At 44.5% G+C, this 139,967-nt stretch overlaps 3 protein-coding genes across 26 annotated transcripts; all 3 read left to right on the top strand.

The window, feature by feature from the left end:
* The first annotated feature begins 47,153 nt into the window (after nt 1-47,153).
* Nucleotides 47,154-119,461, top strand: LOC102950578 (interleukin-36 gamma-like). 17 transcript variants are annotated; one of them, XM_042981979.1, is made up of 8 exons: nt 47,155-47,751; nt 49,583-49,692; nt 51,138-51,200; nt 70,522-70,584; nt 80,794-80,861; nt 81,316-81,420; nt 82,025-82,164; nt 85,091-86,232. In XM_042981979.1, exons 5-8 carry the CDS (start codon nt 80,813-80,815, stop codon nt 85,298-85,300), a joined length of 504 nt encoding a protein of 167 aa, XP_042837913.1. In that variant the 5' UTR covers nt 47,155-47,751; nt 49,583-49,692; nt 51,138-51,200; nt 70,522-70,584; nt 80,794-80,812; the 3' UTR covers nt 85,301-86,232. The 17 variants fall into 17 exon arrangements, 13 of the variants coding, with proteins under 13 accessions (XP_042837910.1, XP_042837913.1, XP_042837914.1 ...); XM_042981980.1 differs by lacking the exon at nt 70,522-70,584; XR_006215879.1 differs by lacking the exons at nt 47,155-47,751; nt 49,583-49,692; nt 51,138-51,200; ... (2 more) ...; nt 81,316-81,420; nt 85,091-86,232 and adding exons at nt 95,760-95,847; nt 96,401-96,508; nt 99,125-99,264; ... (1 more) ...; nt 118,122-119,084; nt 119,252-119,461 and having other exon boundaries at nt 82,076-82,164.
* Nucleotides 119,462-119,602: 141 nt separating this feature from the next.
* On the top strand, nt 119,603-125,137 carry LOC102950277 (interleukin-36 receptor antagonist protein). 3 transcript variants are annotated; one of them, XM_042981970.1, is made up of 5 exons: nt 119,603-119,642; nt 121,035-121,158; nt 121,533-121,588; nt 122,934-123,019; nt 124,055-125,137. In XM_042981970.1, the coding sequence occupies exons 3-5, from the start codon at nt 121,560-121,562 to the stop codon at nt 124,606-124,608; spliced, it is 669 nt and encodes a 222-aa protein (XP_042837904.1). In that variant the 5' UTR covers nt 119,603-119,642; nt 121,035-121,158; nt 121,533-121,559; the 3' UTR covers nt 124,609-125,137. The 3 variants fall into 3 exon arrangements, with proteins under 3 accessions (XP_042837904.1, XP_007082396.1, XP_042837903.1); XM_007082334.3 differs by lacking the exon at nt 119,603-119,642 and having other exon boundaries at nt 120,767-121,158; nt 124,055-124,182; nt 124,384-125,137; XM_042981969.1 differs by lacking the exon at nt 119,603-119,642 and having other exon boundaries at nt 120,767-121,158.
* Nucleotides 124,094-139,720, top strand: IL1F10 (interleukin 1 family member 10). 6 transcript variants are annotated; one of them, XM_042981966.1, is made up of 6 exons: nt 124,135-124,182; nt 128,611-128,682; nt 134,352-134,411; nt 136,199-136,284; nt 136,565-136,692; nt 136,972-139,720. In XM_042981966.1, exons 3-6 carry the CDS (start codon nt 134,380-134,382, stop codon nt 137,182-137,184), a joined length of 459 nt encoding a protein of 152 aa, XP_042837900.1. In that variant the 5' UTR covers nt 124,135-124,182; nt 128,611-128,682; nt 134,352-134,379; the 3' UTR covers nt 137,185-139,720. The 6 variants fall into 6 exon arrangements, with proteins under 6 accessions (XP_007082395.1, XP_042837900.1, XP_042837901.1 ...); XM_042981965.1 differs by lacking the exon at nt 124,135-124,182 and adding an exon at nt 125,211-125,295; XM_007082333.3 differs by lacking the exon at nt 128,611-128,682 and having other exon boundaries at nt 124,094-124,182.
* The last annotated feature ends 247 nt before the right edge of the window (nt 139,721-139,967 follow it).

Genomic DNA, 139,967 nt, shown 5'->3' with positions numbered 1-139,967 from the left:
ATGAATGAATGAATGAATGAATGAATGAATGAGTGAATGTCACCAACAGCAGTGTGAGTGTGGCAAACTGAGGTGGAGGTCGGAGGGAGATTCTGAGACAGTGTCCTTGGGACTCTTAGAAGGTGATCACTGGGGATGCATTTCTGTCATAATTAGGCATAAGGCATATTTGACCCTTATGAAACCTGGGCGTGTTGTAAGTGGTTAATGAATTGAAATAGAATGTGTTATTCAAAATGTACTACTTTGGCATGTGGATTATTTTGAGCTGAAGGCAATCAGACTCAAAACCCAGCTTATTACCTCTCCCTAAAATACCTAAACTACCTAAAATAATTTAGATAAGGGGCCTGTACCAGAAAGAGGGCTATTACCAGAGATAAGTTTTATCTGTAAGACTTTTCTGCTTCAGAGGGCAAACATCTGATAACCACACATCTTATCTGCGTGCGAATTGTCCTCCTTCCCTCTGAAGCCCCAGGCCCCTAGTCTTTTCCCTAGCTCAGAATGGCTCCATTGCTTGACTGCTTTGGGTCTCATATTTTTATGGGGCCTCTATGCAAATGAAATTAAATTTGCTTTTCTCCCGTTAATCTGTCTTATAGCAATTTAATTATTAGACCAGCTAACAAACCTAGAAGAGAAGAAGGGAAATTTTGTCTGCCCGTACAGAATCCTCACCACTGGCCTTCCCCCATCCAGGAGCCCAACTTCACCTTCCCTCTCCCTGGATGTCTGCTTCAGCAGGGCATCTGGCAGGTTTGTACTGTGCAAAGGGAGGCCTAAGGAAATGGTTACTGGGGTCTCTACATCCAGACATGATCTGAAGAGGAGTGGTTCTGTGAGGGCATTGGGGGATAATGGGAGGGCTTTGAGTGCCTGGGTGGTTCACTCTTGGCTAGTCCACGTGGCCGGTATTGTTTGCCTCCTGCTGGGGCCTGTCCACGTCTCTGGTTGCAGGATGCTTGTGGACTAGGGAGCATGGGGTTCATAGCTATGTTTGTGATGGACCCTAGGTGCCCCTCTTTAGGGGATAGGCTACCCCCATGTCTCCGAGTTTGGGGCAGAAGTCCATGACCTCAGCATGCCCCATTGCGCCGTCATTAGTTAGTTTAGGTGGGGTCTCCTTCTCTGAGGCCCTTCCGAGGCTCACACAGCCAGCCCTGATGGCACTTTCTTTAATCTCTCAGCCCTCTTTCTCTTGCTTACCACACCTGGCACACAGGCTTTCTGTCTGTTTCTTGACTTGTCAGTCTTGCCCCTAACTGAGGGCAAGTTGGTTTATGTTTTTCTCATCAAGATCTCCTTTGACCCCCAAGTCTCATCCTCTGTCTCCAGTTCCAGCCATCTTTTTTTTTTTTTTTTTTTTTTTTTTATTATTAATTACAATGGTATGTATAGGCAGCATACAATGTTATTAGTTTCAGGGGTACGACACAGTGATCTGACAATTCTATACATTATGTAATGCTCACCGTGGTAAGTGTAGTTACCACGTATCACCATACAATGTTTTTTAATATTACCATGAACCCTATGCTGTACTTTCCATCCTTGTGACTTTATCTATCTATCTATCTATCTATCTATCTATCTATCTATCTAATATTTTTAGAATATAATTTATTGTCAAATTGGCTAACGTACAGTGTGTAGAGTGTGCTCTTGGTTTTGGGAGTAGATTCCTGTGGTTAATCGCTCACGTATAACACCCAGTGCTCATTCCAACAAGTGCCTCCTCAATGCCCATCACCCATTTTCCCCTCTCCCCGGCTCCCCCGCATCAACCCTCAGTTTGTTTTCTGTATTTAAGAGTCTCTTATGGTTTGCTTCTCTCCCTCTCTGTTTGTAACTATTTTTTTCCCCTTCCCTTCCCCCATGGGTGACTTAACTTATTTTATACCTGGAAGTTTGTACCTCTTAATCCCCTTCATCTATCTCACCCAGCCCCACAACCCCTGTCCTTCTGGCAGCCAGTTAGTTCTCTGTATTTACAAGTCTGCTTCCATTTTTTGTTTGTTTTATTTTTTAGATTCCACATATGAACATAAATGACATCATATGGTATTCGTCTTTCTCTTTCTGACTTATTTCACTTAGCATAGTATCCTCTATGTCCATCCTTGCTGTTGCAAATGGCAAGATCTCATTCTTTTTTATGGCTGAGTAATATTTCATCATGTATATTACGTATAATAAACATATACATTTATGATATTTTAAATATATATAATAGATACCACATTTTTCATAAAACTGGGCAGCTACATGCAAAAGAATGAAGCCGGACCATTTTATTACACCATACACAAAAATGAACTCAACATGGATTAAAGACCTAAATGTGGGACCCAAAGCCATAAAGCTCCTCAAAGAAAACAGGTAGTGGTCTCTTAGCTATGGGCTTCGGCAGTATATTTATGGATATGTCTCCTCAGTTAAGGGAAACAAAACCAAAAATAAACGAACGGGACTCTACACCAAAAAAAAAGTTCTAGCTACTCATTAGCACGTTACTCCTGTGTATTTGCTTCTTGCTGTCTGAAATGATTTCTCATCTGTTGTTTGCTGGCAGACTGCTCCACTAGCCTGTGGCCACAATTGGAGCATACCCCTGCTGCCTTGTTCCTCTTGTGTCCCAGGCCAGGGTGGAGGATTAAGAACTTTTGAGTGGAGATTGGTCAAATGAACCAGCTGGCTCCTGTCTTAGGTTTCACCCCAGATTTTCCAAAGGATGCAGGCCCTGAAATATTAGAGTCATTCAGTTCAGTGTCTTTGGGTGGGCGGTTTGTGTCCCTGGCTCCTGCCTGGTGGATTTGCCTGCTCTGGCTGAGTGGGTAGGTTCCCTGCCCTTTCTCACTTCTTACTTCCCCTTGGGAGTTCCATCTGAAATTGCTTGTTCAGTTAGAGAATGACCTTGCCCAACAGGGTTCTACTCCACGTGGTCTTAAGGCACCCAAGAACTCTTGCTCGGATCTCTCCTATTGAGCTACCGAAGTCAGTTTGTAGATGAGGAATGAGTCTAGCCGAGGGTCAAGCCACAGACTGGGGAAGTTGCAGACTCCCATGTAGGTGCCCAATTTCCGCCTGGAGTTTTCCCCACAGGGGTGTTCAGTAAGAGAGAGGGCAGGATGTTACACTGTGCTCCTGGGGAAGCCCAGGACTGAAATCTCAGCCAAGGGCCACATTCTTCAGGAACTTGCTCAACTAGTCCTGACAGTGGGAGTTGGCCCCTGCCTGATTACCTTACTACAAATGGCTCCGTGGACCAGGGGACTAGGTCCGTATGAGTGGAGATGAAGGGAAAGGGGAATAAGACCACAATGTTTTCTCTGAACCCACAGCAGTCTTGCTGGCTTTAACGCAGATTGTTCGACTGTCAGACCACTTAGCTCTTACATTATCTTGTGGACAACCAGATCTCAGGAATCAGCCAGATTTTGTGAACTTTGGTAAGTTCCTGGACTCCCTCTTTCCTGAGATTGATTTCTTAGGAGACACTATTTTATTTATTTATTTAAATTAAAAAAAAATTTTATTTATTTTTGAGATAGAGAAAGAGCATGAACGGGGGAGGGTCAGAGAGAAGGAGACACAGAATCCGAAGCAGGCTCCAGGCTCTGAGCTGTCAGCACAGAACCCGACACGGGGCTCAAACTCACGGACTGTGAGATCATGACCTGAGCCGAAATCAGATCCTTAACCGACTGAGCCACCCAGGCTCCCCAGGAGACACTATTTTCAAGTATCAAGGATACAGTAGGATTCACCTCAGTCTCTCTTTGTTTGCTGGACAGGGAAATTTGCCCTTCTTCTTCTTCTTCTTCTTCTTCTTCTTCTTCTAATGTGCACTTATTTTAGAGAGAGAGAACATGTAGGGGAGAGTCAGAGAGAGGGAGACAGAGGATCCAAAGTGGGCTCTGCACTGACAGCAGGGAACCCAATGTGGGGCTTGAACCCACGAACCATGAGGTCATGACCTGAGCCAAAGTCGGGCTCTTAGTCATTTGAGCCACCCAGGCTCCCCTGCTCTTACTTCTTCTCAGTGCTAGTCAAAAGAAAGCAATCCTGAAAATAAGCAAACAAACTCACCATGTCAATACCCAGAACAGGACTCTTCACTTTAGTCTCCCCCAATTAATATTAGGGAGCTGCTTTGAGTGTGACTGTTTGGGAACACATGTGACCTTCCCCTCTGGTCTTTAAGCTCCTAGAGAGCCATGACAAAATCAACTCCCTCTCCTCCTATGACACCTTGCTTGTGATGAGCACTCAACTAATGGGTGGAATTATCACTGAATGTTGGGTTCTAGGAGATAGTCAGTGGGTGAGTCAAAAAGACCGAAGAGAATTAGCCTCTGCCCTCATAGCCTTATCCCTGAAAGTCACTCATCTTCCTGGCCTGATGTCCTTATGTTTAAAATGAAGACCTATCTCTCAGGGTTGTTATAAAGATAAACACGGTCCCATATGTGAAAGCATCTAACAGAGAGGGACCATTGTCAACACACAGGAAATACTAGTTTGCCTCCCTTCCTCCTTCTTTCTTCTCTTCCTAATGAGAGTGGCCTCCTTTTCACTGTTGACATCAAATCTCTGATAGTAGTGATAATCCAACAGGGATCACTGGCTATGTGTGTGTACGTGTGCATTAAGACTGGAAAGTGTTAACTGGCAACATTCATTCATAAAGAGCTCACTTGGTCTGGGGTTGTAGTAGGGAGGGGGAATCTTGTTCCCCAGTCAGCATCACTGTCTCTTTGTTTCATTAGTTCCTTGAGGCTGCTGTCCAAATGGAGCCCCCTGCAGTGAGCTCACCATGAATTTTCCAGCATCCTCTGTTCCCAAAAAGTGTAATTGCCTTCCATATAGTATTTTCAGTATTACTAGGAATACAAAGATGAATTAAATTTAGGTACCTCTCTTCAGGGAACTTATCTTGAGTACAAGAAATTAATAGGAGGTGTTGAGAAGAGGCACCCCTTTTTGCCACCCCCAAGGCTTTGCACCTCTTAGAAAGACTCCATGTAGGCAATCATACACACAGACATCCTTCTTTCTGACCACAGCCTTCCTGTTTCTCACTCCCATACTCTCAAAGTGCCAATTATTCACCCTTATCAGGACCACTAGACCACAGATATCCTCCCTCTCTATCTGTCTTTCTGCTTTTGCTTCCTTATTCGGCCAGTTTAGTTTCTGTGCTCCATCTGTTCAACCATTTTCTTGCTGGTCTTCTCAGCAGCCTTTCCCTTTTTCTTCCCTAATACTTCCTAGGCAAAACCCCAGGCCTGGTTGTATTGATGGTCTGTTTCTTCTGCATCTCTACTGGGGCTGCTGGAGGCTGTCGAAGACAACCACCTAGCCTCACGGATGACTGCCACCTGGATGCATGGGCTCTCACATTGTCTGTCAGTCCTACAAAGCTCTCACAGCAATGATTTCAAATTCTCACCATTGACCTCAAATCCTGATCCCACCTCTCCCCCTCATACTTAGTCCTTGAAAATAGACACCCCCAGGAGAGCTCCTCCAGCATTTCCTATCATGCTTCCAGCCTGCATCCCACCCAACCCAGCAATCTGTTCTCTTATTACTGGAGTGGGAGAGGTTTTTTATCCTTCCACCCAGGCCTGGAACCTCCTGACCCACTGTTGTATGATAAAGAGTTTATCTTGTTTTTTCCCTAGATACCTGTTAAGGAATTTTTGAAACCCTTGAAGTTTCTGACTCTTGGCAGAGCCCCTAGATAACGTCAGGATGGAAGCTAGTGTCCAGAAATATTAATCACGTGATTAGAAGATTGGGGCTTTGAGCCACACGATGATATCAGTCAACTCTTCCTCCCAGCCTCCTGGGAGGGCAGGAGAGGGGGACTGAAGATTGACTTCAGTCATGTGGCCAATGATTTAATCAAACATGCTTCCATAATGAAATCCCAGAAAAACTCTAGATGCTGAGCTTGGAGAAGCCTCCTTGTTGTTGAACACAACCATGTGCTGGGAGTCTGATGCATCCTGACTCCACATGGAGAGGGCAGGGAAGCTCTCTGTTCCCTCCCAGACCTTTCCCTCTGTGTCTTGGCATTTGGCTGGTCCCCCTGATTTGTATCCTATGTAATAAAATAGTAATGATAACAGCACTTTCCTGAATTCTGTAACTCTTTCTAACGAATTATAAAACCCAAGGGGGTCTTGGGATCTTCTGAATTTATAGCCAGTCAGTCGGAAGTATGTGTGCCCTGGGGGCCCTTGAAGTGCCACTGGCACCTGAGGTCAGGACAGTCTTACTGGGGACCATGTCCTTTAACTTGTGGAGTCTGCACTAACTCTGGGTGGTTACTGCTAGAACTGAATTGAAGTACACCCAATTAGGGTTGAAATGGAATACCCATCTTCTCAAGGATCTTGCTGTTTTGGGATCTCTCTCTCCCTCATGTTCAACCTTTTACTCTCTACTGGCTCCTTCTCACCAGAGCCTCTCATGCCTTGCTTATTGAAATCAAATCAAAACAAAACAAAACAAAACTGCTTTGTTTCTCTTCAAAAAGTGCCTTCACTTGTTTTTCCTCCTACTCCTCAGCCCTCAACACATTTGTTTCCTCCCTCTACTGGATCAAAACTTCTCTGATGAAGGTCATCCTTGTCCCCACAGTCATTGATCACTTTGAGTCTTTTTTTCCCTAAAAACAACAACAACAACAAAACAAAACAAAACAAAACAAAACAAAACAAAACAAAACAAAACCCTTGACTGGCAGCATCATTTCACACTACTGATCATTTTCTTCTTAAGCCACAATCCCCTCTTGCCCCAGTTTCTGCAATACCACTATGGTTTCCTTTGGCCACTCCTTTCCCAGTCTCCCATCTAGTCTTCTTCTGTTAACCCCTTAACTATGCCAAACTGCAACTATTGTCCACTTCCTACCCTCCTGTTTGGTTCCTAGCCTGTGAAAGTCTCACCATCCCCCCAGATACCTAGAGTGTCACCTTGAGCCCTTTATTTTCTTCACCACTCCAACCTCATGTCTAACAACCACCATGCTTGGTTCCTTTTACTTCCCAAGTACTCATGTCTCCATGCATTTACATCCTCTGCTTCTGTTGCTCCCCAGTCCAGATGACAACCTCCAGCTCACTTCCTCAGTAGTCTCCCTGCTTCTAGTTTTGTGACCCTCCAACCTGTTCTCCTACAGCCAGAGTGATATTTCTAGAACAGATGCAGTCATGTGGAGCCAGAGCCTATGTGGGACCTGCCCTTTGGCAAGTACCAGTGACTTTTTGTTGAATGAAGGAATGAATGTTATGCCCTTCTTTGAGACCCTTCACGAATTTCCCATGGCTCTTAGAGTCCAAGCTCCTGGACACAGTTTCTAGCCCTCTTGACTTGGCTCTTGCCCATCCCTCTTTTTGGCCGTGAATGTATTATGCTCACCCTTCTTCTATTTGGAACACCCTTCCCTTCCTTTGGCTGGGTGACTGTTATTCATCCCTTACATCCCAGCCTTCACAGGTTTTTTCCTGCCCCACCTGCCATATGTCCTAGTCACTTCCTGCTCCACCTAATATATACTTATTACATTGTATTGCAGTTGTTTGCATTATGATTTATATACCCACTAGCAGTATCTCAACATCCCCATCACTCCACGTTTTTGGCAACACTTGTTATAGCCAAACTTTAAGAATTTTGACAGTCTATTTGGTGTAAAATGGTATCTTACTATGCTTTAATTTCCATTTCTCTATTAAATTTTTTTGTTTGTTTTAGAGAGAGGGAGAGAGAGAGAGAGAAAGAGAGAACGTGAGCCTGAGCAGGGGAGTGTCAGAGGGACAGAGAGAGAGAATCTTTTTTTTTTTTAACATTTATTTATTTTTGAGACAGAGAGAGAGCATGAACAGGGGAGGGTCAGAGAAAGAGGGAGACACAGAATCTGAAACAGGCTCCAGGCTCTGAGCTGTCAGCACAGAGCCCGACGCGGGGCTCGAACCCACGGACTGTGAGATCATGACCTGAGCTGAAGTCGGACGCTTAACCGACTGAGCCACCCAGGCTCCGAGAGAGAGAGAGAGAGAGAGAGAGAGAGAGAGAGAGAATCTTAAGCAGGCTCCCCACAGAGCTTGATTCCATGACCCTGGGATCATGACTTGAGCTGAAATCAAGAGTCAGACACTCAACCGACTGACCCACCGAGGCGCACCCCCCCATTTCTCTAATTTTTTAATGAGATGGATCATCTTTTCCAATGTTTCTAGTCATTTACATTTACTTTTCTATGAAATGCATCTGCTTTTTCTTGCTGGATTTTTAAAAAAGTATTTGTAGGAGTTCTTTATATTTTGAATACTAATCTTTGGTGAAATGTATATGTTGCAAATTTTATACCCCGGTTTGTGGCTTGCCTTTCCACTTTTTAATGGTATCTCTTAATGAAAAAGTTTAACATTCAAAATGAGGTCGAAGGTTGAGGGAGGGAAGATGGCGGCATAGGAGGATGCTGGGCTCACCGCGCATCCTGCTGATCACTTAGATTCCACCTACACCTGCCTAAATAACCCAGAAAACCGCCAGAGGATTAGCAGAACGGAGTCTCCGGAGCCAAGCGCAGACGAGAGGCCCACGGAAGAGGGTAGGAAGGGCGACGAGGCGGTGCGCGCTCCACGGACTGGCGGGAGGGAGCCGGGGCGGAGGGGCGGCTCGCGGGCCAAGCAGAGCCCTGAGTCTGGCAGGCAAAAGCGGAGGGGCCTGACGGACTGTGTTCCGACAGCAAGCACGACTTAGCGTCTGGGAGGTCATAATTAGAGAAGAAATTTAAAAATATATGGAAACAAACGAAAATGAAAATACAACAATCCAAACGCTTTGGGATGCAGCGAAGGCAGTCCTGAGGGGAAAATACATTGCAATCCAGGCCTATCTCAAGAAACAAGAAAAATCCCAAATACAAAATCTAACAGCACACCTAAAGGAAATAGAAGCAGAACAGCAAAGGCAGCCTAAACCCAGCAGAAGAAGAGAAATAATAAAGATCAGAGCAGAAATAAACAATATAGAATCTAAAAAAACTGTAGAGCAGATCAACGAAACCAAGAGTTGGTTTTTTGAAAAAATAAACAAAATTGACAAACCTCTAGCCAGGCTTCTCAAAAAGAAAAGGGAGATGACCCAAATAGATAAAATCATGAATGAAAATGGAATGATTACAACCAATCCCTCAGAGATACAAACAATTATCAGGGAATACTATGAAAAATTATATGCCAACAAATTGGACAACCTGGAAGAAATGGAAAAATTCCTAAACACCCACACTCTTCCAAAACTCAATCAGGAGGAAATAGAAAGCTTAAACAGACCCATAACCAGTGAAGAAATTGAATCGGTTATCAAAAATCTCCCAACAAATAAGAGTCCAGGACCAGATGGCTTCCCAGGGGAGTTCTACCAGACGTTTAAGGCAGAGATAATACCTATCCTTCTCAAGCTATTCCAAGAAATAGAAAGGGAAGGAAAACTTCCAGACTCATTCTATGAAGCCAGTATTACTTTGATTCCTAAACCAGACAGAGACCCAGTAAAAAAGAGAACTACAGGCCAATATCCCTGATGAATATTGATGCAAAAATCCTCAATAAGATACTAGCAAATCGAATTCAACAGCATATAAAAAGAATTATTCACCATGATCAAGTGGGATTCATTCCTGGGATGCAGGGCTGGTTCCACATTTGCAAATCAATCAACGTGATACATCACATTAATAAAAGAAAAGATAAGAACCATATGATCCTGTCAATAGATGCAGAAAAGGCCTTTGACAAAATCCAGCACCCTTTCTTAATAAAAACCCTTGAGAAAGTCGGGATAGAAGGAACATACTTAAACATCATAAAAGCCATTTATGAAACGCCCACAGCTAACATCATCCTCAACGGGGAAAAACTGAGAGCTTCCCTGAGATCAGGAACACGACAGGGATGCCCACTCTCACCACTGTTGTTTAACATAGTGCTGGAAGTTCTAGCATCAGCAATCAGACAACAAAAGGAAATCAAAGGCATCAAAATTGGCAAAGATGAAGTCAAGCTTTCGCATTTTGCAGATGACATGATATTATACATGGAAAATCCGATAGACTCCACCAAAAGTCTGCTAGAACTGATACATGAATTCAGCAAAGTTGCAGGATACAAAATCAATGTACAGAAATCAGTTGCATTCTTATACACTAACAATGAAACAACAGAACGACAAATAAAGAAACGGATCCCATTCAAAATTGCACCAAGAAGCATAAAATACCTAGGAATAAATCTAATCAAAGATGTAAAAGATCTGTATGCTGAAAACTATACAAAGCTTATGAAGGTAATTGAAGAAGATATAAAGAAATGGAAAGACATTCCCTGCTCATGGATTGGAAGAATAAATATTGTCAAAATGTCAATACTACCCAAAGCTATCTACACATTCAATGAAATCCCAATCAAAATTGCACCAGCATTCTTCTCGAAACTAGAACAAGCAATCCTAAAATTCATATGGAACCACAAAAGACCCCGAATAGCCAAAGTAATTTTGAAGAAGAAGACCAAAGCAGGAGACATCACAATCCCAGACTTTAGCCTCTACTACAAAGCTGTCATCATCAAGACAGCATGGTATTGGCACAAAAACAGACACATAGACCAATGGAATAGAATAGAAACCCCAGAACTAGACCCACAAACGTATGGCCAACTCATCTTTGACAAAGCAGGAAAGAACATCCAATGGAAAAAAGACAGTCTCTTTCACAAATGGTGCTGGGAGAACTGGACAGCAACATGCAGAAGGTTGAAACTAGACCACTTTCTCACACCATTCACAAAAATAAACTCAAAATGGATAAAGGACCTGAATGTGAGACAGGAAACCATCAAAACCTTAGAGGAGAAAGAGGAAAAGACCTCTCTGACCTCAGCCGTAGCAATCTCTTACTCGACGCGTCCCCAGAGGCAAGGGAATTAAAAGCAAAAGTGAATTACTGGGACCTTATGAAGATAAAAAGCTTCTGCACAGCAAAGGAAACAACCAACAAAACTAAAAGGCAACCAACGGAATGGGAAAAGATATTTGCAAATGACATATTGGACAAAGGGCTAGTATCCAAAATCTATAAAGAGCTCACCAAACTCCACACCCGAAAAACAACCCAGTGCAGAAATGGACAGAAAACATGAATAGACACTTCTCTAAAGAAGACATCCGGATGGCCAACAGGCACATGAAAAGATGTTCAACGTCGCTCCTCATCAGGGAAATACAAATCAAAACCACACTCAGATATCACCTCACGCCAGTCAGAGTGGCCAAAATGAACAAATCAGGAGACTATAGATGCTGGAGAGGATGTGGAGAAACGGGAACCCTCTTGCACTGTTGGTGGGAATGCAAATTGGTGCAGCCGCTCTGGAAAGCAGTGTGGAGGTTCCTCAGAAAATTAAAAATAGACCTACCCTCTGACCCAGCAATAGCACTGCTAGGAATTTACCCAAGGGATACAGGAGTACTGATGCATAGGGGCACTTGTACCCCAATGTTTATAGCAGCACTCTCAACAATAGCCAAATTATGGAAAGAGCCGAAATGTCCATCAACTGATGAATGGATAAAGAAATTGTGGTTTATATACACAATGGAATACTACGTGGCAATGAGAAAGAATGAAATATGGCCTTTTGTAGCAACGTGGATGGAACTGGAGAGTGTGATGCTAAGTGAAATAAGCCATACAGAGAAAGACAAATACCATATGGTTTCACTCTTATGTGGATCCTGAGAAACTTAACAGAAACCCATGGGGGAGGGGAAGGAAAAAAAAAAAAAAAAGAGGTTAGAGTGGGAGAGAGCCAAAGCATAAGAGACTGTTAAAAACTGAGAACAAACTGAGGGTTGATGGGGGGTGGGAGGGAGGGGAGGGTGGGTGATGGCTATTGAGGAGGGCACCTTTTGGGATGAGCACTGGGTGTTGTATGGAAACCAATTTGACAGTAAATTTCATATATTAAAAAAATAAATAAATAAATAAACATTAAAAAAATGTAAAAATAAAAAAAAAAACCCAAAATGAGGTCGAAGTGTTCAGTTTCCCATTTATGGTTTATGCCTTTAGTGTCTGGTTTAAGAAATCGATTACTCCCTGCCCCCAAATCACAAAGATTTTAAAGTTTTGCTTTTCACATTTTGCCGTTATTACATTTAACGGAGTGCCTCCTCTGCTGGAGAGCAGCTGCACAAGGACAGGAGGTATGGTCTTGTTTCATGCTGATTCCCAGAGCTCTGTACCCAGTAAGGGATCAGTGATTGAATGAATGATTGAATAATTGAAGGTAGAAACAGAGTGGTGTGGGAATTCAGAGGGGGCAAAAGGTACCTTTGAGAAGGTGAAGGAGATAAAGTAAGATGGTGGTTCTCAATCCTGGGTTTACACTAGAGTTTCCTGGGGGAGCATTAAAATGTAGACAGTTTTACCCCAGAGATTCTTTGTGATGGGTCTGAGGCATGATCCGGGCATCAAGTGATCCTAATATGGGATCAGGGCTGAAAGCACTGGATTTTGAGGTAAAATAGTGCTGTGGTCAAGGGAACAGAAGCTGGGTTTAGTAGACTTGGGCTTGAATTTCAGCCTTGTCACTGATAGCTGTGTGCTCTTACACTTTTGAACCTGCTTTCTTTGCCTACAAAATGGGTGTAATAACATCTGCCTGCCATGGTGGTTATGAGAGTTAGAGGAGGTAAATGTGTTCCCAGAATGAAGTGTGTTCTTAATAATTTGTAGTATGTATGTATGTATAATTTATATTTTTCACAGAGGAGATGACATTTGAGCCAGACCTTGATGCCTGCATGAAACGTAAGCATATGGTGATTGAGAGAGAAGGGCCATTCAGGTGGAAGGAATGTAATGATTCAAGGGCGTGAGGAGAAGACATCCTGGGGGAGAGTGAGCGGGCCAGTTAGCACTGGCAGACAGTGCAAGAAAGAGGGAAGTGGGGAATCTGCCAGAGGAGATGGGTGATGACCAGGTGCCAAGGGTATGGCTTCTCAGAGATTCCTATGGGCGCTATTGTCTTCAACAAATCTCCAGCCTAGTCCTAAGTGAGCAAGAATTCTAGATTCTCTCTCTCTGTCTCTGTCTCTCCCTTCATTCCCAGACCAGAACAGTGACTGATTTTTAGGAGGAGAGTCAAAGCAGGGTGGCTGTGGGGATCAAGGGGGCAGAATACAAGAATGTTCCACATATTCTCTTACTGAATTCCTGCCTTAGTACCCCATCTACTCCAAGGTAATGCCACTGGGGGTTCTTCTTTCTCCCTCTCCCATATGCCTAGATTATCTTTTTTTCCCATCTCTATCGTATTATTTATCACATCTGTTCTGTGCCACAGTTTTTCCACTTTGCATCTGCCTTTCCTCTTTTCTAGAACCTGAGTGTTCCTAGAGGTTTAGATCATTTCCTTCTTATTTACTTGTTCCCCAGAGTACAGAGAGTGCTTAATACATAAATTTTATTTAAATGGTTAATGATTTAAATAAAATTTTATTTAAATGGATATGTTGCACATCTAATTGCCTCCTGGATCAGTGCCTTCTTTTCTAGCGTAACCAGGGATGGGGAACCATATCAAAGGCAGGCCAGGTAGAAGTGCATAGAACCTTCTCCCTCACTGCTAAAAAACAGGATGGGAAGGTGCCAAAAAACAAAACCTTCCACTTTTAGAAATGTAAAACATGTGACACTTGTCACACTTAGGTGTTATCTTGCTGAGAAGTTGCTGCTGATGTTTTATGACCGCATTGTTTACCCAGATGTGGATTTGTCCCATGTGAGGAACTGAGGACAGGAATATTGTTGATGCACACTCCTGTAGGGAAGCCAATACTCAGAGAATTGTCATGAAGTTTTTGAAGAATTGTTTTGCATTTTTTAAACATTTACTTGAATGGGTGGTTTAACTTAGTTGTGAAACCTGATAAAATGTTTGGGATATTCTCATAATGATGGCTTTGGTTTTTAGAAAAGTTATTATTCCTGGCAATACTTAAACAGCATGGTCATGTGTTTCTTAAGGCCTATCTTCTATTGTGATAGTAAAACTATATCATCGCTGTGCCGAAAAATGCTTATCCTTTTGTCCTCTGTAGGCATGTATAAACTTAGCTTGTCCCCAAAACTAAATCAGGTGAGTAAACTGCAGTGTACTAAGAAAATGGGAGGGACCAAACAATCTCTGTTTTATTTACTCTGTTGGAAATCACATATCCATCAGGAGGCTGTTTGACTGACCACAAACAACTCTCGTGAACGGACAAAAATAAGAGTTAACAGCATCAATTTGCATTAAAAAAAAACCAAACTTCAGCATGTTTTAGATGGATTATTGGTTGGGTAAGCTGATAGATCTATAATTTGGAGGGGAATTGGTTGTTGCCCTTAGTGGTTTGACTTATTTCAAAGTTATACCTACTTTTGTTGTGAAATAGTCTGGATCCTCTTAAAAAAAAAAAGTTGGCTTGGGGCGCCTCGGTGAGTCAGTCAGTTGAGTGGCTGACTTCGGCTCAGGCCATGATCTCACAGCTCATGAGTTCCAGCCCTGCGATGGGCTCAGTGCTGACAGCTCAGAGCCCGGAGCCTGCTTTGGATTCTGTCTCTCTGGCTTTCTCTGCCCCTCCCCCGCTCGTGCTCTGTCTCAGTCTCTCTCTCTCAAAAGTAAATAAACATAAAAAAATTAAAAACAGCAACAACAACAACAACAACAAAAAGTTGGCTTGTATAATGCTGAGAAATACTGAACTACTCATCTGAAAGAGTAGGCCTGAGAAATAATTTGAACAAGTTTAGAGATGGACACAACTGACATCTACCTCTGTCCTAACTGGCTGCTCAGATATAGACAGGAAGGATAAGAGGAGTAACAATTAAAAGTAGGGTACCAGGGTCATCCCCACATAGTCATAGCCCCTCAGTTCCTGGAACAATATAAGGAAGCCAGAGTCTTAAGAGATTGTATTAAAAATCATGTTGCTCGGCAAGGTATCATTATCTTACCCCAAGCCTGGTTTGAGGAAGAGAATGCTCATAGATAGTTGCTACCCATGATTATGGCAGCTTCTTCAATCTCCTGACCCACGCTCTTCTATATTTGTCTTTCCGGGGCTTCGTCTCTTCTGATAGCCTTTCAGGTTCACAGTGTCCCACTGAGTGATTCCAGTCCTGGAAGTTTCTAACATTTCTAAATGACAGAGGGGCCTGATGTATGGGAGTGCAAGTGAGGTCCCGGTGACAGCATGCTTTGGGAACATTTAAAACTCTCCCAGCCTGGAGAGAAATTCTGTGAAAAGATTGGCATTTCCACAATTCCAGATTTATATAAAAAGATGACATTAGCAGTGAGTTGGAGGTGGCTAACACTGGGCCTGGGTTTCCAACTGTGGCTTCTCACTTAGATCCTTTTAAAAGGGCTCTAGCTTGTTGGGTCACGTTCTGAGGACCAGCTTGGGGACTACGGGATAAAGTAATGGAAGATGCCCCTGGTACCTGCTTGATGCCTGCTCTGGGCATGTGAGGCTGGAGTGTGACTTTTAAAAAGCTTCTTGGAGTTTTACTTTCCTCGAAATAGCTCTACTTGAAGAATTTAAAGAGCTAGACAAAGTAACTGCTCAGGTCCAAGGATCTCCCAGGTGGAGGTGGGAGTGGAAGTAGTATATGTAAATTTTTCTCTGAGATAAGCTGGGAGATATTCTCAGAGAGGATACCCAATCCTTGAGACTTGAGCCATCCAGGAAACCTTGGACTAGTAGGGTAGTCATACCTGCGGAAGCCTAGGAATTCCTAGATCACCCGTCTTTAATTCCCACGGCAATCCTGCATTAAGGAACTCTGGCTAGTAAACCTCCAAGGTTACTAGCGGTAAATGGGGTGGTGGTGGTGTGTTTGGCCTAGGGGTGCAGTGGGGCTTTGAGGTGAAAAGGCAGGTGGTTCTAAACCTCAGAATTTAATTTATTGTTTCTGAGTGTTCTGAGTGCAATTAAATTCAAGTACACAAGATAGGTGCTGTTGATGGACAGGGCTGCTCTAAGTGTATCCAGGGTGTCTTCAATCAGGGTCCTTTCATGCTGGTAATAAATTGGGCCATCTGGGGGGGGGGTGGTCTCCACTTTCCTTTCTCCATTTTTTTCTTCTTAGCCCTGGAATCAGGGCATGACCACTTTGTCTGGACTGGCCTTCGGAAAGCAAAACATCCTCCTCATCTCCATCATGGACAGGAACTGGCGAGGTCCTGGACGGATAGCAGATGGATCCAAGTGGGATGATAAGGGATGTGGAAAGACATGAGGAATGAGGGATGCTGCACTTGATGTTGGAGCTGTGGGGATGGATAGGTATAGAGTTGGTGGTTAGGGGGAAAAGGAGAGACCCAAGGGGGAGTGGATAGAAAAGGCAGGGCCCATGTAAGAGACTGAGGTGGAATGGCCTGATGCTGGGTGGGCAGTGGTGGCATTTGTATATGTTTTGCATCCCTAGGTACTCAGTGAGCTCTTGAGGGACAGAACCTGGGCCCTAATGCTGCTTCAGTATCCCTGCAGCACAGAGCTGAGTGTGTGGTGGGCGAGTGAGAAAATGCCCTCAGATTCATATTGGCTATTGCATCATGTCTGTATTATATATGTATATGCATTTCAGGATATATAAATCGGATACTGTAGTTTTGAAATTCCTAGAATTTTTTTAAATTAAAAAAATTTTAAAGTATATGAGCTTAGAGGAAGCAATCAAGCAGTGCAGAAGAGTTCACTGTGGAAAGTAGAATGCTCTGTCTCTGCTCAGAAACAGATACTGCAGCCCAGATGTTGCTTCCATCCATCGTGATTTTTTTTTTCCTATTTTGATAGTTTTACGGAGTACATAGCTCAGGAGGCTTGACACGAGGGTGGGTCTCAGAAAATCATTGGCGGTCTCACAAAGGTAGACATACAGCGGGGAGATTTCCCCTGGGGCTCATCAGCCACTTGTCCCCTTTTCCTTCTCTGCCCAAGTTTGGCTCAGAATAGCCTGCAGTGGTGGTCAGCTGTGGGGAGCACGCTGGCATGGAGTTATCAGGAGCCCACTTAATGTCATCCTAGGCTACCTGGAAGGGTCTGCCAAGGAAACCAGGCCACCTGAGGCTCTTAGGAAGGAAGGATGCTTGTCCATTTAGGGTTTTCTAGATCCAGAGTTTAGGGGAGGAATGGTTTAGTTTTGGGCCAAGCACCCATTTGCCAAACTGGATGGGATGTACCCATGAGCTGTTGGGCTGAGTGCTGGAAAAGAGAGCAAGGCAGAGGCCAGAGACCAGGAAGTTGATGGGGTATAGGAATGCTCATGGGTACCCATCAGGGCGGCTGGGCAGCAAAGGTGGGAGTGGTCATCCCGGTGGCAATGGTGGGGGCTGAGGGTGGGGATCAATACAGGACTACGAGCTCACGAACTCGTGGGCTGCCAGTGACCTGACCACGTTTCTCTGCTTTCGTGATGCATTTCGGTCTCTCCAGCTGCAGATGACCAGGCAGCTTGGGCCTCGGTCATTCTCCATGTTGTGAGAACTTTGCAGTTGCTATACTGGGCAACACAAGGCTAGTCTGAGTCCTGTCGGGAGGAAACCTGGTAGCAGCAGCAACAGCAGCAGCAGCAGGCGGACAGATTGGCTGACAGGAGACATGTAGGTGGCTACTCCATTAGGTTTGTTTTTTTCGAGGACTCCCAGCCAGAGAGCCCTCGATGATTGATTAAATGAGAGAGGAATGGAAGCCATCTGTGAGTCAGACCCACATAGAGACTAAGGGTCATAGGCAGTGTGTCATCCAGGGCCTGGATTATCTCTGTAGCTGGATCTGAGCCCGGTTAGTAAAGGGTGAGCTGGTTGGAGAGACGTGTTGCAAAGCTACGACACGCTCTCGGAGGAATGCGAGTGTGCAAGCACACACAGGCAGGCATGCTGTCACTTCCCCTTTCACTACCGGGGCTGTGTCTAGGCTGGGATGATGCCGTCCAGTGGAAAAACAGGTTGTGCTTAGTACATAAAGACAAAGGACTTTTGGGGAGCCCGGCTATCCTGAGACCCCGGGCCCAGCCCACAGATATTGACAGATTCTGCTCTTCCAAGGCTGGGTCTCAGGGCAGATTTGTGGTCATTTGCCCACCTGTGACACCCTCCAGCTGATGAAAGGCTGCCTCTCTCTTGTAGCAAGTGGAGGCCCCAGGCCCTGGCCAGGAGCAGTGGCTGTTTGAGCAACTAATGGAAAAGGCGAATCAAAAAAAAAAAAAAAAAAGTTATCCAAATGATATTTCCCTTGAGATGGGGAGGGGCCTTCATGTCATCTGACCCCATCCCCATCATCAGACCTTGTTCCCAAAGACATACCATGGAGGAGGGAGGTTCTGAGAGGACATCCAAGAAGGAGCCGTGCAACGAGGCCCCATCACCGGGCCTGACCAGAGAAAAACCCAGCTTGACTCACAGCTTACGTTTTAGATCCTTGTGTTGACTCAGCTCTGTTTCATCTCATCAAAACCCCTTTCTGTGACGGAAGGAGATTGGGCTAGTTACTTTCAGTTTATGCAAATCAAACGGGAGGAAGTGAGGAGTTTGTGCTGATGGCCCAGGAAGAGTGACCGGAGCCGCCACCAGAGTTGGGACTGGATCCCGCAGCCCAGCCTAGGGGAGAAGCTCCACCCCTAGGGCTGGGGTTTATTTCTATAGCTGAGGGCAGAGCCCTTAGTCTCCTGGCGGGGAGCATTTCCCAGGAGCAGTTTCTCTTCTTGTTATCACCGCCTCCACATTGAAGCAGCCCATGTGCAGGTGTATCAGGTGCACCAGGTATGCTAGGTGCAGCGTGGCCTGGAAGGCATGGAGAGAGGGGAGTGGAAGCACGCCGTTCGACTCCAGCGAACTTGTGTCCTGTTGAAGGAGAGAGGTCACACACGCACCCACCTGCACCCCAAGAATTGCCTAATGCAGGCCACTTTTAACAAAGACCAGTGACGTTTCCGAGTCAGAATGCAAGAATAATGGAAGTAGGGCCCCAAGCAGTAACCAGGTAGGGGCCATGGATGTTGGGGTGCCATGAAGGGGCAGCACTGACCAGAGGACGACTTAAGAGAAACCGCTGAACGTGTCCAGAACAAAGCCACCACCCAAACCTCCTGTTTTGTTGCTGGAGAAAAGGTCAGGGCTGGGCCCTCCTGCTGCCTGAGTCTGAGGTGGTGGGGCCTGCGGCCATTGCCTCCAATGGTTTCTTGGGGTCGGAGGCTTTTTCGGTCTGGTTTCCACATCGGAGCTGCAGTGGGAAGATGCCAGGCATCCAGGAAATCATGGATGGGAAGGTGGACTGCAGTGCAAGGGCGGCCCCCCTGAGCAGCTGCAGCTGGCAAATTGAAAAGCGTATCCACTGTGATTTGCACGGCCACATAGGAAGGCTTGCTTATCCGCAGAAAAACAGAGGCGTGTGGTTTGCTATTTTTATATATTTTTAAGATAGGAGTTTCAACAGTCGAAACATACAAATATTTTTATCGATTTGATTTAGTTAGGTATTTGGGGGACTAGTTTTGTAGCTCGTCTTGAACATCAGGAAAGAAGAATTATTTGATTGTTTTAATCACAAAACGTGTAGGTATTTCTGAAGTGGCAGAAATAAAGGACTTCAGTATTGGAAGGGGCCTCAGGTAGCCAATCCCTGAGGATGAGGAAGGGCATCTGAGAGATGGACTGATCTACCGGGAACTACTCAGCCAGTGACCGAAGGAAGCTGGGGTCCAGATTTGTCACCACCACTAGCCACAATGCCCGCTCTGTTCAGTGCCTTCCTGCTTACAGTCTTACACATGCATTATCTCTTTTGATGTAAGCATTTTGTAGCTGTCGATAACTTGCCATTAAAGCCTCCTTAAAATGTTACAAACATTCTACTCGATTCCAATGAGTCTTTTCACTTAGCCTTTACCTAACACACAACTCCCTCCAATATTGATTGCTATGCCAGGCACAGTAAGGGTCTCCCTGAATTGTTGCTTCTTTTTAAAAAAATTTCTTTAATGTTTTATTATTTATTTTTTGAGAGAGAGAGCATGAGCAGGGGAGGGGCAGAGAGAGAGGGAGACCCAGAATCCGAAGCAGGCTCCTCTGAGCTGTTGGCACAGAGCCCGACGCGGGGCTCGAACCCACAAACCACGAGATCATAACCTGAGCCAATGTCGGACACCTAACCTACTGAGCCACCTAGGCGCCCCTGAATTGTTGCTTCTAAAGTGAACCAGACAATAATGGCAACCACAGATTGAACATCTTCTGTGTGACAAGTGGGGGGGGGGGTGTCAGCAGGGTGTACGCTGGAAACCCAAGGGCTGAAGGCTGTTCTTGCAGAAACTGAAAAGGAAGGAAAAGAACAGGAGAAACCCAAGTTAAAGTGACCACCACATCATGGACCCAGTCCCCATCAGAGCCCAGTGATGTCCATCTGCTGGTTCTATGGTGGATCAAGCAGGATAGCCCTACCTCCTCTGTGTCTCCACCTGGCCTCACCCCTAAGGCCTCCAAATGTTACTGCCACATAACTTTCTCCTTCTTTCACACTTGGGGAGATCGAGGCACCCGAAACAAATTATTATGCTTTCCTAAATCAGGTAGAATTTCCCTTCTCTATCCACAATTTTGTACTTTTTGACAGTTTCATTACATTTCACATTTCTCCACATACACCGACTGCCTTTGCAAAGTGAATTTTAAGTACAGTGCAAGGAGTGAACTCGAAATGAGATGACGGCAGTGAGGGAGTCCGACAGGGCTTTATGTAAGACAAAAAGTGGCTACCAGCCACCTTATATTTATTATTTCATTTTATCCTTACAACATCAGTAAGCATCAGCTATTATTATCCTTTCCTCTTTGCAGGGGTAAAAACCAGGTTTAATAATTTGCCCCATGCCCATAAGTAGGAAGTGGTAGGGGCAGGATTTGAACCAGGGTCTGTGTCTTTAAAAGTTTTGCACCACGTTGCCTTCTCAAGATTTGACTTTTGGTATTCCTCACAGTCACAGGAACACATCAACATGAAAGCATAAGGAAAAAAAAATACCACAAGCAAACATAAACTTAAACAGAACCTTGGTATTAGGAAACTTCTATTGTTTCAGTTGAGTCACTGACCTTGGAATATAATCAATGAGGGACCACATACAAATAGATGTCAAGTTAATTTTGTGGAGCAGCACTGTCTGGTAGAATTGTCAGCGGCTAAGCTGTACGTATAATTTAAAATGTTGTAATATCCCTATTAAAAAAGTAAGAAGAAATAGGTAAAATTAAAAATTTTTAAGTTTATTTATTCTGAGAGAGGGAGAGCATGAGTTTGGGGTGGCAGGGAGAGGAAGAGAGAGAGAGAATCTCAAGCAGGCTCCATGCTGTGAGTGTGGAACCAGATGCAGGGCTTGAACTCACGAATCATGAGATCATGACCCGAGCCGAAATCAAGAGTCAGACGCTTAACCGACTGAGCCACCCAGGTGCCCCAGTAAAGTTAATTTTAATATATTTTAATACAATATATTCCAAATATTATCATTTGAACACATAATCAATGTAAAAGTTATCAATGAGGTATCATTCTTTTTTTTTAATGTTTATTTTTGAGAGAGAGAGAGAAAGAGAGAGGGTAGGAGCAGAGGAGGGGCAGAGAGAGAGGGAGACAGAGGATCCAAAGCGGGCTCTGTGCTGACAGCAGCAAGCCTGACGTGGGGCTCAAACTCACAAACCATGAGATCATGACCTGAGCTGAAGTTGGACACTTAACTGACTGAGGCACCCAGGCGCCCCTGAGATATTATTCTTTATTTTGTGCCCCATCTTTGAAATTTGGTGTGTGTTTTATACTTTACATTTCAGGTGCTCAATAGCCTTATGTGGCATGTGGCCGCTCTGATGGACAGTGCAGGTAGGTGTCCAAACACAAAAAAGGAAAACTATGTCTGGAAGGATGGTTGTTGAATGTCAATGCCATGGCTAACTCTTAAGGAGTTGGGTATTGAAAATATCGGCAAGAAGTAAGGTGAGACAGTCATTGTTGTGCTTAAATTATTACTATTATTATTTTTTGATTTAAGAAAATAACACACTCCACATACTGCAGTAGGAGTGAGATGCAATGAGAAGAGAGCAGGTTTGAGGGGTAGTGCTGATGGGTTTATGTTTGGACTCTTCCCCACCAGCCAAGCAACTTGGGAGAGGTCATTCAACCGCTCTGAGCCTCAGCTTCCTCATTTGCAAAATGGGGATCATACCATCTGCCTCCCAGAGATGTCAGCGTAGAAAATGTTGTCTCATTGACCTTGTTTCTGGGGCTCACTTCCTTCTCTGCAAACTTCACAGCCCATTTGCTGAAACAGTGATTTCCCTTCCTTTTGTTCAAGGTCCAGAAACAGAAGTCAGCCTGTGTCTCTCTGGCCAGAACTCAGATTTTGGCCATTTTCCAGACAGTGAACACATTTCACAGGCCACACATTCAGGGGAGCACAAGTGGCACTTCCCTCATTTTTCTTTTTTTTTTTTAATGTTTGTTTGTTTATTTATTTATTTATTTATTTATTTATTTATTTATTTATTTATAATATATGAAATTTACTGTCAAATTGGTTTCCATACAACACCCAGTGCTCATCCCAAAAGGTGCCCTCCTCAATACCCATCACCCACCCACCCACCCTCCCACCCTCCATAAACCCTCAGTTTGTTCTCAGTTTTTAACAGTCTCTTATGCTTTGGTTCTCTCCCACTCTAACCTCTTTTTTTTTTTTTTCCTTCCCCTCCCCCATGGGTTTCTGTTACGTTTCTCAGGATCCACATAAGAGTGAAACCATATGGTATCTGTCTTTCTCTGTATGGCTTATTTCACTTAGCATCACACTCTCCAGTTCCATCCACGTTGCTACAAAAGGCCATATTTCATTTTTTCTCATTGCCACGTAGTATTCCATTGTGTATATAAACCACAATTTCTTTATCCATTCATCAGTTGATGGACATTTAGGCTCTTTCCATAATTTGGCTATTGTTGAGAGTGCTGCTATAAACATTGGGGTACAAGTGCCCCTATGCATCAGTACTCCTGTATCCCTTGGGTAAATTCCTAGCAGTGCTATTGCTGGGTCAGAGGGTAGGTCTATTTTTAATTTTCTGAGGAACCTCCACACTGCTTTCCAGAGCGGCTGCACCAATTTGCATTCCCACCAACAGTGCAAGAGGGTTCCCGTTTCTCCACATCCTCTCCAGCATCTATAGTCTCCTGATTTGTTCATTTTGGCCACTCTGACTGGCGTGAGGTGATATCTGAGTGTGGTTTTGATTTGTATTTCCCTGATGAGGAGCGACGTTGAACATCTTTTCATGTGCCTGTTGGCCATCCGGATGTCTTCTTTAGAGAAGTGTCTATTCATGTTTTCTGCCCATTTCTTCACTGGGTTATTTGTTTTTTGGGTGTGGAGTTTGGTGAGCTCTTTATAGATTTTGGATACTAGCCCTTTGTCCGATATGTCATTTGCAAATATCTTTTCCCATTCCGTTGGTTGCCTTTTAGTTTTGTTGGTTGTTTCCTTTGCTGTGCAGAAGCTTTTTATCTTCATAAGTTCCCAGTAGTTTATTTTTGCTTTTAATTCCCTTGCCTTTGGGGATGTGTCGAGTAAGAGATTGCTACGGCTGAGGTCAGAGAGGTCTTTTCCTGCTTTCTCCTCTAGGGTTTTGATGGTTTCCTGTCTCACATTCAGGTCCTTTATCCATTTTGAGTTTATTTTTGTGAATGGTGTGAGAAAGTGGTCTAGTTTCAACCTTCTGCATGTTGCTGTCCAGTTCTCCCAGCACCATTTGTGAAAGAGACTGTCTTTTTTCCATTGGATGTTCTTTCCTGCTTTGTCAAAGATGAGTTGGCCATACGTTTGTGGGTCTAGTTCTGGGGTTTCTATTCTATTCCATTGGTCTATGTGTCTGTTTTTGTGCCATTTTTCTATAATTTTCTAAAATTCCCCTTCATGTCTGATTGAAGCCTTTAGCATTCGTTTCTCTCAGATAAACTCAGGCACTTAAGTAATTTCTCAGTTTTTTTAGGTTTAAACTCTGCCAGGTCAGGGTTCTCCCCTCCCTCCTCTCTCCCGTGGGGGTGTTCAAGATGTGGTGGGGGTCTCCACAGCACAGGGTTGTTGGCGGGGAGGGGCCAGCGGGTCTGTGGTGGTTCTTGGGAACTGCTGAGCTTAGTCTGGCTCTGACTGGCCTCTGGCCATTGGCCTTGCTCCCCAGCATTCCCATTGCAGGGTACTCTGTGTCCTCCTTGTTCTCAACTACCGGCTTTCGGGCCCACAGGCTTCTCTCACTGCCGAGATACGAAATAAGGGCAGCTTTTGGAAGTTTTTTTTGAACTTTCCTGAGGCCACAGGAAATTGCATGTTTCTGTGCTTCTGTCCAGACCTTTCTTGCTACTGTTTTTGTTATTTCTAGTTTCTGTTAGGCTTGCAGCTTCCTTGTGTTCCCTTAGATACCGTCTTCCTCCCACATCCTCCCCTCTCCACATCAGGGAAGCCTATTTTAGTCTAGTGGGCAGGGTTGTCTGGCTGTTGCACCTAGGGTTGCAGCTTTGAAGGGTATAGTTTGGGGGTAAGGCAGCCCTCGCATGGAATCAGAGTTGCTCTTGGAAATCCCTGAGATAGTTATCACACGGAGACTGTCACCTGGCTGTCCTTAAGTCCACAAACCAGTTTTTCTTGGGGCAGTTTTGGGAGGAGGGTGTTGTAGAGAGTGGTTGAGGAAGGGCAAAAGAAGATAAGCAGATGTATGTAGAGACAATCCTTAGTTAACTTCTCAAGTTTTACCTTGCCACCAAGGCTTTCTGGCTCCCCATTCCCAGATTTGGACTAATTGCCATTTTATCAACTCCTCCTCCCTTTAGAGAGGTAAACCAAAGGAAGCAGTGACAGAGACAAATCCGTCGTATTAATACAGTGGTTAAAGGGTGGGCTAGATGTTGTCTTGTCCCTAGTCTGCTTTAAAAAGCAGCACAAGGTCCCCAGGGCTGATAAATGACTACTCTGCTGGGAAGTGTCTGCGTTCAGGACCTTAAGTTGGAAACATCTTTGAAAATGAACTGGCCTTAAAGATTTTCTTCTGTGGACACCTGGGTGGCACAGTCACTTAAGCATCCGACTTCGGCTCAGGTCATGATCTCGCAGTCCGTGGGTTCAGGCCCTGCGTCCGGCTCTGTGCTGCAAGCTCAGAGCCTGGAGCCTGCTTCAGATTCTGTGTCTCCCTGTCTCTCTGCCCTTTCCCTGCTCTCGCTCTGTCTCTCTCTCTCAAAAATAAGCAAACATTAAAAAAACAATTTTTTTAAAGATTTTCTTCTGAAGTGTGGCCTTTTCATCATTAAATAGGCATGTCCTGGAGGATTTAGCCAGCAGATTCTAGGTTTGTTGAAAGGCCTGAATCACCTCACTAGTGAGCAAAGCGGAGTTCACTCTCCCCGCAGGAGACTCTCTTCCGCCACCTAGTGGCCATGTGCCCACATTCCATGTGCCACTCAGGGCATACCTCAGTGAGTTCATCCGCCCAGGGTGTTAGGGACCTTAGTAAAGAAAAGCTTAACTCAGTAAAGAAATGGGAAACACACACACACACACACACACACACACACACACACCACCTCAAAAGTATTTTAAGAGAAAATTGGCATTTGTTTGTGTTTCTTTATGTGTCAAGCTTTATGTCAAATTATTGCTTACATAAATAGTGCTTATTATATGTGCCAAGCACTATTCTAAAACAGAAAATAGATTTTTAGTTGTGCCCAGTCTGTGGGCATGAAAAGACAGTTGATATGAAATTTGCTAGGATGCATATTTTTGGGGGTAAGATGAGGGATTTTTTGAGGGCTAGGTTGTAGCATTCTAGAATGCTCGGAGAACCATTCCTGATGGGGTGAAGAAGGGCTGAGCAGCCGCCTCAGCCCAGTGGATTCCAGGGAGAACATTAAGACAGATGAGTCCATGAGCGCTGTCCATGCCAAAGCGACAGCTGTGGGCGAGGAAGCTGAAAGATAGCTCTTCCTATTCCTGAGAAGAAGTTAATGATAAAAATGGCATAAATACATATCTAACAGTTGCAATCAGAAACCACAGCATTAATGTGTTCCCACTGAAGTTTGGCAGTGCTTTTCATGTTTGGGAGTTTTCTAAGTGGCATTTGGACATGGTTTTTCATGTTGTTAGAGTGAGCAACAGGTGATGGAGAACATCTTCCTTTTAAGCCCCCTCCTGGGACTTGGGTTGTTCCCACACATGCAATTAGAAAGCTTCAACTTCGGAGCGCCTGGGTGGCTTGGTCGGTTGAGTGTCTGACTTCGGCTCAGGTCATGATCTCACAGTCCGTGAGTTCAAGCCCCTTGTCGGGCTTTGTGCTGACAGCTCAGAGCCTGGAACCTGTTTCAGATTCTGTGTCTCCCTCTGTCTCTGCCCCTCCCCTGTTCATGCTCTGTCTCTCTCTGTCTCAATAAATAAACGCTAAAAAAATTTTTTTTAATAAAAAAAAAAATAGAAAGCTTCAACTTCAATCCCATCTGCCTCTGGTGTTCCCTGAGCAAATCACTTAAGTTCCGTCTTCTCCTCCGCCTCCTTCCTCTCCTCCGCCTCCTTCCTCTAAGTGTTTTTGGTTTTTGTTTTTTTTTCACAAAATTCAAATGAAACACAGAATTTGCAGAAGAGAATCTCCAAGTCCCTTTTACACATCCTCACTCCCAAATGAACGCCCTGATGCCAGGATAACTATGTCAGCTGGTTGGGATCCTTCTAGGTTAAGCCCTTTCTTTTGCATGTATCCATCATAAATATATACTATTTATTTATGTATTTGCCTAGATGAGGTCATACTTAACCATATTATTTTCCCTGAAAAATAAACTTTTTCGAGGTATAATTTATATACAATTTTATTTATTTTTTAATTTCTTTTTAATTTAATTTTTGAAGGGGGAGGGAGAGAGCAGAGCAAGAGAGAGAGAGAGAGAGAGAGAGAGACAAAGAGAACCTTAAGAAGGCTCCACACCCAACACGGGACTGGATCCCACAACCCTGGGATCATGACCTGAGCTGAACTCAACAGTCGGACGCTCAACCGACTAAGTCAGATGCCCTGACAACACCCATTTTTAAATGTACAGCTTGGTGATTTTTGACAAATGAAAAACTTGTGAAACTAATACCTTAGCCAAGTCATAGAATATTTCCATCACCCCCTAAAGTTCCCTAATGCCCCTTCCCGGCCAGCCTCCCACCCCATCCCCAGGCAGCCATTTGTCCACTTGGCCACTGCAGGTTTCAGTTGGTCTCTTCTACAGTTTCACAAAAACGAAACCATATATCGTGTGGTCTTTTGTGTCTGGCTTCTTTTGCTCTGGTTGTTTCTGAGATGTGGCTGTGTTTTTGTTTGTTTGTTTGTCAATAGTTAATTTCTTTCTGGGACACCTGGGTGGCTTAGTCGGTTGAGCATCCAGTGTCGGCTCAGGTCATGATCTCATGGTTCACAAGTTCGAGCCCTGGGTCTGGCTCTGTGCTGACAGCTTAGAGCCTGGAGCCGGCTTCAGATTCTGTGTCTCCCTCTCTCTGCCCTCCCCCCCCCGACTCGCACTCTGTCTCTCTCTCTCTCTCTCTCTCTCTCTCTCTCTCTCAAAAATAAATAAACATTAAAAAAATAAAATAGTTCATTTCTTTCTATTGATGAGTAGTTTTTCATTTTACAGATGTACCATAATTTGCATGTTCACTCAACTATTGATGGGCATTTGGTTTGTTTCCACCTTTTAACAATTATGAATAGAGCTGTAATGAAAATTCATGTACAAGTCTTTGTGTGGATTGATGTGTTCATTTCTCTTGGTTAAATAGCTAGGACCAGAATTCCTGGGTCATATAGTAAGTATATGTTTAACTTGGTGAAAAACTGCCCAAGAGTTCTTTGTACCTGCTATACAATGTTGTATTCCCTCCAGTGATGTGTGAGAGTTCCGGTTGCTCCATATCTTTGCCAATACTTTTTTATTTTATTTAATGCTGGATATCGAATTCAGCATATAGAGACATCTCATTGTGGTTCTAATTTTCTTCTCTCTGATGACTAACAATGTAGTGCATCTTTTCATGTGCTTATTGGACATTCACATATCTTTTTTGAAGTTTCTTTTCAGATCTTTTACCTATTCAAAAAATTTGGTGGTTTGTCTTATTGTGTTGGAAAATGTGAGGTGATAAAAAATATTTATATTGGTCTCTGCCCCCCGATTCCTGGTACAGAGCTCCTAAAGCCCTTATAAATTCCTTTTAAATAAGAGCACTAGGAGCATCTTTTGTTCTATTGAGGCTACTCTGGATGGATTCCTAAATGAGGACTGGTCACTAGAAAGGCTTGTCATGAGAGAGGGAAGAGGGACTGGAAACAGAGTTCATAACTGATATGCCTACGTGAGGAAGCCTTCATAAAAGCGCAGTTGCTCAAGGTTCAGAGAGCTTCCAGATGGGTGAATACATCCACACTGGGAGGGCGATATACCCCAACTCCTTGGGGACAGAAGCTTCTGCACTTGGGACCTTCCCAGACCCTGTCCTATGTATCTCTTTATCTGGATGTTCATCTGTATCCTTTATTACATCCTTTAGTAAACTGGTAAACATGAGTAAGTGTTTTCCTGAGTTCTGTGAGCCATTCTTTCAAATTAATCAAACCGAAGGAGGGGTCATGGGAACCCCTGACTTGTAGCCAAGTCAGATAGAAGTTGTGGGTAACCTGGGCACCTACTATTTGTGACAGGCATCTGAGGGGAGCAGTCTTGTGGATCTGAGCCCTTAACCTGTGGAATCCGACATTATCTCCTGGGGGATGTGTTAGAATTGAATTGAACTGTAGGACACTCAGCTTGTGTTGCAGAGAATTGCTTGGTGGATATTGCTTGGTGGAGAATTACACTGGGTCTTAGAACCATCACAAAAGAGTTCTGTATTTATTTTTTATTCTTTATCTATTTTGTATACAAGTCTTTTGTCAAATATAGTAATATCACATGTCTCGCCACTTCATAGGACTGGTCAGATAAGATAATGAGCAGGAAAATGGTCTGCAAATGGGGGAACATAATTCATATATTATTCATTAGGGCCATAAGATCCTTCCTGTTGTGGTCACAGAAGCTGCTTCTTGCTTTTTATAGACCAGCACCGTGGAGCCACCCAGGCTGCCTGTGTTGGCTGCTATTAGGTTTTTTGTTTTCTTTATGATTTTTATTTTCTTTTATTTAAAAAAATTTTTTAATTAAATATAATTTATTGTCAAATTGGTTTCCATCCAACACCCAGAGCTCATCCCAACAGGTGTCCTCCTCAATGCCCATCACGCACTTTCCCCTCTCCCCCACCCCCCATCAACCCTCAGTTTGTTCTCAGTATTTAAGAGTCTCTTATGGTTCATCTCCCTCCCTCTCTGTACCTTTTTTTCCCCCGTTCCCCTCCCCCATGGTCTTCTGTTAAGTTTCTGAGGATCCACATATGAGTGAAAACATATGGTATCTGTTGTTCTCTACCTGACTTATTTCACTTAGTATAATACTCTCCAGTTCCATCTATGTTGCTGCAAATGGCCAGATTTCATTCTTTCTCATTGCCAAGTAGTATTCCATTGTATATATAAACCACATCTTCTTTATCCACTCATCAGTTGATGGACATTTAGGCTCTTTCCATAATTTGGTTATGGTTGAAAGTGCTGCTATAAATATTGGGGTCCATGTTCCCCTATGCATCAGCACTCCTGTATCCCTTGGGTAAATTCCTAGGAGTGCTATTGCTGGGTCATAGGGTAGATCTATTTTTAATTTTTTGAGGAACCTCCACACTGTTTTCCACAGCAGCTGCACCAGTTTGCATTCCCACCAAGAGTTGGCTGCTATTAGTTAATCAGAGGGTTTTTGTTTGTCTTTTCTTGCCATGTCATTCTAATTTGTGACACACAATCAACCACGATGTGTGTTTTTGGTTATGACACTGGCCTTGGAAGCCAAGGAGTGATGTGAAGTGGGTTTCCCTGATTTTGCAACAACTGTGTGTTTTGCTGGTCTTATGACACCATCTTCTTTTAACATGAATTCATGGAAGTGAAACATCTAGCAAGATACCTTGAAGACCTTCTCCCCTTCTTCATGAATCTGATTTCTCATAAATGTAATGTTTGTTTCTTTATTCTCAAGAGCAATAAGGCTCACTGAGAAAATTTGGAAACAGCATAAAGGGAAAAACTGTCCATCCCCCTTCTTACTTCTTACTTAAATATAATTTCTGGTCTTTTAAAAGTTTCTTTTCTGGGGCACCTGAGTGGCCAGTCAGTTAAGTGTCCAACTTTGGCTCAGGTCATGGTCTCATGGTTTGTGAGTTTGAGCCCCGCATTGGGCTCTGTGCTGACAGCTCAGAGCCTGGAGCCTGCTCCTGATTCTGTGTCTCCCTAGCTCTCCACCCCTCCCCCACTCACGCTCTGTCTTTCTCTCTCAAAAAAAGAAACGTTAAAAACAATTTTTTTTAATGCTCTAAAAGTTTCTTTTCTGCCCTGATTTCCATGTTTGTGAGTGTTGGTCTTTTTAAGTATTTGGATTTGATCCTGGCTATCAAAGTAATATAACATCTTTGCAGAGAATTGGAAAATATGGAAAAATGGAAGAAAATCATCATAACCCCATATTTCAAAAGCAACCACTGTTAATATACTTCTAGACTGTTGTATTACTTCTTCCTTCTAGCCATTTTAACAGGAATCTTCAGACCACGGTCATGTCTTTGAGTTTTAACCTTTCTTAGATGAAAATAATCTTTACTGAGGTGCTCTTGCTAAAGAGGATTGTGAAATAAGAACTTAAAGATTGAAAATTTACAAAAAAATCATTTTTATTGCCACTGGATTCGGGCCTTGTGGCAGGTTACTGAGAAGAGGGGCTGTAACTCATAAGGGATGAAGGAAAATGAGGAAGCCGATGTTTGGAAAAAGGCCAGAGATGGGGTCATGTTTCCCAAGTGAACCCAAAAGGCGAGTTAGCAGACAAGCAAACTTTGGGTGTGCTCAAACTAGCCATACACCTGGACTACTGGGGGGAGATGAAAGTAAATCTCCTGTACACTGATTGTAGCTGGGGTTCTCACACACAGGTGGGGGGAGGACAGAAAGCTCTTCATAACAGCATGTGGAGGAGGCAGGGTCAGCCTGCAGGAGAGTGTAATGAAACAGCAACCTCTAGAAATGTGTACATTTTAGGGGGTGACTTTCTTTATCACTAGGGTGCTGGGTGGGACTTTCTCAGCCATGCAGCCCAATTCTGGTCTCCCCACCCAAGCCTGGAATCTTCCTACCTCTAGGATCTTAGGTTATGTTGTCCTCTCTACTTGAACTCAACCAATCAGTGGATATGTGTTGAGTAACTACCATGTACTACACACTTTATTTAGTGAAGTTTTTGGGGGTAGGGTTTGGTGGCTGAACCCTACTGCATGTCTCCCCTTTCCTCTTGTGTTCCCTGTAAAGGAATCTATATGTGCAAATTATAATGGTTCAACAGAGGACAAGGGACTAATTCTGTAAATGATGGGACAAGCATCCTATGGAACTCGATATAGGGTTCTTGTATCTGTGTTGGAGGGGCCTATGGATTGGCTCAAGGCTGGAGAAGAGCCTCACTCAAGTTTCCTCCCCTCTGAATCTAGGTGGTTCAGTGGGTGAAATAATACAAACCAGCCACCCGGATGAGAGTTGTTATGGAGAAAGTGTGATGGACAGCTGGGCTTCCTTCTAGAAGTCTCTGACCAAGTATATTTACTAACTGGGAGAGGAAGCAGAAAGAAGAAAGGAGGATGGCTGGACCTTCTCTCTTGGGGGAGAGTATGGCCAGAATCTGTCATAGGAACCATGGCCTTCCTCACAAAGGCAAGGTGGCCTACTCTGTCTGTTCAGGGAATGAGTGGACATGAGCACAGCCATGGACTATTAGCTCACTCCCTGGTTGAAGGCACCCCAGTGGATGTCAGCGCACCCAATTAGCAACTTCTCCTCTCTGGGGTGGGGGATGCGGGGATGTCGTGGGTGCTGAGCACGTTCTTTCTTCAGGGAGGGACCCTGTAGGGGCATAATGAGGAGAGTCTTCTTTGAAAACCAACATGTGAGCTGGGACCTGAATGACAAGCTGCAGAGGGCCGGGAGATCTTCAGGGCCCCCCAGACCATGGCAGGGTGGTACTGAGGACTCATTTTAGGCCATCTGGTTGGAAACTGGGTCTCAGCCATTGGCTGGAGGTTTAGGGGCCAGGATTCAGCTTCCAAGAGTAAGAAACTAGGGGTGCGCTTGGGGACTAGGTTTCAGTCCAATAAATCAAGGCAGGGCTGCAGTCATAGTGGGAGAACTGTCATCTGTTAGAAAACCAGGACAAACATATTTACATGGCCAGGGAAGTACGGGGGGCCTCTAGTAAGTCATTCATTTAACAAATATTACTGAACATCTGCTGTGTAACAGGTTATGTTATGGCCACTGGAGTGACGAGGTAGACAAGGTGGCCTGTTCACATAAAGCTTATGTTCCCATGGTGGAGACAGGCAAGGGACCAATTATGAATCATAAATGAAGAAAATGTCCAGATAGTGAAATACTCTGCAAAGAAAACGAAACAAGTGATGAGGGCAGCAGGTATGTAAGCCGAGAGAGTTGGTCAAGGAAGGTCTCTGAGTGGTGCCCATGAGAAAGAGTCAGGCATGAGAAGATCTGGGGAGGAGCCCCTACTTGGGGCAGAGGCAACAGTCAGTGCAAAAGCTGTGCCATTATCGGAAGAACTGAAGGAGGCCCATGCAGCACAGGAGTGAGGGAGGGGAGGGTGAAGCGGTCAGAAAGGTAGATGGACCTTATTAAATCAGGGCGAGGAATTAGGATTTGATTTTAAGTGAGCAGGAAACTACTGGAGCGTTTAAGCTGGGGAGTCACATTATCTAATTTACGATGATAAGGATCATCTTATTAGGGCTGGGGTAAAGCAGGGGCTCAGGTCCAGAGGAGAAAAGAAAACCTCACCGTTGGGGGGTAGGGCAGTAGCAGTGGGGTGAGAGGGAAGCGGACACAGCTGGAATATATCTTGGAAGGTGGAGTTACCAGGAGTCGGTAATAGAACCATAGAGAAACGGCAGACCGGGGTGCCAATTCCTAAGGGGGAAGATTGGGAAGAAGAAGCTTTGGGTGGCAGGGAGGCAAGAGTTTGGTTTTGGCCAAACCACTTGAGATGCCAAATATCAATGTCACATTGGCAATTAAATAAACAAGCCTGGAGTCTATGGGAGAGGTGAGGGCTATGATGTAAACATGGGCACCATTGGCTAAGAGATTTGAAGCCATGGGACTGGATGAGATGCTTTAAGCTTGCTGGTGCCCGGACACCAGCTTAGGCAGTAAGACCATGACCAAATCCTGCCACCTGGTAGGGGCTGAAGAGGACAAGGTGGGGTCTGGCTTGCAGGCGGAGTCTTTCATACCCACAAGGTAGGTGTGGCTGAGTCAGGTGGGCATTGGCACTGCTCCCTCTTCTTTCTCATTTCTCCCTCTGTAGCTCCACTCAAATCTTTTCTAGACGCCCCCATTGTCTTCATACCCTGCCAGCTGGCCACACCAGTCTCGCTGCAGGGCCCAGGGCATACATCTGATGGTCCCCGTTTACACGTCTCATTGGTTGTCATGCCCTGGGTTTTGCCCTCGGGCTCATACAGTTGACTGTGTAAAAAACCCACATTGATATTGCAATGCAGCCTCTTCAGTCCATCTGAGGCCTTTCATCTCAAGAACCGCAGGAATTTTGAACAGTCATTCAGTTTTCATTTCGAAGATGGGAAATTGAGGTCCAGGGAGGAGAAGTGGCTTGGCCGGGGTTACAAAACAAATCAGCAGAAACTGTGAGCTCCAGGAGGCTGGGGACCACTAGTGCTGTATCTTGATCATTATAGAAAAATTGGGAGTTCCAATAGTAAAAGGGGCCTTCTAAAATTAAATGATGTAGTCTTTTAAGAAAATGTTTCATTTAGAAACAATTACAGATTGGCAGGAAGGTGTAAAGGAGTATACAGGGAGGTTCTGAGCACATTTCAGCCAGCTTCTCCCACTATTAACATCTTGCACTTTTTTTTTAATGTTTATTTATTTTTGAGAGAGAGACAGAGACAGAGACAGAGACAGAGACAGAGAGTGCGTGCAAGTGGGGGAGGAGCAGAGAAAGAGGGAGACACAGAATCAGAAGTAGGCTCCAGGCTCTGAGCTGTCAGCCTCAAACTCACAAACTGTGAGATCATGACATGAGCCAAAGTTGGACACTTAACCAACTGAGCCACCCAGGCGCCCCATCACATCTTGCACTCTTACAGTATAATGGCAAAACCGGGAAACTGCCCTTGGTACAATCCACAGAGTTTGTTCAGATTTCACTAGTAACACACACACACTCATTTGTGTGTGTCTGCAGCTGTATGCAGTGCTACATGTGTAGCTCCATGTAAGCACCACAATCAAGATAAGGACTATACCACCTCACATCTCCCTCTTTATAGACACACTCACCTTGTTCCCCTCATCCCTAAGCCCTGGCTTCTACCAATCAATCTGTTCTCCATCTCTGTAATTTTGTTATTTAATGGATGTTACATAAATGGAACCATGAAGTAAGTATCCTGTTGAAATTGGCTTTTCTTTACTCAGCATAATTTCCTTGAGGTTCATTCAAGTTGTTGGGTATATCAAGCGTTCTTACCCTTTCACTGCTGAGAATCTTCCAAGGCATGGGTGTGCCCCAGTTTGTTCAACCAGTCACCTCTTGAAGGACATTTGGATAGTTTCCAGTTTGGGGCCATTATGAATAAAGCAACCATAAATCATCAGTGCATAGGTTTTTGTGTGAACTTAAATCTTTATTTCTCTGGGGTGTATGCCCAAGAGTACAATTGCTGGGTCATATGGTAGGTGTTCATTTTTAGTTTTAAAAGGAGCTGCTGAACAATTTTCCAGAGTGGCTGTGCCGTTTTGTATTTCTATCACAATATATATGTGGTCTAGTTTCTCTACGTCTTTGCTGGCATTTGGTGTTCTCATTGTGTTTTCATTCTAGCCGGTGTGACAAGTATGGAGTGATGTCTCAGAGGGGTTTCAATTCATATTTTTCTAATGGCTAATGATGTCGAATATATATTCGTGTGTTAACTTGTCATCTGCATGCTATTTTTGGTGAAATGTCTGTTCATGTCTTTTGCCCATTTTTTTCTTTCTTTCAAGTTTATATATTTATTTTAAGAGAGAGAGAGAGCATGCATGTGCATGCATGTGAATGGGGGAAGGGCAGAGAGAGAGATTCCCAAGCAGGCTCCGTGCTATCAGCATGGAGCCCAAAGCAGGGCTTGAACCCACAAACTGCAAGATCATGATCTGAGCTGAAATCAAGAGTTGGAAGCTTAACCAACTGAGCCACCAGGCACCCCTATTGCCCAATTTCTAATTGTATGGTTTATGTTTTAAATGGTGATCTTTGAGAGTTTTTTGGTATATTCCAGATACTAGTTCTTTGTCAGATATGTGATTTGCAAATATTTTTCCCAGGCTGTAATTTGTTTTTTCACCCTTTTAACAGGATCATTTGCAGAGAAAATATTTTAATTTTGATGAGTTCCAAATTATCAGTTTTTCCCTTTATGGATCATGTTCTTGGTGTCAAGTCTAAGAATTCTTTGTGTAGTCCTAGGTACCAAAGATGTTCTCCATTTTTTTTCTAGAAGTTTTATAGTTTTGTATTTTCTCTTTGAGTCCATGATCCATTTTGAGTTAATTAAAAAAAAAATTTAATGTTTATTTATTTTGGGGACAGAGAGAGGCAGAGCATGAGCCGGGGAGGGGCAGAGAGAGAGAGGGAGACACAGAATCTGAAGCAGTCTCCAGGCTCTGAGCTGTCAGTGTAGAGCCCAATGTGGGGCTTGAACTTGCGAAACTCAAGATCATTACCTGAGCCAAAGTTGGACACTTCGGCAACGGAGTCACCCAGGTGCCATGTTAATTTTTATATATGGTTGAGGTTTAGGTTGAGGTTGAGGTTAATTTTTTGCCTATGGATGTCTAATTGTCCAGCATTGTTTTTTGAAAAGGGTATATTTTCTCCACTGAATTACTTTTGCTACTTTGTCAAAAATTAATTGCACATACTTGTGTGGGTCCATTTCTGAGTTCTCTATTCTGTTCCATTTATCTATGTGTCTGTTCCTCTACCAATACCACATTGTCTTAATCACTGTGGCATTATAACGGCTTTAACATTGGGAAGAATATTTCCTCCTATTTCTACCATTAATCATGATTAAAAAAAAAAAAATTCCTCGGACTGTGTGTTTTGTTTTTGGTCGGGGGAGGTTTGGGGGATGCCATTCTTATGTTCACAGACTATTTTTTTTTCTCCAAATTATTTTCATCCCTGAACTAAAAAATATGATTGGAACAAAGCTTATAGAACTGTGTGTGTGAAATAGAAGAAAATTGGCCAAGAGTGACACCTTTACCTGGAGGAAGTTGCATGGACTTTATGTCCACTCTCTTGGCTTCTTGGAGGCCTCCTTCATGCCTATCAAATCTCAGAGGATCTTCTGGATAGTCGAAGTTATAGTAATCCTGATCTGTGTGTAAATGGAGTGAGTTTAACCTTACTACAATAGCTTAAACAAAAAGAGAGGCCTTCAGGATCCATGAGCTTTCTAAACAAAGGCTGTTGTATTTGTTTCAAGAATGTATAACCCCAAATATAGTACCTGGTGGGCATGACAGGTGATATAATTGAAAGACGTGGGTTGGGATAAGAAAGAAACCCAAGCACCATCTGAAGGGGGAAATTACCACTCTGCTCCAGCCCTCTGTGGAAACACAGCCTTAGTATTACCAGATTTTTAAAAAATAGCCAAAAATCTAGATTTTTAAAAATGCGAGCTCTCTTTGTTTTTAATGTGGGAACTAATCAGTATTTTGAAATAACACTGGGTGGGCCAGATGAACTTGTCTGTGACTCTAATCTTTCCCAAGGGTGGCCAATTTGCAACCTTTGCTACTTATCTGGGTCAGCCGACAATGTTTTGTTTGTATTGCCAGCCATGAAGTTAATGTGTGATTGTTCAAGCAATTATGTGCTCAGTGTCTAGTCTGTTTCCAGAGTCCGAGGGTGCATAAAAACAGTTTATTTGCCCATGCAGATCTTGCAATCTTGTTTACACTGTTCATTTACTTTGCAAATCTTTCATGTTTTTTTTTTTTAAGCAGCCAGAGCTGAGGAAAGCTTTAGCACATTCTCTTTCTAATGATCAGTCTATCAGACTCTGTGGAATTTGATGGTCTTCTATTGACTGAGAGCCAACGGGTGTGATTCCTTTTCTAGGTGTGGTGGAGAGCCAGGAATGGAGGCTGACAGGGTGTGTGTGTGTGCGCACGTGCACGCGTGCATGCGTGTGCACATGCAATGTTGGGGAAAGGGGGCTGCAGAGGGCAATACTTAGGTGTAAAAAGCTTAGTCTGAGGCAGCATCAGGAGGCCCATGAGGTCAAAACTATTCTTATAACAATTTAAGGCATTATTACCCTTTCTCCCTCTCATTTTTAAATGTGTGTCCAGGGGAGTGTTCCAGAGGCTCTATCTATGACATATGATGATGTCATTGCTCTGATGGCTAATGAAAGACGTATATGTATGTTTTTGTGTTTTGAATTCTGTTTTAAAACAAACTTCTTTGTGATTTTAATAACATGTGAGAGTAAAACGAGGTCTTGAGATCAAAGAGTTTAAGGACTGCTGGTCTAGGGCAGTGGTTGTCAACACTGGCTCTGTATTAGAGTCATCTGGGGAGCTTTAAATTAGTACTTTAAACTGGTAAGACCAGATAGTACACTTGATCTTAGTCAAAGGGCCGAGAAGTGATTAAATTCGAGCTTTAAACTAGCTTTAAATTAGTACTTTAATTAGGTTGCCTGAACCTCATCCTAAACCAATTGGTCCAGAATCTCTGTAGATGGGAAGTCATCATTATTTCCATGCCCACCCCCACCCCATCCGCATCCCCATCATCATCATCATTACTATTACGATTACCATCCCCATCATCATCATCATCATCATCACTATTTCCACCGCCACCATCATCATCATTAGTATTTCCATCACCATCGTCATCATCATTGTCATCGTTATCATCTTCAGCATCATCATTGTCATCATCATCAGTATCACCGTCACGCCACCTGTGACCTGCCCACCTCTGCTCAGGCCCTGTGTTATGTGCTGTACCTCTCATCATTACAGTTGCCCAGAGAGGCCAACATGATCTTACTTCACAACAGGAGAAGTTTGGGTTGGAAAAGCTGAGGTGAGTAAGGTCACAGAGCTGGCGCAGAAGCCAGGATTCGAAGCCAGTTCTCTCTGCTTTGTCAGTGTTCCCTGTCTTTGCACTACTGAAACTTGTTGAATTATGCTTTTCTTCCTCCAACTCTACAGTATATTTTGATAGATTTTTATGAACAAAACTGACTATGAAGCAATAATTAGCTTATGTTTTAAACCATGTGTTAAAACCATGCAATGGTCAGTCATGACTTCTGCTTAGTACAAGATCATCAGACCACACCGCACAGAGCTGACAGAATTCCACCTAAAAGGAGAGAGACCTGGCCTCTGGGTTAACTTGGAAGGCCTTCGTGTGGTTAAATATGTATTTTTTCCTGACATTTTGAAATACTCTTCTCAGTATCATGACACCCCCACCTCACAGCTCTTACCTCGATGGACCTCAAGCTGAGCACAATTCATGAGCAGATGAAGGAAGGAATAGGACACCTTATACTTTTTGCTGAATTCTGAGCAGTAGAATGCCCTGGGTGTGCCCAAAGCCTTATCTTGCAAGTAGATCTTCATGAACAATTTATTTTAGTTTTTGTCAGGGAACTGGCTTTATGGATGCCAGAGGACGGAGCGGGGGGAGGAAGAAAAGTAGGTGCCATGAGCTCTTTGTTTCTGGGGCAGCGATCCTTTTCCTCTATGTGGAAGGAGAGCATGGTGATTAAAGGCACACAGAAGAGGTATCTGTAAGACATGCTAACCTGCCAGATACAGAGATGTAGCGATTCTCACAGAGTCCTCATTGCTCCGTCTTTGCGCTGCTTTTGCTTATTCTAATGTTAATAACAAACATTATGATCCTCCAGAGAGCTACGACCTTCCCTCTGGGGCTAGTTAAACCCTGGATCCTCTTTAGATCTCAGTTCAAGAGTCACTGCTGGGAGAAGCCTCTCTCTCCCCTGGCCCCAAATCCCTATGATAAGCTGGGCTCTTCTATCTCACAGCACTTGTCCTAGGAGTTGTTTTTCATTTGCCTGGGTGGAACTTTGATTGACGTTTGTATCTCCCACTAGACTACAATTCCTTCAAGGGTAGGGGTGGTGTCTGCATTTGCTCACCATCTTTATTTCTAGCATTTAGCACCATGCCTCATGCAAATAAGTTTTTGAAAATGAAATGAATGAATGTGTGAATGAATGAGTTTAGCAGTGCTGAAAATGCAACTACAGTTTGTTGTTGTTGTTGTTGTTTGGTTTTGTTTTTAAAGTATTGGATTCCTCTCTGATGCTGTTGTTCTCAGAGTCATGTCACATTTTTTTTTCTTTATTGTAGTAGGATGCTGATAATGGTCTGTATTTGAGGCTAGACCAAACACTGTTCATGCAGACTGCTAGGTCCCAATTACCCCAAATAGCTCTCAGCTCTGTCATACACTTTATCACACTTAAAAAAAATTTTTTTTAACATTTGTTTATTTTTGAGAGACAGAGAGAGACAGAGCATGAGCAGGGGAGGGGCAGAGAGAGAGAGGGAGACACGGAATCCAAAGCAGGCTCCAGGCTCCAAGCTGTCAGCACAGAGCCTGATGCAGGGCTCAAACCCACAAACCGCGAGTTCATGACCTGAGCCGAAGTCGGACGCTCAACCAACTGAGCCACCCAGGCGCCCCACTTTATCATACTTTTAAATAAAACATATTTTGTTTTGCAAAATATGACCTGAACCACCTGCACCAGGATCACTTGGGGAGCTTTGTAAGAAAGTCTATTTCTGGGCTTACCCCTGGGCCTGCTAAATCAGAAGCTCAGGGTGTAAGGAGGTGAGAATTTGCATTTATTGTTATTATCTTTAAAAAAATGGATATGTGCCACATGATTCCAAACCCCAAAGTATAAAAAGTCATATGGGTTTTAGCAAAAGATTGAATGTTTAAAAAAATTAATATACATTTTATTTTAGCATAGTTTTACGTTTATAGAAAAGTTTTGAAGATAGTGCAGAGAATACTCATTTATCCCACACTCAATTTCCTCTATTGTTAACATTTTACATTATTAGGGGCAATTTGTCATGATGAATGAACAAATAATATTGATACATTTTTATTAACTAAAATACATACTTTATTCAGATTTTATTAGTTTTTATCTAAAGTCCTTTTATCATTCTAGGATCCCATCCACATTATAATTAGTCATCCTATCTTCTTAGGTCCCTCTTGACTGTAACAGTTTCTCAGACCTTTGTGTTTTAATGACTTTGACAGTTTGAGGTATTTTGTAGATTTTCCTTCAGTTGGGGTTTGCCTCATATTTTTTCTTATGATTAAACTGGAGTTACAGGCTTTTGAGAGGAAGACCATAGAGGTAAAGTACCAGTCTTATGACATCATATCAAAACTACATGTTATCAACATGACTTATCAGTGTTGACCTTAGCCTTGATCAGCTGACTGAGGAAGTGTCTCTCCGATTCCTCCGCTGTTATATTACGACCCCCCACCCCCTTAACACTGTATTCCTTGGAAGGGAGTCAATATAGGTCAGTGCACACCTGAGATATGGGGAGTTATGTTCCACCTGTTCTTTTTTTTTTAACGTTTATTTTTTTGAGAGACAGAGAGACAGAGAATGAGTGGGGGACGAACCCATGAGACATGACATCATGACCTGAGCTGAAGTCAGATGCTTAACCGGCTGAGCCACCCAGGTGCCCCTAATGTTCCACCTCTTTAAGGGAGAAAGTATATACATAAATTATTTGGGTTTCCTCTGCAGAGAGATTTGTCTGCTTTCCCCATTTATTTATTTATTCAATCATTTATTTACATCAGTATGGACTCACGGATATTTATTTTATACTTTCAGTTCTAATCCAATGCTATGTTATTTATTTTATTGCTCAAATTGTTCCAGCTTTGGCCACTGGAAACCCTTCAGCTGGCTCCGGTGTCCCTTTGACATACCTAATTATTGCCTCTCCCCGTGCCCCCTTTCCTTTCTGGAGCTCCAAGTGGCACTCTAGGCTCATCTTGCACATTTCCTGATCCAGCCCTAGAATTTCAGACATTTTCCCAAGGAGCCTTAATTCTTTTTGTTAGAGAATTGTATTAAAAAGTATCAACTGGACACTAGCTATGCTTACTGTCCTGGGGAATCATTGCTTCTAGGCTCTCCCAGCTGACCGAGCAAGGAAGCATACATGTGTCTACCAACTCAGGCCTATATACATATTTATAAATATTTCTATTTGTAGCCATCTATACTATATTAAGCTAACCCTGAGTTCATACTGATGTCCCTAACTCTAACCCATTACCACATGGATCACATTAGCCTTTTCCCCATGCTTGTCTGTAAGTTCTCACTGTAATAGTGAGAAACCTGTCTGCTACCATCCACCATTCACTTGCTTAACTGTCCGATTCCAGAACCCATGTATACTGGTTTCAAAGCTGTTCACTTGTGCTCCATACTCCATGGGCTACAACTTTACCATCTGTGTGCAGGGCTTATGTACAGTGTCTTTGCCTTTTGTCTTACACGCGTCGCTCATTTCCAGAGTTGCTTTGGGTCAGCACCTTTCTCAACCACTCCCTTCAGTGATGTTATTTCATACCTTCCTAATACACTTAGATTCTTTTTGCTACAGTGTGCATTCCAGCCTGGGATTTAAAAAAATGAAGTGAAGTAAATAAAATAAATTCAATTAATTTAAATACTTTTGTACTTAAATTTTATATTTGATAAATTTAATTTTATATTTATTTAATTTTATATTTTAACCCACGCCCCCCAAATATAAAAAGACCTACAGTTTTGAAATCATCATCACTCAAACAGTGAAATTTTCGAGCACACATTTTTTAATGCTTGCTTTTTTAAAAAGTTGTATATATTTGGTACTTTCCTACTGTTGTATAATTAGAAATTCTAACAGTTTCTCACCATCTACCTGCTGTGTGTGTGGGCCCCTCTTAGGAGACAAGGGCCACAGGCTCCCTGAAGTTTCCAAAAGCTCATATGTGAGTGAGTTTGGAATGTAAGATGCATTTTCTGATAGGAAAAAAAAAACGTAGTAAGTGATGATTGGCTTCCCAGTCTCATCCACAAAATTCCACTCAGTTCCTTTTTTATTTATTCCCAGCTGCAATAGTGACATTTTACTAATCTCCGACCCCATGGAGAAGACTTTTTCCCTGGGGAAAAAAAATCCAGATTCCACGTGAGTTTTTTAAGATTGCCTTTTGACAGGGACTGGACGTTCCTTGAGGCAAATGGTAGGACAGCGGGACCTGCAGAAGTATCTTGATACGGGCGGAGAACCCACGGGAGCTTCCCAGTGGTAATGATGAACTTGGAAATTTGGGAATGAAGGAGAATTAAGGGTATATTCTGCTAAACGAAAACAGAGGGTGTTCACTGCTATAAGGCCTTCCAGAAAGGAAGCTGGAGCTAAGCACTATCAGTACAAACTTTCAGACATGACGAAAATGTTCTCTATGTTTGTTGTGCAGTAGCCATTAGCCACTTGTGGCTACTGAGCACTTGAAATGTGCCTCTAATGAGGCCAAGGAACTGAATTTTAAATTTTATTCAGTTTTACTTACTTTACATTTAAATAGCCACCTGTGGCTGGTGGCTGCCATATTAGACAATGCGGTTCTAAAGTATGTACTTCAGGTATAAAGAAAATGATCCCAGATGGAAGATATAGATATAAGAAGAAATGACAAACCAAGAAGATTACTAAATATGTGGGCAAAAGGAAATTAACTCTCATGCTATGAAATAATAATAATAATAATGATGATGATGATAAAATACGTAGTTTTGAAAGTATATGGAATTAAAACATGTGACAGTAGAAGCATAGAAATTGGACAAAGTTGGGGCACCTGGGTGGGTCAGTTGGTTTAGCATCCGACTCTTGATTTCTGCTCAGGTCATGATCTCACCGTTCATGAGTTCGAGCCCTATGTCAGGCTCTGTGCTGACAGCATGGAGTCTGCTTGTGAGTCTCTCTCTCTCCCCCCCTGTCTCTTTCTGCCCTTCCCCTACTCATGTGCTGTCTCTGTCTCTCTCAATATAAATAAATAAACTTAAATTTTTTTTAATTGGGCAAAGTTGAGGTAGATGGAGGTGTTCTGCCATCCTTGAATTGTCTGAGAAGAGAATAAAGTTCTTCATTAGCATGAATCTTAAGGATACATGGGGTACTTCTAGGATAAGCACCAAAAGAGTTGAAAATAAATATAGAGGTATATACATTTCAGACTAGTAGGGAGAGAAATGGAATGATAAAAAATATTCAAACCAAAAGAAAGCAAGAAGGGGGAGGAGAAACAGAATAGGAGTAATGAAAAAAACCACCATAACAGCGGTAGGTTTTTAAACCCAAATGCTCTATTTCATTGATTTTAAGACACACAAGGAGTGCCTGGGCAGCTCAGTCACTTGAGCATCTACTTCGGCTCACGAGTTCTCAAATCTTGTGATTCACAAGTTCAAGCCCCACTGACAGCTCAGAGCCTGGAGCCTGCTTCAGATTCTGTGTTTCCCTCTCTCTCTGTCCCTCCCCCGCTTGTGCTCTGTCTCTCTCTCTCCCTCAAAAATAAATAAGCATTAAGGGGGCCTGGGTGGCTCAGTCGGTTAAGTGTCTGGCTTTTGCTCAGGTCATGATCCCATGACCTGGTGAGTTTGAGCCCCTCATCGGGCTCTGTGCTGACATCTCAGAGCCTGGAGCCTGCTTCGAATTCTGTGTCTCCCTCTCTCTCTGCCCTCTTCTGCTCATGCTCTGTCTCTCTCAAAAATAAATATTAAAAACATTTTTAATAAATAAATAAATAAACATTAAAAAAAAGACACACATTTACTTATATTTTTATATTTCTGAAATTGGGAAACACATGACAGGCTATGGCATCATATGAACCCTGTCAGGGTGTGTTAACTTGTCAGAGTTTTTTTTTCTTGGTCATCAGTTGAGTTTTGTGGATCATTGTTATTACATGTGTTGAGTTTAATTTCTGCTGAAAATGTTTCAAAAAGATGCCCTCTGACTTGGCATGGAAACTGAGTAGTGGGGTAAACAGGTAATTTTAATGAAGCTTTTTTTTTTTTGCCAAATACCAACAACTTTCAGAGACCCAAAAAAGAGGCTACCCACAAGTAGATGAAGCTCTTTATACTTTGCTTCTGAGATATGTGCAATGTAAAACAAGAGAAATCGCCAAATTCCTTGGAATTGATGAAAGAAAATTTGCCGCATGGAGAAGCTGGTATGATTGATCTGTGCATTTGATAGGGCTGTTGTTGAGATGTTATGACATGGTTTAATTGGTGGCATTTCTCTTTCTTATTGATCTATAAAACTTTGGTGTATCTTATAATCCATGATGTTTTAGAGTTGATGTAAGTGGTTTGTATGATAATGTTGATTACGCAAAGCAAAAAGAACTGAATTATATGCTGTTTGCTTTAGATACATCTAAAGCATAAGGGTGGAGAACATTGAAAGGAAAAGGATGAGAAAAGATATACCACACAAATACTAATTAAAAGTCTTCTGTATCTGACAAAGTAGACTTTAAGACAATAAGCATTCGTAGAGATAAAGAGGATTTCTCCTTAGAGATAAAAGTCTCAGATCACCAGAGAGATATAAAAATTATAAATTTATATGCACCTAATTAACATGGCTTCAAAATGCCGAAATCAAGATAAAAATAAATCTATGAATCTACAGCATAGTAGGAGATCTTAATATCCCCCTTACATAATTGATAGAATAAAAGATAACAGTGAGGATAGAGAGGATCTGCTCAATGGAATTAATACATCTGACTTCATGGTCATGTATAAAATACCGTACATAACAACTACAGAATACATGTCAAACATTTACATGCAGACGTTGGTGGAAAAAATGTAAGGTTGAAAGGAGCAGACTGGGGGCGGGTGGGTGGCTGAGTTGTTAAGCATCCGACTCCTGATTTTGGCTCAGGTCATGATCTCGAGGTTTGTGGGATTGAGTCCCGCATCGGGCGGTGCACTGACAGTGGGAAGCCTGCTTGGGATTCTCTCTCTACCCCTCCCTATCTCTCTCTCACTCTCTCAAAATAAACATTTTTTTTTTTTTTTTTAAAGAAAGGGAGCAGACTGGCAGTCAGGAGATTTTAGCTAATAGCAACACTAATAATGGGGATTGCAGCCATCCCTTTAATGACTTCCAAAAACTTTCCTATGGCAAACATGAACTTACATAATTTTCTCTGCTTTCTTACTCTCTTTTCTATTCTGGATTCGCTCCTACTCACTACTTAACACTATGGACTCTTGAAAGTTGCCAGTCTCCTGAACCTCGTGCCAATGATGAGGCCTTGCTTATGGGCCTCTCAGATGCTGGTTGGATGGTCTGCTGGGTATGTGGCTACCACCTGACCTGGATTCCTTATTGCTGTGCCCTCCCATCTGTTGGGACCTGGTGCTATCTGTGTGGGAGCCTTCCCACAGAGCATTCCCACTCTCCTTTGGCCACTATGTTCTGGACTGCAGGCTGCATGTCTCCTGTGGGCGTCTGCAGCTGTCTCTGTTCCTCAAGCACTGTCCAGCTCCTCAGGCCTGGCTAGTTCTACGGCAGGGAATTCACCTTGCTGCCTCTCCTGCTGTACGTGCCTGGACAAATCATGAGAAGTGCCAGCATCCTATGGTGATGCAGGATGCAGGAATCAAACCGATTTCAGTAACATTCTAATTCTTTGACTGTTGGATGACAGAATTTATACTCAGTTGGGTTTCCCATTTTTTAACTTCACATTTTCCTTCACAATCTCATCCCTATCCCAAAGGCTTATCAAGAAATTCTCCGAAGATCTCTCTATATTAGGCATTTAATAGACAATTTAGAGATTTCTATTCCAGCTATCAAGGGAATCACATTTTTCAGATCTTTAGACCAATAATGAAATACCCTGCGGCAGTTAAAAATAACAGAAAAGTACTGATGAGATGAAATACTATTTGAGATATCATCTTGACTAGGAAAGGCAGGATGCATTGTAAATAGGGAAGGAAAATAATTTGTCAGACACATTCCTGTCATTGCGTGTTATGTAGATGTGAGCATGGAAGAAGGTTTGAAGATAAGACCCTAGTCTGTGCCCCATTTAAAAGACAGAGCTGCAACATTCTCAGAAAAGCCTAGGCTGCCTGGAACTCAGTTCGTGATCTCAGGGAAATTGCTTAACCTCGGTAGACCGCTCTGGCTTTTACAGTGGAAGCTGGGAGGACAGCCCCAGCCCCAGGAATCAGCACAGGATTTGGGGACATAAGGAATGCAGGGGGCTTAGTCCAGCCCTGGATTACTGAGAGCACACAGAGGACCGTGGTGGCTGTTACTGTTGCCCCTGTGCTATTGTGCTGTTGCTGGTGACCCAGTGGCTATGACCTTGCTTGGTCACGTGGAGTTTCCTCTGAGTGCACCAGCTGTTTTTAGCATTGTAAAACACAACCATACTTATTAACTGACAAGAGCAAATGCAATGCAATGCCAAAAAAAAAAAAAATAATAATAATAATAAGTAAATAGCCAACAGGCTGTAGGAAGAAGCCAGTTCTTGGTGGGCTTGATCAAGGAAGGTCCGCTGGGGATGTGTTGCATGTCCCCATTGAAGAAGAGTGAACAGAGGAGATGTGGATGGGGGTGTCAGTGATGTCCTGGAGTGCTCTTTAAGGAGAGGTGAAAGGACAGTGTTTTTCTCTGGGACGTGGGGCCCCACCTGGCTGAACTCTGGGACTGGGGTAAAGAACCACCATGAGGACAAGGACTTGCCCACACCTCCCAGGCTCGGTGTCCGGGCTGGACACTGCATCTCCCCTTTCCTTTCGTTCGTGTCTCTTTCCTACACCTTCGCTGTTGCACTGGACCGGCAGCCACACAGCCTGTCTCAAGTGCCTTGAAACGTGTTGAATGGATGTGGCACAGTCCTTGGCAGAGTGACACTACTCCACAGGAATTTGTTTATTCCTTTGGGGTGGAAAATGGCAGGCAATGAGTAATGACTGATACCTAAGATGCTGCTTATTATTGGATAAAGGAATGTGCTGCTACATTTGCATACACACTCCCAAACCGATTCTTCAAAACGAGGACCAGACCTGGCCCCTCCACATCAGAGATTCTGAAGGGAGAAGACAAGCAGAGCTCCAGGAGCCACAGAGCGTGGGGACCCTTGCCGCAGGTAGGTGGTACTGATGCGGGTTCAAGAGACCAGTTGACATAGATGGGGAAGCAGAACAGCATCTGGACCTGCCTTGCTTTTTTTCCCATTAGAAGCATGCCCTTCTGTGGATTTCTTGACTTTCTAAGTGATATCTCTGACACCTGCCCAGACCACCTTGCTCTCAGCCCCATGAGCAGCCTGAATGTCTTCCAGGGGGGCTTCTGCCGATAAGTGGGGCATTGCTGGAGGGCCAGGCAGACGCTGAGCTTAGGAAACTTGCCAGCCCTGCTAATGCTAGCTTTCTCTGCTTTCAGCTGCTAGAGAAGAAGAATCTAGAAAGTACTGGTCTTCAGAAAAGAGATTTGGGGACCCTAAATATTTTGAGTGTTCTTAGGTGAAAAGACATGGATCTCAGATGGCTGAATGCACCGCTTCTCTAGGGAGCTCTGGGGAAACCACCTGCATTTATTTGGATACAGGTGGGAAATTCCAGAAGTGGCTCACAGGGATCTCCCGAGTACTTCAGCCTGTGGGCATCATTCTGTCCCCCACCAGGACCACCACTGTCTTCATGTATTTTAGTACCTACATTTCTGCCAGACATTTCTTTGTCTAATGTCATGTGACTGCCAGATTCTCTGACTTCTCCAGTGCCACCAATTCCCTGTGTCCCTTGATCTAGCCCCAAACTGCAAAGAGATTTGTGCTTTGTAGATGTGGGGAATGCAGCCAAATAGCAAATAACTTAAACTCAAGTGGTGACTCTCCATGCCCTTAAAGATCTGTCGGGTGTCCCCACCCCCTAGAGCCACCCAGTGGCCATCCTTCACTGTGGCCATCCTATCATTCACTGTCCTTGCTGCCAAGCCCTGGAGCCTTTCCTTGCCATTTTTTATTTTTGCAAAACCATTTAGCCCCCTTTGTCCTGCTCCTAAGCCCTTCTCAAGGGATTGGGCTTCCACACAAACTGCCCATCTCTGCAAACTAAAAGTGGTGTGACCCTTGAGAATTTACTACCTTTGGGTTTTTCATCTATATAATGGAGATAGCAATTATTGCCTCACTTCCTTCTCTGAACTAATGTTGGGGAAAGTTCTTTGTGAAGTGAGTGAAATGTGACTTGCAGAATTGAGGGGTGTTTAGAAATCTCTCTCCTCCAAGTCCTCCCAGTGAAGAGCTCCTGTGTCATCCCTTCCCCAAGACATTAGGAGCTGAGCCTCCTGGGACCTTTGGAGGCTCAGTTTTCTATGACAAGAGGCTACAAAAACAAACAAACAAACAAACAAACAAACAAAACAAAAAAAACCTGCCTTTCTTTGCAAAGATTAGACTACAGCAGAGGGTTGGCAAACTTTTTCTGTAAATGTTGGGACAGCAGCATTTTAGGCTTTGCTGACCAGATGATCTGTCTTTCAAATACTCATCTCTGCTGTTGAAGCCAGAAAGCAGCCGTAGACAACATGTAAAAAAGGACACGGCTGTGTTCCAATAAAACTTTACTTAAAAAAAAAATAGGCAGTGGGACAGATTTGTCCTGTGGTCTGTAGTTAGTTTGGTAATCCCAGGACTAGAGCAATACACTTTGAGCTTTCTGTTTCATTTTTATCAAATGTTGTCAGGATCCATGAAAATGATATTGTGACCCACTGTTTAGAAAGCATTGCTGTCCAAAAATCAAAGAAGGAGTGATAGGAGGAGCATGGTCCATTCTTACAAGGCCTTCCTGGACACAGCAAACATTTCTGAGCAGAGAGCAAGGCTGATGGCCTACTAAGCACTTGTGGTGCCCAGCAAGGTTTCCTGGGTTCGGAAGTGTCATAACTGACCTCCTTCCTGCCTTTAATCCCAGGTTCCTGTTGAGTCATTTCATTGTGTTAAATATGTCATTTTTGGAGGACTCAAGTGTGAAAATGGAGTCTGAAGACCAGGAAGGAGACGAGCCCCAGTGCTGCTCAGAAGGTAAGATTCTTGCAAAAGCATCCATACCAGGACCAAAACATAACTCCTAAAGCAGGACCTTGTAGGTCTGTGTACAGACCGGTTCCTCCCTGTTGACCTTGCATGGTAAGTGACCTTTGAGAACTTCTCTGGCAAATGCATTAGACCAGAGAAGTCCTTGAAGGGAAAATGAAGCTCTGTCATGGGTGCCTAGGTGCATAAGGTGATAGATAAACAGATCACCTTAACCCGGAGATCTGGGGGTTCGAAGTGAACCAGCTGGATGGTTCTGAATCCTCCCCCAGCCTGCCCAGGCAGAGGAGAAGGCCCTGCAGTAGAAGAAGTTGTCTGGGTCTCGGGTGGGAAAAGTACCCTGGCTCAGGACTTTCGATCATCCCATGGAAGAAGGCACTCTGGTGTTGGTGTTGGCTCAAGGCATATGAAAAGAGGAGGCTTTTGACCCAAATGACTGTCTAGTGCATGAAGTGTGAAGGGAGGGGCACGTAACAGGGGCCTTCAACTCACACGTGGAAATCAGAATTCCCAAACTAAAAGTAAGACATTTGTCTGACAAATATGGATCTGCCAACAGAGAGGTTTGGAAAGCGCTGCTCCTGCTCTTGGAACACAGGCCATGTGGAGGCCACCATGCACCTCCTGTCCCTTAGGCAGCAGGAGTGGACACCAGGAAGGTCCAAGCACCAGATACTATAATTATGCAACCTTGGGGAACTCCAAATGGTGATATCGACTCCTAACTCTGCCGTTGTTTGTGGCATGTGTGGAAGCAGTAAAGGCTTCCTCTGACTTCCAACACAATCCTTGAGAGTCTCTGTCTGAACTGAGTCTGGGGCAGCTCCACCTTCCACCATCTTTCCTCACCAAGGTGCAGTCTTCCTGCTTCTTAGAAGCATCGACTGTCGGAGCTGGAGGGACAGACAAGGAAGGGAAGGCTCAGAGCGGTGAGAGGCAGTCAAGTACACTACAAGGCAAGTCACTACAGCCAAGCAGTGGGCAAGGCCAAGACTGCCTTCATACCAGAGCACAGCGTTTGGGTTTTCTTCTTCCCTAGGTGCTATGTGCTCTCCATGTGCAAAGGTTGTTTGGATTGTGACCAGGGATTTCATTCAGGCATTTCTCAAACTTAATGTTTTATCAGCTAGAAGCTTCCAGATTACTCTCAGAGTACTGTGGGCAATGTATCCTATACCCCCTGAATTAATGCAACGCATGTGTTTTTAATAACTAAGGCTTCTACAGAGTTCTGCATCCAGAAACTGAGTTCGTTCTATTTCATCTCCATTTCTACCATTTTTGACCAGGAAGGCTATTTTTTGTCATTACTCTTTGCTTTAGCGTTTCTCAAAACATACAACAATAAGTAAAGCATTAAATGGCCCCTGATGTTCCTGAATCCCTGGAAAATCCCAATTGTCATGTGCTAACCTCACTGTCTCTGATTCCAGACTTGGACAGAAGCCCCCTGGAGCCAGACATGAGCCTCACCTCACAAAGCTCTCCCTATTCAAGTAAGGCCCCTGGGTGAACCAATGAGGGTGGCGACAGATGAGGGTGGGCACGAGGCTGGTGCCATGATGTTCTCGTAGGGGCGTCAGAGGATCAGAGGCTGGGGGTACCTAAGGGTGCTGGGATGAGGCCGAAGGCTTTTCCTTTGTGGAAACGAATCTCAGGAGGGTCAGTAAGAAAGATGAACCCTGGATGGGCCTCGGGCTTTCCAGAGAGGTGCAGGGAACACATATCACTGAGTGGCCCAGGAGAAGAAAGGTTTTGAGCCTAGGACTCTTCCATGCCCTTCTTCTGACCTTTGCCATGAGGCTGGCAAGGCGGACCTTCTCAAAGAACTTACGAAAAACAGAAACTTGACCAGCAGAGGGCGCACGCGAAACCCTCACCGCGGAGCGTGCCTTGGCTGCCCTCACAGATCTAGATCACAGGCTACTGCATGAACCTCACAATAACCTTAAGAAATTTCAAGGGCAGAAACTAAAGGCGTGAGGGAGGCTGCCTGCCCCAGGTGACACAGGCAGTATTGGTGACAGATGCTGGAATTTAAAGGTACTGTGACCGCTGTCTGCCCAAGTCAGGTTTAAGGCTCCCCGTCACCATCCTCTGCACAGGCAGAGTCGGGAGGCCTCAGCCTGAGTCCCAGGTCTAGTGCGGGTGACCCTCCTCGCTGGTAAACCCGAGGTGAGCGCGCACAGGCGTACGGCCAGCCCCCCGCGACTCTGCGAGGGAGGTTGCGTCAGGCACTATTGCCGCTCCCACTGCTGCTGTTGCTCCCGCTGTTGTTTGAGAACGGACTCCCCAGAGGAGATAATTACTAGCACAGTAAAACACGGACACCTCTGATGTGGCCTTGAGAAGGGAGTCTGAAGAACGCGGGTCAGGCCAGGAATGATGTGCGAGAACACCAGTTAACGACGATCCGGCACAAGCCTCAGTGTGAGACGATGGGGGGCGCGACTCAGGGTGCGATGGGAGGGAAAGAGAAGGAAAAGAAGGACAGGTTTTGGAAATATTTAAGAGGAAGACAGCCCAAAGCTAGTGCTGGACATGCAACGTACAGAGCATGTGTGGGTGTCTCCCCAGACCAACCGGAATCTCAGGGCAGGGGGGACCAGGCGTCCATGGTCCTAAAATGTCACCCATCAGATGATTTCCTGTGTAGTCTCCTAGGTACTTCCTACCTAGTTTCTCGCCCACCCCACTCTACTCTTCCACTGGCCCTCTAAGGATCTGTCCCACCAAGGCTTTGCTGACAGCATGATGCCCCCAGTGACAGGCTGCAGGAAAGAGGGTTAAGAAGAATAAAGATCAACATGTTCTGAGTCTTTTATATGGCTCAGATACCTGGCTAAGTGCTACTCGCTTGAATAAGCATTTTAATCTTCCCAATACCCCCTCCAGGGAGATACTATTATTACCCCCTTCTCACAGAGGAGGAAGTTTAGAGAGATACAGTTACTTTTCCTAGGTCCTAAAGTAGTAAGTGATGGGAATTTGGATTGAACCTATCTGTGAAAGTGGATAACCCATGTGTTTACATCGGGTTTTAAACCCATAGTGTTTACATGCTAAATTGCTTATAAGGCAGAAAGACTTGGAGTGGGAGAAATTTTGAGTGGGCTGTGATGTTTGAGGCCACAGGAAGGTAGAGGGCTAGGGCTGAGACCCTTGCATGTGGGCTAGAAAGGATTGCCTGTAAAAGGGCAATCTCAGGGAATTTAATCTGTAGCAAGAACAGAAGCACCCTAATCAGAGGTTCCTTTCATAGCTGGTCACTCCTCCTGCCCCCATCCAAGATCCTGGGGTAGGGTGAGGCAGGTGAGGGCAAGAAGAAGGTGTCTTGGGAATAGAAGGAGAAGACCCGTATCCATCCTGTACTCTGCTTGGCAATGAGTTAACTGCACAGAGATAATAGCCTTAGGAGTGGTGCCCTCCAAGCATTTTGGATCCTAGTTACCCCAATCAATGAAACAAAACTGAGGGCACTCCGTTTTGAAATATGGGCATTAGTCCATTATGAAACTTACACAAAAGTAGAAAGTTCACAAAGACTAAATAAAATAGGAACTGACATTTAGTGGTTTCTTCCCACATTCCAGTGGATTGTGTGGCTCGCCCAACTGCCACGCCCCACCCCCATCCCAGCAGACACACACCTAGCGATGCGCTGGCAAATGTTTGACAACCAGTTCTCTGGGGATGGGTGGGAGTGGGAGGGAGCTCTTCCTTGGAAATCTGGGAAGAGAAACGTATTCTTTACACAGCCCCAAAGCAGATCCTGGCCCCTGATCTGCTTTCTGGAACTGTAGCCGTAGCCTACATATTACTAAAGACTGCCAAGGAGAGGAAAAGCAAGGCGAATTTCATAATGTTAGTATGTGCTAATTACTTCCTGGCTCAGTCAGCAAAATCCTTTAAGAGAAAGATGGACTTAGACCAGCACTCACCAGGTAGCAAACAAGATGGAGGGAAAACACTGCTTTGCTAAGGAAGGGGGCTGGTCTGCCGCCTGCAATCTAAGTTCACTGCAAATCACGCCCCCTCCTTTTTTTCTTTCTTTTTTAAAATTTTATTTATTTATTTATTTATTTATTTATTTATTTATTTATTTATTGGAGCTCCGCAGGGCTGAGAAAGACAACTGTTAATGCATGGGCCATAGAAGCTACAAAGTGGCTGCTTTCATAGTAGATGAGATGTGGGGCCCCACATCTTTATGAAGCATGGTCCTTCAAGAATAAATATATAAGTATATTTATTCCAGTGTACTAGGCATGGTCCCTTAAGAGTTAGGTCCGGTCCGTCTTCCAGCCAGTATCAGACTAAGGATATTTATGATCTCATCTGAGCCCATTCCGAATTATCTCAAGGCTGCATAATGAAATTGAAGGACCTCTCACAACACACATCGGTGGCTCGATGCCACTGTCAAACAAGAGGTGTCAGTCGCTAGAACTCCCAAAATGAAAATAAACACAAACAAAACACATTAAATATTAGTTAAGTTACTTACGCTACCATACAAAGTGGAGAATTCTTGAAAATATCGTAACTACAAAGTAATGTTGATTATACATTCTCTTTGGGTTGTAGTCAAAGAAAAAGGCAATTGAATTGTTAAATCTGGCTATTCATCAAGTCACTTTAATTTTTCGATATTAGTCATGTTGTTTTGGACTCTGTATCAGCAGATAAATCAAATGAGTAAGCTAATTGTGTATCAAGATTTTCAGTTAGAAAGTAATAGCATAGCTCACTGAATTCTAAAGGAAAGGCATAGTGTTTCAGTAACCTGGTGGCTTTCGTCTTAAGATGATACAAACAGGGTTTGCCTTTCTAAAGGATACGAGCGGAGGGGCACCTGGGTGGCTCAGTCGGTTAAGCATCCGACTTCGGCTCAGGTCGTGATCTCGTGGTTTATGAGTTCGAGCCCCATGTCTCGGTGCTGATAGCTTGGAGCCTGCTTCAAGTTCTGTGTCTCCTTCTCTCTCTGCCCCTCCTTTGCTCATGCTCTTTCTCTGTCTCTCAAAAATAAATAAATGTTAAAAAAAATTTTTTTAATAAAAATTAAAAAAAAAAAGTATACAAGAGGAAAGATCAACAACAGAACAAAAGGAGGCACCAACCTCCAGACTCCAAATTTTCACTAGGTTTTCCCAGTGCAGATCACAATTTTTGAGCAGGTAGGAATCACCCAGACTTTAATCATTAGATCTGTTACATGCAGCCTAGGAAAAAACCAAACCCATATAAGCCTCCAACCTCCCCTGCCCCCAAATTTGTACCTGCCTCCTGAGTTCCTATCCTGATTGCCTGCCTGGCAGCCTAACCCCACTTTAGCATCTGGACTTTGCCTTGCTTTGGACCTAAACCCTGATGAGTCATGAGGGACCTGTGCCTGCCTTCAGGTTTCCCAGAAGCAGCTTCTCCAGGTTCTTTGTTATTGGTTCCTCCCACCTGTTCACACCCACTGCCCCATCCTCCCCCACGGGGGACTCAAAGACAGTACCTTGCCATACCCCTTGGACCCTGGACCCCACTGGACCTCTCTCAATGCACCTGCAGCTGGACCAACTTTCCTAGAATTCAACCAGCATCTACACGATCACTTATTACAGAGCTTGCATTGTCCAGGCTGGCCTCCTGGAGGAGATAACCAGTAGAGCCTGGCTATATCTCGAAAAACAGAAGCACCTGGGTGAGGTTGGGCATGTTTAGGAAGGCAGCAAACCCACAGGCACTGAGATCATCACTTCCCAGAAATTTATTTCACCTAGAACTTTGTAATTAACCACACTCTACTTTTTATAGCCCAAATGACATACACTTTACAAAAATGCTGATTCAAAGGGGTGCTAATTCAAAGGGGTATCACTCAATGACCAAAAAGAATGAAATCTTGCCATTGGCAACAATATGTATGGAACTAGAGTGTATTATGCTAAGTGAAATAAGTCAGAGAAAGACAAATACCGTGTGCTTTCACTTATATGTGGAATTTAAGAAACAAAATAGATGAACATAAGGGAAGGAAAGGAAAAAATGAGATAAAAACAGAGAGGGAGGCAAACCACCAGTGACTCTTAAATACAGAGAACAAACTGAGGGTTGCTGGAGGGGCATTGGGTGGGGGGATGGACCTAATGGGTGATGGGTATTGAGGAGGGCATTTGTTGGGATGAGCACTGGGTGTCATATGTAAGTCATGAATCACTGGGTTTTATTCCTGAAATCAATGATATGCTGTATGATAACTCATTTGATTTTAAATAAATACATTAAAAAAAATAAAGGGACAAATGACACTGAAAGCAAAGCCCACATGCTTGCTGGGTGAAGACAGCATGTTATGGGGGGGGGGGGAAGCTATGTTATTATTTGCTATTGTCTATAGAGATAAATGTTGACACAAAATGAACAAACCTTTTTGTTTTGTAAAGAAAGAGAGTTTTATTTGAGCCTAAGTTAGGACAGTTGCCTGGGAAACACCCTCTTCGCAGGGAAAAACGTGCTCCAGAGAATAAACTGTTTTTACAGGGCTATATTCTTTTTTACAGCTTGCAAAAGCCCAAAAGATAACAGGTTAACATATAGGTAGGAATCACAGGTTTTAATGTCAAGGAATGCAGGGAGATAGGGATCTTAAGGACAAGGTGGTTTCCCTTAGGCTGTGCATTTACAAGGCAGGTGTACAATGTGTATTTGATGGGCCATAAATCAGGCTTTGGGTTGGAACAAAGTTTATGTACAGTCATGCTGACTTAGAAATCTAAAATGGCTTCCCTTCTATATCAGGACTTTAGAGAAGGTCTCATCATGAAGACTACTCAAAGAACACACAGCAGCTATTTATTCAGAGTTTGCTGTAGCAGAGGAGTCAAGCCTCCATCACTTGCATTTGGCAGTGATTCAAAGGCAGACAGAGGAGTGGGTAAGCTTTATGGTAAAAAAGGTACCTATTGACTGGCGTTGTTGGTCTGGGATGCTGGAGCTGGGGCATCCTAGGTGCTTGGTTTGAAGAGCATAGTTGGCTTTCTCTGATTGGTCCTGAAATGGAAGTGAGGACAAAAATAGAAAAGCTGGCAGCCATTGAACACTTCTGACTCTGGGCCCATTGCTATAGAAGCTGAGGGTTTGAGTTCTGTTGTCCCAGATATTTGTGTATTCAGTCTCCTCCTGTATTGAGATTCACATCGGTGTTTTCAAATTTGAATTGAGTGTTTTTTTCTTTCCCTAGATCTTTCCTCACTCCCACAGGTTGTCTGTGTGTATGTTGGAAGTATAGACAAAGTATCTGGGATGCACAGCTGACTCCAAAGTGAAACAGGAGCCAAACTGTTCCTTAAGGAAGGTGAAGGGATCCTCATTGTTCAGTGAGTTCAGTTCTTTGATGTTCTTTTTCTGAAATACAAAGGAGAATTTATTTGGTAGCCAGGCTACTTTGTGAAGGAAAAAAGGAAAGATCAGGCAATCTTTGCTAAAGTTTGGGTTTTCAGCCTTAGCAGTCAGGCTTCCCACCTCTCTGAATTGGGAGGACAGGGGACATTTCTTTCCCACATCTCTTACCTTCCTTTGCAATGAGAGATGCTTTGGCTCTTTGACTCTATCACAGGAAGGACAGGGCTCTCCTTTAGAGACAATGAAAAAAAAAAGTGATCTTTCTTGGTACGAGCTTCTCTGAGTGTGAAGTTGATATATAAAAGGTCTGTGGAAAAAGTCAGAAAACTGGGTCAGCCATAGTCGTAGAAAAATGATCTTTTTTTTTTTTTCTCTTGACATTTCTGGTACAACACCCTCTTTCCTTTAGCACCGTCATCAAATTCTTACACCTGAGTTGGCCCAGGAGCCAAGAACATTCCGATTCTTGGAATTTCCTTCTCCCCCTGGCTCCTTCTTCCTTCCAACCCTTCCACGTAAGCTTCTTTTAGATCCAGAAGCCCTTTGGGGCCATCCACTCTTGCCCACCACTAGCTGGTCTTCGAGGCTCTTCCCCAGGCGGCAGTCCTTTGCCCATCCCAGAGAAGAGAGTGGCTGAGGGCTGCATGGGGAGAGTGGCTTTATACAGGCCAGGTGGGAAGTGAGAGAGAACGAGAACCATTTCTGCTGAATAAAGCAAGGTGGAGAGTCACCTGGGATTGTGGTGCTTTTGTCTGGAACTGCTTTGAGCACCCTGCTTTCTAGAACCAGAACTTACTGGTTCGGGTCTCGAATAGTATGCATATCTAAGGTTATGGATTTGATTTTTATTCCTGAAAAACAGTACCAGAGATTGTGAGTAGTGAACATACCTCAGTTCACCAGCCTTGAATCCCCACTTTGCCCATTGGGCTCAGGCAATATGTATTTCTTTCATTAGTTTTTCACTCCAACTCATTGACCCATTCGTAAGGGAACATTGGTAACTAACCACACCACTCTGGGGTCAGACTCTGTTGGGGCCAAATTTCTGTTCAGTTGTTTGCAATCTGAACAAGTTACTAAACTTCTCCACTTTCATTTTGCCCACCAGTAAAATGGGGATCATAAAAGTTATCTTACATAGGATTGATATGAGGAATGAGAAGGGATTCAATGAAAGTTCATTAGTAGTAGTAGTAGTGTTAGTATTGATAACCGTCTCTTCTGCACCCTTTCACTGGTGGGCCCATGACATCAGCAATGCCCAGGTGGCATGGATCTCTGCTGTGTTGGGCACCAGCTGGACCGACGGTGAGGACAGTGAAAGGGTGCTGATGATGGGGTGAGGCAGGAAGCACCCAGGAGCAGCAGCTTTGTGTCAGGAAGGGTATGGAGATGGCAGGAGTCTTGAGGAAAATTCAGAGGGGTTGTGCCCACCTCTGTGGAGCCTGTCTGAGTGAGAAGGACGAACTGCAGCAGTGACCAAGGATCTGCCTGACTATAGGGGGTTTAGGGATTCAGTTGGTCAGCCAGCCTATGGGAAATGGGGGTGAGGGACAGTTCTAGACAAGGAACTTGTCCCTGTGCCACCTCTGATAGGGAAGATGACCAAACATCAGTGGTTGAATTCAGGTTTTGCACGGGAGAGGGTATGAGCCCACATATAGGACTGATGATTGAGTCTACTTCAAGCAACACATATAAAATGTGATTGATGTGGTAGGATTATCTTGTGGATTAGCATTTATACTATATAATTATATATAAACATAAACAAACATAGCCTTGTTTCTGACTCCATAAACATGACACCTTTAGCATGGATCTATGGTTTGTACCCTCTTCGTGTCACCTACTGACTTTAGGTCACCTGAGGAGCTTTAAAATTACAGATCTGGGTCCCATCCCCAGTGACTGCCTCAATTGGTTTGGCAGGTGCCCAGGCATTGGTATTTTTTGAAAGCTCCCAAGTGATTTTAACGTATGGCCAGGATGAAGAGTCATTGTTCTATAGGGTTGGGCTCCTAATTGGAAACAGTTTGCACCATCAGGCAATACAGTTTCTGATAGCAGTTAAGCTCCCCTCCTAGATTTTCTGATACAAGATGAGTCATGTTTACAAGTTTGTATCAGCAGAAGAACTACTTTCCTGACCTTGTTTTTTTCTTTGACTATTCTGACTCCAGAGTCCTTTGGAAATCCCACTGGGAGATGATTTAGACCAGGGATGCGTAACTTGTTCTGTAAAGGGCCAGACAGTAAATCTTTCCTGTTTCACAGGCCATATGGCCCCTGTCATGACTACTCAGCTGTGCCTCTGTAACACAAATGCAGCCATACACAATGTGTAAATGCGTGGGCAGGCCATAGTTTCCCTGATTTAGATGATGAGGTCCGACATCAAGCTGATGCCTTAACTGGATGAGACTTTGGGAGCCCTCGGGTGGGTATATGTGTATTTTGCATAAGTGAGGAAGAGAAATAAGGCAGACTATGACAGATTAAAAATAAATGCAAATTCCTTGACATTTCTCTCACTGAAAGATGGCATTTATGTGCACTCTTCTTGAGTCAGTGCAGGTTCTGTGATTGATCAATAGAATATGACAGAAATGAAGGATTGCCAGTTTCTGAGTCCAGGCCTTCAAAGACCAGCAACTTCCACAGTTCTTCCACTCTTCTGGAGGTCAGGATACTTGATCTAGATCTTGGAACCCAGCTGCCATTCTTACTATTGCCTCATCAAGAGCAATAAAATGGGAGTGGATTGATGTGAAATAATGAAAGTAACAATTAGTCCATAGCTCCTTGGTAGAGCAGATTAAATATATTGCAAATTATTTGACATTCTTCTCCACGAGAGGGATGGTCAGTGTTTCCTCCCCTTGACTCTGGGTGGGCTCTGTGATTGCTTAACCAATACTTACTAGAATGAAGTAGAATTTTGCCATTCCTGGCCACTCCCAGGTCTTAAGGATGGGCAACTTTTTTTTTTAATTGAGATATAATTGATACATAATACTGTGTAAATGTACAATGTGTTTGATACATTTATATTTTATAGTATAATTACTGCAGTATTTAGCTAACACTCCTTTATCATATCACATAATCATAATTTCTTTTTTTTATATTGGGAGCAGTTAGGATCTGGTCTGTTAGCAACTTTCAAGTTTATAATATAGTATTGTTGATTATCATCACTATGTTGTGCATTAGATTTCTAGAACTTGATTATCTATGAGTTGCAAATTTGTCCCCTTAAATAACATCTCCCCAGTTTCCCCACTGGTAACCATTCTACTCTTTGTTTTTGCAAGTTCAGGTTTTTGATTTTTCAGATTCTACATGCAAGAGATATCATATAGTATTTGTTCTGTCTGACTTATCTCACTTAGCATAATGCCCTCAGTGTCTATCCATGTTGTTGCAAATGGCAAGTTTTCCATCTTTCTCATGGTTGAATACTATTCCATTGTATATGTATACCACATCTTCTTAATTCACTCATCCATTTACAGGCGTTCAGGTTACTTCCATATCTTAGCTATTGTGAATAATGCTGCAATGAACATGGGTGTGTCTCTTCAAGATCCTGATTTCAGTTCCTTCAGGTACATACCCAGGAGTGGGATTTGGTTTTTACTTTTTTTGAGGAACCACCATACTGTTTTCCATAATGGCTGTGCCATTTTACATTCCCAACAATAGTGTAAAAGTGTTCCCTTTTCTCCACATTCACACTAACTTGTTATCTCCTGTCTTTTTGATAAAAGAGGACTGGTAGCTTTTACGTCATGTCTCCTAAAATATGTGTTCTTGCACACCAGTGGGAAATTGTAAGACCTCAGAGAGATTTAGGGCATGCCTGAAAGGTCCTTTAAGAACCAGAAGCCTCACAGGTAACACAAGGTGGAGAAAACTGTCTTGAAAAGAAATGTAGGTGTGTTTTTCCCCTAATGGAATTGATTCTAAATTGAGAATGCAAAACATTTTTAAAAGAATTAAAGTAGATTGGACTGAAAGGGACAGAGAAGTGAAAAATAAAGAGGGGCCTTAACATATAAAATGTTATATAAATGTTATATCTATATATCTATATCTATATACTAAATATATAATATAATATATAAATATAATAAATAATATATAAATTATATATAGTATAATAATATATATAAGTACAATAAAAATAATGGCCCCAAAGATTACATCCTAATCCCAGAATTTGTGAATATGTTACCTTACGTGGCAAAAAGGGTCTGCAGGTGTGATTAGGTTAAGGGTGGCTCAGTGGGTTAAACGTCTGACTCTTGGCTCAGGTCATGATCTTACAGTTTGTGAGTTCAAGCCCTGTGTCGGGCTCTGCACTGACAGTGCGGAGCCTGTTTGGGATTCTGTCTCTCCCTCTCTCTGCCCTTCCCCAACTTGCTTTCTCTCTCAAAATAAATAAACTTAAAAAAAATAAAAAGACTCAACTAGCCATTGCTGTCTTTGAAGGTGGAAGGGAGACATGGAACACAGGTGACTCCTAGAAGCTGGAAAAGGCAAGGCAACGATTCCCCCCTAGAGCCTCCAGAGAGAGCATGCCAACATCTTGATTTTGGCCCAGTGGGACCTGTTTTCCACCTCTGACCTCCAGAACTGTAAGATCATGTTTGAGTTGTTTAAGTTATGAAGTTTGTGGTGCCTCTTTTACAGCAGTGATAGGAAACTAACACAGACCTCCAGCTGTCAGTGGGCAGGAAGGAAACAGGCTGAGAAAACTGCTCTGCTGCAAACATCGGCTGTTCCATATGGAAAAGGAAAGATGACTCAGAGGGTAGAACTGATAGTCTAGGGCTAGAACCTGCTCCTGAGGCCCAGGGGGGGGTCCCTAGTCAAGGAATTGGTGATATGTTCCCAGCCGGACTTCCGAACTGCTATGAACCAGGGAATGCTATGTATGTCTAGACGGTCTCCTTTTAACAGGAAGATCTCATGTGGCCACTCTATGCCTATTCACCATTGCATGTTGGGTCAGTGTGGACAGATAACTTGTCTCTTTAGTTCACAGGTCTTCAGATTGGGAGAAACCTCCCAGTAAGTCATGTCTGCACCTGGACCTGTTTTTGAACGACAGAGAGAGAGACAGAGTGTGAGTGGGGGGAGGGGCAGAGAGAGAGGGAGAAACAGAATCCGAAGCAGGCTCCAGGCTCTGGAGCTGTCAGCGCAGAGCCCGACTTGGGGCTCGAACTCACGAACCACGAGGTCATGACCTGAGCTGAAGTCGGATGCTTAACTGACTGAGCTACCTAGGCACCCCAGTCTGAAATGATAAATTGAAGTTAATATTCTATTAGTAGTTATTATTTGAGAATGGAAGCTTTCCATTTTGCTCCATTGGTCTCAAACAGTAACAGTTTTCACACAGGCTGTGTGAGGGATTTGCCTTTAACTGTTAACTGCATCATTTTGTGACTAGCTCCAGTTGTAACCAAGCTCACAAAATCATTGTTTCTTATTTTGCATTTGTAGACCCTTTGGGAATCTCCATTCACTTGCAAGGTGTCCCCATAGTTTGTTTCCTGCTCTTGGTGATATCTCTTTCATGCAAACTAAGGAAGATAATTATTTGGAGCGTGAATCCAAATATGAGATCATTGTTATTGTGTCTCCTATAAAACAAGGTACCGGGCCCAAACCGGAGTTGTTCATTCTAAGCCCCAGGTCACCAAACTGAGGCTCAATTACAGTCTCAACTCTCCCTGAAATGGAGGGGTAAATCTGAAACCAGGGGTAAAAAAAACCCAGTCAGTCGGGAGTCACCTGATCAGCAGTGGCTAGCTAATCCGCCTGAGACTCCTACGGTCCCCTATGGGAAAGTAACCTTGCAGCAATCAATAACCAACCTGATTTTCTGCCAACTTTGATTTCCCTGTTTCCACTCCCTTCTGCCTATGAAAGTCTTTCATTTTGCACAGCTCCTCAGAGCTCCTTTCTATCTGCGGGATTGGATGCTGTTTGATTCGAAGTAATTTCTGCTCAAATAAATTCTCAGTTTATCTTTTAACATGTTGTAGATTTGATGGCAGTTTTATCCCTACAAATCCCTACAGACATTTTTATCTGAATGACTTGTGAATCCGATACCTTTCTAGTTTTCATTAAAATTTCACACACCCTTTTCCTGAGAAAATAAGTAACTCATGAAAATCAGGTGTTTCATTTTAAGGAGGCTGTAGGCCTTTATGACCTTACACAGTCAAATTGTCATAATATTTTGTTGCCCTACATCTTAAAAAAGTGTATTTATTGATTTGGTGGTGGGGGGGGGGTGGAGAGAGAGAGGGAGAGAGAGAGAGAAAACACAAGCAGGGGAAGGGCAGAGAGAGAGAATCCCAAGCAGGCTCCACACTGTCAGTGTAGAGCCCAGTGCAGGGCTTGAACCCATGAACTGTGAGATCATTACCTGAGCTGACATCACGAGTCTTAAGCTTGACCAACTGAGCCACCCAGGTGCCTCTGTTACCTACATTTTAAAGAGTGTCATGTATTCAGTAACTAAAAATCTGAATATTTTGCCAAAAAAGTCTTCAGTTATATAAAAGCAAATTATTTAAAACACTAATTTGCTGAAGGTATAAACAACAAAGGTCCACTTTGATTAACTAAATTTAATGTTGTTAAATTATTTTTTATTTTTTGAAAATTCATTTCATTGTGAAATTCCATCAGTCAGAATTTGGTAAATTAGCAATGCAAGTGGACAATAAATTTACATGTATGTATGAACTGGGTTGCAAGGTAAAATGTATTTCCAAATGGACCGCAGTAAAAAAGAAGTTTGAAAGCAGGATTCTAAGCTTTCTGCAAAGGTCTTGCCTTCAGGCGCCACGCTGAATTCAGAGCTCCAGCAGCCCCCCTCCCGGGATGTGGTCTCCAGAGTCTTGGCCATTCAATGGCATTCAATGTCAGGGTGCCCTCTGCTGGTCCCAGGAGGCACAGCTGACCACTCAACCAGAGCCTAGCTCCAAGTCTTTGAAAGCTGAAAACGGTGGATTCCTTGGCAGCCAGGCCCTCTCTGTGGCAGCATCCAGGGACAGAGGATGTCACTTGAAGGGGTTTGTGATGAACCAAACACTTGCATTCATAAAGTTATGGTGAGCGAGGTGGTGAACTGAGCTCATAACAGGTCTTAGGGTCTCATGATGGGAGCTTGGACTTGCTGGGTGGATAGTGAAGAAGGTTTTCCTAGGGGGAGTTGTGTGATCGGGTCTGAGTTTTAGAGAGATTTCTTTTTTTTTTTTTAACATTTTATTTATTTATTTTTTAATGTTTATTTATTTTTGAGAGAGAGAGAGAGAGAGAGAGAGAGGGAGACAGAGATTCCAAAGAAGGCTCCGTGCTGATACCAGAGAGCCCCATGTGGGGCTTGAACCCAGGAACCATGAGATCATGACCTGAGTTGAAGTCAGACGCTTAACCAACTGAGCCCCCCAGGCCCCCCAGAGAGATTTCTTGACAAAGTGAGGTGGACAGCCTGGAGTGGGAGTGCCTGGAGGTAGGTGGGCAGTTATGGGCTGAGCCAGGAACCCGGGGGGGTGTGTCCTGTGTCTTCACAGGAGGCTGTTCTGTCTGTGAGACTGATCTCGTGGGCTGCTTCAGTGGTCTCTTGTCCTCTGTCTCCTGCGTAGGCTGAGGCAATGGGAAATCAGACGGAGGAGGAGAGTTTAGTTAGAGTACATCCCTCCCTGACGTTTGCTTTCCCTTCTGCTTTCCCTCCCTGCTTTCCATTCTGATAGAGAAGCCACAGCTTCACCTCTGGGTATACCAGTCACTGGCAGGTCCCCCTGCCCCTTCTCCTTGGGGCATGGGGATAGGGGATTCCAGCTGTTGGCAGCTCCCCCCTCCTGTGATTCACCATCTCCTGTTGCTTTCTCTAAACCTGCCTGCACTTTTGTAAATACTCCCTTGCTTATGTTCTCCCCAGTGTACAACTTCTGAGTGTACTTCTATCCCTTGCCAGGTCCTGAGCCATGCCAGACAGTTTGAACTTTATTGTTCAGGCAGTGGGGAGTCATTGAAGGTTTTAGAGAGGACAGTAGCAAGAGCAGAGGTGTACTGGGGAGAATCTGAAGTGAGCAGGACCGCCCAGTCGGCGAGGGTTTGACGCAAGTAAACTGAGCCCCCGAGCCCGACGTGGTTGGGTCAGAGAACAGGAGAGGGAAGCTGAGGCATTAGGTGATTATGCCAGTTGCACATATTATTTGGTAATTAACTTCAAAAACCTGTACATTTAAGGTTGGGGTTTTTAGGGTTGAAAAAATGAGTATGTCAAAAGTGTTACAATAAGATGTTGTGCTTTGCCTTGGCTCTCAGCCCCTGCCCCTTCCACGCAGGCTGGACCAAGTGGCTGCCCCTTCACTGATGTGGTACCTCAGTCTTTCTGGCACCCAAGCTGCATCTTTCGACTAGTGTCCAACCAAAACATACTGAATGGTGAGCCACAAATATGGCCACACATGGAATTAAAAATTTTCTAGCAGCCATGTTAACAAAAGTAAAAAGACATAGGTGAAACTCAAAATATGCAAAGATCTCTTAACATTCAATAATGTGAGCGGAAACAGCCCAATTAAAAACAGGCCAAAAATCTGAACAGACACCTCACAAAGAAGACATACAGGTGGCAAATAGGTATATGAAAAGATATTCCACCATCATATGTCATTAGGGGATTGCGTATTAAAACAACAGAGATTATTCCGCACCTATGGAAATGGCCAGGATCTGGAACACTGACAACACCAAATGCTGGTGGGGATGTGGAACAGCAGGAATCATTGCTGGTGGGAGTACACAATGGTACAGCCTCTTTGGAAGACAGTCTGGCAGTTTGTTCTGTCTTGTTTTGTTTTTCTACAAAGCTAAATGCAGAGTCTGACCATATGATCCAGCAATTGCATTCCATACAAGATTTACACATGAATGTTTACAGTAGCCTTTAGGGTTTCAGAATATCATATCCCTCCCACCCCCCCACCCCCTCCCGCCAATATCATCCAAGATGTTGTATTTATACCTTGTGAATATTTTAGAAATTCAATTGTTTAAGAAAATAAATTTGTTACCATTTTTTTAAGTTTATTTATTTATTTTGAGGGGGAGAGGGGCAGAGAGAGAAAGAGAGAGAGAGGGAGAGAGAGAATCCCAAGCAAGCTCTATGCTGGATCTGATGAACCGAGAGATCATGCCCTGAGCTGAAATCAAGAGTGGAATGCTTAGCCGACTGAGCCACCCAGGCACCCCTGTTACCAAAATTTTAATTTATTAAGTATTTCACATTATTTGTTTTGAAACATCCCTAAACATAAAGGTAACCTAAAGTTTGAAGAATTAATTCTCTGGACTCAGAAGGCCTTTATGTATTTATATATAAATAGAGTAATACTTTACAGAGATTTGTTTTCTGAACAGCATAATAGATAATTTTAATTAAAACTGAAAAGTCTCATATTGACAAGACAAATGTTTTTTTTTTGTTTGGGGAAAAGCAAACAAGAAACTATGTTTAAATCACCGATTAGGCCGTATGCTAGAGAACACCTTAGTTTGGATTTGCCCAACCTGATAATTTTCCTTTTCATTAGTCTAAACACCTTATTTGCATGGAACAATTATCAAAGAATCAACACTACCAAACCAACTACCCTACCAGTTTACCATAATACATGCATTTTACTCTTCTCTTTAACTTTTTACTAGAAATAATAATAGAAGAAGTTGAAAAAATGTGCAGGGAATTTACACATTTCATTCATCTAGCTTCCTCTAATGGCAGCAATTTAAATAACCATCATTGTCAGCCTGGCCAGGGTAGCTACCAGTGAGTTCTTCAAGAGACTAGAACGCCCCTCGCCAACACATTGGCTATTGGTCCCTCAGGTCATCCTTGGGGGCGGGGGTGATTAATGGGCAGCTAGCTAGGTTAAACACAATAGATGTGTTCCAACATCCCCAGCATGTCCCTGAGCCTCTGGTACAGCAGCGGCTCAACCTGAGCTTCATATGTATGTAGAACATCAGCACACTGGGGCAATGATTAATTCACCTTAGGGTTTCTAGAAATGAAATAGTTGGAGATCCTTCTGAGGTGCTGCTTCACATATACGAGAAAAAATATCTAGGTGTGGCAGGCAGAAAACCTAACTTGAATTGCTTATAGTGAGGATTCATTCTTACCCACTTACCAGATTTAAGGAAGATCACACACCTGAAGCCCTTTGAGGCAAAGGCCAGGTCCCTTTGAAGAAGAATTTTGCATGGTGTGTTGTAGACCGAATAGTTCCCATCCCACCCCCATTCATATGTTGAATCTCTAACTCTCAAAGTGACTATTTTTGGAGATAGGGCTTTTAAAGGAGTGATTAAGGTTAAATGAAGTCATTACTAGTGGGGCCCTAATCTAAGTATGACTGCTGTCCTTGTAAGAAAAGGAAGAGGCACCAGGGATGCGAATGCACAGAGGCAAGGCCATGAGGGGTCACAAGCCAGAAGGAAAGAAGCCCCAGGAGAAACCAAAGCTGCCCCAACCTTGATCTTGGACTTCCAGCCTCCGGAACTGTGAGAAACAAATTTTTGTTTTTGAGCCACCTACTGTGTGGTATTTTGTTATGACAGCCCAAGCAGACTCATACAAGGTGACAGGTAGACAAGTAGGACTCTTCCTTCCCCTAAGCCTTCCCCAGAGACACTTGTGGCCATTTATCAGAGGACTGTGCGCTGGGAAGACAGAAGGACTTTCCAGGGGTTTCAAATATTGGCTCCATATGGATGCTGATCCCCAGAGATGCAAAACGCTGCTGTGGTCCGTCAAGCCACATGGAAGATTATAAAGGCCAGGAGACAGATGGACTTTGGATCTATGTCTGTCTGAAGACCCAGCCTTAGATTATTTTCTCAGGCTTAGAATTTATCTAATTTAAATCAATAAATGTAGTGATTGGCAGCAGGCCCATTTTGGGTTCCTTCTCATAGAGTGAAGGTTACTTACTATGAAGAAAATGCAAAGGGGAAGCCTGAGGATTCTTTCTCACCCCTGCTAAGATAATAAACTAAAAACCCCAAAGCAATACTACACACCTGGTGGAATTATTAGAATCAGTGCCATCATCAAAGACTTGAAAGATGCAAGGGTATTAATTTCACATCCCCATTTAACTTGCCTTTTTGGCTGATACAAATACTGCACAGGTTGCAGAGAATGCCAGTAGATCATCATAAACTTAACCGGCTTGTAAAGCCAATTGAAGCTGCAGATCGGCACGTAATGTCCTTACTGGAGCAAATAAACACAGCCCCTGAGATCTAGTATACAGCTAGTGACCTGGAAAATGTTTTTTAAACCCCATAGCTAAGAGCAACGATGACCAGAAGCAGTTTGCCTTCACATGCGAGACTGTATTGCCTCACATCTATACCAACTCTCTAATTCCTTATGATAGTAAGACCTGGGGACCTGGTGCTGGTCCATTATATTGATGACATTAATTGTATCTGGTAAGCTAGAAATAGCAAACACACTAGATGCCTTAGAAAGATAAATGCATGCTAGTGAAATGCAGTCAGAGGTCTGCTATACTGATGAAATTTCCAGGGGTCCAGTAGTCTAAGACATCTCAGAATGTCCCCTAGAAAGTTATAGACAAATTGTTGGACCTTGTATTTCCCAGTGTGAAAACAAACAGACAAAACCCCAAATGCTTAATGGGTCTCTTTGGATTTTAGGGTTAACATTCCTTGTCTGGGCATGTTGTTTCAGTCCACATACCAAGTAACTCAAAAAGCTGCTAGTTTTGATGGGTCCTAGAGCCAGAATAGATTATGCCGAAGGTCTAGGCTTAGCTGCAAGTTTATTTGCCCCTTGGGCCTTAAGAATTAACAAAGCCCAGGGGCGCCTGGGTGGCTCAGTTGGATACACATCCAACTCTTGATTTTGGCTCAGGTCATGATCTCATGGTTCATGGTTTGAGCCCCCCATTGGGCTCTGCACTGACAGTGTGGGACCTGCTTGGGATTCTCCTCTCTCTATCCCTTTCCCTCTGTCCCTCCTGTGCATTCTCTCTCCAACCCCCCCCCCCAAATAAGTAAAATAAGCCTAAAAAAAAAAAAAAAAGAACAAACCCACTGGTTTTAGAAGTGTTTGTGGCAGATACAGGTGCTGCATGGAGCTCTTACAAGCCCCAGGCTCAAGGATGACAGGGAACATCCCTGGGGTTTTAGAGTAAGGCCAAGTCCTCTTCTGCTTTGCTGAAAATCAGCTCCTGAATTGCTGTTTGTTCATTACGGAGTCTGAATTCCTAACTGAGACATGAAATGACTATCCAGCTTAACTGCCCACCATGAGCTTGGAATGACCTGATCGGCCAAACCATAAAATTGGACAGGCACAAGGATATTCTATTTAAAGAACAATAGTACATAGGAGACCAGGCCCAAGCATATCTGAAAGGCAGAAGTAAACTCCATAAACTGGTAGCTCAGACTCCCACAGTATTTGCTCCTACAGCTTTTCCAACTATTTCTTAGTTCACAGCAGAATCTTATGGGGGAGATCTAAACATCAAGGAGAAAAAGGGTAGGCCTGATTGGATGTATGTATGGGTCTGCATAGTATGCTGGTCCCAGCCGGAAATAGGGGGCTATTGTCATTTCACGATAGCCCCTTCAAGTTGCCCTGAAACATAATGATGAAGGGAAATCCTCCCACTGGGCAGAAATTGAGATGGCATATTTGGTTATTCATTTCATGTCGGAGGAGATCTATGATACAGATCTACATCAATCTGTGGGCTAATGAGTTGGCTAGCTGGGCAGGGACTTGGAAAGAAAACGATTAGAAAACTGGCTGCAAGGAGGTGTGGAGAGTGGCATGCAGATGAACTTCTCAGAATGGACATGGAATGTGAAGATATTTGTGTTCCAAATAAGGGCCTACCAAAGGGAATCTACTGGAGAGGATGCTGTCAATAAATGAGAGGTCAAGGTGTCCCAACCTGTGGATGTCAATCTTCCCCCAGGCACTTGCCTACTCAGTGGGTCCATGTACAAAGTGACCATGGTGGCAGATATGGAGGTTATGCCTGGACTCAGCAGGTTGATTTCCTTTCAACAAGTTTGATTTGGTTATTGCCACTGCACAGTGCCCAAACCACCATCAGTATAGATCCACAGAAAACCCCTGGTATGGCGCCATTTCCTGGTGAAACCACCCAGTTCCCTATTGGCAGATTGTTTATATTGGATTCTTCCATTATGAAGTCAAAGCTTTCTTCTTGGATACCTATACATTTTGTGTATTGGTTTGTCTTCTCAACTCATAGTACTTTTGCCAGGAACGCCATTTGTAGACTTACTGAATGACTTTATCTATGTCCCATACAGCATCACTTCTGACTAGGAGTTACATTTTTCAGTAAAGGAATTATGGCAACAACTCACACTCAGGTAATAATTCATTAGCTTTACCATGTGCAGCTCTCTTGATAGAATAGTGGGATGGTCTTTTGAAGAGTCAAATGTGGTGCCGGCTAAAATACAACACTGAGAGTTCTGTCTTGCTGCAAGCAGTGTATTCCTTAAACCACTGGTTTGTAAATGTTGCTATCTTCCTCATGACGGAAATGCAGAGGTTCAAGAACCAAAGGGTGTAATGGGGGAGAGAGCTCCTCTTCCTGTTAAACCAAATGACATACTGTAGGAGCTTTTTCTTCTTCGTCTGGGACCTAAGCCTCCATGGAAAGGAGGTTCTAATGCCCAGGAATGAAAGAAATGCTTCCCTTAGGGAATATAGTCAGGATCTGAGGAATTGGAGGTTGGGATGCCTGATAGCCATCTGGCCCCTCATGTCAGTGAATAAACAGGTAGAAAGGAGGGATCTTACTGCTCGGGGTGATTGATGCTGACTATTCAGGGAAAACTAGGTTGTTGCTACTCAGTGGCGGTAAATAGGACTGTGTCTGGGACCCAAGGGATTCCCTAAAGCAGGTCTTATTACTTCTCTGCCCAGTAGTTTCAGACAATTGAAAACTGTAGCACCCAATAAAGAAAAGCACCAAGGACTTAAGAGTCCACAGAAGCAAAGATGTGATTCCCACTCCAGGTGAAGAAGAAGAGCATCAGGCTGAGGTACCCGTAGAGACAAGGGGAACATGTGATAGTTAGTGGAAGAAGGCAGCCATGGTTATCAAACTAGAGACCTTGTGAGGAGCTTGTGTGAGCTATTCAGGGTATTCCTGATTCCTTCTCTCTGGGGTCACCCCAGTCTATTTTTCTTGAGGAGGGTCATGGCTCCTATTACGTTGTCATTTCCACAAAGCTCTCTCTGTGGGTTCTGGTAACCTTTTCCTCCTCTTGTCCATTCAGGCCTATGGGTAGGAAGGGGTGTATCCTATCGTTACTAGCCCTGGGGTTGGGCGCTATGCCTTGGGATTTCCCTATACTCTGCCCATATCTTTATAAATAGCTCCTTTATTACATTTAACTCAAATTGCCAAATTCGGAATGTGTCATATGTTTCTTGTTAGGACCTGATTGGCACAGCATGCCTCCCAAGTTCGCCCAAGCGGACTTGAAAGACTTTGATGTGGGAGAGACGTTCTCTCTCTTGAAAAGATGTAAATGACTGAGCATACAGTTCTGATTCTCACAGAAAATTATCTTACAGACATGAGGGAACCTGGCCTTAGTAATGAACGTCAGTTCAGAGAGAACTAAATACACGCTGATCCTTGCTGACATTGTGGAATTATCGTATCAGCCATTCTGATCCTGTACTACTTCTAGACTGCCAATGACGGGATCTAGTAAATATTTTGATCACTTTGAACTGGATTTTTCCAGCTTTTGAAGCTGAAAGTAAATTTAGCTGATTGGTTCTTGTGAGTAGAATTGAGGAGTCAAGGGGTACACACATTTATTTTTTTCATAGCTCCTGCAAAATTGCCTTCGAAAAAGGCTGTGTTAATTCTCCCATTCATCCATACAGTGAGTGAATCTGTTTCTTCACCGCCATTGCCATCTTTAAAAAAAAAGTTTATTTCTCCTGAAAGAGAGAGAAAGAGAGAGAGAGAGAGGAGAGACAGAGTGCACATGTGTGAATAGGAAAGAGTCAGAGATAGAGACAGAGAGAGAGAGACAGAGAGAGAATTCCAAGCAGGCTCTGTGCCATCAGTCCAGAGCCTGATGCGAGGCTCGATCCCACCAACCATAAGATCATTACCTGAGCCAAAATCAACAATCAGACGCTTAACTCTGAGCCACCCTCGTGCCCCACCTACCACCTTTTTAATTTGTGCCTTCCTGTTGGGTGGAAATGGAATCTCATTGTTGCTTTGATTCTCATTTTGCTAATTACTAGTATGGTTAACTATAATTACGTTTATTTGTTGGATATTTATATTTTCTTCTCAGTGAAATGCTTTTTACATCTGTAGTTTATTTTCCTATAAAATTACTTACATTTTAAAATTGATTAGTAGGAACTATTTAAAAACTTTGAATATTAGGTATTAGCTTATTGGATGCGTTGCACATATTTTCTCCCACATACTTTTTCTTTTAACTTTCACCTATGTGTTTTGTCAAGTTTGTCCAAAATTCTAAAATTTTGGTGATGTTCAATTTACCATCTTTTGTTTCAAGACTGTTGCATTTTGTGTGATGTGGATCATTGGGCTAAAAGTTCTCTGTCACTTGGCTCTTTGTCCAGGAGTTTCAAACTTTAGGCATTTAACCTAAACTTTTCCTTCAATGTTTTACCGCAAGCTGTCTGATGAGGCTTTAGGTGTTTGTTTCTTATTTTGTGGTTGCATGTGAATGTACAATTTGATCAATAGATGTTTTAAGTTCAGAGAAATATACCTTGATGTTGGTCCTTTAGAGTTGGGCTCTTTTGTCTTGATGCCTTTAATATTTCTATTTATTTCTATTTATTATTTGGTGAGGCGTGTGGAGGTAATTTTTGCTAAATCTTCTTTCATTTTCACACGAAGGAGAGGAAACTGTTGACCCACAACCTAAAGTCTGGGTTTTCACAGAGGACCCAGCTTCAGGAAGGTGTGATGATGGATCAGCCCACAGGGAAGTAAGTCTTAGACAATGGGCATGGGCTGCTTAGAGGAGCAGAGGTTTGGGCAAGTTCAACTGTATCATCCCACCCACGTTTGGTAAAAGCTGTACTGCAGAGGTCGCCCTGGGAATTTCCTTGGCATTTTCCCATTTTCCTAAATCTACTCAAGTACAAATGGCCTGTGCTGTTCTCTGTGGTGCATGGTACACATCATGTTGCCCCATTAGTTTGACCAAGGTTAGTGCCAGTTCTTTTCCAGTAGCAGGGCCCAAACCAGACTGCCAAGCTTGCTTGTTAGTAGCCCTTGATGGGATGTAAGCTACAGTGGCCCTAGTCTTTTCAGGAGTCCCAAGGGAACTGATAAGCACGGCAGCAGGAAGCCCTTCATTGAGGAGTTGGGAGTTATAGATTCCAAGCCCAGTTCTACTACTAATTTGCTTCTGTGTATTTGTCAACTGTGGGGGCCAGGTAACCTCTACTCTCTACCACTTCTTGGTTCCTTCTGCTTTATTCATTGTGAATGTTAGCTTGGCTACGTGAATAAGTTTTTATGGAGATTGTGCATCTATGAACAGATTATAGAGATTCTAGTGATGTTGAATGACCAAGCTGTCTCACCCTACCTGGTGTCCATTGATGTTCCCTCCACTTATCAAGATCATGGGCATGTTTGTTTGTTTGTTTATAAATTTACATCTAAGTTATTTAGCATATAATGCAATAATGATTTCAGGAGTAGATTCCAGTGATTCATCCCCTACATATAACACCCGGTGCTGATCCCAACAAAGGTCCTTCTTAATGTCCCTTGCCCATTTAGCCTACCTCCCCACCCAAAACCCCTCCAACAACCCTCAGTTTGTTCTCTGTATTTAAGAGTCTCTTATGTTTTGTTCCCCTCCCTGTTTTTATATTATTTTTGCTTCCCTTCCCATTGTTCATCTGTTTTGTATCTTAAATTCCACCAAAAAACTGCTAGAACTGATCCATGAATTCAGCAAAGCCACAGGATATAAAATCAGTGCACAAAAATCGGTTGCATTTCTATACACCAATAACGAAGCAGCAGAAAGAGAAATCAAGGAATCGATCCCATTTACAATTGCACCAAAAACCATAAAATACCTAGGAATAAACCTAACCAAAGAGGTGAAAAATCTGTATACTGAAAACTATAGAAAGCTTATGAAAGAAATTGAAGAAGACACACAAAAAATGGAAAAATATTTCATGCTCATAGATTGGAAGAACAAATATTGTTAAAATATCTATACTACCCAAAGCAATCTACATATTAAATGCAATCCTATCAAAACAACACCAACATTCTTCACAGAGCTAGAACAAACAATCCTAAAATTTGTATGGAACCATAAAAGACCCTGAATAGCCAAAGCAATCCTGAAAAAGAGAACCAAGACTGGAGCCATCACAATTCTGGACTTCAAGATGTATTACAAAGCTATAATCATCAAGACAGTATGGTACTGGCACAAAAACAGACACTCAGATCAATGGAACAGAATAGGGAACCCAGAAATGAGCCCACAAACGTATGGCCAACTAATCTTTGACAAAGGAGGAAGGAATAGCCAATGGAATAAAGACAGTCTCTTCAGCAAATGGTGTTAGGATAACTGGACGGCAACATGCAGAACTGGACCACTTTCTTACACCATATACAAAAATAAACTCAAAATGTGAGACATCAAAATCCTAGAGGAGAAAGCATGCAGAAATCTCTTTGACCTTGGCTGCAGCAACTTCTTACTCAACATGTCTCCGGAGGCAAGGGAAACAAAAGCAATAATGAACTATTGGGACCTCATCAAGATAAAAAGCTTCTGCACAGTGAAGGAGACAATCAGCAAAACTAAGAGGAAACCATTGGAATGGGAGAAGATATTTGCAAATGACATATCAGATAAAGGGTTAGTATCCAAAATCTATAAAGAACTTATCAAACTCAACACCCCAAAAACAAATAATCCCGTAAAGAAATGGGTAAAAGACATGAACACACACTTTTACAAAGAAGACATCCAGATGCCTAACAGACACATGAAAAGATGCTGAACATCACACAGCATCAGGGAAATACAAATCAAAACCACAATGAGATACCACCTCATACCTGTCAGAATGGTTAACATTAATAACTCAGGCAACAACAGATGTTGGTGAGGATGTGGAGAAAGAGTAACACTTTTGCACTGCTGGTGGGAATGCAAGCTGGTGCAGCCACTCTGGAAAACAGCATGGAGGTTCCTCAAAAAATTAAAAATAGAACTATCCTAGAACCCAGCAATTGCACTCCTAGGTACTTGTCCAAAGGATACAGGTGTGCTGTTTCAAAGGGGCACATGCACCCAATAGCAGTGCTATTGACAATGGCCAAAGCATGGAAAGAACCCAAATGCCCATTGATGGATGAATGGATAAAGAAGATGTGGGAGGAGGTCAAACTTTTACTCTTCACAGATGACATGATACTCTATATGGGAAACCCAAAAGATTCCACCAAAAAACTGCTGGAACTGATTCATGAATTCAGCAAAGTTGCAGGATATAAAATCAATGCACAGAAATCAGTTGCATTGCTATACACCAACTATGAGGTGACAGAAAGAGAAATCAAGGAATCAATCCCATTTACAGTTGCACCAAAAACCATAAAATACCTAGGAATAAATCTAACCAAAGAGGTGAAAAATCTATACACTGAAAACTATAGAAAGCTTATGAAAAAAATTGAAGAAGACACAAAGAAATGGAAAAAGATTCCATGCTCCTGGATAGGAAGAACAAATATTGTTAAAATGTCGATACTACCCAAAGCAATCTACATATTCAGTGCAATCCTTATCAAGTAACACCAGCATTCTTCACAGAGCTAGAACAAATAATCCTAAAATTTGTATGGAACCAGAAAAGACACCGAAAAGCCAAAGCAATCTTGAAAAAGAAAACCAAAGCAGGAGGCATCACAATCCCAGCCTTCAAGCTATACTACAAAGCTGTAATCATCAAGACAGTATGGTACTGGCACAAGAACAGACACTCAGATCAATGGAATAGAATAGAGAACCCAGAAATGGACCCACACACGTATGGCCAACTAATCTTTGACAAAGCAGGAAAGAATATCCAATGGAATAAAGGCAGTCTCTTCAGCAAGTGGTGCTGGGAAAACTGGACAGCGACATGCAGAAGAATGAACCTGGACCACTTTCTTACACCATACACAAAAACAAACTCAAAATGGATGAAAGACCTCAATGTAAGACAGGAAGCCATCAAAATCCTCAAGGAGAAAGCAGGTAAAAACCTCTTTGATCTTGCCTTCAGCAACTTCTTACTCAACACATCTCTGGAGGCAAGGGAAATAAAAGTAAAAACGAAGTACTGGGACCTCATCAAAATAAAAAGCTTCTGCACAGTGAAGGAAATAATCAGCAAAGCTAAAAGGCAACCGACAGAATGGGAGAAGATATTTGCAAATGACATATCAGATAAAAGGTTAGTATCCAAAATCTACAAAGAACTTATCAAACTCAACACCCAAAAACCAAATAATCCAATGAAGAAATGGGCAAAAGACATGAATAGACACTTCTCCAAAGTAGACATCCAGATGGCCAACTGACAAATGAAAAAATGCTCAACATCACTCATCATCAGGGAAATACAAATCAAAACCACAATGAGATACCACCTTACACCTGTCAGAATGGCTAACATTAACAACTCAGGCAACAACAGATGTTGGCGAGGCTGCAGAGAAAGAGGATCTTTTTTGCATTGTTGGTGGGAATGCAAGCTGGTGCAGCCACTCTGGAAAACAGTATGGAGGTTCCTCAAAAAACTAAAAATAGAACTACTCTATGACCCAGAAATTGCACTACTAGGCATTTATCCACGGGATACAGGTGTGCTGTTTCGCAGGGACACATGCACCCCCATGTTTATAGCAGCACTATCGACAATAGCCAAAGTATGGAAAGAGCCCAAATGTCCATCGATGGATGAATGGATAAAGAAGATGTAGTATATATATATACAATGGAGTCTTACTCAGCAATCAAAAAGAATGAAATCTTGCCATTTGCAACTACGTGGATGGAACTAGAGGGTATTATGCTAAGTGAAATTAGTCAGTCAGAGAAAGACATGTCATATGACTTCACTCATATGAGGACTTTAAAACAGATGAACATAAGGGAAGGGAAATAAAAATAATATAAAAACAGGGAGGGGGACAAATCAGAAGAGACTCATAAATATGGAGAACAAACTGAGGGTTGCTGGAGGGGTTGTGGGAGGGGGGATGGGCTAAATGGGTAAGAGGCACTAAGGAATCTACTCCTGAAATCATTGCTTCACTATATGCTAACTAATTTGGATATAAATTTTAAAAAATAAAAAATAAAGTTAATAACAAAGATGTGGTATGTGTGTGTATATATATATATATGTATATATATACATATACATACAGACATACACACACACACACACACACACACACACACACACACACTGGGATATTACTCAGCAATCAAAAAGAATGAAATATTGCCATTTGCAACAACGTGGATAGAACTAAAGTATATTGTGCTAAGCAAAATTAGAGAAAGACAAATATCATATAACTTTACCATATGTGAAATTTAAGATACAAAAAAGATCATGGGCATGTTAAGTGAGCAAACTAGTGGGGCTTGTTAGCAAACAAGCGTGGATGATAATATCTTAGAGCTTAAAAATTGGAATCTGGACTTAGTGAGCTCATAAAAATTATTTCCATGTCTAGAATCTTTGGCTTTACGAGTACTTACTTGAATTCAATTCAAGCCACGCTTAATGGTGTGCATATTTCATTGTTGTAAGTGACAACAAAACATTAATAGAAAGAACCTGGCAAGCTGGGTTATGTTTACATAGCAGAATCACATTCTTTACTTTTTATAACCAGCATAAATATTGATAGTCCTCTCAAATACAGCTAGGGTAACATGTAATTTTATTATCCATCCCTCTAAGACAAAAGTTCTGGTCCATTTCTTCAGTAGATGGGCTGTCTGCTCCTCAATTATGTACCCCAGTGGTTCAGTTCTTCCCTATTATCACCATCACTCCTATTCTAATTTCTCTTATACTCATTCACACTAAAGTTTAAATGGGGAACTTCAGAATGGATACTGATTGCTGGGAACTCTGGAAAGTACTGGATTCTCTGAATATTGGGAAGTGAGGGAAAGGTCAGGATCAAGTGGAATAAAGAGGACACATGTCATCATAAAACATAGATTTTTACACCCTTCTTCTGGGCATGGAAAATTCAAGCTAGATCCAATGGCTTTTGAATCACTGAAAATACAGCTTTCTGGGTTGTGTCGCTTGGAACCTCTGAGCATCTCTTGGGCTCATGCCTCCTCTCCACATTTGTGGTTCATGTACCCAACCGATTATACTCTCTTTTCAGAGGTCTGAGCATCAGTTTGGCAGAAGGTCTCCTCCTGAGGTCTGGGCATCCGTCCTACAAGTTCCTTCCTTTGAGCTCCTAGGCTTTTTTGTTCTCTCTGGTTTCTTTCCTGCAATTAACTATCTGGGATCCCTTAGTACCTCCTTGTTACTCTTTAGCCTTCTGACATGTTTTCTAACCAATTCCCTTTGTTTGAAATTCCTGGTGTGGGTTCTGCTTTCCACACTAGATCCTGATTGAAACAGAAGCCTAAAGAATTTGGGGGCCAGATGGTAGGACTATTTAGATGCCATTTTATGGTGAGCCTCCCAAGAAAGGTATGTTGACTGATGCGTAATGGAGAGGCTCTTCAGTTGGACAGAGGGGACCCAAGAGAGGTGACCCTGGCTGAGCCTGGCTTTGAACACCAGTGTGCCTGAATTCATTTTCACACTGTCTCCTGGGGTGACAGATAAACTGGAAGCCAAAAATGATGGGATTGATGTCTCCACAGGAAAGGACCATGTTCATCCAAGGCTAACAGGGAGATGGGGGTGAAAAGTATGAGAGGTTGAGCAAGAAGATTCCTTTCAGGGTTGGGAAAAGGGGCTCATGGAAGTGCTTGCCTAGAAGGTTCTATTTTAGCCCTTCCCCCAACCTCCCTGTAGCTAGGCGGTTAAATATGAAGTTGATTCCAGTCTGTCTTTTGAAATTCACCTCAGTCAAGTTAACTTGTGCCTCAGAAGGTTTTCGTGCTTGATCTCAGCAGATGGGGTGTGGAGGTGGGAGTAGAGGCATAAAAAAACATGAAACAAAAAAAAATAATAATAGTAACTGTTACCATTAGTTGAGAACCTACAAATGTCCTGCATTACTAGAACAGAGAGGGTGGGAGAGAAGTTGGGTTCTGGGGCTCTGTTAGAGAAATCAGTGCCAACCATTTTAGTCCTTAGGCAGTTCAGAGTCCACTGCATTTTGGGGGCACCAGAGACCAAGTTTGCATCAGTTATGGGTGCACCACTCAGTACCTATGGCTTCCCAAGGGGATGAGGTGCATCTCTGAGGGGCTGAAAGAGTATAGTAGGCTTTCAGCTTAACCTTTCTTTCAGGGGTGGCCTGAGGTGGTTCAGGCATGGTTGGATGAGTGGGAATGCCATGTGGGAACCCTGCCTAAAGCACACAGCTAATTTTGCAATCACAAGACTCCCTTAGTGGAACTGTAAAGGGCAAGCTTGATTGCCCCAGCAGATGGACTTCCCTTGTGGAGGGCCTGGCATTCCAGGTGTAGCCCAAGTGACAAGGCAGGAGAATTGAGCTCCGGGGAAGTCCCGCAGTCTCCCCTTGCTGAGCAGCCTGGGGTCTGTCATCAACTCTATTTCCCCGTAGGTGTGGCTCGGTGCCTCCTTCTCAAGGAGCTCAGGCTGGTCACACTCATGCTGATGCTGTGATTTCTTCATCTGAGTCTCACAGGATCTTCTGGCATATGATTGCCACACCCCACCCAGCCAGGTGGGACCTCCCCGTACTTCCCAAATAAATGACAGTCTCGGTCACTGCTCTTGGGAGCTATTGGAGCTGTGATTCAGTCCCCTGCACTTTTGATAAAGGTCCTTCCTTGCCCGCTGATAGCTGGCAAGTCCTCCAGCTCTTCTTTGTGCTTTAGGGCTCAGGGAAGAGATGCGGCCATGCCGGGCTCAGTCCGGCGCGGGGTCAGTGGTTTCCGGGAGTTACTAGGATCTTGGCAGAGATGCCCTGGCCTGGGGCCGCCCGCCCTGCTCCCAGGCAGAAGCAGTTGCCGATGGGAGGAAGGAGGAGGGATGCGGGCATCAGGTGGGGGTGGCTTTTTAAGGTCAAAAGTCACGCCTGGCTCAGGACTTTTAGGGAGAGATTCTGTCACTGGCTGGATCTTTGGGTGGAGTAAACTCTGCGCCATGTCCCCCTCCCTGACACCACCTTGAAGTTTTGTCTCAGGAGGTGGCTCAGATTTTCTGACTAGGGCTTTGTGTCAGGCCAGGCTTCCAGGCCAGCTCCCTATCCAGAATGGGGACCTCAGTAACTAGTGTCCTGGAAAGGTCTTAGGAATGTCTCCTGACCCTTCTGTCTCCTATTGCTGTCCCCGCAGGTGTGGAGACAATCCCATTATGACATGCATTCGAGGAGTCCCTTTCTGTGGAGAACCCTATACAGCAGGTGATGTTGAGATGGGGCTCTGTACCCACACCTGTGCCCACACCTGTCTCTTCTGAATGCCCCAGCATTCTCTGCCCCTCTTTGTGCATGGCCCTTCCCACCCGGTGCTGTCCATCTTCCACTGGATGGTGGGCTTCCACGGGGTGGGGAGTGGTGCTTATTCTCTGCTCTAGCTCCAGACCCAGCACCGAGCCAAGCACAGAGTAGGCATCAGAAGGAGTACCTGGGCCTTGACTGTACTGTGGGACAGGTTATCCTCTTAGACCAGCTTCAGCCCTGGCCCTCCTCACCACCACCTGTAGCTTTCCTGGAAAGAAGGGCTGGGCTGAGGGTCACCAGATCGCTGCCAGTTTTGGTGTGTAAACCCTGAGCCTTCCTTCCCGAAGGGCCTAGCGTCTAGTAAAGTGGCCTAATTAGAATGTTTCCTCATTATTCTTTTCTATTTGAACTGTAGTGAATAAACCTCAGACCGGGGAGGTCTCTGACTTGAATCAGCAGGTGTGGATCCTGCAGGATCAGACCATTGTGACAGTTCCACGGACTGACAGTGTGACTCCAGGTGAGTGGTCATCCTGTGGCTGCTGCCTTGGAGGCCAGGGAGGCGTCATGTTAGCACACATGGGATGCTGGCACTGGCCTTGTGTTCAAAGGCAGCTTTACAAAAGGGCCCACCTGGAGGGGGCTCCCCCACCTGCCTGGGAAGGGGTGTCCTGGGGAGCCGGAGAGCTGCTTTCAGTGACCTGATGGCCTGTCACATGGAAGAGGAGTATCTTATTCTGCCTGACTTCTGGGTGTCCTAAAAGGACTCAATGAGTGGGTACCATGGGAAGGCAGGTTTCAACATCACATGAGGCCAAACTTGCTAATGGACGGAGGTCTTCAAGGAGCAGAGGGGCTGCTTGGGGTTGGAGTTTCCCACCTCCAGGTGGTCCAGCAGGGGCTGCCATCTGTTTAGCTCTTCGTGTTTGCTCCATTTCCTAGGGCAGTGACTGGTGCATGGTGTGAGTGAATGAATGAACGAACAAATGTGGTGGTTGGCGTTTTGGTGGGCCTGGGGTAGCAGGGATTGCACTCAAGGTTTCTTCCTGCCCCACCTGGGTGATGCTGGCCTCGTCCTGATTTCAAGAGGAAACTGACACTATCTTCCCTTTTGTCCTTCTTAGTCACTGTCACTGTTGTCCCGTGCAAGTATCCAGAGTATCTTGAGCAAGGCAGAGGGATTCCCATTTATATGGGAATAGAGAATCCAGAAATGTGTCTGTCTTGTGAGGACATAGGAGGGCAGCCCACATTGCAACTGAAGGTGAGTAAGAAAAATAATGTTATTAAAAATACCAGTTTCTTTCTTCCTTCCTCCCTTCCCTCCTTCTTTTCTCCCTTCCTTCCTCCCTTTCTCCCTCCTTCCCTCCCTTCCTTCCTTCCTTCCTTCCTTCCTTCCTTCCTTCCTTCCTTCCTTCCTTTTCCTTTCTTTCTTTCTTTCTTTCTTTCTTTCTTTCTTTCTTTCTTTCTTTCAGAGAGAGCAGGGAAGGGCAGAGAGAGAGAGGGAGAGAAAATCCCAAGCATGCTCCGTGCTGCAGTGAGGAGCCTGACATGGGGCTCTCCACCTCATGAGCCATGAGATCATGACCTAAGCCAAAATCAAGAGTAAGACCACTCAACCAACTGAGCCACCCAGGTGCCCCAAAAGGCCAGTTTCTTTTATGAGATATTTATTTGGTAGATAATCTAGTTTTAGAAGTAAAGAAAGAAATATTCTCCGTTCTTAAACATATTTATTCCTAGATATTTTTGAGTTATCTGCATGCAGTTGCGTTATCCTGAACATCACTAGTTGAGGATCTTTGTCTTTCTTGTATTTTAAGATATTGTCTACCATTGTTTCAAGTATATTCTCTCCTTCATTCTGGCTTCTCTTTCCTTCCTTTTGGAATGCCTATTCCTTAGTCATTGGAACATCTAGATCTCTCTTCAGTATCTCATCTTATTTTCCATACTTTCTATCCTTTCACTGTTTTGTTTTTTTCTTGTTGCACCCTGGGAGAATATCTTGGTTTAATCTTCCAGGTCACGATTACATTTTAAGTTTATCCTGTCTGCTTACTTATTCTCCTATTCAGTTTTCTGAGATTTCAATCTTTCCTCTTGTTCCTTAAACTTCAGTTTAGTTCAACTCAATTTCATTTCATCCAGTCCAATTAGCTGAGTAAATGTGTAGGTTTTTAGTGGCACAGCACCGTTGTGGCCATTTGAGATACATTGGTGCCCAGAATGGCACAGAGCCCTGCCCTCAGAGGGTGTGGATTCTAGCGGGAGGAGAGAAGTGGTAGACAGTAAGTGTAATAGGTAAGCCTGTGGTGTCTTTAAGGGTGTTATGTCCCGTGGGAAAGCACAGTTAGAGCAGGCTAAAGAGACTGGCCGTGCCAGCCCAGGTGGAGTTGGGCTGCCGTAGAAAATAGTGCAGTCGGCATCATAAGATCTTAGCAGACAGTAGAAGGCAAGAAGAGAGTTAGCCAACAGGTGTGAGTGGGAGCAAGTTCAAAAATTAGCAGAGAGAACAGTGTGACAGGAGTGAACTAAGTGGGGAGGAGTTCAGAGAGATAAAAAGGCAGGACACAAAGGGCCTTGCCGGCATTTGTAAGGACTTTGCCTTTCCATCTGAGTAAGATGGGGCATTATTAGAATGTTTTGAGTAGAAGAGTCCCATGCATGAACATAGGTTTGAAAAGAATTATTTTGGCTGCCAGTTGAAAGCAGACTGGGGGTGGGGGCGCAGGGTAAAAGTCCTGTGGGGGGACTTCGAGGTGATCTAGGGGAGATTTGATGGACGTGGACAAGTGGGTAGCAGTGGAGGTAGGCAGAAGCCAGTCAGACTCTGAAAATATTTTATTTAAATTGAGGCAAGAGGACTTGCTGACAGAGTGAATGCTGGGTGTGATGAAAGAGGACTGAAAATTACGTTTTCACCTATGTCCTGTCTGCTAAGCCACCCTTCTACTGAGATTTTGTCTACTGTGGTTTTCGATGGATTGAGAATTGACCGTTTCATTCTGCCACATGTGGGTTCTTAGGGACCCTGGTGCCAGCAGTGTTGTTGCAGTGCTGGAGGTGAACGCCCAGACCGAGGGGTTTAAGAGTGGGACAGGAGGAGAGAAACTAGAGACAGCCTATATAGACAACTGTTACAGAGAGTTTTCTGCAAAAGGGGAGTTGGGAAAGGTGGTGGGCAAGCGAGATCATTATTTAAGAGGTAGAATGGCAGCAAATGTGCTAATGGAAACGGCGGAGAGAACGCAAACATGAATGGCCTGAAGAGGAACAGGAGTAAGCTGGGGAGGGCAGCTAGGGACTTGCCGCCCAGTCCTTCCCAGGCGGGAGGTTGAAAAGGAGGATGGAGGAGGTGGTGTCAGAGTTTGAAATGAGCAAGTGTCTTTTTATTTATTAAACAGCCAACACATCTCTATTGAATTTCTGTGTGTTGGGATATACAGTGATGAACAAGTCTAGCAATAATTATATGATTGATGGATATTCTAAGTTCAGATGGTAATGAGATAGGGAGGAGGTCCAAATGTGGACAAATTATGGACCATCCCTGTGTAGTGTCTCTCTGGAGATCTCGTGTGTGCATAATTTTGTTAAAAATACTTATTTTACTTCAATGCACAGTATATAAATACACAAAATGTACTTCTACATATGATATAGAAAGCATTTTCTGATTGCTCTATTTACTTGGTTTGTTTGTTTAACACAAATCCTTTGGTTTGTTAGACCCTCTTGTGTCTTTTTTGTGGCACTGACATTCCTCGAGTGTTGGCAGCTGGTCAGAGGCTAATACTGGAACTTTTGTTAGAAGACTAGTTTTGCGAGGTGGCGGCCCTCAACTGTTGCGGCTTTGGTAGGGGAGGTCCTTGGTTTATTGCTGCGGATCTGCAGCTCCTTCTTTTCCCCCCATCAGCCTCTTGTGTGAGATGAGTTCCAATGCATCGTTGGAGTGTGCCCACTTGTTCATTAACCTTTCTTTGTGCCATTCCTACTCCATCTCTGGATTTGAGGAAAGGGGCCGGGAAGGTGAGAATCCATGCTCACTCTGCTGCTCCTTTGAAATGTGTTTTCATAGAGGGATAAGGCTTTCTCTAACTTTGGAACATTTATTGATTGTGCACAAGTAACTCTGAACCGCTAACAGCCTCTGCTTCTCCTGCTGGGCGTTCTCTGTCACGTTTCAGGAGGAGGAGATACTGGATCTGTACAACGAAGTCGCGCCCGTGGAGCCCTTCCTCTTCTACCACTCAAAAGATGGCAGGACCTCCACCTTCGAGTCCGTGGCCTTCCCTGGCTGGTTCATCGCCTCCTCTGAGATCCGCCATCCCCTCTTCCTCACTTCAGACCTGGGGGGAAAGAACAATGTTAACTTCAATTTAAGTATCAATCCTTGACCTCAGCCTGGAGGGGGCAGCTTGGTCAGAGGTCTTTGTTAAATTTCCTAGTTCCCAGCATGCTTTCATTTATATTCTCTCCGTGTCATTTCACGTCAGTGCTGAGAGGTGGGCAGGACCTTGTTATCATCACACTTTGTGAATGACTTCAGGGCAGCCGAGGCATAGAATGTGAGCTCAGACACGGGGCGAGGGGTCACGTAAAGTTCTCCTCTCAAGCTGAAGTTGTCCATCCCACAGCCATCTGTACGAGGGTGTCTGGACCCCAAGACAGTGCCTTCTCTGTGGGTGGATACAGAGAAGCATCAGAGCTCATGATCTGGTGACTAGTGTGGAACTGATTCGTTTTGTTTTCTTTCCTATTTAGATTACATTTTCCATATGCTTTGTATGTTGCCAGTATATTTCACGTTGTATAATGTATCCTTTTAAGGGTTAAGGAACGTTTAAAGGTAAATAATTCTTAACAATAGTTAAACTATTTTTTTCCTAATTCTAATATGTAAACATAAAGCCAAATATAAACTTCATGTGTTTACATAACAGAAAAGCTAAAACTAAGCTGTAAAATGAAGTAGAAAACGTAGTAAACTGAAATTAGCGAGAGTAATTGAATGAGGATAGCTCACTGGGGTTTCACTGGGGAGAGAAGGACCCCTATCAGTGGTGACAGGCCAGGGTGGAGATAATGCACGTAAAAGAACACTACTATATGACTACTTTCTGTACAGTCTCACAGCCTTGATTTCTTTGCCTCTTCTAGACTTTTCCTTTTAGGCATCCACAAGATCTCTTTAAAAATAGCAGTAAAGGTGATGACAGAGCCTAAGGCAGGGCAAACTACAAGCTAGCACACTGCCCCCACTCCCCCAGGTGGCATATGTGGGATATTCCTCAGGCACTGCTGGCTGCCCAGGGACAAAGGAGAGGAAATAAACAAGTAGCTAACTGATAGAGATCACAGTCATGCAGGACCAGAGTCTCCCTCAGTTCACAAATATCTTAGTAAATTTCAAGAAAAAGTCAATCTTATCAAATAGCCTAATCTCCAGAAACCTGTAGAATCAGTTTGCTGGAGCCCCAACATCACCCTTCCATAGTGATATAGGGAACAAAGGCAAGAAGGAAATGGCAGGTAAAATTAAGTGCCATATAACCTGCGGCCCATTGACAAATGCTTGAGGCAAATACAGAGTACCACGTTTCTCCAGGAACCCCCTACCGTCCTAATGTTAATGCCTTACTAGAGGAAAACCAACCTTAGCTTGATAATAGCAAGGCCTCAGGTATCTTAGGAGTCCTCTTTAGCATACCAAAGTCCCTCTGGAGGCCTTCCTTTTGTCTTTACCTCCCCCCGAGCCATAGTGTATAACCAGTCATTGTTCACAACCACAGTGCAGCTCTTCCTGCCCACAGGTCCTGTCCGCCTGCTTTAATATCACCTTTTTGCACCAAAGACGTCTTCAAGAATTCTTTCTTGGCCGTCAGCTCCAAACCCCATGAACCCCACCATCACCCCAAAACTTCATCAAAGGTGCCTTTTCTTGGAACAGAGAGCCTAGCTTTCCCACCGGTCATGCTTCAGATGATGTGTTCTGATGAAATTAAATCACTGTGGGTATAATTGTAGAAAGATGTAGCTACATCTGGTTCTGTATATAACAGATTTCTTATTTTGACTCTGATACTACAGACATAGAAAGTTCTGTTTGCTTAAATACAATTTCCAAAACAGCGCCAGTCACTTACTTTTTTTTTTTTTTCTCTTCCTACTTTTGGACAATCAGACCACATACTCTACTAAGCAGGCCAGTAAGCAATCAGTAAGCCCCGATTTAATGCAACATCTCTTGATCTTTGACGTTTTCTTCCTCAATTAAATATAGTTTTAGCATTGCAGTTTTATTAAAAAACAGCATTAAAATGGGCACTGAGGTAATTAGTTCTGGGATATTAAATAGGAGAATTGGTTATTGAATATTTACTACTATACTCACTGCTCATAAATGGTGATAGCTTCTTATATCTGACCATTTACATTGTTACACTGTCAGTTGTTACATCTGCCAATTGGGATCCAACAACACATTTGCTTGTGACGTGATTATGGTCTGAGTGTTACAGCACCTCCATCCTCCTACAGGCTGTGTGGTGATTCCATTGTCCCATCTCTTTACCGCGAAAACTGCATGCAGGTGATGTGACACTTTGGATTGTCACTTAGCACAGGTTTAAGCTCAAACAAAAGCTCAAATATGAGTTCTGGTGTCATGTAACTGGTTATCCTGATGGTACAGAAGAGGTTCTGATAACATATTTAGAGTGTAATCAAAATGAAAACATAGTAATCTCTAGCTTGTGGAGCCTGGAGAGCAGACCTCCAGAGACCCTCCGCTTATCCATCACGTTTGTGAAAGACCACAGCATATGAAATCATAGAAAGGACCCTATGAGTAGCAACGTCCTCATTTTCAGGTGAACACCTGTTTTTCACACATCTGAATATCCAATGCTCTTGCATTCGGGTGGGTTCCGTGAGCTCCAGGCCAACGCTCACTGAAGGATTTGGTTCTTTTGCATCTTTGGTATGAAGGGCTTGATGCCCTGTGTTAGGGGAGGTCATTGAGAGGATGTGACCACCAGCTGACCCATGAGCTGGACCCTGGCAGCTGGAGGCTCCTCACCCCCTCTCCTGTCCTTGCAATGCGTGCTCTGGGTGCTTTCCTGGCTCCCAGAAGCTGCCCCAAGGACATAGCCTTGAAGCAGTGTAGTGATGTGATGTTGAGACATCTGGACGGTACCTGTGGCTGCACCCAGTTAAAGCTTCTATATAAATTTTTAATATTCTAGTGGGTGGGTATGGAAATGTACTCATCTTACAGCTGCCCCAAAACAAGCATCATATATAAATTCCCTTGCTTATTAAACTTGCCACCTACAGATCTGGGGTGAATTATTTCTTTCTTTGGTCTCAATCCTGACCTACCCATATGAGGACTGGTTTCAGATTACACGGGGAAGCTCCTGAGAAGGTGTAATCTAAGAGATTACACTGAGAGAGGGGGATTTTGGATTCCAGGAAGGAATTTAGAACCTTGCCACCAAAATCACAATTGCAGTGAAAACAGTTGAGTGGGATGTTTTTCTGCTGAGCTGCTTTGGGTCTTGTATCTTCCGGCACCAGGATGGCTGAAGGGCAAAGACCACTTCCTGAAGCTGGACTTGAAGATACTCTCCCTGAACTCACAAACGACTGGGCATAGGGACTAAAGATGCTGTCTCCGGGACACTGAGAACAGTGGCTGTAATTAATAATCCTCATGTCAATAAAACATTGCTTTTTATTTCTCAGCCTTTAAAGAGTTGTTTAAAAGAAGATTCTTACCAAAGCAATACATGTCTATGATTGAAAGCAATATCCTGCCCCAATCATATTTCCATGAGGCAACTGCTAAGTCTTTTTCAGCTCTTTTTCCTCCATGTGTCTAGGTATATGTTTTACTCCTATTTCTTGAATTACCAACTTTAGACATTATCTTTTCTTTTTTTAAAAAAGTTTTTATTTAATTATGAGAGAGAGAGAGTGAGCACAAGTGGGAGAAGAGCAGAGAGAGAGAGGGAGACACAGAATCTGAAGCAGGCTCCAGGCTCTGAGCTCTCAGCACAGAGCCTGCTGCAGGGTTTGAACCCGCGAACTGAGAGATCATGACCTGAGCCAAAATCGGATGCTCAACTGACTGAGCCACCCAGGTGCCTGAGACATTATCTTTTTTACCAGACAGATGGCATTTGCATCCCTACTATACAAAAATCATGTGCTCTTTATCTATTTGCTAAAGTTAATAGAAGTAGTAAGTCAAACAAAATATATTTGTAGAGAGTTAGATAAACTTTGGGTGGTCCTGTCAGACAATGCTCTGGTATGACATTGGAAAGGCACACAATAATCCTTTCGCCTTTTTCAGAATTTGGATAACTTCTCTGAATGATATCATTTTCCTTCAGCCTTTTCTTTTTAGGGGTAAGGAATGCGGGGGGAGGTACATGGGGTGGAAGTGACTTGCAGTGACCATTAGTAGTAGGTTTGGGAATGTGATCCTCTTGATTTCAATTTCCATCTCCTGGTGTTGGGGTGTTAGGAAGCACTGTTTGAGAAATTAGCAACAATTACCCAAAGCAAGACAGCAGAATAAAGTATGATCCCCCTTGTTCCCATCATTGGGGCTGTCTAGCAGGGTGTCAGCAGATGACCCACCCAGGGTGGAACATTCCTGGCCACCTAAGCATTGTTATGTAATGGTGTAAGTGCTGAAATATATTGTGTATCTATATTTCTCAAACTTGAAGTAATATCAGAATCATCTGGGGTCTGAACTACCAGCTCAGGTGTTTGGGCTCACTCTGGACCCAGTAAACTAAAACCTATTCCCTGCATAATTCCTACTTAGTAGGTTTAGAGCAGGGATGAAGAATCAATATTTTACTAATGACCTTAGGGAATAGAATGCACTCCCACTGTTCACATGCCCACAGGGCAGCTGAAGACAAAGCCTGGCTAAGGTCAACTAGCAGAGTGATTTTATTTGCTTGGGTAGCCAGTGACTCTTCTGTGGTTGATGCCTTCTGGTGGACATTAACAAAAAATACAAACATCTTCGCATTTTGTGCGCATTCCCATATGTCCATCCACATGTCTTTACTCCATATCTCCTTATCTTTTAGTCTTCTGATCAGTGAGCGGGCATTGACCACTGCCCAAGAATCTATATGTATTGTCCTTTTGGGACATTGTTTTTTTGTTTCGTTTTTTTGGGACATTTTGTATTTTGTTTTGTTGTCTACTTGTGTGTTCTTGCAGTTCACTGAATTGCTTTAAGAGGGTTATTCAGAGTTCTTTGTCAGACCATTTTTCTCCATTTCTTTAGGGTCAGTCATTGGAACTATATTAACTTTCCTTGGCGATATCATGTTTCCTTGATTATTTGTGATCCTTGTGGCCTTTATTGGTGTCTGTGCATTTAAGGAAGTAGGCACTTCTTTCAGTCTTGGCAGGCTGGCTTTGGAAGGGAAAGCCCTATACCAGGCAGCTTGTCCAAAGATTCTGCGTGGGCTTGTTCTGAAGTCCTCAGACAGGCAGGTCTGGTGCCTGGATCAGCAGGTGGGCAGACCTGGTGCTTGGGTCCATAGGGGCCGGTCTGGTGTCTGGGTTCACTGGGACAGGCCCAGTGCCTGTCTGTGGTGGTGGGCCTGGGACCTGGGTCTATGTGGATGGGCCTGGTGTCTGGGTCCACAGGAGCTGGCCTGGAAGCTGAGACATGGAGGCCACCCTAGCAGTTGGGCAAGCCTGAGCCTGGGGCCATGGGAGTCAGCCTGTAGCCTGTAGCTGCAGGGGCCATGAAGGACCACTTGAATCCACGGGGGCTGGCTTGGAGGCTAGGGACCAGGGAAATGTCTGGAGACTGGAGCTCTAAGATCCAACCTGGTGCCGGGGTGGGCTGGGAGCCTGCATCCATGGGAGCCCATGTAGAGCGTAGGTTTATGGAGGGGGGAGCCTGTCTAAAGCCTGAGGCAGTGGGGCTGGCCTGGTGCTAGGGTGAACAGGTGGCCTGGATCCACAGAAGACTGCCTGGGACTTGGCCAATGGTAGCAGCGTGGCACAGGGGCAGGCCAGGACCCTCCTTCCATGGGAACTTATTTGGGGTCTAGGTCTGTGAAGGCTGGCCTGGGTGCTGGGGCAGGCTGGTAGCCTGGGTCCATGAGAGTGAGCCTGATACTAGAGAGGGCCAGGAGTCTGGATTTGCAGGAAGTTGCCCGGAGCCTGGGTTTGTGGGGGGTCTTCCCAGTGCTGGAGTGGACTGGTAGCCTGGGTTTGTTGGAGCCCACCAGAAATCTGGGGCATGGTAACTGGCCTGGTGCCAGAGTAGGCCAAGAGCCTCAGGCCACAGAAGTCAGTCTGGTGCTGGTGTGGGCTGGTGGTGGAGTCTGCTGTGAAGTCAGTTCCTTACTTCACTCTTCTCCTGTGAACTGGATGTCTCTCTCCATGCTGGGATACTCTGGCTTGGGGGATGGGTGATGGGAGTAATATGAAATTATATTTCCTACCCTTTTTTCAATGTATCTTTTCTTATTTCTATGCTCCACCCAGGTGCTGTCATCCCTCACCTGAAATTCTTAACTCTTGTGAAGGTATTTTTGTGTATGGATAATTGTTCAAACTGATGTTTCTGGGAGGCAAAGAGTGCTAGAAATTCCTATACCCTCAGCTTGCTTTACTCTCTAATTCTCTCCTCTGCTGTGTGTTGTCTGTTGCCAAATACAAATTTTGGTTTATTTTAATTTTATTTGTTGTATTATATTGTTCTAGAGATGCTGTTTAATGCTTCCAAATCTGCCACTTTTCATAGTTTGCTATTCTAGGAAAACATCCATGTTTGTCATTTGCTTCTTAAATATGGTTAGGATAGTTGTTTTAAGCTCTGTGTATAATAATTATAAAACCAGATGTCTGTGTATGTTCCTACTATCTTGCTTTGTCTATTTTTTCCGTTCTTGTTCTTGTGATCTTGTTTACTTATATGCCTGGTGATCTTCAACTCTTTGTGGCTTGTTGCCTTTGTAAAATTATTTAAGTGGCTCTGCCCTCCTCTAGATGGGTTTTCTCTTTTTGTTTCTGGTGGAAAGCATTTGGCCTACATTAAACCAAATGCAGTTTGAGAGTTCCTGGCTCAATCAAACTGTGAGTACTCAAAGGGAAAATCCTCATGGCCACAGCCTTCCAGGAATTACTTCTTTTCTTTATATCTTTCCTTCACCCACTTTGTTCAGTGCCAAGACCATCTACTTCATGGGTTCCAGAGATTGGGTGAATCTAGATCTGGTTTGCTTGCCTAGTCCTAGGCAGCCCCTGAGTCCTGATCTCTCTCTCTCTCTCTCTCTCTCTCTCTCTCTCTCTGTCTCTCGTGCTGGTGTGACTAGAGTATGGCATGGGTGCATGCTATAGCAGCACAGAACATATCGTGGCTTTAAGGCTCCTTTATTTCAGATCCTGATTCTATATGTCTGGGATAAAGCCTGAGATTCTGCATTTCTGACAAGCTGCCAGATGATGCCAATGCTGCTGGTCCACAGATCATACTTTGAACATCAGGGATGTATAGAACAAGGACTCTTTCATTTAATAACTTGGCAATATGTGAACAATAGTCAAATTGAGTGATGGGAATTGTGCTATATAAATTGGGAGAGATTTATGGAACCGAGGGGACTATGTTAGACCATGACCTGACTAGTGAAGGATAGATATGGATGGACAAGGGAATGAAATCCTAATTCAGATCCAGTTCGGGCTACTTGAAGAGAGAAGAAAGGCTATATCTCTAGATTTTATTCATATGGAGTTCTTTTTTTTATAGGGAAAGAGGTTTCCTTCACATATTTTGACCCAGTGGCCCTTCTCAGGATCACCCACCACCTTGGTGGTAAAGGATGCACCTCCATTCTAGGGAGACATAAGTTGAGGTCTTGTATTATCTGGTATCACCAAAGCCCCCATCACCTCAACTAATGGCACTGTGGACTAAGTGCCTAGGCTACACGGAGCTCCATGTATTTATAGGATGAAATAATGAATCTGAAAGGCTCCACATCTTATTAGCTGTGGTCCTGAATGAATTTGCATTAGTATATGCAACATCCATATCAATGTGTCCTGAATGTTTGCTTCTTTGTACCTTATGGCAGGACATTGAGATCCTCTCCTCAAGATATCCAAGTGGGTCCAGTCCTATATAAGGAACATGGGGGTGATGTCATAGGCTCTGGACTTTCTTCTTTGAGCATGGAAATCAACTCATGCTAATGGATACCTGGGGAAACTCCTCTTCATAGCCGCAGATTGATTTTGAATCCTAGTTTTGACTCAGACATACCTACTGCACATTTGAGTATGAGTGCTTCATGATTCCACACTCTTGAGGGAATGGCTATGGAGCTACTCAGGACAAGATCATAACGACCTTTATATCCCACTGTGCAGTGAGAATCCCTTGGAAGACTATATAGTGTGAACTTGAGAGTGTCTTTATGTGTTAGGTAGGCTGATAAGGTAGCACAAATGTCAAGAGCTAGGATGATCTACTGGTAGTCAAAGCAAAAAGGCTGGTAGAGACAAATAGGCTGATCTGGGGTCTAGTGACAGACATAGGAGACTCAATAGGCCAGTTGCTACAGGAAGGTGTCATGTACTGGGGACTTTGCATGCTCTTCTTTAACCAATACAATAATCCAGCAAGGTACAATGCATTCATATAACAGTCATCTTGGGATCAGAGATGTGAAAGGATTGTGCCAAGGACACAAGTCCAAAAGTTGCAAAGCCTAATTGTGAACATACATCTTTTGAATACGAGTCTCTGGCTCTTGAATACTAAACTACTGTCTTAGTCTGTTTTCTCCCTGAGAAACCCTAGCATTGTTTCAGAAGCTGGGGAGGCTAAGATATTAACCCACCAGTCCCTTCCCCCATTGGCTGAGGTTGCTATTGAAATAAATACCCTTGAGGTGTGAAGCAGACAGGTGCTAGAAACTGCCACAGTGATGGTGAACTCAGTTGGGCTGAAGGGATTGGGGCAGGGTATCTACAACATCGTCTAAGCTTTCCTTCAGGGAAAACCTAACGTGTGTTCCTAATGTGTGTTTGCTAGATTAGAGCACTGGAGCATCTGGGAGGCATACTCCCTGCCCCACTAATCTAGGTCAGTGACCTATAGTCCATGATGGGCAGGGTGCCCAGGAGCTGGCCTTGCCCAGGGGAGGCTCCCTTGAGTGGAGAAGCAGCATGCATACAGGCTCTGAAAAGCTAGAGAAGCATACACTGGGGTGTTTTTACCTGGTCTGAGATTGGTAGAGAATATGGTGATTGTGAACCAGGAGTGGTTGCAAGCTACACAGGTCTTAGGGGACCCATTCCTTCCTTAGTCTACTTCCTACCTTGAACCTAATGGGGGCTTCCACTCCTAGGAATAACATTCCAGTGTGTCATTTTGTGGCAAAAGAATCCAGTCATCAGCCCTGGGGCAGTCCCATAATGTTTCTTCCCTCAAATTCAGTGTTGATGACTATATTTCCTGGTTGTTGCTCTTAAGAGCTTACTTAGCATGCCCTACTTTTTCAGGGTGAATGGGCAAGTCACAGTCATACTTGGTTGACATTTACATAAAGACTCACTGAATCTCTGCACCAGGAACCAGAAAATATTCAGCGTCAGGCAGTCCCAACCCAAGTGAGGTAGAACCTCCTTCCTTCCCTGTGTGTATAAAAAGCTTGGCACCTGTTGGATTCAGTCAGAGCACCTAAGTCTGGAAGAAGCCATAGTCCATAATAACAGATTACAGGTGTAGTCTGAAGCCATGAAACCTGCTGATCTTTGATCTTCTCTTGCTTCTGGGGAGTCCTAGACAGCTTTCCAGAGCCCTTGGATGCAGCTAGAACCTTTACTTTGGATCCAGGGTAAAAAGCATCTCTTGGACAAAGGTAATTTGAGCTCAGAAGCCATGTGTCTAAGCTTTCCTTTGGGGAAGACCTAATGTGCATCTACTAGCTCAGAGTACTGGAGCATCTGGTAGGTAGATTCCCGTCCCTGCTAATCTAGGGCAGTGATCATGATGGACTTCTTTCACTGCTGTCCTTGGGGAGCCTTGGGGGACCTTGGTGGAAGGCACAGGATACTGGAGGAGCTAGGGCTACTTCCAAGAGTACAGGTGATGATTTGCTTACTTCCTGTCCATGGATAACTATTGAATCAGGCACTGAGGATCCTGAGGCAGGGAGGGATATGAACAACTGGCTCTCACTGTGGGGGAGCTTGTGGCCTTCTTAGGGAACTGTGCTGGTGCCCTAACCAGAAGCCCAGGGACAGATGACTCCTGACAATCAAAATGCCTAATGGAACTTGTGGATGTCCGTGTGCAAGGTCCTTAGGGATGCCTCTTTGGATGAAGAATGGGGGAAGATGGGGGTCAGAGAGGCTGATTTTCTGACAGTTATTTAGTAGCCAGGATAAGTGACTTGAAGACAGGATAAGTGGTGACTCACTAGATACGTGGGAGGCTAGAATGGAGATAGATGCACACTCTCCTCTCCCTTCCTTTAAATCCAGAGACTTGGTGCACTGAACAGTGCCTGAGGTGGTGCTCTGGAACCTCCTAACAATCACAGACGTGATGGATGGAGGGCATCCCAAGGCCACTGTAGTCTGAAGAACCAGGACTACCAGTCATGATAGAGATGGGAGTTTCCATTTGGGGTTTTCTGGCCTTGGAAAACCCCCTCCTTAGTCTCAGATGTGCATCTGGGACAGGAGCTTGGAGGCAGCTTTCTTAGAAGAATTTTTACACAAAATTCTGGGGTTGGAAAGGGGAGAGAACTGGATGACATGTTTTCTTCTTCCCTTTTCCACAAGACCTGCTGCTGACAACCTCCTCTCCATCATCTGATTTACCTTGTCTTCTTCACAGGAAGCTCTGAAGCCAACATGGCCACCCCCCAAGGTGAGTGGTGAATCACAAACCAGCTTGGAAATATCTCCATCCTGCCTCACCAAAGATAATACAGTACAAGGGCCCCTATCATTTACTTAGCTACAGATGCATTTGCTCTTGCTAATATACTCAGATCATAAAACGTGCATTTGAAAATCTCAGAGCATTTAGATCTTTTCTTATTATGTATATTTGGAATTTATTTACTTTGTTAAACAGCATAAAGAAAAAAACAAGAAATGATGACAAACTTAAATATTTTTGGCTTTGTTACTACCCAGAGAGTATAAATTAGAAACAGACAAGTCACTGATATCCCTAGAAAAAAGACAAACCTTGAAAATCTCTTGGGGAGTATAAATGCAGGTAGATTCTTACAGATGCTTTGATCCACAAACCAGCTCCTGGCTTATTTCCCCTCCCTTTCTCCTTATAGCCACTCTTTCTCTGAGCAGTGAGCCTACCCCTAAGGATTCAGAAGTCATTATGACCAGGATGCAGCTAGAGTCCTGAAGTTTATAATAACCTTATATGTGTTTTGTGCTTTTCTGTCTTCTGGCAGCGGTAGACTATTCCAGAATCTTTGGTGTTCATGATTCTCTACAGATGGTGTGGGTCCTGAATGGAAATTCTTTAATAACAACTCCTTTTAACAACAATGTCAGTCCTGGTGAGTGACAATCAAAGCCACTTTTTTCTTCTTAAAGGGGCACCAGTTCCACTGGAGATGGGGCTGAGCTTGCATGAGCTTACATGCCTTCGGCCTGTCCTGCTTCTGGGACCAATGTCCACAGGAAGGGCAAGCAAGGACAAGATGGTTCCCTTCCACAGAGGAAACCCTGCACCTAGAAATGAGGGGATGAGGGGTTGGCAGCCCTTCTTACCAAGAGAAAATGTCTTCAGATAAGGAGGGACTGTCCACTCAAACAGTGTTTGACCTTCTTATTGGAGTTTTTCTCCTTTAAATTTCAACCATTACTACCTATGTCCTCAGAATCAAACTTGATCATCTTTCCACTATACACTTTCCTAATTCGGTGTCCTCTCTTCTAATATTGGGGATATTCCTTTCTCCCATCAAAAGTCAATCTATCTCAGCTTCTTTCCCTCTTCTAGGACTTCAATGTTTGATTTAATTCTTCTCTTCCCTGTATATTCCACCTTTGTCTTTCTACTGGATCCTTTCCATCACTGGTATATGTGCTCTAATATAATATTGCTAAGTTTAATAGAAATTCCACCTTCTCTTGATCCCCACATTCCATTCCTACTTCCACTCTTTTTTCCCATATGCTAGTCTCAATACAGTTCTATGTACCAGTCATAGCCAAACTTCATGGAAGAGCTGGCTACATAACTTGTCTCTACTTCACCTTCTGCTCATGTTTGCATCAAACAACATGACTTCCGAACTGTTCTCTCAAGTTCCTCTTCCCAAGGTCACCAGATACACTCTCTGTCCTCACATTATTTGGTTCCTCAGCTGCAGTCAGCATAATTGGTAATTCTTTCTTTCTTGAACACCCTCCATCTTCTCCTTCTGTAGGAACATTCCCTTGTGGTTCACTGGCTTCTCTTTGGCATTCTCCTTTCTGACTCGACTTTTTCTGTACAATCTACAAATACTGGAGGTCCTCAGATCTCAGTCTGCAATCATTATGCAACCCCACTGAAGGGATTGGGAGCTGGTCTCTTGGATTTATGGATCCAATGCCTCTATCACTCTGGCATTTATGCTTCCAACCAGAAGACCCTCTGAAAAATTTACCCATGTCCTCTTGATATCCTCTCAGACATCTCTAACTTCATCTATCCCAAGCAGAACTATGGATCTGACCTCTCAAAACTGCTGATCAGCCCAGTCTTCCCTATCTCCATTAGTGGCACTACCATTACCTGTTTCCTCCAGCGAGAAATGCAAGAGATATCCGTGATTCAATCTCTGTCCAGTCCAACAGCAAAGACTGATGAGTCTGTGTGCAAAATATGACTTATTTCTAAGATAATATCATGTCTCACCTGGACCACTGCCATTGTCTCCTCACTGCCCTCCTTCCCACCTCATTTGTGTAGCCTCTCATCCACTCTCTACAAAGCATTAAGAGTGACCATTTGGACTATGTTAATTGAACAGTGTCTTTCCTATGTGTTTGTGTTTTAGGGGTGGGAAGTGGGGGCTAGTGGGGACACCTCAGGGACTCCAGTCTTCTTTCAGAGCTACACAGGGGCCTTTACCCATCCTTTCTCCATAACACTCTCCCTCCAGACCCCCTCCATCATCCTATTCCCATGTCTTTGTATACTAGTTTCCTCTTAACTTTCAGATCTTGGTTTGCATTTTACCTCTACAGAGAGGTCTTTCTTGACTCTTCTATGTAAATTTGGTCTCCTACTGTCTCAGGCTTTGGTTCTTCCCTCAAAGCAGATCTTGCAATTTATTGTGGTTCTGTCATTTCTCTGCTTACATCTTTTGGTCTCATCTTCCATAGGGGGAATGACAATGTCTCTCTTATCCTCATCTAAATCTCTGTGTGCTCACATGCATCCTTGTCCCGAGTCGGCATTCAATAAAGAGTGTTGACTGGAGAATTCTCAGCCCGCTGCCCAGAAGGATAGAAGCAGAACACCCAGGCTCCTGGGCTAAATTAGTTGGGAATTAAATTTAGCTGATAGTGACAGGAAACCCACATAACTGGGACTTAACTAAGAAGTTTACTTTAAAAAAAAAAAGTTTATTTCTTTCTCATGAAAAAGAAGGCCGAGCAGGCAGGCTGAGGTTGGTATGGTGGCACTGTGATGCTCCCATGGTCCAAGGATTCTAGCTTTCTGCTTTACCAAGCTCAAGTTCTCCTCAACCATCATCCACGTATTTGAGGCAGGCAGTAAGAAGACACAACATGTAAGAAAGGAGCTTCTCCCAGATGAGTCAACTCCTTTTAAAGAACATTCTTAGAAGCCCCACACAACACTTCCATGTTTATCTAGGGGGCTACAAGTTCAGCATATGATAAAATTTAGCTGCAAATGTGGTGGGGAATTTTATTTTTATTTTGGGGATGCAGTGTTCCCTGGTAACATCTGGGGTTCTGATATTAAGTAAGTGAAAGAAATGGGCTTCAGATAATGATGTAGGGTCTCAGCTACATGATGAATAGGAAGAGGCTTCTGGGGGAGTCCTGGCTGCTCAGTGTCCCCCTCACTGGGAGGAGGAATGTCAGGTCAGAAGGACTGTCCTTTCTGCTCCCTGGAGCCTGATACCTGTTTCCATTTTTCCTTGTGTTTCCAGTCAGTCTTGATTTAATGACATGTATGGACAAAGAATTCCATGATGCAGGAAAAGGCAATCCAGTTTACTTGGGAATCAAGAACAACGATCTTTGTCTTTTCTGTGGAGAAATTCAGGGCCAGCCAACTTTACAGCTTAAGGTGAGTGGTTGTACAGCTAATGAGAGAAGCACTGTGAGATGTACTTTTTATTTCATTTAACATATCACTGAAGAAAAAATAACATTTTTTCAATCCTGGATTGTTCAATTCTTGGCTGTCCCCCAAGTCAATAAATGCTGCTTTTGGCGTGGGTGTAACACTCATTTTAATGTGAAAACATTCTCCAAAAACCAGAGAATACACCCACGAGAATGCTTCAGAAAGGCCAAAGAATGGTGGTTTCTCCATGCTCAGTTTTCTTTAACTACCTCCCAGAAATCCCCCACGATGCTGGGCTGCTCGCACTTAAACAAAGGCCACTCTATGACAGAGGAGACAAGGGGGAGATTGTTAGTCTGGATTTTGTGGATTATATGCCTATGGTTCCTGTCCTGAAGGTAGCATTTATAGTTATGAAGCAAATCTTTTTGGTTATGATGAAAGCTTTAAGATCTAAACCCACTCGGAGGCTGGGAATCTTGTGAGACGCCCACACCTGTGGGTGGGTGTCCACCAAGAGCACCCACAAAAGAGACTTAAACTTCTCTCTGTTCTCAGGGAAGACAGTGCTGTCTCAGAGAATCAGAAGCGCCTTGTATCATGGGATCCTGGGGTAGAGCCAACCTATTAGGAGCCAGTGGGTTGCCTCTTCTGACACCTTGTGTCCTTTCATCTGGTTGTGTCCCTGGCCCCTGGCCCTCCCTTTGGGGAAAGCGGTCACTCTCAAGGGCTATGTTAGTTTAGACCCCTTCTCTCAGTAATCCTCTCTAATAAACCTTTTTCCTAATCCTAGGAGAAAAATATCATGGATGTACACAACAAGAAGAAAGCACAGAAGCCTTTTCTCTTTTTCCATAATAAGGAGGGCTCCACCTCCACTTTTCAGTCCGTCTCCTACCCTGACTGGTTCATAGCGACTTCCAAAGTAGCAGGACAGCCTGTCATTCTCACCAAAGAGAGGGGCAAAAATTACATCACTAACTTCTATCTAGAGCCTCAGGACTAAATTCAGCCTGGGCTGTGGGTAACTGATTCCAGGAAAGAGGATCAAGCAATCAGAAAATCTTCCATTCGGAGACATAGTAGGTCATCTTCATAGACCAACATGCACTGATGCCCATCCATAGCCCCACCTCATTCTCGTCACCCAAAACTACCTTTTCCTCTAGACGGCCATTTGTGCACCATGTTTCCTCATATGAACATCACCCCAGTATGAAACCTGAATCACTTTTTATTCTTTCCTGATCTTGTCCCACTATCCACTTAGTTGCCAAGTCCAGTTAAGTCAACATCCCAGATGCTTCTTACGCACACCCCTCTCTATTCCTATTCCTTCTGACAACCTATGGCCTAGAGATGTGAGTTCCAAGCATTTTTGTTCATACAACCCTATCAATAAAAGAGTATTATTTGTTAATTCTCTGCATGTATTATGATATGTATTCCCAAAGATGAATCTAAAGTTTCTATTTAAGTAATCTTTACACCCCATGTGGGACTTGAACTCATGACCCTGAGATCAAGAGTCATGTACTCTTCAAACTGAGCCAGCCAGGCCCCCCACCAAAGAGGAATCTAAGGATAAATGTGAAATACAAATGAATGGGAAGCTGTGAGCTGTACATTTATGATGTAGCCACTTTTCTGTGTGTACGTATGTATGCTTCCATTAAAAGTTTGCTTTTAAAAAGAAAACAGATAAAGGTGAAATAAAAAATTTAAATGTCTTGATCATCATAACAGATTCATAATATCATTAGTTAATAATTTGACATGTAATACATACTTTAATTAAGATTAATTATTTACCGTAGTGAATTTAAATCAACCAGTATTTCAAAGATTCACTTAAGGGTGCCTGGGTGGCTCAGTTAAGTGTCTGACTCTTGGTTTTGGTCATGATCTCACAGTTCATGAGTTCTAGCCCCGTGTCGGGCTATGCCCTAGCAGTGCAGAGCCTGCTTGGGATTCTGTCTCCCTCTCTCTCTGCGTCTCCCCCGCTTGCTCTCTGTCTTTCTCTCAAAGACAAACAAACAAACAAACAAACAAAACCAAAAAACAAACTGCCCATGGTTCTGAGCTAATCCTTGAATCCCCTCTTACATCCTGGTGGCATGCCTCGTACTCCAGTCATTGCTGTGCAACCAGCTCGGAGAAGGTATAAATAACCTGACAGCATGTTATCTCAGCTACACCAAGCATCTGTCTCTCTCTGCTTGGAGGCTCCTAGGACACCATGGGGAAAGACTTGTAGGAACCCACTTGGCACTCACACATGTACATGCTTGGAAGTAAGAGGGAGCAGCCCCACGAGGAACCCTTGACCGTCGTGGGGAGGGGGTGGGAGTAGATGGGAACATGCTACTCGCTGTGACCATTCAAGTGTACAATTCTGAGATGCATTCTACCTGCACAGTACCTCGGAGGGTCCCAGTAGGATTGAATCATTGTCAACCATGGCAGTGCTGAGCTCAAGAACATAGCCTTGCATTGGCTTGCCTCATTTCCCTGCTTCAGTTTCTTCAGGCCCCAATCCTGTTCCCTGGGGTCACTTCTCATTATCGGAATGCAAGCCCTTGTCTCAGGTGCTTCTTTCTGGTGTAAACCCAGAGTAAGGCAGATTCGGTCAAGGCGAGCTTCTTTCGTTTACCAGCTACTCCCAACGCATTGGATTTCTTCCCTCCATGCCTCTGCGCGTGCTTTTGCAAACATCTCAAACACTGTCATCTCTGTGTATCTTATCCGCCCCTTATGTCTTCCTAACATCCTACATCTGTCTAAAGTGTTCAGAAGCCACTCCTCATCCTTCCAACGAAATACAACATCTTCTCTTTTCTGAGGTCTATAGCACTTTACCTTATCCTGGGACATTTCTTTTGTTAGACTCATGCTGGAGTTTTTTTTCCTTGTCTTGGCCTCTTTGCTCTCTTTTCAACCAAATTCTAGGTACATTAGAAGGCAGAGATTGTATCTTTGATAACCCTATACTCCTTGGCTGCCAGATCTTGCCCCCTACATGGCAGTTGTTGAAACAAATGAATTCTCACTGCATGTACTAGCATCTTCCATTGATACTCAAGTGTGTCAGAGTGGAGTCTGCTCGATCAAGGCAGAGACAGCCCTAACTGCAATAAGGGCACGAGGAACATGAAAGCTCCTCAGAGAAGGTGGGGAAGGACAGCACAGAAAGGCTGACTAGGAGCCTCCCTGTCTCAACTTTTCCTCCTCCTGTGCCAGTCTGACCTTGGGGGACTGCAATGATGTCAGGATATCCTCTCAGGAGAGGGTGGATATAGAAACAAAGCACAGCCCAGAGCTTCCCAGAGAGCCTCCAGCCAATGCCCATTGGCATCTTCTTCTTGGATTTTGTCCAAACCCTCACCAACGTACATTCATGCACTCATAAACCATTTGGGGGCACAGGAAAAGGACACCAGGGGAATCCAGTGTTTTGGTTTTTTTCTCTGACAAGTCAGGACACAGCACCAGATGACCCCAAGGATGACTATGAGAGACTTGTGGCAGCAATGAAATGGACATATAGTAAGCAAGTTTTCTGAGAAGGGTAATGCGAGTAATGTGAGTTCTGTAGGTAGCTGAATGTGTAGGAAGAATAGTAGATAGTGATGAAACAAAAACAATGTAACCCTAGGCTGTGCTTGTAAATATTAGCTTCTCAGAAATCCCAAGAGCACTGGACATGAGCAGGGGGTAGATGGCCAGCCCGCCTACACTCTTCTCTCTGAAAGAGGAGGTGAGGAAGTGGTGGTGGTGAAGGAGGAGGAGGGGGAGGAGGAGGAGGAGGAACCATAGAAGGAGCCAAGAGGTATTCTCAGATATTTTACTGGCTCTCTTAGTTCCAGGGAGGTTTTAGTCTATTTGGGCTACTGTAACAAAATTCCATAGACTAGGAGCCTTAACAAACATGATGTCTCGCAGCTCTGGAGGCTGGAAGTCTGATATGAGGGTGCCAGCACAGTCAGGTGAGGGCCCTTGGCAGGTTGCAGACTTCTCATTGTGTCCTCACATGGTAGAAGGGGAGAGGAAGGTCTCCTAGGCCTCTCTTAAATGGCTATTGGTCTCATTCATGAGGGCGCTGCCCTCATGATCTAATCACCTCCCAAATGCCCCACCTCTTAATCTGATCACACTGGGCATTAGGATTACACCATAGGAATTTTGAAGGACTCAGACATGCCTATTCCCACACCCATCTTCTCCTTCTCAGTTACTCAAGACAGAAACCTAGGAGCCATCCTTGATTCCTCCTTTCCTTGGAACCCTACCTCTAATTCATGAAGTCTGTCTCCAAAGAAGGCTACCTTCAAAAGACATCTCCAGTACACCCATCTCTCTTCAACTTCTCTGCCACTCACCACTCCATACCAAGTAGCAGCGATAGCTCACTGGTGCTATAAATCAGACTCCTGACTCGTGAGTTCCGTCTGCTCCTCCCTTTGCCCATTCAGTCTGGTCTCCACAAGCTGGACAGGGTTATCTCCATAAATGGAAATCTAAGCTACGTAGTTTCAATGTTTACCCCTTCAATGCTTCCATTTGCACTTATAAGGAAATGCAAATTCCCTACCATATTTTCAGGGTTGCCTGGATGGCCTGACCCCCATGTCCAACCCCTCTTCCAGGTAATTCTCTTTCCATCTCTATTCTCAGTCATGCCAACCTTTCAGTTCCTTGAACCTGCCAAATTCTTTACAGCCTCAGGACCTTTGCATATGATGTGCTCATGCACATCCCTATACCTGTATCGTTTTACTCTGATTTTCTGCCTTTCTGGCTCCTTCAAGTCACTTCTTTATATGTCACCTTCTCAGAGAAGCCTTCCTTGACCACCATGTCTGAAGTAAGCCCCTTCTTCTACCTCCTGAATTTTCTATCTCTCGTTTTTGACTGTTTATCCTTCACACAATTTCTTTATCTCTACTTCCTCCTTACGTACATTACAGTCCTTGATTGCAGGGAAGTAACGTTTGTCTAGTTTACCACTATATCCCCAGTCCCTAGCACAGTGTTTGTGTTTAACAAATATATGTTGAATAAATACATTGCTAATAAATTAATTAGTGAATGAATGATTGAGGACCTGCCTTCCTTCCCAGGCAGCCTGCCCTCCTTCGTGAGATTGGCCTCATTTAGAATAAAACCTACCTTCCTGTTCCTACGTCATGGAATGTCATGGAAAAAGGAGCTCCCGTGTCCACAGAGTCCTTCAGCTTTGTGAAGGCTACTTCTGTTGCCTTCTTTAACCTCTCTTTCTCCTCTGACATAATCCACCAAAGAGGGAGAACAGTTCTTCCTCACTCCTGATGTCTCCTGCCATCACACACCTGTTCTCTGCTCTCCCTCCCTCCCTCCCTCCCTCCCTCTACCCAAGTGGAGGCAAGACCATATGTCCTAGTGCACACCTACTGTCCTGGTGTAATCGCCAGTACCACCGCCTTTCCCTTTCAAAAGTGCCATATTTTATGATAAATTATGTGGTCACCCTACTTATTAGAAAAAGGGATAGTGTGGCTCAGTTGCTATTTGCCTACTTTCCACTGGGAACCAACTGAATTGAAGAAAGCATCCTTATAGATGTGAAATGACAGAAACATTTTGTGGAACTGTCCTGAGTCAGGTGCCTGGACCCTGTTCTATCTGAACATGGAAGCTCCCTGGTGTCAGGGAAAATACTTCCTCAGTCTGAATGAAGGAATTCTGGTGAGGAACACCTCCACCTGACAGGTCCCCAGCTTCTCAGAGTCCAGGGAAGGTCACCCCTGTGAGCATCCTGGTCCTTAAAAACAGATTGAAAAGCCCTCTGTTAGGAATCCAGAAGATAGGGCACTTTCTCCAAGACTGAGATTCTAGCTTATAGCTTTTCCCAGTAATCTCTTTTCAGTTCCCAGTGCCTGGAAAGTGTGGGCTTTTCTAGACATTTGTGAAGACAGAAGACTCTTCTATCATTCCCTATGCCAGCAGAGCTTGAAGGGACTGTGGGGTAATATTCTTCAGAAGCAGTTGGTGGAAACTCCCACCCCAGCTCAGAACTTTGGGATATATAGGAGGTGGAAGATAATCCCAGACGTCCTTAAGACTCATGTAAAGAAGATGGGGTTGGCAGAAGGCTTGGAACCATGAGATTTTTCTCTAAGGGAGCAATGGGTCAAGTGATGAGATGCTGAATCCCAAAAAGAGTTTGAGCCTGGGAGTTACTTAAGTCCTTCGGACAGTGCTTAACAGTGGGTAGAGGCAGGGTGACACCAATAGTCATATCATCCCCGACAGCCACACACCCCCCACCTACTGAAATCTGATGAAACCAGACTACACCCAAGAGTGTGGGAACACCTTCCCTGCAGATCCGAAGCCAGTGCCCCACAGAGGGGGCTGTGCCTTTCCTATTTTTGCTCTTTGCTTGCAGCATTTTGGCCCTAAGCCTGGTAAAAGGGTTCCAAAACCAAAACATCATCTCCTCTTCCCCTACCATTCTGAGAAAAATGACAAGAAAGTTAGGACACCTTGACTGGGTATTGTTAGGGAGCCTGATAATCAGGTGGGAAAGTGGAGTGAATATTGCAAAATCTAAAGAAGTGACTGCTCTAAAGGAAAATTAAAAAAATGAAATATTTTGACGTTTATACCTAGATGATTAGATGGCCACTTATAAATGGGTTGAAAAGCAAACAGACCAAGGAGAAGAAAGACTCAGGAGTCATAGGATGGGGGCTTAGCCCTGGAGAGGGGCATGGGGATTCCTGCGAAGGCATAAAGAATACCTTTCCTGAAAAGATCTGAAGATTGGGCTAAGAGAAGGAAGATGGTGTGGGGCAAGATTCTGTTGTTTATAATTATGAATTTAAAAAATTCTATCTAGCCTTTTTGAAATGTTTATTTATTTATTTTGAGGGGCACAGAGGGGCAGAGAGAGAGGGAGACAGAGAATCCTAAGCCGGTTCTGCTCCCAAAGTGGGGCTCAATCCCGTGACTGTGCATCATGACCTGAGCCAAAATCAAGAGTCGCATGTTTAACTGACTGAGCCACCAGGCACACCTCTATCTGGCTTTTAAAAATAATGTGTATATTACAGTGATAAAAATTAAAATGAATTAAAATAGTATGATGCTGTGCCCTTGTTTTACTCATCTGGAAATGTCTTTCTTTTTTCACTGGGAATGGGAACTGATTCCCTTTTAAGGAGATAAATATAGGAAATACAGGAGGGTTTATCTAAATCACAAAAATGGCATCTTTCCTCTTTTCTCCAGAGAGGAAAACCAAACCTCTGATGAATACACTTGAGAACACCAAGCTCATTTTTCACATTCATTTTCACCTGGATGTTGGAGTTTCTGCCTCAATCCTTGTCTTTCTTGGTGACAAAGTCAATGATGAACTAGAACTTCCATCCCCTGACCCTTCTGTGGGTGCCCAAATAGCTCAGGGCACCTGGACAGGTCATTCTCGGGCCTTCAGAGGCCCTTGAGCCAATGAATAAGTACGTGATCCTGTCCAGAGTGCCTCATCCTGCTTTCTCAAAGAAAGGAACCCAGAGATATCCCTCTCCTGGTTTAGAGTAAGGTGGATACTATTGGAGACCAGCCTTGGTGATTCAGCCGATCAGAGGAGGCCATGTCTGGGCAAGACGAAATCTAGGGCTGCACTGCCCTGCCTGCATTCTACCTGTAGGCAATTTGCCCTTCCCTGAGTTTCTCCAGTCTGGAGAGTGTAATTGAATCACGGTAACTGTAGCATAATAATTGCTAAACTAAACCTGAATCTATAGAGTGGGAGGAGCCCTGGCTCTAGATTCCTTCTTCTGACCCTTAGGTATGTTTGTAAGTGCTTGAGAAACAAGTGGCATCCCTCTCTGTCCCTCTCCATGGTGCGCACGGGTGTCTGCATGCATCTGTGACCGCGGATAGAAGCTGTGTATCACCATGTCCAGGTTGTTTCTGCCATGAACTTCCACGGATGTTCCAGCATCAAGAATGCTTTGCTCTTTCTGAATTCCTTTGAGACTTGTTTGTGGGTTCTCTCAATAGACCAGAGAGTGCAACCATATGCTCTTTTGGAAGACTTGGCTCCTATAGAAGACCTAGCTGGTCCATAATTTCTGTTTTCGTACATTCTTCGAATCGTTATATGAATAATGGGATTCTTCTGCATCCTTTTTGTTGTCTTTTTATTTTGTCTAGTTTTAAACACACTCAAGTGCCCTTTAGGCAATTGGACTTAGTAACTGCCAGATATGATTTAGAGGCAAATTCTCATCAAAATCGAATACTAAATTTTATGTGCTGATTTGACTCTTCAATTGACTCAGCTCAATTAAAGGAGTGCATGTTTGGTACTACTAAATTTGCATGGATAATTTTGTGTTTCTTAGTCTAATTTAGTGTATGCATCATAATTAGGGTAGTTCTGCAGTGAGAGAATTTCCTTGGGCATTTCCCTCCTTGAGGGAATGAATAACAGGAGTTTCAGTGAGCCTTTGAAGCTGACATTTGAAGTTCAGTGGTATTGTTCCTTCTGAGGTTAAATGATAGCTTGATGGGCACCTTCTTTCCCTCCACTACAAAGCCCTAAGTGGGGCTGGGATATCCCCAGAGGACAGATTGTATTGATAACTTGGGCCAGGAATCAGCTTGCGATCTGAGCTTTGCACTTCCAAACAGGAAAGATGCTTTTTTTTTCCCCTTCTTGCTATAAGATGGGGAGAGGAGGCTTTAGAGAACAAAGTATCCAGACCAGATCCACAATTCCAGCTCCAGAGGGCTTCTCATTGCTGGCTGGGCTCAGGGATCTGCCCAAGAGAGTGAAAGATGTGAGAACTAAATTGGCTAATGGCATAGTATTTTTTTTAATTTTATTTAAATCAAAGTTAGTTAACATGTAGTGTAATAATAATTTCACGAGTAGAACCCAATGATTCATCACTTACATATAACATCCAGTGTTCATCCCTACAGTGCCCTCCTTAATGCCCATCCCCCATTTAGCCCATCCCCCCTCCCCTCCCTTCCAACAACCCTCAGTTTGTTCTCTGTATTTAAGAGTCTCTTATAGTTTGCCTCCCTCTCTTTTTTATCTTGTTTTCCTTCCTTTCCCCTATGTTCATCTGTTTTGTTTCTTAAATTCCACATATGAGTGAAATCATGTGATATTTATCTTTCTATGACTGACTTATTACGCTTAGCATAATACACTCTAGTTCCATCCACATTGTTGCAAATGGCAAGATTTCATTCTTTTTGATTGCCGAGTAATACTCCAGAGTGTGTGTGTGTGCATGTGTGTGTGTGTGTGTGTCATATCTTTTTTATCTATTCAGCTAATGATGTAGTTTTAACCCAAATGCTATTTACATCTGAGCCACCTTTGCTGGTCCTCTGTGCAGAGCAAGTTAATATCAGTCCTTCATTTTCTTTTCTTCAGTCACTCTTGGCTTCTGACCAAAAACCAGACTCTGCCCTTTTCCCATCTGGGACCAGCAACAGTTGAGAGGGAAGGGGCCCAGAGCTAGGGGACCAGAAGGCTAGCTGCCCAGGAATGGCCTTCTTTGAGGCCAGACCCGGGGGTGGGATGTAGCTGGATCACTCTGAACATTTTCCATTTGGGAATTTTGAGTTCCATTGTTAGAAAATGTAATCTCTCCCCAGTTAGGATATATATATATTGTTAGAGTTGAGTTTTTATTTATTATTAAAACAAAAAGCCCAGCTCCGCCAAGACCTGAGTGTCCCCTGAGGGAATGTCCTCAGTTGGATGGTCTTGAGACCTGATGGGGGTGGCCCGGCCAGACTCTTGCTTGAACAGAGACTCAAGAGGTGACGATATGTTGTGTGCATAAAGTAAATATGGACACTTGCAAAAAACCCAAAACCAAAACCAAAATATGGTCATTGTGTACCAGATCCTGTCCTGTGGTACTTCTATTTCTTTGCAAATAGAGGAGCTTTCTTACCGGGAAGTCCAATGGTTCTGGACGTGCCCATTTGTTTTCAGGAAATCTCTGCTCCATGTTTCTTCTCTCGAAGGTCCAATTCCTATAGAAAAGAAAGGTAGTTTCCTGATGGGAAATATTTAACCCAGCTGTGACCTCTGGTTGCATCACTGTGATAGTTCATACAGAGTGAGATATATGGTAGTGGGTGACATCCTTGAGTCTCAGTCCAGTCTGGCTACAAGCCAAGGAGGCTGACTAATGTTGGGGAAGATACAGGATAGTGAAGACTAAGTCTCAGATGAGAGACCATGGGATTGGTTATTTTAGGAAGTCATGACCCCAGAATGCAGGGAGAAGAGATAAGCTTCATGACTTCAAGGATCAGTGGTAGGAGAGGGAGGCAGAGAGACAGAAATGAGGACAAGAGATTGAGCTTCAGATGGATTCAGAGACAGGCTGGGAGAGCCCATCCCCTCCTCTCAACTGCTCAATCTCCATCTATGCCTGTGTTTCAGGTGATGAACTCAGCAAGGAGACTGACTCAGTGCGAAACTTCCCATTGCAGACCAGACAAAGCACGTCCTCGTGGGATCTACTTTCTTTATCACCGGACTGAAGGCAAGTAGTCATGGGTCTAAAGGGTGAGGACAGAGAAAGGGTAGGGTGGCCTCAGATTTCTGCATCTGGCCTCTTGTTTCTGAGTTGGATATCAACTAGTGAAGATTGGACTTTGGATGCCAAACTCACTCCAGGCATCTTGGTGTCCAAGGAGGTGGCCAGTGTGTGCTTTGTAGGATGAGGCAGGCACCAACTTTGAGTTCTGCTCTTTCTTGACCCTTGACCATTACAAGCTGAATGACAGAGAGTCCCACTGTGCACTCATTACAAAACTCAGTGAACACGAAAGAAGAAAAAATCAGATAACCCCAAACGTGGTCACCATCCTCACCCTGTGGGCATCCTCACTATGGCACATTTCTCCAGCTAAAAACACTGATTAGCTTTGTATTTAGTTGGGTCAAGAAAGATTTTTAACATAGCTGGAGTAACTATCAAATTAACATACAGTATGTAACTTCCAAAGTTGAGGGAAGGATGAACAAAGGAGAAACAAACAAAACCTCACTCATCCAGATGAAGGCACTAAATGAAGGAGAAAAAGAAACAAGAGAAAGAGAGAGAGAGAGAGAGAAAGAAAGAAAGAAAGAAAGAGAAAGAAAGAAAAGAAAAGAAAAGGATGGTAGAAATAAATTGACATATTTCAGTAATTAGTCAATTTAAATTAACTTTCCGGTTAAAAGAAGGTTAACAGACTAGAAAAAGAAATACTGCAATGTGCTAATTACAGGAGACATCCTTAGAACTAAAAGGCATGAGTTTCTTTCAGTGTCAGTGAGTAGGCTCTGATTGGACCAAGACTTTCCCAAAACCAACTACAAGACCTGGTGGGAAATGGGGAGGGACCCAGAATGCATTGGTGACCAAGCATAAGCAAACACATGCAAGCACATTCTGCAGGGGAGTAGCTACTTGGAAAAATATGTCCAATTTTCATTCTGATGGCAGGCTTAAGCCGCACAGCATAAGACAACTAAAGCTAAACCCTAAAGTCCTCCTTGAAGAACCAGGGGACAGATCTGGGACAACCACAGCACTGGAAAGTAAGGGGGTAATCTTAGAAGGAGAGAGGCAGGGGCATCTGGGTGGCTCAGCAGGTTAAGCATCCGACTTCGGCTGAGGTCATGATCTCATGTTTTGTGGGTTTGAGCCTCGTGTTGGGCTCTGTGCTGACAGCTCAGAATCTGGAGCCTGCTTCAGATTGCGTCCCCCTCTTTCTCTCTGCCCCTCCTCTGCCCCCTTCTCTGCTTGTGCTCTCTCTCTCTCTCAAAAATAAATAAACACTTAAAAAAAAAAAAAAAAGGAGAGAGGCAGTGAGGGAGAGCTCAAAATTCAGTGTAAAAAGTGCCCAAATCCCTGGCTGACCCTCGAGCTATGCCTAGAAGCCCAGCTAAAGGTAAAGGAACTGATCTGACATATTTACCGCCACTTGAGGGACAGGGTTTGTATTTTGAGTCTAATGAAGTTACTGCATGGTAGAGCAGAAATATAAATTTCTTCAAAGGAGTGTAACAGATATAGACCCTCTGCAATATAACGTTTATAATGCCCAGGGAACAATTCAAACTTACAAGGAACAAAGAATGTGTGCTCCTGTGTCAAGAATTATGGCAATGACGACCAACCCTGAAATGATCTAGATGTCAGAATTAGCGGGCAAAAATTGTAAAACAGAACCATATTAACAGAATAAAGGAGAAATGCCATATGATTATTTCAATGGCTACAGAGAAAACATTAGGTTAAAGTTAACCCCTACTCATGATATACACTCTCAGTCCACCAGGGACAGAAAAAACTTTTTCAGTATCTAAAAGGGCATCTACACACACACACACACACACACACACACACACACACACAAATCTACAGCTCACACTTAATGGTGAGAGACTGGATGTTTTTTCCTGAGATCGGTAATCAGTCAAGGATGGTTGTATTCAACATTTTACCAGAGATCCTAGCCATTTAAATTAAAAATAAATTAAATTAAAATATCCAAGGAATGAAGACCCGAAAATAAGAAAAGCTGTCCCTATTTGCAGACGATATGATTGTATGGAAAATCCTGAGAAATCTACAGAACAACTACCAGAACTAATAAGTGTAAGGTGGCAGGATACAGTGTTAATATAGGAAAGTTAATTGCATTTTTTAATGTTTATTTATTTACCTTGAGTGGGGGGAAGGGACAGAGAGAGAGGGAGACACAGAATCTGAAGCAGGCTCCAGGCTCTGAGCAAGAGGTCCGCACAGAGCCTGATGCGGGGCTCGAACCCACGAACTGTGAGATCATGACCTGAGCCGAAAGTCGGACGCTCAACCGACTAAGCCACCCAGGCGCCCCCCCAATGGTATTTCTTAAACAAATAACAAACTTTCTTTAAAAAATTGGAATATAACATACACAGAGGACACTGCACAGCTCATCAGGATATAGTTTGCTGAATTTTCCGATTATACACATAAGCACCCAGAAGCAGCCCTTGCTCCTTGCAGCCACTATTTCTACCTCAGGGTGTGGCTAACCCCTAGCCTGATGTCCAACACCATGGATTAGTTTTCCTCAGTTTTGAATTATGTAAATGAAACAATACAGCATGCATTCTTTTTGTGCTTGGTTTCTTTTGCAATATTATGTTTGAGAACCACCTTTGAAGTTAAGCAAAAAAGCAAACTTTAAATAAATAACACACTTGAATGATTTTTTTAAAAAATTCAGGTAGGATGAAGGGAACAAAGTGAAAATCAGTTCTGCCTCCCAACCCATTTTCTCATTTTCTTTTTTGCCTAGAGATAATTTAATTGACTTTTTCCAGTTTGCAGACTATCTTTGGAGAGAAATTTAGGACACAAACAAGCCTCTGAATGTGTACTTTTTCCACATACATGGTAGCACATGCTACATATAGAAGAGGACCCTTCAGAAGATGTACTTCTGAGATATTTTCTGAGTCAACCCACTTTTTTTTTTTTTTTTTTTTTTTTTTTTGGGACAGAGAGAGACAGAGCATGAATGGGGGAGGGGCAGAGAGAGAGGGAGACACAGAATCGGAAACAGGCTCCAGGCTCCGAGCCATCAGCCCAGAGCCTGACGCGGGGCTCGAACTCACGGACCGCGAGATCGTGACCTGGCTGAAGTCGGACGCTTAACCGACTGCGCCATCCAGGCGCCCCAACCTACTCTTTATCCATCCCTGTTGTCATTGTTCATTCACTGTTGAAGAATAAGGGGCTGTTAGTTTGTGACTGTCCCTCAAGTTGGGATTGTCTGGCATTTCCTCATGATTAGATTCAGCTTATGCACGGTTGGCAGGAACATTCCAGAAGAGATCACGTGTCCTTCTCAGTGTATCATCTGTAAGGAGATGCCTTGTGTTGGCTTGTGCCCTTACTGGTAAATGAAATTTTGGCCACTTGGTTAAGGTGAGGTTGGCTAGGTTTCTCCACTGCAAAATTACCAATTTTTCTTTTGTTTAAAGATTTTTTAAAATTGTTTATTCATTTTTTAAAATATTTATTTTTTGAGAGAGAGAGACACACACGGAGTGTGAGCTGAGGAGGGACAGAGAGAGAGGGAGACACAGAGTCTGAAGCAGGCTCCAGGCTCTGAGCTATCAGCACATAGCCCGACATGGGGCTCGAACTCACAAACCACGGGATCATGACCTGAGCCGAAGTCAGACATTCAATCGCCACCCAGGCGCCCCACCCTGGGCGCCACCCAGGCGCCCCACCAATTTTCCTTTTGTAATTGATAGGTAGTCTGTGAGGAGATTCTTTAAGGCAATGTACATCTTGTGCTTATCAACCATTTGCTTAAAGGTTTTAACTCTTGTTGATGATTTTTGCCTGAATCAGTCATTACTCTGATGATTGCAAAATATTACTATGTTTATTTTTATTATCCTTGAACTAACTGTATTTTTTTATATGTTGACAGCAAGCTGTTAGAAAATGAAATAAAAAAGCAATTCCATTTATAATAAAATACTTAGGAGAGATTTAACAAAAGAAGTAAAAGATCCATACATGGCTGTAAACTTAAAAATGGTCAAGATGATAAATTTGTTAAGTGTATTTTACCACAGTTAGATATAATAATAATAATAATAATAATAATAAATTAGAAAAGACAAATATGTAAACACTTATATAATAACTTATATATTTTTTCTGCCTATCGTTTTGTTTTTATTTACATATGTAGCTACACAGAGTTCTTTTTTTTTTAAATTTTTTTAACATTTATTCGTTTTTGAAAGGCAGAGAGAGACAGAGCATGAACGGGGGAGGGGCAGAGAGAGAGGGAGACACAGAAACAAGCAGGCTCCAGGCTTCGAGCTGTCAGCACAGAGCCCGACGCGGGCCTCAAACTCACGGACTGCGAGATCACGACCTGAGCCGAAGTCAGCCGCTTAACCAACTGAGCCACCCAGGCACCCCAGAGTTCTCCTTTTTTAAAAAATAATTTATCGTCAAGTTAGCTAACATACAGTGTATAATGTGAGACAGGAGACCATCAAAATCCTAGAGGAGAAAACAGGAAACAACCTCTTTGACCTCGGCCACAGCAGCATATAGATATTAAAAAAAGAAGTAGTCCCTGGTTCTTGAGGCATTTGTGAAAGGAGGTGATTCTACTCCATCAGTGCTAAGTGTCACAGTCAGAGCCAAGGAAGGCTTGAGGCCTCCTCTGGGGGAGCCCCAAGGCAGTTGGCCTGGCCTTGTCTAATTCTGCTATGGATGCTCACTAGTCCAGGTCCTCTGTGGAAGGAGACAAAAAACAAAAAAACAAACCCTGCGGAGGAAAGACTGTCCAATCCAGTCTGGCCAAGAGTGGCCTCTCTGTGGGGTCATAGCCTTGCACCCAGAGCCTGTGCTTTGGCTGGAGAGGAGGAGGCTATGGCCCAGAAAGCAAAGATGGGGCCAGACCGGTACTCTTCCTGACCTGTTGGGTTTTCCTTTCCACAATTGGCTTATTTCCAATTTTCAGCTACAGAATCTGGTTCAAGTCCTAGCTGTTCTGTGGACAGAGGTCCAGCAATGGCCAAACCACACAATCTGTGGGAGGTGAGTCCTCAGACTCTTGGAGGCCTCAGAAGTACAGATGAACAAAGCACCTGGACCTGCTTTGGAGGGTCTCACCATGATCTGAGGTGAGGAGGTTGCCAATGGCTCTTCTGTCCTTGGTGACTCAGTCAGGAGAAACTGCCCATAGGTGTGACACACACGAGTCTCACCCCATCGTTGTCTACACACTCCCCGGTTCCAGCTTGTAGAACTGGCCCTTCCCTAGACCCTCCACCCTGGAAGATGCCAGGAGACTAAGCAAAAACAACAAAGCAACACGTTCTGGCTCAGCACGTTCTGGCTACAGTGACATGACCCACAAACTTCCCTGTGATTTCACAGGGTTTCCAGTGTTAACTCAAATATGCTGTGAGCCAAGTAGCACCTTCCCTTCTGTTGCTCCCCACAGCGACCACAGGATGTGGCTGTAGTTGGGGTAGGGGTCCTGGGCTGTGGTAGGAGGTAACCTTCTGTTCACAGCTCCCTGGAGGCTGTGTGTCTATGTATCACCATCATCTCCCCTATGCTAGGTAGGGCCTTCATGGTTGTTCTAAGCCACGAAAAGTCACTCTAGGGAATGAAGAATTCCCTCTGTCCTGATGTGTACCACACTCTGTCTTGGTGGGAGCCCTTTGTCTCTGGACCGACTCTATTGGTTTCTTCTGACTTTTTTGAAGCCTCTGTTCTTCTCAAGAAACCCCTTGGTCCTTTCTGCAAAAGACTCCTGGAAGGGAGCCCCTCTGGCCTCCAGCTCTGCCCTCCATTCCTTGATTGCTTGAATCTATAAGCATTACATGGTTTATTTGTTCACAGTGGGGAATGGGGATGAGTTAGTATGAAATTGAATTGCCAGAGTACTAACACCAGGTCCATCTCTTACTAGTTTGTGACCTTGGCTTTAGTTACTTAATCTCTCCATGCCTGACTTTGTCTTAACAGTTCAATGGGAATAAAAATTGCACTCACTTCACAGGCCCAATGGCACAATGCCTATATTGCTTTCGAGATAATGCTTGACCCAGTGAATGTGCAGCAAATGTTAACCTTTCCTGTAAGGGATTTGCATGTGCTCAGGTGGGGCCTTCTCCCTCTCTGGGTCAAGTAAGATGCATTTGCACACGGGCAAGGAAGTGTTTAGTCTTGAACTAGCCTCACATTTAGGTCAATGCAAACATGGCCTCTGCCACGTTCTCAGGGTTTTCTTTACATACCTGGGGAGGGGTGCTGGAGAGGTGGGAAACAGGGGTGGGTGGGTGGGTAGGAAGGAGGTGTCTGTGGGTTTGTGCTAAGTGCTGACCTTGCTCTTCGCAGCCTCTGTTTCATCCATCCTCATGACAACCCGGTGAGGTGGTTTGTTCCTCTTTTCTTTACAAAAAAATGCAAATGAGGTGAGATGAATCATGGAATCAGAGAGAAGAGGCAAATTCCCCCAGGCCACGTGGCTGATGATGAGGAGGATGATACAGCTGACATTTAAGCACCTGCCTGTGCCGGGCACTGCTGTAAACACTGCACAAACATTAACTCCTTTCATCTTAACAACCACCCCTGAGCCAGTACTATTTTTGATCCCCATTTTGCAGATGAGAACTCCAAACCCCAGAAATATTAAACAACTTGGCCAAAGACATATGGTAATAAGTGACAGATTTAGGACTGGAATCAAGATGGTCTTGACCAGAGTTGGCAAACATTTTCCTATCAAGGGCCACACAGTAAATATCTTACATTTTGCACCCTATGCAGTTTCTGTCACAGATACTCAATTCTGCCATTGTGGTGTAGAAGGATACACAGACTGTTAACAAATGAGCGTGGCTGTGTTCCAATAAAGCTTTGTTTAGGAAACAAACAGAGGGCCCATGTTAGCCCACTGGCCCAAGTATGTCTACCATGGTCTTAACTGCTATATTAAGAGAATGAGGACCCAGAAGCATCAAAGTTCTCTGAGAAATGAAAAGATCATAATTGCGAACAAAACGTGAGACAGTTGTCTGGCCTTTTCAATGTGAAACAGCATACAACTTGTTCAGTGTTAGTGCAATATTATTTATTAAAGGCATACTGTGTGGGGCACCTGGGTGACTCAGTTGGTTAAGCGTCTGACTTCAGCTCAGGTCATGATCTCACAGTTCGTGGGTTCAAGCCCTGTGTCAGGCTCTGTGCTGACCGCTCAGAGCCTGGAGCCTGCTTCGGATTCTGTGTCTCCCTCTCTGTCTGCCTCTCCCCTGTTCATGCTCTGTCTCCCTCTGTCTCTCAAAAATGAGTAAATGTTAAAAAAAAAAATTTTTTTTTAAGGCATACTGTATACCAGGCGCATAAAGTGCTTGGAATACACTAATGAACAGAATAGACAGGAAACAGCTCCCTTGTATGAGCTTATCTTCCAGCAGGGTTCGGTGGGGGAGCTGATAAATAATACCCATAACACATGCTGAATTATACAATTATTAACAGATGATGAGCGCTGGAAAGAAATAGAGCATGGTAAGGGAAGTGTGATAGCAGGAAAGGAAAGAATAGGATGATGAGTATTGGTCTCACGGAGAAGGTGATATTTTAGCAAAGGCTTTAAGGATGTAAGGGAGTGAGCCACGCTCATATCTTGAAGTTCCCAGGCAGAGACGATAGCCGGTGGAAAGGCCCTGAGGCAGGACTGTGCCTGGCTGGTTCAAGAAAGAGCAAGAGGTCCATGGGCTTGAGTTACTGCATGGTGTGATCAAAGAACGTGGTCAAGAGTTAATGACAGCCTGGTTTTGTGGGGCCTGGGAGCATGGCAGAGACTTGCCTCTTACTCTCAGAGACTCAGGGACCAGAAGAGTTACATGATCTGAGGCCGACTGAGGAAGGCTCCCTCTGACTGCCGTGTTGTATCCTGTGGTCAACAGCTTTAGATTTAGCTTTCCTGGATTTGGTTCTGACCAATACTAATTATTGGTTTCGTATCAGGCAACATAATTAACCTTTCTGTACTTGGTTTCCACATCCATGAAACAGAGATAATAATAGCATTTACAACACAGGGCAGTTATGAGCATAAAATGGAAAAGTTCTCATGAAATAGAAAAAAAAACCCACTACACATAATTCTAGGGACACAGTGAACACCAAATCGATACTGGTCATTTTAAATTATTGTGAAATGTATCTTCCTAATAAAAAATTACTGTTTTACTAAACTGCTTGTGAATGTGTGCTTACACACTGATACAGGTGTGTCCCTTGTGCTGTTTGATTCCTCATCTCCACAGCAAGAGCGGGAACCATACCCCACTCCGGGGCACTGCCAATCTCACAAAGGTGGTGAGAATCACCATGGGGAAGCATTACCCCTCTGCAGACTGGGACAGCTTCTGGGGCAACCTCCATGGCCATATAAAGTCCATGAAGACTTGAGATGTTTCCTAAGAAGGGAAGACACCCACCGAAGACTGAGGAGAATGAAAAGAGAACAGGAGCAGAAATGCCCCATAGTGATGGCAAAGTGTATTCGTTACCTATTGCCGTGTAACAAAGTATTCCAAACCTCAGCAGCGGCTTCGAACAGCACGCGTTATTCCACAGAGGTTCTCAGAATCCGGAATCAGAAGAGTGGCATTATCTGGGTCTGGCTCAGGGCTCCTCATGAAGTTGCAGTCAAGATGTCATCAGGGCTGCCTCATCCGAAGGCTGGAATGAAGATGTGGGGCCTGTTTCTAAGATTGCTCGCACATAGCTGTTGTCAGGAGGCCTCAGTTCTCCACCACGTGGGCCTCTCCACAGGCTGCCGGAGTGTCCTCCTCACCTGGCAGCTGGCTCCCCCCAGGGGTGAGAGCCAAGAAAGATCAGGAAGAAGCTACAATACCTTTTGTGATCTAGCTTCAGATGTGACGCAACGTCACTTCTACCAGGTAGTAGATTCTTTGGAAGCAAGCGACTAAGTCCAGCCCACACTTGAAGGAAAATTAAGCTCCACCTCTTAAATGGTAGAGTGTTAAAGAATTTGTGGACAGATTTTAAAACCACCACACGTGATGTGTGACTTGGGGCGAAATAACATTGTCTTAAGTATTACCAGTTTAGTTTTCAACAAGTCCAAAATATAACTCTCGTACAAACACAAAGTGGGCATGTGCCAAAGATTTACCATTGTTAATAAATGAAGGAAGCAGCAGGACGATGAAACTGATTCAAAAGGTATGATCAGTCAGGAAAGAAATGGTGGGATGGGTTGGCTGACTTAGATTAAGAAAAACAAAAGCAAAACCCTGCTTAATGAATTGCAAGGCAATAAAACTGCACCCTTTGGATGCTGTATTTTTTATCAGGCAGAAATGATTTGCAATTTCTCTCTCTCTCCTTAGTTCACATCTAACTTCGCAGAATCTGGTATCTACTCCACCATCATAAGTCAAGCCAAGGCATCCGTTTCCTAGAGAATCGAGTCATCACTGGTGGAGCCTGTTCCATGATGTTCCAATGCAACATTGGAAGCACATGTGGTCACCATTTTGTCTTTTTTCAAGATTGAAGAACTTAACATTTTTTTCTAAATTTTTTTAGCGTTTATTCATTTTTGAGAGATAGAGACAGAGTATGAGCAGGGGAGGGGAAGAGACAGAGGGAGACACAGAATTTGAAGCAGGCTCCAGACTCCGAGCTGTCAGCACAGAGCCTGCCATGGAGCTGGAACTCACGAATCCAGAGATGGTGACCTGAGCCGAAGTCAGACATTTAACCAACTGAGCCATCCAGGTGCCCCAAGAACTTAACTTTCTTAACGAGGGCTCGTTTTGTTTGTTTGTTTGTTTGTTTGTTTGTTTATTTATTTATATTTTCACCATCTTAGCTCCTTCATTCACCTCTCCATCCATTTGTCCTGTACCCATCACCATGAAACACATTGCGAAGCAAACACAGCTGGCAGAAACATCCCCCTGCACCCTCAGCAAGTCGCCCCATCTGGAGGGGGACAGCCACGCATTGGCATCATTTCATGTTAGTCAGAATGAGGACAGAGCTTTTGAAGCCCCACACACGTGTCCTGTGGGCACGTGGGTGCAATTCACTGGGGTTAGAGGATCAGAGCCCAGGGAGGTTGGTGTTTTACTTTTTTGGGTGAAACAATATGTACTTCTCTATAATCGCTTTACAAATGAAAGCCTGTCTGCTTAAACCCATTTTGCTGATAGGACAACACCTTCTGGAGTTTCCTTCTGGTTTTGTTCTTTTTTTGCAATTATTTCAGTGTCGTTTCCATTTGGTCCGTTTAATGATTTTAAAATGTTTTGGCAGGTGTTTTTCACATTAGAATAACTTGATATTTTATTTATTCCTGAACGCTGTAAGGGTTTTTTAATCTATAAGCTGGAATGCAATTTCTTTAACATTTATACCTGAACAATAAATTGCTATCAATGGCACTCAAGATATAATTAAATTCTTATTATGCACTGCCCTCTACCTTTAATTCAGATCCATCACAGAGAATGTATGGAGGTGTTGAAACTGCATGAATTGTTATCCAATCACATTTTATTTTGCCAGTTAGGTACTGGAGAAAGATCAATCACAGATGGCATGAGCTAGATTTTACTTTCTGAGGAAATAATCAAACGCATGAGCAAAGATGTTGATGCAAAAAATTTGTCACAACATGATTTTCAAGCAAATAATAATAAACTAATAATAATTCATTGCTATAAATAAATGATGCTGCATCTATATAATGAAATGTATTCAGCTATTCAATGTTGCATCATTCATATTTGGTATGGAAAGATATTCTGCTATTTGCTATATGAAAAAAGCAAGTTGAATCTAGTGTAGGTTTCTGTGAAACACTGTTGACAGTTACGTGTGTATGTATGCAGCATTGGCTTTCTGGTGGCACACTCACAGAACACAAGTATTCACTTTTTTTTTCCCTGATCTGGATTTTCAGGTTTTTCTACAGTGAACATGTAGACTAAACATTGCCTACACAGGAAAACCCCACCTCCAGCATTTTCCATAGGCTTGGCAAAGTCAGGAAGGGAGGAGGGAAGGAAGGAAGGAAGGAAGGAAGGAAGGAAGGAAGGAAGGAAGGAAGAGGAAGGAGGGTTTGTTCTAAAATCTGCTTGCCTGGGGGGGCTATCTGCACTGTAGTCTTTGGGTCTGGAAGCACTTGAAGTCCAGGAGCTGAGTGCTGGGAAGTGCTGGAAAGCTTCAGGGAAGTTCCTCAGAATTGCTAAAAGAAGATTATCTCCAGAACCTTCCTTCCCTGGGAGAGGTGAGGAACAGCAGGTGTTTCTGGAGGCTTCGGGTGGTGTGAAATACCTGGGAAACCCCGCTCCTCCTCAGCTTGTGGCAGTTTCAGGGACTCCTCCCTAGTGCATTATTAAAAGGGCTGTGGCACCTCGGAGGAGTAGGCAGATACCGCGGGCTCTGCCAGGAGAAAGGAGCATTCTGAGGTGTCCTTTGGGGAGCTGGGCTTCATTCTCCCCAGCAGGGCTGAGGCTCTCTCCTGACCCCAGACCTGGAATCCCCTGCTCTGGGGGGGATGTTCCCATGCTGAGGGGGTGGGGTCAGAACGCTGCTTGCTACCCAGGCCCCTGCCAGCTCAACCTCTATTTCCACCTAAGATTTTGTGTTATTTCAAAACAGGAGAGTCTACACACTGTGAAACTCAAGATGGTCCTGAGTGGGGCGCTGTGCTTTCGGTGAGTATCAGCCTCTGATCGGCTGTGTCCTCTGGGGAGAAGTTAAGCTCCAGGTAGACCTGTTGTCCATCCTTTCTGCATAGGGAGGGGCTGTGGCTGCTCAGAGTGCAGGTGGGTGGGCAGCTGGGCAGTTATGAACAGCCCCTCACTGTCCTACAGAAAGTTTTTCCAGCTTTCATCAGGCTGAGACTGGCCACCTCATGGGGGTTCCCTGATGAGAAAGGGGAGCAAGTGAATCACTCTGTGTCGAGCTGCAGCTTCATGTGTCCATAATGAGGATGGAAGTCGGGAGACCCAGCTTGGAGCTGTCACCACCCACTGGGGTGAATATTAATGTCCATCCAGCGGCTCTGCTCTGCTACATCCTTGCTGCCCTTTGGGGCAAAACTAGTCAGTCTGTCTTCTGGCATGTACTGAGCCAGGCAGTCTGCCGTGTTCTGGACTTTGCACTAATGAGCAAAAACGGTCCCTGCTCTCTCTGAACCAAGAGTCTACTATAGCTTTTCGCAAGGTGTGTTCAGTGGAACCCCAATCTTATGAGCTGCTTGATGCAGTGGTGCCCCGTGATCAAGAAATCTGGGAAATATTGCTTTCTGCGTCTCCGTATAAGAGAACCATGGCGTAATTCCGCATGTTAGCAACTCTGAAGTACAGATTTGTTTATGTTTAGCTACCATTGAACCAGTTTGCGCGCAGCGTGCTTGTTTCCACATAATATCTGAGGAAACCCACTTTAGGATGTATCTTTTCACCTCATAGGATGTTGGAAAATCAACTGAGATCAGAGATGAAAAATAAATTCTTTCATTTCAAAAATGAAATTCTTTCATTTCAAATTTAAAGATATCCCACAATTAATAAGTGGAAGTAAATGTGCCTTGATGTCTTCAATAATGACTGAAGAATCAGATTTTCATCTGGGAAAGGCCTGGGCGTTATCTAACCCATTGTCTTCATTTAGCAGTGGGGAGCCTCAGACCCAGAGTGGTCAAGTGACTTGTCTGTTGTGATCTGGAAGTAATGGTGGCGAGCCAGACAAGCACCCGGGACTCTGACTCACAGTCCAGTTTCTTTTCCAACATCACCCATGGAGGAGATTGGTTGGTGTAGCAAAGATTGAATGGGGTGGAGGAGCAAATCCAAGACTCAGGTGCAGTCCCATTGTTGTTGGAGTCCCGTTGTTGTCCCATTGGTAGGGTATGAGCCCAGCAGGGCTGGGAAGAAGGTTGGGCTGTTGCTCCTGGCACAGCGGGAAGAGAGGGAGACAGTGGGGCTCTGTAGAGCCCAGCAAGCCGGAGCACCCCCTCCTCCCCTAACTAAGTGTCCTCCTGTCCTGATGTTTCAGGATGAAGGATGCAGAATTGAAGGTGCTTTATCTGCATGATAACCAGCTTCTAGCTGGAAGGCTGCATGCAGGGAACATCATCCAAGGTTGGTGGCAAAACACGACACCACTTCCCTAGACACTCTGAGGGGACGGGGCCTGAAGAGGGCTTGGAACAGCCATGCAAACTGGCACAGACCTACAGACCCCAGGCCTGACACAGTGGACGGGGCATCATAAAAGCAGACCCTGAACAAGGACAAATAAACTACAGTATCTTCCAGCAAAGTGAGGACACATGCCCCAACGCCACCTGAGGCCTCTGTGCAGAGATGGGGAATATTTCTAAGATGAATGCTTTGTCCTTCCCTCAGAGGTGGACTTAGACCAAACATTTATTTTCCTGGGATCCAGTGCTGAGGAGAGATCTAAAACAGGCTCCCTAGGCCTTTATTCCCACGTGGGAGTGGTTTTCTGCCCCTTTACCCTGGGTCCCCTCTGCTCTTTGGGGATTCCTGGTCACTCAGAGTGGTGGGACCCAGGTGGCTGGTGGGCTTACTCCTTCTGCCCCGTACACTGTGGTAGGTCTTCTCTCTAGAACAGCACATACCTGGCCACTTGGGACACTTGTATAGGCTGTGTGCGTGTGCGTGCACGTGTGCATGCTCGCATGTATGTATACGTGAGTGCATGTGTGCATGTGTTTGTATGAGTGGTGGGGGATGGTACAGAGAAGAATGAGACCCTCTTCTGGTCTCAGGAATCTCACAGGTGGTAGAACAGTCCAAATAACCCTGATGAGAGGCTTATCCAATCGAGTTTCCAAAAAGAGGCCAGAGGGTCAAGCGGCGTTAAAGGAAGTGGTCAAATCTTCCTGGGGACTAGAGAAGACTTGAAAATTTGAGCCTGGACCAGGGGGTGGGCATGGGGTGGGAGGTGGTACAATGTGCTTATGTCCCTTGATGTCACTGGGCCAACTGACGGGAGACCACCCTTCCCTAGGTGACAGCTGCTAACAGGCTTCCCTTCTTCTCAGTCTGGGGACAGGAGGTCTCACACACGTCCTGCTCTCCAAAGTCCATGATGCAGGGAGAGGGAGGGAAGGGCAGTCAAGGCCTCTGCATCTAACTTCCTTTCTCTAGGCGAGGAGATTAGTGTTGTCCCCAATCGGTCTCTGGATGCCAAGCTCTCTCCAGTCATCCTGGGTGTCCAGGGAGGGAGCCAGTGCCTGTCATGTGGGACAGGGCAGGAACCGACTCTGAAACTAGAGGTGAGTCCTATTGGGACATCCTTGCTCTCTGATCTCACAAAGCCAGCAGATGCTGAAGCCACGAGCTGGGTGTCCTGGGGCCCAAGCTCCTCTCCCTTGTGGGGTTCTGTTGATTGCAGCCCTGCCTCTCCGTGCTCCTGGCCCAGCTCTCCTGCCTCTCCCACTCCTTTCCCCTCACCTGCCATGCCCTTCTGCTCACAGCCAGTAAATATCATGGAGCTCTACCTCGGTGCCAAGGAATCCAAGAGCTTCACTTTCTACCGGCGAGACACAGGGCTCACCTCCAGCTTTGAGTCAGCTGCCTACCCAGGCTGGTTCCTCTGCACTGTGCCGGAAGCAGACCAGCCTCTCAGACTCACCCAACTCTCAGAGGATGCCAGCTGGGACAGCCCCATCACGGACTTCTACTTCCAGCAGTGTGACTAGGGCAATGTGCCCCCAGAACTCCCTGGGCAGAGCCAGCTCAGGCAGGGGTGAAGGTGGAAGAGGACACTGATGGCAGCCACCCCCTCTGCTCTCAGGGACCCCACCTCTGGCTGGGCATTTGGCCACTCTCCCTTTTGGTTCCCAGTTTGGGTAAATTCTTTTGCAATTCGGGGCTTAGGCCACAGTTTCTTTCCCTGTTGGGTGCTGCTGCTCTCGTGGCACCTTGCAAAAACCATATGAGATGAACTGGGGGTCACATAAAAAGGTTCCTTACGGGTCAGGGTGCAGGGAGTGGTAGAAATCCTTCATGCTTTATGGTAACTCAGCCAGTACCCCTGAGCCCACAGGGCAGCCCATCCCAGTTGAGCCTATTAGGGCCACTAGCTGCCCACATGAGGTCCTTTCGTGCACCACTGTGCAGGAGAGGGAGGTCACAGAGTTAGGGGCACAAGGCCCAGCCCCTTCCCTCTTCCCTTTAACTCAGCTGCCATTGTATGCTATTTTTTCCATCCTATCCTTGTGCTCTAGCCGTGGCAGGAGAGGGTGGTGGTGTGTGAGGAAGTGGCTCCAGCTCAGAAGACTGAAGAATGGCCAGGCAGGCATGTCATACATTCTGAGACCCGAGATACCATTAAAATCCAAGATGCTGGTGTCCACTCACATGGAAAGATTCTCACGACATATTAAGTAAGGAGAGCAAATTACAAAGTCGCATATCCTATAATTTCATTTTAATTAAAAAAAATGCCTATCTATATATTTCTGCATAGAAAAAAAGTCTGTAAGAGTTTCCTTCGATTTTAGCAACGTCGGAGTGGTGGTATCACAGGTGGTTTTTCTTTTTGTTCTTTTATTTATTTGCATTTTCTAATTGTTCTACAATGAAGATGGATTCCTTGTGTAATAAGTAAGTTAACCTTGAGGAAAACAGAGCAGACAGTATTTCTGATGGTCCTCCGCATCCACTTCCTTGAGTAAAATTCATGTTGAATTAAGACCTGCTGCTCTGAGCATCAGTAGTGAGAATGAGAAAACAGACCTCAACAGAGCTGCCAAGAAAAATATGATGGGTTAGTTAGTGTGGTTGGAATCTCCTGGAGAAGGAATTTACAGAAAGAACCATCCTGGACCTGGAGTGGTCACAACTCCCCGAGATTTCAAGGTGTGGGTTTCAGCCTCCAAAGGGACCTGTGCTGGTTGAATAGTGTTCCCCCCGGATCCGTGTCCTTCTGGGAACCTTAGACCATGACCTTCTTTGGAGATGGGTTCTTTGCAGATGCAATTAGTCAAGAGGTCATGTTGTATTGGGGGAGGGGGGGCGGCAGGCTCTAAATCCAACACGGCTGGTATCCTTTCAAGAAGAGGAAAGGACAAACAGAGACCCAGAGGAGACCCAGGAAGAAGGCCATGTGAAGATGGAGGCTGAGATTGCCCTCATGCAGCAGTAAGGCAAGAAATGCCATGACTGAGGCAATCACCAGAAGTGAGGAAGAGGCAAAGAAGAATTCTTTCCAAACCCTTCAGAAGGAGTATAGCTCTCTAGTCTCCTGAACTGTGAGAGAACAAATTTTTGTTGCTTTAAACCACCAACTTTGTGGGGATTGGTTGTGGCAGCCCTATGAATTAACACAGCTGCCGATGACCCCATCTCACACTGTGTGTGTCCCCTCCCACATTGTACCCACGTTGTCTCTGTGACCAACAGAACATGGCAGAAATAATACTATGCCATTTCTGAGATTTGGTTATAAAAGACTCTGTAGATTTTATCTTGTTTTCTCTCTCTGTTTCTTTGTTCACTTGCTCTGGGGGGAGGTTAGCTGCCATGGCATAAGCAGCTCTGTAGAGAAACCCATGTGTTGAAAAATGAAGCCTCTTACCAACTGCCACATGAGTGCATTTGGAAGCAGCTCCCCCAGCCCCAGTCAGGCCTTCAGATGAGGCGACCCTGGGGACAGCTTGACTGCTACCTCAGGAGAGACTCTGAAGCAGAACCACCTGGCTAAGCTGGTCTAGATTCCCAAACCCCCAGAAACTGTGCGAGAAAATACGTGTTTGTTGCTTTCAGTTGCTAAGTTTCAGGGTCACTAGTTACACAGCAATAGATAACTAATGCACAGGAAAGAGAAATAAACACATTTCTTTTATTATGCTTGTAATTTTCTCCAGTATTTTCATTTTCCTTCTCAAAATCAACATCGGCCCTTTAATTTCCCCAACATTCTACGTAAAAACTGATCATGCTAAATATGCTGAATAGTCTCTGTTCCTGCAAGGTTTAGCTCCTCCTTGATTACCTTCACACCTCTACTTCTACATGCCAGGGACTGTGACTCCAGCGTCCCTACCTAAACTCTGGGAGATGAAAACAGAAGCCAGAGGAGAGGCTCAAATCTGAGTCCCAGGGATTCTGCCTGCACCTCACCAGTCAGACCAGCCTGGCGGGTTCAGATTCTGCTGAGGCACTAGTAAGGAGGTGGCCAGGCGGAAGCCTCTGTCTCCGTGGAGCGTGGAGCGGCTGAGACCCCGATGTAGCTGAAGGTCTCGGGTAGCAGACAGCACAAGTGCCTCCAGAGGCCTCTCAGGAGTGCCGAGAACACGGGCTCTGGGCACCAGGCTTGCTTCTGCAGACCTAGTTCACACTCTGTCTTTGCTCACAGACCCAGCCATACTCTCACCTTGTCTCCTCCTCCGAGAAGCCTTTGCTGAATTGAGGCGTCTGGTCATCTGCTCTGACTGTGCTATATTGCTATGTTAACTTCCCCTCGTTGTAAGAATTGATTTGCAGTCTGTGGCCCCCGAAGTGACCTCAAGGTCAAGGCTGTATCAGTTTGTTTCCAAGCACCTCAAATAATGTTTGACAAAAAATTGGAAACCTATGAGTACAGACAGTGGAAACTATTCCTCCACCCTGGAATATTTCTTCTCTCTTCTCCACCCATCTAAATGGGCCCACCCTTCAAGAAGCAGCCGAAATTCTGCCTCACTCTGGAAGCTTTCTCCAGCCTGCAGTGATTGCTTCATCATCTGTAGGATGATAGAATTCAAAATGGCGTTAGCAAGGATGAGCTGACATGAGTCAACAGAAAAGGAAGGAACGTAAAATGCTACCTTAGAAGTGTTTGGGCTGGGGGACCCTGGCATCACGACTGTTTATATGAAAAAGATACAGTGGTTTTAGATTTCTTCAATTTCAGTATAAGCACCCTGCCTGACTTGTATTTACAGAGGTATAATGCCCACATCACATGGAGTTTGTGTCGGTTGTAGGCATTGAGGACTGAGTGGGTCCTGAATAGTAGAGAGTGTCCCAAGAGCAAGTCACAAGGGCAGAGGCTAGGAAGATGAGGGTCTTTATCCTGGAGAAGCAATACACAGAGAGCTCCATTCAAGCACTCAGAGCTCTGCCTACTAGAAAAATAAACTTGTCCTGTGTAATTCCAGGAGGTACAAGCAGGACCGATTGATAGAAATTATGTGTGACCCCCAAATTTTAACCGCAAAGATCACACATATTGTTAGGGTTTCTTTAAGAGGTTGTGGAGGTGTTGAAGCAAAGCCTGATTAACTATGTCTCAGGGATGCCATAGCACAGGTCTCTCCATTTAGAGGGAACCTATTTGCCATGTCCAAGTCATAAAAAGAATTCTAGGAATTTTTTTACTCGAGGAGATTCTCTGCATCTATTGTTTCCAATATGCCCTTGTTCTGCAGATTAGAGAGTCTGGTCTCCTTAATGATCTTTTTAAGTGTTTATGACTTAGCTCCCCAGCTAGACTGTGAAGCTGCCTAACAACAGGGACTATGTATTGCACATCTTTGTCACACAGCAGTGTAAATGCTCAGTAAATGCTCATGGATTGCCTGGCATAATACCCCATGCTTTGGGCCTTTCCACGGAGAGAGAAGAGACTGGGAGAGGGGTGAAGAATGACTGTCAGCCTTAGGAAACACAAATTGGGTCCCTTCCCTGCCCATCTTTTCTTGTCTCTCCCTCTTCAGACATCTGCATGTGGGTTGGCCTCTCCTACCTCCTTACCAAGCCCTTTGTGGAACTGTGCAAATGACATAATAGTGAGTATTACAGTAAGGCATATGGTCTCCAGAGAATGCTATGCCAAGCTTCTCTACCCCTTGTAAGTAGATGAATGGATGGCTGGGTGGATGGTTGGATGGACAAATGGGTGGATAGACGGACTGAGTTAAGTAATATCAATTAGATGCTTGAGTATTCTTTACCCCTGCCCTGTTCCACTGTGCCATGTGTCCTAGTAGTCCAGGGCACATGGTGGCTGCCCAGTCCCAGGATGGGTCTAAGGTCAATGTCCTCTATAGGTAGGTTTCCTCAGATGCTCTGTCTCATCAGCCTAATACTAGCTAATAGGACCTGTTGAAAAGCAGAGACTTCCCTCCCCTCTTTCCAAACAGGGCCATCTTTGCAATGCCATCAGTCCCTTCTCTCACGTTGCCTCACTGGCCACAGCCTGGCTTAAAACACTAGAGGTCACTCTGTCTTTGGGCCCCTCAGACCCATTCACTCTTGCCTTTTCTATCCCTCTAAGTCTAGGACGGAGCCCCATGGGGCACCAAAGGGAAGGTGACATGAAGACATCTGACCCCAAGTCTGTTTATATGGCGACTGAAAGCACCAATAACAGTGTCAATGACAGTAGCTATGAGCAGGGGCCCAGTGCCTGGCTTCTGCCAGGGCTTTATGGGTGACTCTCTCCCCCTTCAACAAACACTCATTAATGCCCCCACCTTCTTATTATCCATACTGTGCTAAAGACATTGTGAAATCCCTAGGCTCTTCTTCCCCATCCTGGAACCAATTATAAAGGTTGCTGCAGGCTTGACCCACCCTGACCCGACAGTATAAACTCAGGGCAAATGCCCGGGAGAAATCATTCGGACCTTTCAGGCACCCAGGATTGAAGGTCAGTGGTTGATAGGCAGTATTCTATCTCTCTTTCTCACTTTCCTTCTCCTTTCTGTTAATATCTCTGATATGCCCCCTCCCTTAACTCCTCCTGACAAGTTCTCTAGATAACAAGGTATCTCCTCCACGGAATGTAGTAGGATGCTGAATAAGCCTGAAAGCACATAGAAAAAATTTGAGAGAAGGTATAGTTTAAGCCAAGTCAAGATGTTTAAATATTTAGAACCATAGATTTTAGAAAGTAATTTCAGAAGAAATCAGCTAAGCCGGTGGTATTCCACAGTATGTGGTGAGGCTTGGAGTTCTTTGGATATGTCCTGGTGCCTGATTCTGTGGTCAAGGACAGTGTTAGCAGGGTTCTGGAGTCGCCATCATTCTCTGACTCAGCAAAAGAAGGTCCCCTTTATCCATTTTACTTTCATCAGGTTTCTGTGTAAAATTTCATTGTGAAATTTAGTTTTGAGCAATACTGGCCTTACCTAGCCTCTCATCCTAATGATAACAAGTTGGAGGCCCAGGGACAAAAAGGGACTTTTGCCCCAAAGGGTGGCAATATGAATTGGTAGCAGAGCTAGGTCCAGAACCCAACCTTGCCGTTGAAACCTTCTGTGTGTGTTTCTATGTCCTGCTTATAAGCATACATGTGTGTCAGGGTGGTTGGAGGGAGCTACAAGCCATATTTCATGGATCAAGATATCGTTAACTTTTATGGAAATGAATGTCTATATATAGAACAATACACAATACGGTGAGATTTAATAGGAGTTCAGAGTAGGGTTGCAATAGTAAAGGAAAGATTCATTAAACTTTGAGTCATGGGATCACAGGTAGTTTGATCTGGAAAGAATCTTTAATAACCACAGACTCTAATTTTATAGATGCTGACACTGAGAATTGGAGGTTAAGTGTCACAACCTTGTATGCCTGAGCTGTTACTCTGACCTGATAATTAATTTAGCAGAGCTAGAGACTCAACCTATAGATAAATGATACCATGTCCAGTGGCTCTAATGCCAAAAGATCTGAATGGATGGCAAGGAGGAGGGATAGCTTTTGAGGCAGGGAAACCAAAGACAACTTTGAGCATGCCCTCTGGGAAGATAAGGAAGAGGTCATGTGCCTGGAGGGGTGGTTTAGTGTCCACAGAGAAGTGAGATACACTCATACAAGTGAATCAGGGCCAGATGGTGATGAAATGGGCAGCCATTGTAGACTCCAGGGCTGAGCAGGGATATTGTGAAAGCAGTACTTAGAATGTAGGTCCGGGTACCTCACATAGGTTGGGCTGGATTGAAGGGAGAAAAACCAGGAATACAGGCACAGGTCTAATGGCTATGAAGAAGACAAAGTTACATTTTATTATTACTTTATTTATTTATTTTTTTTGACAAAGTTACATTTTAAAGAATAATTTGTCAGAACTTATTGGTAAATCAGATACAGAGTAAGGAAAAGTGGGGAGATGAATGGGCTGGGAGGAGGAGAAGATAGATTTGGCTTCAGGTCTATTTGTTGGGTGTGATGGCAGGATGTCCAAAGGGGGGTGTCCTAGAGTCTGCTGGAGATACAGTAGGGTGTTCAGTCTGGGCTTGGGAGACATCAGACCAAGATGATCAGTGCAGCTGTGGAAGTGTATGAATTGCAACTCTGTGGGGCATGTGATAGAAGTGCTTAAGACTTAGATGTGTGACTTCCAGCCTGAGGGATGCCCCCAAATGGAAGAGAGAATCTACATGGACCTGAGAAGGGGAAAATGGAGTGCAAAGGGAGTCAATCAATGTCAAGTGTTCCAAGGAGGCAGTAGCCAAATATTAGAGGAATCAAAAGAGTCTTGATTTGGCTCCACAGGGGTTAATAGTGGTCTTGGAGAGAACATCGTTCACAGAAAATGTGTAGGAGAATGAGAAGAGGGTGTGATAGAGAAATGCCTAATGCTACTTGGTAGTGGTTTTTGACTCAGGACGGGTGGATTGATGAAATCTGAGACAGCCAGAGATGGTGTCCAGGGAGGACTATAGGCCAAAGTCCGGTGAAAGGTCACGGGGGACAACAGGGAAGGGAAATCTTAGGGAATGGAGTGTGTGGTGCATTGGGAGGGACCATGACAGACTCAGCATCAGGACCCCACGCTCTCTGATGGGCTAGAAGCCAGCTTCTCACTCCTGTTTACTTCATCACAGTCTAGCCAGACCCAGGCAGGGGGTGCCTGATAGGAGAGTCTTTGGGGGAAACACTGGAATTTGGGGTTGGGACAGGAGGCTTCTGGGACCCCAGGGGATCCGGCTGGACTGGACAAGCCCTGAATTTCTGCCCGTCTCTTGCACTGACACTGACCAAGAGTGGGAGTCATCATCCTCACACGGAGCCCTCCATTTGATCGGCCCTGGCCAGGCCTTGGCATAGCTACTAGGCTGCCCATATTTTTGCTGCTACAACCAAAGAAGCCCCAGTAGTTTGGATGAGAGAGAGCACAGCACCAAGTGTGCTTGCATTGAGGCCACGCTGCTAATGGCGTATCGGGGCTGGGGGATCATCTGTCTAGCCCTCTGCTACTCAAAAGTGTGGCCAGGGATGAGCGGTGTTAATTTCACTTGGTTGCATGTTTGAAATGCACGGTCTCAGTTTCTACCCCAGATCTAGGGAACCAGAATCGTCAGGTGATTTACATGTTCATTGGAGAGGGAGAAAAACCGAGATGGTATACCAGTTCCCAAGCCTGGCTGATCATGGAGTCACTTCAAGCCCTGGCGAATCAGAACCTTCAGCACAGGGAATAGTACTTATCCAGAGTCCCCCAGGTGACTGGTGGGCAGGTGTGCTTGGGAGCCAATGACTTTAGCTGATTTTAATTATTGAAAACAATTAAAACTTACTTTACACTACAAAGGAGAATCATGTTCATATGGGGAGAATGTTAAGAGAGCTGAAGAAAATATCACTCATAACCCTGTCAGCCAAAGAGAACAACATGGTCTTTGTTCCTGTGTGTGTGGCTTTAGATGGAATAGTAATGTACACATTCTTCATAACCTGAATTTTCCACTTAACGTATTTTGAACATTTCGTGTCATAAAATGTTCTTCCACAATATCATCTTTAGTGTGCCTGTTTAATGTACATGTTTCTTATTTACTTAACTTGCCATCATTTTTATTTTTTAATTAAAAAATTTTTAATGCTTATTTATTTTTGAGAGAGAGAGAGACACAGAGTGCAAGTGGGGGAGGGGCAGAGAGAGAGAGGAAGACAGCATCTGAAGTAGCTCCAGGTTCTGAGCCATCAGCACAGAGGCTGAGGCAGGGCCCAAACTCACGAACTGTGAGATCATGACCTGAGCCGAAATCAGATGTTTAACCGACTGAGTCACCCAGGCGCCCTGCCATAATTTTTAAACCAATGACATGTTATTGGACGTTTAGCTTATATCCAACTTCTTGCTATTGTCCGAAATGATGTAGTGAACATAATTAAACATTTGGGCAATCCATTACTTTCCCTTAGAGAAAGGGCAACAAATGAAATTACAGAGTATGTAGAATAGTTTAAGACTTTGATTCACGTCACCAATATCCATCCAGAATCCTAGAGATGCCCTGTTATTCGTTATTCTTACCAACACTTAAATGCCCGCTGCCAAGCCTAGGACGTGGGAAATGACTTGTCCAAGGTGACCGCATGGCAAATCCAGTACTAACACTGGGTCCTGGAGCTCGGAGCTGCTGACATGACTAGAAGCCCTGCTGTCATCATCAACCTGTTCCTCCTCACCCACTTCCCCAAATGTCCTTCAGTGTCATTCTCTTTCTCTCTCTCTCTCTCTCTCTCTGAGCCCTGCTCCTTTCTGCCTGCCCCTTTTCCCCTGTCCCCTCTTATTTTCTGCTATCTTCTCTTTCTTCTTCTATTTTGTTTTCTTACCCTGTGAGAATCAGATCTACTGGGTACACCCCAGCCCCAGCTACCCTTGCATTTACTTTTCCAGGCTATTTTCTAATGGCTACCACCCTCGTGCCCTGAATGGCTCTGGGTTTTTTTCCATGCTAGGTTCTGGAATGGTCTTTCTAAAGGTGGCCATTTTAGGGTCAAGCTCTAGGGCAGGATAATCCAACCGGAAGGAGCAGAGCTGTTGTGAAACTGTGGTGTGGGATTAATAAGGGGACACTGGCTTCAGTTTAGATCACTCATCCTCAAGAACACAAGTCTCTATATCTCAGGGCCTGTCCTATTTTCCATCTGGAGCATCATGGGGGAGTTTGGATGGTCTCTCTTTCACAACCTTGGGAAAACATTCTAGTTCCTTGAATGAGGCTTTCTAACTCTGCAGGGAGACCCTGCACCCTCCAGCAGCGGGCTGGAGATGGCTCCTGGGAGCGCTGCTATTCCCGCAGCTCCGGGAGAGGTGCGGTGACTCTACGGCTAGGCTGGGCAGTGAGACAGGATTTGAGCTCAGCTCATCCTCAAACTGTGAGGCTGGAGCACACCCCACCCTAGTCTCAGCCCCAGGAAGTAGTCCTGGCCAAACTCTTCGGGGAACCTGTTCTTCAGTTCCCCCAAGCTAGCACCAGTCACATGTCACTGGCTCACACCCCTGGCAGATGACCCCAAAGCAGGGAAGCAGAGATGCCTGGGGCTTGCTGGGCTGGGGAGACCTTGGTGGATTCCATCAGGCCAATTATAGATAAGCAGCTTAGTGAGATCTTTCTGCTTTGTGATTCAGTGATTCGGGGCCCCTGAGGGGGTCTGTGCCCCCAGTCCCACCCTTATAATACCCTCCTTTTCTGACAGCCTGTCTTTTCTTCCCCCTCAGCAAGGACCAGTCACCCAGGATTGCAGGAATGTGCTCCCTGCCCATGGCAAGATACTACACGTAAGTCTCCTGGGAGTCCATCCTTTCCAACTGGAGGTCTGGAGATGACGTGGGAAGAGGGCAGGAAGGCCCAGGGGAGGGATGCGGCTCCTTCTCACCTGAGAACTCTCAAGTGCCCCCTAATTAAGTTTAATCATAAGCATGCTAACAATAGCCCTCTTCCCTGAGCATCCAAGATGCCTTGCCTCCATCCTGAGTAACCTACAAGGGGAACGCGCCTAAGTCCGGTCAGATTTGGAAACCAAAGCTCAAAGAGGCTAGATCAGTGACCTCATGTATCACAGAGCCGGGACCCACACTCTCTGTGCCACTCCAACCTCCTCTCTCCAGAAGCTCAGGGACAATTTTGAATCTCAGAGACAGCATCTTCACATGTCAGTCTCTGTGGCCTTTGCTCCCAGCATGCACTGCCAACTCTCACTGTTACCTCATTTGACAGCTGAGACTTTACTTATAGCTTACACTTTATTGCCTGTGATTTCTCATTGGAAACTACCTCCAGTCCTTTGAGGAACGAGCCAAAAGCAGAACTGACTTCTGGGTTGCATTGCTGCAGCTCCTGCATGGGTCTGCCCTGTCCTGGACGTGAGGGGGCCTGTCAGGACCTCTAGGAAGTTGCCATGTGGCTGGGAAGGCAAAACACCTGTGTGTAAAGCACCCAAATGACAAAACAGATATCAGCACTTTGGGGTATCTAACTTGGGTTCTGGTCTCCAAATAGAATGTGGCTTGCAGATGAGTTACAGACAAGTCCTGGTCATCCAGGTTGGAGACAGAATGCTGGTTGGCAAGCCTAGGCTCTTTTGAGATCTTTATTTTTATTGGACAAGTGAACCTACTTTAAACACATACAGTCATTAGCTAAGGGTATTATAATTAGCTGTTATTGAGAGAGAAAAATCTCCTGGAGGCGATGGCATTGGCCCAGAGGAGGTAGGGAGGGCTCCCCGGGTCCTGAGAGTGGCTGACAGACATTTTGAAACCAGCCAAGCGACCAGGCTAATAACCTGTGTGACTTTGATGTTGCACACACTCATTGTGGTTTCCTCCCTGCTCCCCAGCACGTATTTACCCTCCCAGGCCCATCAGTGGAAACTCTGCCAACCCAAAATGCCTGTAATCACACCCTGTTCGAGCTCTTTGCTGACCTCCTAAGTCTGGCACCTAGAATGTGGGCCCACCCCAGGGCATACCTCGCGTGGAACGGGGAGGGGGGGGGCATGTTGGCTCACCTTCTGTCACGTTGGATTTTTTTTCCCGATTCCTGGATTTTGTTCTATAAGAAAGCCCTTAAGATATTGGAAAAGCAAGCCACACTTTATTACATACTCAATGGATCCCTTCACTGAACAGAATAAACATTTATGTAAAATTGGGGCAGGCTCAGATAATCTGGGATAAGGCTTACTACATCCCAGAGATATCTGAGCCTCATTAGGAGATTTCTCAGGACGGGCATGCAAAAGGGCCGGCATAATCGGGAAAACTCTGTCTACCCCTCAGTGAGAAGGTACTGGCTTTCCTCAGTGCCCCCAGGGCCCCGAGAGAGCCCAAGCCTGGTAAAGGGAGCCTCTGAGAATCGTGAGCCCCAGAAGACCTTCCCTGGCCTTAAGGCTGACCTGGTTTCACCTGTTCTTGGGTGGAGTTGTACACCCACTTCTCATGTGTGGAAGAGAGAAAACCCCTAAATGCTCAGTGTGGTACTTTCAGAGTGTGGAGGGGCAAGGACTTTGGGGTTTGGTGGTGCCTGAAGGGAGCAGGCCATCAGCACTGCCATCCTGTTCCAGAATTAAGGATGCAGATCAGAAGGCTCTATACTTAAGAGGTGACCAGCTCCTGGTAGGAGATCCCAGTGCGGACGACTGCTGTGCAGGTGAGCGTCTGGGCTTCACCCCCTCGGACACACTCATGCTCCACCTTCCACAGGCTTTCCCCTTCCCTCCTGCCTCTGGTAACAGTGAAAAGACGCAGGGAACAGCTGAGGACCTCTGTTTCGGAGGGTGTCGTGGCCGCTGCAGGGGTCCTGGCTCGCCTAGCAGCCCACATGCAGGGGCCAGGCCTGACCCGTTTCCTTCCTGCCTGGGCTTAGCTCACTGAGAGCTTGCAATCTGAATCCCTCTCATCTCCTGGCTCTCGTCTCTTTTCCCTCCCAGAGAAGATCTGCATACTTCCCAACAGAGGCCTGGACCGCACCAAAGTCCCCATCTTCCTGGGACTCCAGGGAGGCAGTCGCTGCCTGGCCTGTGTGGAGACAGAAGAGGGGCCTTCCCTGCAGCTGGAGGTGAGAAACCACACCCTGTCCTAGGGGACCCTGCAGACATGGCTTCCAGGATACTCTGGCATTTCTGCACCCATCTGTGGATTCCTGGCCAGGTCCACACATTCCTCTCCTTCCCTCTGCACCTAGCACCAAGACCCCTGCCCTCCAGAACCCGCAGAAGGCAGTTCCCCGGGTATAGAACCTCTCCATAAAGTCCCTTATTGACCACCCCCTGGAGGCCTCTGGGGCTGACATCTTTACCAGTAGCTTCATCCCACGGCGACCACCTTGCTCCCACAGGATGTGAACATCGAGGACCTGTACAAGGGTGGTGAACAGGCCACACGCTTCACCTTCTTCCAGAGAAGCCTGGGCTCAGCCTTCAGGCTTGAGGCTGCTGCCTGGCCTGGCTGGTTCCTCTGTGGCCCAGCTGAGCCCCAGCAACCAGTACGACTTGCCAAGGAAAGTGAGCCATTGGCCTGCACTGAGTTCTACTTTGAACAGAGTCGGTAGCGAGGCAGGAGGCCGAGTTCCAGGCTGGTGCCCCCAAACCAAGCTCATCCTGCTGAAGGCAGCATCCTGCTGATAGGCAGAATAATGCCCCCCTAAAGATGTCCACGTCCTAATCCCCAGACTCTGTGAATATGTTACCTCCAAGGCAAAAGTGACTTTGCAAATGTGATTAAGGTAAGGATCTTGAGATGGGAAGACTCCCACAAGGGTCCTCGTAAGAATGAGGCAGGAGGGTGAGAGTCAGAGGCTGGAAGATGCTATGCTATTAATCGAATTTCAAATGTAGCAGACAGGGCTATCGGCCAGCGAATGCAAGTGGTTCCAGAAGCTAGAAAAGGCAAGGGAAGGATTCTCTCCTAGAGCTTCCAGGAGCAACACAGCTCGGCTGACAGTTGAATTTTAGTCCAGTGAAACCCATTTTAGACCTCTGACCTCCAGAACTGTAGAATAATAAATTTGTGTTGTTTGAAGCCACTAAGTTTGTGGTAATTTGTTATGGCAGCAATAGAAAAATGGTACAGAGTCTTAATAGGTGCCAGTATTCAGTGTTTAACGCAAGGGGTGTGGGTAACTCGGTGGGTTCTTGCGAGGTTGCCCACAGCTTCTCCTACAGTCCATCTGCGCCAGAGCTCCTAGAAACAGCCAGAAGCTCCAGGAAGAACCCAGCTCTCCCCTGCTGTCCATGGACAGACAATGCCTTGGGCTGCTCACAGTTGTAGTTTTAGTTCAAGTCTTACGATTTTCCTTTCAGATACTTCACAGTGAATCAGTCATTCGGTTGATCAGTGGCTCTGGTTGTCTGCCAGTTTTGACCTGTGAGGAGCAAGGAGGGGCAGTGAGGGAGAGATGGCGAGCTGGTACTGGATGTGTTGTTTAGGCTACAGTGGAGCGGATGGGCTGGGGTGGCTTGGTCCAAACGGCAATACAGGGCTGGGACTCGGCTGAGTGTTTGCAGTTGGGACTGACCCTCTTCCTTGGAACCTGAATCCCTCTCCATTTCTCAATCTGTGGTCTGGCACAGGCTAGAGTGGGGAGCCCATGACGTCAGTGCTCAGAGCGGTGGCCTGCTGGCTCTCTTCCTCCTTTGCATAACCACTCAGCCCCCGTGGCACCAGGGGCCGGGGCATTTAATGACAGGCTGTCTTCACCCTCAGACCCACCTTGCAAGGCAAGCGTTTTCACCCATTTGACAGATGAGGACACTGAACTAGAAGGGATGAAATCCCTCGCTGAAGGTCATGCGGGCCGTACGTGATGGAACTCAAGGTCGTCCTGGCCCATCTGACCCCGGTGTCGGTCCACGCATTTTTATTCCACTCTTTCTTTGGGAGTTCGGACGGGATGGCAAACAAGCACAAGCTTCCTTGGAACTGATAACCGAGTGGGGAAAACACTAACCAGGCACATAATCAAAGAAGAAAACAAACAAACAAGAGCAGTTTACATCACAGAGGGTGAGCGCGGTAGGTATTGAATGACGAAAACATTGGAGAAGGTGGTCAGGGGAAGCACCTCTGTCTTTTTGAGGAGGTGCCATCTGAGCGAGACTGAAGGACAGGAGCAAGGGCGGAGCGGTGTGATGAGGCAGAGGTATAGCAAGTGTGCGGGCTCTGAGACAGAAGGGGCTTGGTGTGTCCAAACGGCAGTGGGAGGCGGGGGCGTTGGAACCTGGAGAATAAGGGAGGGTTGGAACGGGAGCAAGACCAGCAGGGCGTGGGTCATGGGGGCTTTAAAGGCAAAGTGAGGGCTTCAGTTTATCTTCAAGTGCAAAGGGAAGCTGTGGGAAGGGTTTTAGCAGAGGAGGGACATGCTGGCCTTAGATTCTTCTCCTGGCTCTCCATGGCCCGCATATGCCCCGATTCCTTCACCCTCTGACCATCATGTCATACCTATGTGTTTATGTGTTGAGACTGCTCTGTGCTCTTTGAGGGCCCGTTCTGTTCAACTTTGGGTCACCAGTGCCCAGAGTAGCTACTGAAACACCAAAGGTGCCGAAGAAGGGCAAAGTCTTGAATGGATTAGCGGATGATCACTTGGGTCTTATGGATCATTCGGGATACAGTGTAAGGAGAGCCAAGGTAGCAAGAGAGATGGTCCCCATTGTAGCACAGAGGCGGAGCTGGCAGAGGGGGCTGGACAAGGCTTCAAAAAGGAAAGCGCACTTCGTCAGGGCCTCAGAGAAAGAGTCGTTTTCCAGGCGGAGAGTGTGGGCGTGGGCATTGCTAGGCAGAGAGAACAACTCAGGAAGGCGTGATAAAGAGGAGTTGCTAACACTTCTGGGCCTGGGGAGCCATGGCCGTGCTGGACCCCAGGGCTTCTGGCTGAGGAGTTGCTGAAAATGAAGAGGTGAGGCCTGACTATGAATGCTGGTGAAAGAGGTGAGGAGGTGACACTTTATCCAGGAGGCCTGGAGGCATCATCCAAGTATTGCAAGTAGAACCTGGATTTTAAGCCTGGGCCCCTGAGGTCAGCACTGGCCCAACCCAGCTGCTATGAGGGTTTCAGCCCCTCCAGCTTCCTCTCTGCTCCCCCTCTTGCCCCAACTGCCTTCTGTCTGGCACCACCCTGGGATCAGCTTTGGTGCTTTGGTTCCAAGGTTTGGCCAGCCCCTGTCACCTCCCCATGCCTGCTCATCTCCTTCACTCATGGTAACTCAACTTGATCCTGCTTGGAGCAGGGCGCACGAATGAGAGGAATATTGGGTATGCCTGGGTGGCCACGGGCATAGTTCACAAGAGAAAGGTAAATTGGATCAAGTTCTCTATATAAGTAAAAAAAAAAAA

Source organism: Panthera tigris, chromosome A3 (assembly GCF_018350195.1).
Source record: "Panthera tigris isolate Pti1 chromosome A3, P.tigris_Pti1_mat1.1, whole genome shotgun sequence".
Lineage (NCBI taxonomy): Eukaryota > Metazoa > Chordata > Mammalia > Carnivora > Felidae > Panthera > Panthera tigris.
This window is presented reverse-complemented; position numbering and strand designations above follow the sequence as displayed.

What these genes read in the sequence shown, in the direction of transcription:
- LOC102950578 (XM_042981971.1), top strand. Translation starts at nt 94,777, where the DNA reads ATGCAGCTAGAACCTTTACTTTGGATCCAGGGTAAAAAGCATCTCTTG. An exon ending in CAACATGGCCACCCCCCAAG is followed by an intron (nt 95,848 to 96,400) that starts GTGAGTGGTGAA and finishes GTCTTCTGGCAG; the next exon opens with CGGTAGACTATTCCAGAATC. An exon ending in TAACAACAATGTCAGTCCTG is followed by an intron (nt 96,509 to 99,124) that starts GTGAGTGACAAT and finishes TTGTGTTTCCAG; the next exon opens with TCAGTCTTGATTTAATGACA.
- LOC102950277 (XM_042981970.1), top strand. Translation starts at nt 121,560, where the DNA reads ATGGTCCTGAGTGGGGCGCTGTGCTTTCG. An exon ending in AGTGGGGCGCTGTGCTTTCG is followed by an intron (nt 121,589 to 122,933) that starts GTGAGTATCAGC and finishes CTGATGTTTCAG; the next exon opens with GATGAAGGATGCAGAATTGA. An exon ending in TGCAGGGAACATCATCCAAG is followed by an intron (nt 123,020 to 124,054) that starts GTTGGTGGCAAA and finishes TCCTTTCTCTAG; the next exon opens with GCGAGGAGATTAGTGTTGTC.
- IL1F10 (XM_042981963.1), top strand. Translation starts at nt 124,916, where the DNA reads ATGCTTTATGGTAACTCAGCCAGTACCCCTGAGCCCACAGGGCAGCCC. An exon ending in CCCATGGCAAGATACTACAC is followed by an intron (nt 134,412 to 136,198) that starts GTAAGTCTCCTG and finishes ATCCTGTTCCAG; the next exon opens with AATTAAGGATGCAGATCAGA. An exon ending in TGCGGACGACTGCTGTGCAG is followed by an intron (nt 136,285 to 136,564) that starts GTGAGCGTCTGG and finishes TTTCCCTCCCAG; the next exon opens with AGAAGATCTGCATACTTCCC.